Raw genomic sequence first — 144,179 nt, 5'->3', positions numbered from 1 at the left:
TCATTGGATCAGAAAAGAGACATGAGGGTAGAAGTGTGGAGTAGAGAGACAGAGGGCTGAATTGTTCTATCCATTCTCTCCTCTTGCCCACTACAGACAAGTGAGAATGGGAGATAAGCATCCCTTCCTCCCAACTAACCCCAATCATAACATTGGAAATTGGAGTCTAAAAATACAAGGGCCTTGTAATTTTTTGAAGAGTTAGATCCATGATCTTTACGTGATGAACAGAGTTGAATTGTGGTGTGTATGTTCTGATAGTACTTCTAAAGCTTCACAGGCTCAGTCTTTTGCAGGCCTCGTCGGTCTTCAAGGCAGTGTAGAAAACAGAGCATCAACAGCAGTGTCAGGCATGCCTGAAATACGCATCTCGTTTCCAGAGTCCTGGACATGAACAATGCAGGAAGGATGAACCTAGCGACCACATATTTGAGGCACAGTAATTTCATTATGAAGTTTCCTTCTTTACTTTTGCCCCTGAGGGGAGAGGATTATTAAAATTATGTCATTGCCCATCAGGCTGTCAGAAAAGCCCAAACTCCTTTTTCCAAAGAGAGCTACAGAATAGCAGAAGTGATTGAAGCGAAGAGCTGGCTGCCAGTCAAAACTGATTTCCATAGTCTCCACATTTCTTTGATGAGATATTTCAAGCTGCAAAGAAGGAAAATGTTTTTTCCTTTCCAAGTAATTGAAGTTAGTCATAAAACTCAGCCAAACAGACCAAGGTGCCGAGGAGTTCCAAGAAGCAGATATGTGCCCTGCCTGACCACTCACATGGGGGAACCTGTTCATATTGTTAAGGGGTGGAAGCCATCAGGTTTAGTGTCCTGTGATGGGAAAGAAGATAACGGGGAAGTGGGTGCTGACCCTGCTCCCTGGGCCTAATGCTTCCAGAACTGCTTGTTGTCTGGGTGAGTCCACACCCCTACACGTGGGCCCCACATTGCACTAACTCAAACCTTGTGGCATTTCCTGATGACCCTGCACTGTCCCACTGAGTTCTCATTTAGATATGGGAAGGCAGATCTTGTTGGATTGACTATTTGCTTTTCCAGAAATATTTGCCAAACTTTAATGGAGGTTCACAAAGTTTTGAGTTGGGGGAAAATGGGAATAAGTGATATTTGGTGTTCTCCACAAGCATTCAGTTTTCCTCATTTGCTTAAGTGTTTATTGCCTATTCTGTACAAGCGCTGAGGATGGAAGGGTGAACAGGAGAGTGACAGGGCAGCTACTTGGAGCTTACAATCTAGTAGGGGTTGGAGACAAGTGAACCGCTGATGATGGTCCCATATGAAAGGAGCTGCAATAGGGGAGGCACGAGGCATGATGAGAGCTCATGTCTTGGGCATCCATCTCAGACTTTGAGGATCAGGGAAGGCTTCCTGAAGGAAGCAAGCAGCTAAGCCAAGTCCTAAAGGATGAATAGGGGGTGAAGCAGAGGTAGGGACTGGGGAGAAGAAAGGGCAAGTGTGAAGGCCAGATAGGAGAGAGGGTGGTCCTTGGCTCAGGCAGAGAGACCTGAACTTGGAGTGAGAATGGGGAGGGGCTAAGGAGAGAGCTTTGTTAAAGAGTTTGTATTTTGTCTTGGGTGCCTTGGGGAGCAGTGATGAGTTTAAACCAGAATGTACAAATCATGTTTAGACTGACATTGACAAAAAATCTTTCTAGGTACAGTGAAGAGAGAGGAAGGAGTCAGAGGCATAATTAAGAAGGGTCTTCAAGGGTTTTGAATTAGGAAACTGAGTCACAAGGTATTTAGGAGATAAAACTGATAGCATTGTATGTGGTGGTGGGGGGAGGCAGGGAGGTGCTTAGAATGAATCTCAAAGGGTTTCATTTACAGAGATGGAAAATGCCAGATGAAAGGGGTGGGAAAGACCCTGGAGAGAAAGATAAAGAACTTTGGGACATAATGAGTTTGGGATGTTTCTGTGACATCCAAATAGAGAGGTCATGTAGATAGTGAGGAAGTCAACAAATGGTATTAGACATTTGTGTACTTAATATTCAGACTGTTTCAGCTTCATGTTCTCGACCTTAGCTGGCATTCTATCCATGGCTTGTTAACTCAGATTCATGGGTTTGAGACTTTTACTTTATTCAGCCCTTAAACATCTCAAACTACATCTCTAATCCTTGGCCAGCATTTTGCAAATGTGGGTCACTTGTTCCAAGAGACACCCAGGGCCCAGGGACCACAGCTACAGAGAGAAATGGGTCTTAGGTCAGCCTCAGAAATACTGCTGTTCACTATACCCACAGCCATCATGGCTTCAAGATCTTATACTGTATTTTCCTTCCCCTCAGCCTTTGCCTGTCCAGCTTATCCTTTAGGCTGGTGATTTTTTTCAAAGCCTATCCTTTATTATGAAGTTCTTCCATTCCCTTGATTATATTAGTGTCCTGTCTCTGGACCTGAATACCATTCTGGCTTCATCATTCACTAAATGTCAGGGCCATCTCTACTTAGGAGAAATTTCTCCCCATAATTTATTTTGGTGTGAACTCCTCAGTGAGGTTAAGGTAAGAAGCAGTGATTCAGTTAGGCAGACCAGCACATTTCTAAAGACTGAGACTCTCAAATCAAGTAATTAGGCTCAGCAGATCAGAAATCAGGTTCTAGATAAATAAGCATTTTGATAAATTCTGAAAAAAAATCATCTCTTTTATGGACTCCTTGCTGCTTCAAGTTTTGAATTTCACACGCATCAGCTGCACGAGCTCAGTTGGCGTGGGCTCAGATGCTTCCATAAGATTGATCTTACGATCCCTCACTGCAGGCCAAGGTTTCTCACTGCAACAGCATAATAAAGTGGCTAAAGCAGCCGCATAGAGGAAAACGCAGTCAGTCAGAGCTGAATTTGAATACTAGCTCCATCACTGATTAGTTGGAAGGCCACTGTCGATTTGTTTAACTTCTTTGGGGCTCAGTTTCCTCATCATAAAGGTAGATAATAATACTTCATAGGATTGTCGTTGCTGTTGTTGTGAGAATTAATAGTCATGCCACATGGAAAAGGTCTAGAAGAAGTTCAAATAATTATTCCTTGCCACTGGGTAACACCATCTATGCATTAGACCTATGCTGTTCAATATGGTAGCTGGGGCGTGTAGCTCTTAAGCACTTGAAATGTGGCTGCTTTGAACTGAGATGTGTTGTCAATGATACATATCAATACAGATTAGACTCCAAAGACTTAGTATAAGAAAAGGATGTAAAAAGAGTATAAAGAATTTCATGAATAATGTTTTATATTGATTACATGTTGATTATATGATAATATTGGGTACAATCTTATTTCTAGAGTTTAACACACTGGAATTAATTATTACACTTAATTTCAACTTTTCCTTTGATTTTCTTAATATGGCTACTTGAAATTTAAAATTGCGTATGTGGCTTGAATTCTATTGCTATTGGACACCTCCGTTTTGGACATAGGACTTATACTGAAGGACTTCTAACATACGAGACTGTAAGCAAAGGACTCACCTGGATCGCCACAGCAACCTCCCCAGCTGGTGTCTTTGTTCCAGTCTGTCTCCTCACTATGCTCACAGGATCTTTCTTGGCTCCTACTTTATGTTGGAATAAAGGTTGAACCCTTCAGAGTACCTGACCCGTAGCCCATCTTCTGCTCCCATTCTCATCCCTGTCTATCCCCCTAAACACACTCTATGCTCAACCATGATGACTCCTTGTAGCTTCCCAAACTCACCACATCCTCTTCCACATCTTTATTATTCATTCAGTGAACAGTTTTTGATAATTAACTGTGAGCCAGGCAGTGTTTTAGGCCTTGGAGAAATAGCAGTGAGCAAGACAGATGAAGAGTCTGCTCTTTTAAAATAATTTTTTTGGAATATAGTTGATTTACTATACACAGTAATGTTGTGTTTTGTTAATTGCTGTATAGCAAAGTGATTCAGTTATACCTATACATACATTCTTTTTAATGTTCTTTTTCCATTATGGTTTATCACAATAGTAAATACAGTTCCCTGTGCTGTAGAGTAGGACCTTGTTATTTATCCATTCTATGTATACTACTTTGTATCTGCTGACCCCAAATTCCCACTCCATCTGTTCCCCCTTCCCTTGGCAACCACAAGTCTGTTCTCTATGTCTGTGAGTCTGTTTCTGTTTCATAGATAAGTTCATTTGTGTCGTATTTTAGATTCCACATATAAGTGATATAATATGGTATTTGTCTTTCTCTTTCTGAATGACTTCACTTAGTATGGTAAACTCTAGTTGCATCCATGTTGCTGCAAATGGCAATATTTCATTCTTTTTTATGGCTGAGTAATATTCCATTGTATGTATGTACCACAACTCCTTTATCCATTCCCCTGTTGATGGGCACTTAGGTTGTTTCCATGTCTTGGCTATTATGAATAGTGCTGCTATGAACATAGGGGTGCATGTGCCTTTTTGAATTATAGTTTTGTCCAGATATCTGCCTCGGAGTGGGATTGCTGGATCATATTGCAATTCTATTTTTAGTTTTTTGAGGAACCTCTATGCTGTTTTCCATAGTGGCTGTACCTGCTTACATTCCCAACAGTATAGGAGGGTTCCCTTTTCTCCACACCCTCCCCAGCATTTGTTATTTGTAGACTTTTTAATGATGGCCATTCTGATTGGTGTGAGGTGTAGTTTTGATTTGCAATTCTCTAATAACTAGTGATGTTGAGAATCTTTTCATGTGCCCTTTTGCCACCTGTATGTCTTCTTTGGAGAAATGTCTATTTAGGTCTTCTGCCCATTTTTCTATTGGGTTGTTTGTTTTTTTGTTGTTATTGTTGAGTTGTATGAGCGGTTTGTATATTTTGGAAATTGTTGGTCGCATCGTTTGCAAATATTTTCTCCCATTCTGTAGGTTGTCTTTTCATTTTGTTTATGGTTTCCTTTGCTGTGCAAAAGCTTATAAGTTTAATTAGGTCCCATTTGTTTATTTTTGCTTTTATTTCGATTGCTTTGGGAGACTGACCTAAGAAAACATTGGTAGGATTCATGTCAGAGAATGTTTGCCTATGTTCTCTTCTAGGAGTTTTATGGCGTCATGTCTTATATTTAAGTCTTTAAGCCATTTTGAGTTTATTTTTGTGTATGGTATGGGGGAGTGTTCTAACTTCATTGATCTACATGCGGCTGTCCAACTTTCCCAACACCACTTGCTGAAGAGACTGTCTTTTTCCCGTTGTAAATTCTTGCCTCCTTTGTTGAAGATTAATTGACTGTAGATGTGTGGGTTTATTTCTGTGCTCTCTATTCTGTTCCATTGATTCATATGTCAGTTTTTGTGCCAATATCATGCTGTTTTGATTACTGTAGCTTTGTAGTATAGTCTGAAGCCTGGAAGGGTTATGCCTCCTGCTTTGTTCCTTTTCCTCAGGATTGCTTTGGCAATTCTGTGTCTTTTATGGTTCCATATAAATTTTAGACTTACTTGTTCTAGTTCTGTGAAAAATGTCATGGGTAATTTGATTGGGATCACATTAAATCTGTAGATTGCTTTGGGTAGTATGGCCATTTTAGCAATATTAAGTCTTCCAATCCAAGAGCATGGGATATCTTTCCATTTCTTTGAATCATCTTAAATTTCCTTTATAAATGTTTTATAGTTCTCAGCATAAAAGTCTTTTACCTCCTTGGTCAGGTTTATTCCTAAGTATTTTACTTTTTTTGATGCAATTTGTTTTTTTACATTCCCTTTCTGATATTTCATTGTTAGTGTAAAGAAGTGCAACTGATTTCTGTATGTTAATCTTGTATCCTGTTACCTTGCTGAATTTGTTTGATCAGTTCTAGTAGTTTTTGTGTGGAGTGTTTAGGGTTTTCTATATATAGTATCATGTCAAAAGAGTCTGCTCTTAACTCTAATGGTGGAGTCGTGTGGTTTCCTCTGCCTGAAATGAATTCTCTCCCAACTTGCTAGAGTCACCTCGCTAGGAAATAATCTAAGGTCTCCTAGCACCCTATCTCCATTTTTACCACTGCACTTATCCCACTTAATGTTATATTGATTTATTTTTTTAAGCTTCTAATTCTTTTTATTTCTTAACTGTAATACTTAAAATTAACTTTACTTTTTTTATGAAGAATACTTTTTTCATTAAAAAATTGATATATATTTGACATTAACATTGTATTAGTTTTAGTGGTACAACATGATGATCTGATATATAAAATGGTTACTACATTAAGTTTAGTTAACATCCCTCACTACACATAGTTACAAAATTGTTTTTCTTGTGACGAGAACTTTGAAGATCTACTCTCTTTTCAACTTTCAAATATACAATACAGTGTTGCTAACTATAGTCATCATTATGAATATTACATCCACAGGACTCATTTATTCATACAGAGGCATCCTGTGTCCCATTCATCCAGTTTCCCTCAGTGGTTTTTATACTTAAAACTGTAGTACAGTATTATATTATCAGGGTATTGACATTGATATAATCACCCATCTTGTTTACATTTACTCAGTTTACTTATATCTGTGTATGTGTGTATATTTAATTCTATGCAATTTTATTACATGTTTTGTTCATTTATTTGCCACCACGGTCAAGAGCAGAACATTTCTATCATCACAAAAATCCTACATTTGCCCCTTGTAACCACACCCACTTCCTTCCTATCTCTGGGTCTCCTTGACCACTGGCAACCACTAGTCTGTTCTCCATCTCTAGAATCTTGTCATTTCAAGAATGTTATATAAATGGAATCATACAGTATATAACTTTTTAAGATTGGCTTTTTCACTCCCCACGATTCTCCAGAGATTCATGAGTTGTTGTGTGTTCATTCCCTATTATTGCTGTGTAGGATTCCATATTATGGATGGACCACAGTTTGTTTAACCATTCACCTGTTGAAGGACACCTGAGTTGTTTTCAGTTTGGGGCTATTATGAATAAAGCTGCCATGAACATGTGTACAGGTTTTTATGTGGACATAAATTTCCATATCTCTGGGATAAATGCCCAAGAGTACAATATCTGGGTCTTATGTATGTTGGTTTATTTATCACCCTCGCTAGACTTTTGATTCTTTGGGGGCAGGTTCTTAGCTCTGTTCATATTTGCATCACATGTACTTAGCATGTGTCTGACACACGGTAACATTCAATAAAATATGGAAGGACAGAAAGAAGGAAAGAAGAGGAGATGAAGAAAGGGAAGGAGGAAGGAAATCTATCATTACCCTCAGTTGTTAGCTATTCCACCTTCATGCCTCTCAACAACATCTTTTTATTTATTTATTTTTAATGAACCCAGTGACTTCAGTGCTAGACAATGCCTGGCACATAGTAGTAGCTTAATAAATATGTGTTAAGTTATATAATGAGAACGCTGGAGAGTTGAACAGCTCTCCTCTTCTCTGTCTCCACTCTCCCATCACCCTGCTCCATCTCTCAAGCATAAGCATTGGTGCACACAGGCACACGCACGCACTCTGGGGCCATGATCCTAGGAACCTTTTTCTGGAACAAAGCCAATAACTAACAAATGAGGTGCTGTTGCTTCAAAGCTTAGCTAACAACAACCTTGGCCTTGTCTGTGCGACCGCCTAGGGAATTACAAATGAAGGATTTGGGGACCCAGCAGCTTTGTGGACTCATTCCAATGAGAATACAGGACGCACTTGAAATAAAGAATGATTCTTTGTGACTCATTAAGCTCCTCTCTGTTCCTCTCTATTGGGCATGTGTCTGCCATGCCCTGCAAATCTATGACATTCAAAAGTGGAAGAGTCAGGCGGAAATAAAAACATTCCACTTCAGCTCCTAAACCATGTTCCCCTTAATCTGAAATAAATCTGTGACAACGGACAGATACTTCTTTCAGAAAGTTGTGGAGAAAGGCTTGACTTGCCCTAGTAAATCAGACACAGGCTTCATTATTTTTAGTCTCGTTAGAAAAAACGTTACCATAGCAACTGCACCATCATCTAGGGCAAACGTTATCCCTTTAAATCAATAAAATGAAGAGCTATCCCACAAATGCCCAGTGCTTCCAAAGGAAGAAATGACTTTTCAATAAAATTAATTTCTTTCAAGACTTCACCATTCATCTTCGTTTGTAATCCCAGAGTTTTTTTCCCATCTAAATAAGGGATATTAAAAGCAAAATTCAACTTTGTAAAATCCAAGGCTGACCTTTCTTGTATCTGTTTGCAGAAAATCATTAATTCTCTTACTTCCTTGAAACACATAGCTTCATTTGTGGCTTTTTTATTCATCCACAGGAGGCATCATGCTAATTAATTTGGCCCTTGGACAGAGCATTGTGAATTCTGAGAGGACAACGTGGAGAAATGTATCAGAGCACGCATGTCTTTTCTCAACTCTTAAGAGATCATTGTAAGTGATGCAGCAGACAGCAGAGTTCTTGTGGGCCCTCACTTAGTACCTGTGGGACAGAGGTTGGCTCAGTTAGTTTGACTCCATCCTTGGTCAGAACTGAAATTGTTTGGGAGTATTCATGACGATTTATTAATATATTAAAACTTGGTATTGTGGTAAAGCTTGCATCCACGAAGTGTGAGATTTGGACCTTAAAAATTAAATCTAATATGTCAGACATTTTTTCCTACTTAAAAATGTGTCAATTTTAGTGTCAGCTCAAAGCACCACAGGCTGTGGGGAAGCATGGTTGGTACCTACCCATGTCTCCTGGTTTCAGAATGCTGAGAAGTTCTCCTAGCCTCCAAAGACTTTGCTTCCTCTATTTTCTGACTCGTATTTTTTTTTCACATTTAATACCTTTGAAATTAGGATATGCCTAATAATTAATGGACATAATTTTTTATTGGCAGATTTTTATTTCTTAGAGGTACACACAATGATGATGGGGAAAAAAGTAAAGCATTTATTGCCTGCTTATCAGATATCAAGCACTGAGATAAGAAATTTATAGACATTAATTTGTAGGAGGCTCACATGAACCCTATGAAGGAGGCATTTTCAGTTTTGTAGAAAACAAACTCAGTGTGTTATGAGACTCCAAGATCACAAGCTGGCGGGTGCCAGAGTCAGACAAACACAAATCTAGATGACTTTATGATGATATGAACCTTTGGGTTCTCCATCTGACTTGCCCCCAGCTTGTTATCTTCATAAATAGTTTTGCAAACCTTTAAATTCTGGTGCTAGGAAGGACCTTATGAGTCATAGGGTCCAACCCCATCATGTTGCAGAAGAGGAAACTGAGGCTGAGAGAAGTAACTTGCCCAAGACAGTCACAAAAGAAGTTGTGCCACTGAGAATCAGCATGGCTAGGCCAGGGAAGGGAGCTACCAGGCTCTTGCAATATCTCCATCTCCTGCACAGGTTTTACACTCCCTGGTGCTCCCTGTCTGGGGCTGCCCGCCCTGGACCAGGCCTCAGTCTTTCAAGGCACTGACACTCAGCTCATTCCTCTGTTTTCACGCTCCCCTAGACCTCAAGATGATTGCTGTCCTACGCCCCTTCTCCCCTCTCCTTACCCCTAGTGAACTTGTATCTTTCGACTCATCCTCCAAGGTGACAATGAATCCATGTGAAGATAATGGAGCAAGATGAGAGAAGATTCCCTAGAGCCTGTGCTTGGAGACAGTGCACACATCTTTGCTACAACAAGAGAGGGACTTTAGTGGTGGGAACATCAACAGGAATGGAAGGGAAGGTGGCAGATACAGGCTAAATGGAAGGGAAGGTGGCAGATAGAGATCCTGAGATATTCTGCAGGTATCAGGGCCTTAAGTAGCCTTAGAAATCGCACAGCAACCTCTCACTGCCTCTAGGGAGGCAGGTGGCATGGCACAGTGCACGGACTGCAAAAAGGCAGCATCCGTATACCATTCCCCTCTCCTACGCTCATGATGAAGTTGGTGGGCCACAGCCTTCTGCACTGGGAATGGATTCAAGGGCCTTTCTTAACACAGTGTCCCAGGCGGCACCTTCAATTGACCGCAGTTGATTACGGGGATGAAACAAACCTATTTGCCATCCTCAGTGTTGTCAAAGGCTTTGAAGGCAGGTAGCTTACAAAATAACTGAGCCTCCATTTCTCCCAGTGGATAAAAGGAGATATTAATCTTTGATTTACAGAATTGTTATAAGATTTAGAGATAACATATGTAAGAGCTCAGCAGATACCATGGAGTCTGGTACATAGTAGGTGCTCAGTGACCATAAGTGGTCATTCTTATGAAGTTCATGCTGATGGGGAGTAGTCAGGATGCCACAGCTCTGCATTATAAGGAAGTTGGGGATTGTGAAAGAATGGTACTCTTGGCCTCCCTTTGTTGTCTTTCTTTATCTTGTGACATTGCAGACACAGGTATGAATGTTTCAGGTCTCATCTGAAAGGGTTGAACAGTCTCAGGTCAGGATGGCAGCTCACCGCTGATTGGCTAGCTCTTGGTCCAGCAAGTTAGGACTCTCACGCCAGGTAAGCAGTCTGTCCCTATAGTACCCCAGGTCTGGTTATGCTACTCACAGGCTGAAGGGCTGAAGAAAGTCCTTTATTCCAAACCTAGTTCAATTTCTATAAAATATATATAATAATCTGACCCTAGAGATGGGTGTATTGATGGTATAGTGATAGATTCACTAAGGGTTATTATACGTTTTGAAAAAAAAATCAAACCCTTAATGAGTAGCATGTTTATTTAAAGAACACCTTTCTTTGCAGAAAATAGAAATGTTTTAACTTCTTTATTTTGTATCATTTATTTATTTAATGTGCATCTTAAATGTCTTGGGCTATGCCATTATTAGCTATGATATGTAAACTCCTAAAGGTAAGAATGATGTTTGCTTCATTTATTTTTTAGAGCACCTGGAATAATTCCATGAACAATGAAGTTTTTTCATCCATTTACATGCTACAGTTGCAGACTGGAATATAAACTGTATCTAACACTCGTAAAGAATACCATTTCATTCTTAGTTTAGACTTTTAAGAACCTGAAATCAAATGAAACAGTTCCATTACAACAGCATTGAATATTCTTACATGCAGCACAAATGGATACTTATTGGTTTCTTTTAATTTTTAAAGTATCAATATTAATTGAATTTCTATTACAAAAGCCTGCCCCAAGTAGAAAATGTGAAAAATGCTGAAAACTACTTAGAAAAAAAGTCATTTTTAAGTACCATGCTGGAAGATAATCACGTTGAACACCTTAATATTTTTTTCCTGTGTGATTCATTTTAAAGTGTTATTAATATGATCTAATCCTTAACTCATTTTAGGACATTCAAATGTTTCTTCTCACTGTGATTTCCATCCTTTCAGTTAGTGATCCCATGTTCTCTCCAGGAAGAATTATTGTTTTGTTATCTTTCAATGTATTGAAATGTGTTGTGAGTTAAAGGAAAGAGTTTGCCATGAGCTGCTGGTGACTGCCTCCTGTTTCGAAGGAAAGCTGTGGTTACCGCGAAGGAAAATCTAATCCAACTTGCCCCAGTGCACTTGGTCTCCCAGAGCCAGGTGAACTACCTTTGACTGTTTCCCTAGGATTATGTCACCCACCAAGGTAACTTTCTGTTTCAGTAGGCGATGTTAAAAAACAGAACAACACCCTTTAAGTTAATCACTTTTGGAAAATAGAGAATGGCTTTATATCCCAAGGCTTTGATGTGTTCAGTGGTTCCTGTAAGGCTCTACCTCCCTTTTGTTTTGATTGACGAGACCTTTCCTATATATTTGAGCAATCAAGCAGCCCAGTGACAGAGGGTAGAGGCATTTACCCAGAGCAAACTTGTACCGCTCATTGTGACTTTCCAAAGTCTTGGGTGCAAGTTTCAGCTTTAAAGAAGAGGTAGCTCCAGTAAAATCAGGTAAGTGCTTCTCCATACTTGTAACTTCATTCTACTTGAGGGTAAGTCCAGATAGCCTTGCTAAGGTGACAGATCAGAAGTAGGAACTGGGAGATCAGTTTGGGAATAAATAACTTTGCAGCCAGTTTTAAGTCATAATGAATTGGGGGTGTTCTATAAGTGTAGTGGCCACCCTCATTTCAACATCCAGGTATGTTCCGTCTGGTGGGCCAAGCATGAAAGGAGTGATTCTGGCTCCTGAAAAAGCACAGGAAATGACCAAGACCCAGAGAGGGTAGACAGTAGATTGGTAGTTGACTGGGGTTATGTTTTAAATACCCGTGATGCTTTCCATCATTTGGATTTAAATTCACTCACTACGAGGTGCCTATTAGAGTGGAGGTTAGACCAGAGGGAATTTGTAGCAAGTGGGACACATTCTTATGAATGGCCACCAAGTCAGGTGTGAGGGTTCACATCTGCATATCCAAGTTTTGTGGTGGGTTGGGTTAGTAGCAATACGTATGGGGCATAACAATTATTGTTTATTTACCTCCCCCCTCCATTCCCCATCCATGACATTGGAAATATAATTGTGAGCAAGGTATGTAACATAATTCCAAATACCCTGATCTGAATAAAAAGAATTTGTGTATATTCCTGTATTATGTTAGGATATGCATTACTTTTGGTGTTACTCATATTCTGTGTTCATTTTGAAGAGACGATTGGGACAAACTTCTTTCACCCACAAGTCAAGTCCAGCAAATGGAATGCTATAAGGGAAAGCCTGAGGGTGCCCTTGAAGGGTTGGATGTCTAGTGAGCTCAGTGGGTCCATGGAATCCATACTGGAGCCACTTGGAGGAAACTTTGGGCATTTGTGTTGGAGTTTGTGGGCATTTACAGTTTCTTGGCTCATTTCTCCTGAAATGCTAAGAGCGATGTCCCTTTGATAGCGACCAACACATTGATGGCAGTCCCATGGAGGCAGCTGGATCTGTTAATAAACTCTCTTTCTTCTCCCTCTCGGGGAACAGTATGAGGCTGGCATACCTCTTCCTTGGCCCCGCGGCCCTCCTCCTCCTGGCTGGCTGCGGCTGTGTCCTCAGCACCTCCGGCGGGAACCTGCGCACGTTTGTGGGCTGTGCGGTGAGAGAGTTTACTTTCCTGGCCAAGAAGCCGGGCTGCAGGGGCCTTCGGATCACCACGGATGCCTGCTGGGGCCGCTGTGAAACCTGGGAGGTGAGTCCCAAGACAGGCCTAGGTGGCAATGCCTTCAGGGCCAGCCCCTTGGCCTGATTCTTAAGTATTCACTTTTTAATCAAATGAGATAGAGCTGGGGTATCTACATTTTCCTGTGGATCAAACAAACAAACAAAAAACAACTACATGGTATCCTCCAAAAATAATCTGAAAGAAACAAGATACTGCCCTTCTAACAAAGCATTGATAAAATTAATAATTTGATTGACACAGGGTTGTCTATTGGGGAATCATCTCTGGGAGGTCAAGATGTGCTATCTTTCTACCCATTTTACAGATGACGTGGAAGAATTCAATTGGTGGCTGACTGCAGAGTCATGTAGGGGGTCAGTGGAAAGTTCGGAATAAATTCTTGGTGCAAGCTTGTAACCCAAACTCTTCCCTGTATTCCTCCACCAGTGAAAAAGCCAGCCAGTTACCGAGAGAGGCCCTAAGCTAAATAGCAGGCGAGGGCGGGTCCTCAGCCCCTCCTTCAGCGCCTCATCCACAGCCCTACTCTCTTCCCACCCCCTAGAGTAGTTCCTGGGGCCCCTCAGGGATTATCACTGACAGATCCCTTAAGGCCCTTCATATACTATTATATCCAGCTTTTAAAGAGACAATACATTTAACATGGGATAAAAATCTCAAAATTAGAACCCTGCTGGGCTGAGAGGAGATGTTTGAGGTGTGAGGAGAAACAGGGCCTTTCAGCATCCCATCAGATCACACCATATAGTGACTGCTGCCTCTTCCCACTAGGGCTGGAGTTGGCTCCTAATGAAGCACTAGATCTGATTTTGTCATCCTGAATCCAAAAACTGTTAATGCCCACCAAATACTGCAAATTCAATAACCGACTTTTAAGGTCCTCAGCAATATGGTACCTGCCTATTTCCCCAGTGGCTACACACATTCTTAGTGCTGCCTAAGAGATTGGATTCTTTTTTTTTTTTAAACAGCTTTATTGGAGTATATTTGTTTTACAATGGTGTGTTAGTTTCTGCTGTATAACAAAGTGAATCAGCTATATGCAAATGAATACCCCTATATCCCCTCCCTCTTGCGTCTCCCTGCCACCCTCCCTATCCTCCTCCTCTAGGTGGTCACAAAGCGCTGAGCTGATCTCCCTGTGCTATGCAGCTGCTTCTCACTAGCTATTTTTCATTTGGTAGTGTATATATGTCCATGCTATTCTCTCACTTCGTCCCAGCTTACCCTTCCCCCTCCCCGTGTCCTCAAGTCCATTCTCTGCGTCTGCGAAGAGACTGGATTTTAAAGGTTTTATTCAATGCTCCTCATGAAATCATACTTTTGGTCCTTTTCTCATATTCCTGCTCGTGTTTATTCCTCAGTGCCTGTCTCCAGTGCCCACTCCTCTAAGCCTTTTCTGACTCTCTGCTCAACCCATGGCCATCATCTACTTTTTGTCTTAGTTCCTCCCCACTCCCCACAGTAGGTTTTAAGTTGTTTGAGGGTAGAGGTTCATTCTTGTGCCTTTCACAGCTCTTGTCAAATGACATGTACAAACAAGGCATTCGATAAATGTGGAACTATAAGGGATGGATCCCCTCCTGGAGTCATACATCCTCTCACCTAACTGAGCCAACTTATAAGTCCACAAGCACCATGAGAAGACACTGCCATTAAGAAAAGTATCCTTCTATTCAGGGACTCAGAGAGCAACCTGCTGTCACTTGGATAAAATTATGGCCCTGTGATTGGAATTGGATTATGGTGATGAAACCTCTAACTTAAATGAAATGACCCCACCAAGTTCGCTTGGTTTTTTTCCATCATTTGGGGGCTTGAGACCTAACAGTGAGATGAAAATTCGGGTGTTGCAGATACTGTGGCTGTCACAAGACATCAAACTTATGCGGGAAACTTTCTTGTATTCAGGGCGTGGTCTGGCAGTGCCTTCCCCTGCTCACAGCTGTGTCAGGCTATTTGGAGCTCTCTGTGGGCCAAAATCTCAAGTTACCATTTCCCCTTAATTCAACCCATCTTCTCTTGCCCTTATAAATCAGTGAACGGCTTTAATTGGGTAATGGTCACCCGCAGGAGGTTAGGGACTCTGCTCTCACTGGAGAAATGGAAGCACTGAGACTATGAAAGAGCGAGATTCTCCTTAATGTCAGCCAGCTTTTATTTATGCCTTTACTGTGCTCTGAAAAGGGAGGTTACATCTAGAAAATAAATAAAAGAATCAGATTTAGTTTTCCAACCATCTGAAAGTTTCTGAGATATAAAGCACTTATTTTTGGTAATTTAACTGGGAAGCCTGTCTGAAAATAAGGGTGTTCATAATGACAAAGTGGCTGGATTTACTTTGAAGGTGGAACTATTGCTGAAAATAACCTTTGTTCCTGGTCTGGGTTTAGGGTTACCAGAGTTAGCAAAAAACCCAACCAAACCAAACCAGGAGGCCACTTAAATTTGAATGTCACATAAACAACTGTTTTTTTCTTTTTGATATAAATCTGTCCCATGCAATATTTGGGACATACTTATGCTAAAAAAAAATAGTTGTTTATTTGATATTCAAATTTTACTGGGCATCCTGTATTTTATCTGGCAATGTTGCCTGGGATTCCAGACTACTGAGGGTAAGAGGACATGAAGTGAACTGAGAAAGGGTAAAATGTTACCTGAGAAATAGGAGGAAGAAGTGCATATTGAGTTCAACTCTTCTACATGGTCCTTGACAGAGGCAAAGCCATTATTTCCATGACATGCATGTAAGAACTTCATCCTGGGCCTCCATTAAACATATTTCATTTGCCCAGGACAAGTGAAGCTGTTGTCCTCTGAAAGCTTGTTGGTTGTTATTTTTATTATTATTGAATACTTCCTTGCTCTTATAATTGCTCTGATAAGAACAATAGATTACATTTACTCAACACTTACTTGGTGCTCGGCAGGTATTACATACACCATCTTCTCTTATCTCCACAACAAGGCTGGGAGGTAGGTATTTTGTTTTACAGTTGAGGAATCTGAGGCTTCAAGAAGTTAAGTGGATTTTCCAAGGTCTCCAGCAAGTGGCAGAACAGGGATTCAAGCTCAGTGCCTCTGACTGCAGGGTTTGAGATTTTAACTACTACTTCGTGCTGGTTTCCTGATCTATATGCTCTGTTTATCAAAATGAACTTTGGATGCACGATTTCTAAAAGGTGAAGGAAGAACGTGAATCCCTCGATTATCAGAACCAGCGCACAGGGCATTCAGGAACCTGCCTTGCTCTGTTTTCTTTCACTGATTCAACAAATAATTGTTGAGAACCTCCAGGGTGCCAGGTATCTCTAGGGAGTAGAGGCACAGCAGCGAGTAAAACGGGCAAAAATCCCTGTCTTAATGCAGTTTTCTTTCTAGAGTGGGAAAAATACAACACAAATAAATAAAATGTATAATATGTCACAGGGTGTTGACAAGTGCTACGGAGAAAAAAAGCAGGAAGAGGGAGAGGAAGTGGCAGCGTGGAAGGGGAAACGTGGCAACTTTAAATAGGATGGTCAGGAAAGGCTTTCCTGGGAGGGTGACGTTTGAACAAAAACCTAAGGTTGAAGAAGGAGTGAATCACAAGGGAGAAGAGCGTTCCAGGCAGAGGGACTAGCAAGGGCAAAGGTCCTGGGGTGGCACTGTTCCTGGTGGGTTTGGGGAAAAAGCAGGAGACTATTGCGGCTGGAGCAGAGTGAGGAAACCAGCAAGATGGGGTCACTGGGGACATGTCAGAGGTGAAGGTGCAGGGAAGATGATGTAGGGTCTTGAGGGTGAGTGTAAGATCTTTGACTTTTGTTTCGAATGAGATAGGAAATCATAGAGGCTTTGAGCAGAGGGGAGATAGGATCTTACATTTTGAAAGGATCTCTTGGGGCTGCCCTGTCATAAATAGACTATAGGGGGTAAAAGAAGAAGTGAGGGGACCAGTTAGAAGGCTTTTGCAATGATCAAGACTCTTCATTTGCTAAATATTTATTTAGTACCTCCTCTGTGCCATGGGCTCTTCTGGCAGCTCAGGATACGTGAGTGAACAAAACCACCTTCCTGCTTTCAGGAATTCGCTTTCTACTGGGAGGAAACATATTAACGAGTAAAGAAATGAATAACAAGCTAGTCTCTGATAGTGATAAATGGTACCAAGAAAATGAAACACGATGCTATGTTCTAATGGGTTTTCTGTTTTCTACCTGTGGGGACAGAAGCCCATTCTGGAACCCCCCTACATTGAAGCCCATCATCGAGTCTGTACCTACAATGAGACCAAACAGGTGACAGTCAAGCTGCCCAACTGTGCCCCGGGAGTCGACCCCTTCTACACCTACCCCGTGGCTGTCCGCTGTGACTGTGGGGCCTGCTCGACTGCCACCACGGAGTGTGAGACCATCTGAAGCTGGGCGACCCTCAGAACACAGCTGGCGGCCTGCGGCCTCACGGACCCACCTGCACGGGCAGCACAAGCAGCTATACCCCCCCTGCACTCAAGGACTGTTTAATTTCGACCCTACTTGTGGAGGAGGTTACCTGTCTCCCTTACCCACCCTCAGGCGCAAGGCCGAGGCAGCATACTTATGCTAAAAATGCAAAACAACATTTGTGCCTTCGCTAAAATAAATTCTCTGGTCCACACGCTGCAAATTAATTTTTCTTTACCTTGAATTTCAGAACATAATTCATATATCACAACCCTCCTCCACTTTGGATTTTTAATAAGCCAATATTTTAAATGCATTGGGCGTAATTAGGAAATGGGCCTAGAAAGACTTTAAATTCTCATGTCTTATGTAATGACGGGTCTCCAACTGGATTTATGATTAAAGCACCAGAAATTAATAAAACCATGCTTTAGTCCTCATGGCCTCCAAGAAAATCCAACTGCAAGCTCCCTTAGAGAAAATACTTTGTTTTCCTTTTAACTGAGCAATTACCGACACAAGAAATAGAGACTACTCAGATTAAAAAAGGGAGGACGATAGAAGCTCAAACTGAAAGGTGTCTGGATTTGGGTGATTCTTTTCCCAAGCAAAATTCCCAAAGTCCCTTTAAGATCCTTATAAAGAGACCCCTTTGTGAATAAAAAAACTCAGAAAAAATATGTAATCAGAGATATCATATACACTTAAAAAAAAAAAAAACTTATGAAACTAAACTCATGTTTTTAGACTCATGTGATGCTCTCCCAAAGCCATGCCCCAAATGATCAATCACAATTATTCTTTCCAACTGGGAATATTTTAAATTTAAATTGTAATTTTTTAAACTCAAAAGTTTTACATGTTTGTAGGGGTAAAACTGTACTGCTGACTCAGAGGAAAAAGTCTGTGATTGTCTAGCTCTTGCCCTCGCTAAAATCTTACAGCAGCTGATTCTCTGTGACTTTTACAAAAAACACTCTAATGTTACACAGATGTCTTTAATTCTGACATTTTTAGGGTTGAAATGAACCTTGTTCCTTTTTCACATTATGCCAGGAAAATCTGTATTAATGCCAATAAAGCATGTCTTCTGTCTTTTGAATTCATGAAAACTTTCAAAACAGTCTTTTTCATCTTTAATACCCTTGGAATAACAACAACAAGCACACTTAAAATGACCTGCGAGGTTATTTTTACTTGCACATTAATTTAGGATGTCATATTTAGTAAGGAACACCGACAGATGACTGGGTACCATGAGTCCCAAAGGTGGCTCAATCTGTATTCACACCCCTGGCATTTCATCACTAGGAACCAGGGGTCCTCCTTGAATGAGGAGTCAATGAGTCCCCATGAAAACAGTAAAGCAAATGTTAGGATTGATGGTCCAGGACTGGGGTGCTGAGGTGGACGACCAGGAACAAAGGACAAGAGCAAAATCCACCTCAACCTTCAGTGCAGATCTGTTGGTAGGCAAGAGAGTCACTCTAACACGAAAAGTACTTGAGTGCCTTGGGGTCTCTGCTGGGGTGGAGGATGGGGATTAAGGATGATACCGGATGCCACCACTCAGGTGTTTTCAACCCACCCCTAAGAACTTCCCTCAGGAGTTTCTGGGAGAAAAAGCTGCTTCTTAAAGAAACTTACGGAAAAAAGCAGAAGCAGGAAGCGCTTGCCAGAATTTGAGAAAAGATGACTGTAGCATCCTTAAGGTTCCTGGTGGGAAACAAATGATATACCGCGGTTGCATATTGAGGAGAATTCAATGAAGAGACTATTTACAAATGTGAAGACAGAGTTAAGGAAACCAACAAGGGGGTGGTGAAACACTCCTAAACACTTGTTTGAAGCAATGGGTAACCTAGGCTGAAGGACCAGGAAGAAGTGATGATCAGGCCCTACAGACAACTGTAGGAGAGGAACGCCTGACAGGGGCTGTGGCTTTTCGTAGGAGGGTGCAGACATTACCAATCTGAGGCCTGGGAAGGAGGGAGGTGAGGAGCAAATACTTCAGCCTCGCTCTGCTCCCACACCCTGATCTTCTGCCAAAGCAAATGGGAAGGCAGAGAGTAAGGGAGCCCATTGGTTCAACTCATAAATGTTGGCAGCCTGGGAAGCAGGTAGGAGAAGAGTGGATCTAAGGGGGCCAATGGATAAAATCACCCATAGGTATCTTTTGGGAAGGTTAGCCGGAATGCCATAGGCAGTAGTGTTGGCCGCGAGAGAGGTAAATCCTGCAGCATTACAATTACTAAGACTCCTCTGTGATGAATTGGGATGGGATACACGTGGAAAGGTATGTGCTGGCGAATACAATATTGACAACATTTGAGAGATGTGGGAACAATGGTAATTACCAGGACTGTGGATTAATTGGTTGTTAAGTGCAATCAAAGCACTCAGGGCTTTGATTGCCCTGAGTGAAAGGGCAACGAGGCTTCAAATGAAAGCCTCGTTTGAAGAGTCTCATTCTCCTGAAGCTGGAGGGCAGACTGCTGAAATTCAGGCCTCAGACCTAATTGCAAGAGCAGGTGAATCATCAAAAAGGCTGAATCCATCACCCTGGCAGTCAGTCTCCTATACGTAAGGTCCTCATAGGGAGGGCGCGGGACACAGAGACCTGCAATGGGGACAACCCCTAGATGAGCTTGAGGTTCCCTTGCTGAAGGGGCCGGCTCCTTCTTCCTAGAGGAGGCCAGCCTCCGGTGCCTGGAGACCAGGCTGAGGCCCCATCTGAGGAGGCTGCTTTACATGGTGATAACTTGCCCTCCTCAAATACCATCTGCAACCCCTCATTTATTCTACATGGATAGTTAGGGTCAAGTCTCAGGATGACCCGGCTGGGGAATGACTTTCCCTGTGGTGGGAGGAATGAGATTTTTCCATTGAAGGAAACTCAGGACTTGACTAATGCAGACATGGATCCGGGGAATGCGCTTCAGAATGGATCTTAAGGGTGTCAGATGGGATGAGGGGGAGGGTGGCAGAATATAAGCCCGGATAAGAAGAGTTTATTGGGGCATTCTCTCATGACTCAGGATGTAGCATCTTCATGAGGGAAGCTGGACCTCGTTCCAGTTTGCTGTTGGGATGTCTCCCTAAAGCTTGGAGGAAATGGTGGCTTACATGAACAAAGAGAAGACGCCAGACTGTCCTGGCAGAGTATTTGAGGACTAAAGGCTCAGAGAAGGGGGCCTGCTATCTTCACCTGGAGAGTTCATTGGATACTCCCCTCACTAAAGCCATGAGGAATGCACAAGCGAGGGACTTCTGCATCACAGAAAAGCTCGATAGTGGCTGTCCTTTGTCGACTGGGTTGATGGCAGGAGGAACTGCCATGGACCGGGCTTCCTGGTATCGGCAGAGGTGAGAGGGGTCTGGAATAGCAGAGACCAGGTGGTACCATGTAGCTGTCAGAGGCAAGGTGAACGTAGTTGCCGTAACAGGCAGAAAAGCTGCAAAAGCAACTGGAGGGCTCTAATCCGCAGGATCTGTGGTGCTGGCTAAGAGTCCATGGTGTTCCCAGTCCATGGTATCAAACAACTTCTACAGTAAGTATTTATTACAATCAGAAACATAATGAAAAGGGGGAAATGTCTGTCACTGATAAACCTGAATCTTTTTCAAATCTCTCTCTTCCCTCTTCCCGTCTTCTTCTCAGCCATTCTCTTTTTCTCCCTCCCTCACTTCCACGAATATTTATGAACTATAATTTTGTGCAAGGCACTGTGTTTGGGAAGTAAGATATAAATATTGCTACCATTTATGGATTTCTTACTATAAGCAGGACCCTTTATATTAATTCTTTGTAATTCTGTGTCAACCATGCTCACAGGCATTGTAATTGCCGTCTTACCAACACCATTTTACAGACGATGAAACCAAAGCTCAGAGAGGTCAGGTAACCTGCCCAAGATCAGACAGCTGATTGGCAGCACATGCCAGGTTTCTCTGAGCCAGAACTAAATTCTTTCCATTGGAGCATGATGGCTTTTTGGAGTGTTCCTTCCAAGTTGTTCCTGCCTGGAGAAGTCTTTGAGTTTACTGATGTTGGACAGTCTCTCACCATTGATAAGCATGTGTGCAGTCTCTTCTGGAGGAAGCTCAGTGCAAGCTCGGGTTGTTTTATGGAGATTGTAACTTTTCTCTGGTTTCCTTTATAACCTCTAGCAAGATAGTGCTTTGCTACAGCTCAAACCAAAGCTTATAACAGGAGAGACTGAGGGAGAAAAGGAGCAGAGCCTCAAAGGGAAATTCAAAGAGGCTGCTGTGGAGATGAAGGCTGTATGCTCTCAACTCATCTCCCAGGCAATGTGGACACTGGCAGAGGGATGGTGGTCCAGTGCCTATTGGGGGAGCTCTAGATAAAACCAACTCTCAGCAACTCCTTACTCTTGGAAATATGTTTATTTTGCAATTAACAAAAGGTAAAGAGAAGGAGAATTTCCTAGATTTTTTTTTTTTCATAAGAACGTTTTTCAACGGAGAATGTAAATGCTCACCGCTCATTCTACCTCCGGGCTTATTAGTTCCACTGATTGAATTCATGCTTTCCTTCTTCCACTGATTAGGAAATGAATGAGCTACCAGAAAAGCACCAAATTCTGCTGAAGTGACTCAAAGAACTGTTCAAATTAATTAGGTTTTAAGTATACTAAAAAGCATTTCTCAGATAGTAAATAAACTGTATATCTAATCGAAAATAATGTGGCATTGATAAAAACAAATTGCATTTCATCAAGTTTTCCAAGGGGACTGATTGTTTTTTTCATTCAGGAGACATTTTCTTTCTTTTTTTTAAAAATAAATTTATTTATTTATTTTATTCATTTTTGGCTGCATTGGGTCTTCACTGTTATGCACGGGCTTCCTCTAGTTGCAGCGAGTGAAGGCTACTCTTCATTGCGGTGCGCGTGCTTCTCATTGTAGTGGCTTCTCTTGTTGCGGAGCCCAGGCCCTAGAGCGCACGGGCTTCAGTAGTTGTGGCTCGTGGGCTCTAGAGCACAGGCTCGGTAATTGTGCTCTGAGCCAGGAGACATTATCTTAAAAATAATATGTACCTTATCCTTTTTTGGGTTTTGTTTTCTTCAAAATATTAAAGCAAATTATTAAGAAGTAACTTTAAAAGGATTCTTTAGCAAATTCTGAAAATTTTATTTTCTGTTGAAAATTTCTACTAGAGAAACAGTTCACTGCATTAGAAGAATTTGGTCCTTATTGGCAAGATGAATCTTCTGGCATTTCTTTTACAATGATCTCCCTTTGTTTTAATGAACAGGCTTGTTTGGAATTGTGTACAGGGAGGTCTAAAAGGCTCAGTGGTTGGTTGTTGTGACCCTGGAGTATCTGAAGGGGGTGCTAAAGACCTCTGAGGAGGTGATGTCTAACAACAGGAAGAAGAAATAGGGAAAGGATGAGAAAAGGGGGAGAGGTGCACAGCAATGTAACCGGTAGTGTAAGCAGAGACTTGTTCCAATGCTAGGGAATTTAGAGGGACTATTCGAGTCTCTAGGTCCTCATTAGCAGGAGAAAAGCAAACAGTTCCCAAGCTCTTTGACTTTATTTTTGGCTCTAAGTTCCTCTGGCTGTCTTTCTTTAGCATATTGAATAATTGAGTTTAAAAAAAAAAGCTTCCTGATACACAAGATCAATTATATGCTTTGACCTTGACTGTGGACCATTGGGGCTTCTGGAAAGTCATTCAAACCCCAAATACAACCTCTCCCAAACAAACAAACAAACAATCAATCAAATACACACACACACACACACACACACACACACACACACACACACACACAACCTTCCCCAAAAGAGAAAAAACATTTTGCTTCAACAAAGAATATTAATATTACCAAGATGAGAATGGTATTTTTTTTTTTTTTGGGTGATGCTGAAGATACGATTACCAACAAGGGATAAATATAAATATCCCTGAGTCACAAATAATATTATACAACTTAAAATGACTTGAAAGAGCATTTATTCACTTAAACTCTCTATATACACAATAAAGGATGTTGATGAATTATTATTAGTCATTATCTCTCTGAAGTACACATGCAGAATTATGCACTTAAAATAGAAATTTAATCCTGTGAGTGTGCAAGTTCTTTCCACAGGAAATGCATGAACAGATCACACTTTCTTGGTCTCACTCTGCTGCTCATGCAGAGATTATCAAGATATGGAGAGATGCATCCTCAAAGGAAGGTGATCTAAGCTTCTAGGCTGTTCTGAACCTCCATCTTCCATTATCCTCTTGGCATCTGCATATCAAAATTAAAATATTTGGGGGGACCAATTTTACTGAGTGGAATTAAGACATCCAGCATTTAAAAATACGTTGTCTTTAAGACGAAGATTTTGCTCAGCTTTTGGCTCCTGTTAGAACAAGCTTAGGAAGCTATGCTGAAAATCTCCCCATTGAAACATAAGCACTAGTTAATGAGAAAGTCCAATTGAAACTGGTGGCAAATTTCAGCATGAACAAAATCTGAGCCACCTTCTGGACAAACCAAAAGGAACTAATGTACCATAATTTCACTCATGCCTGTCTCTACGCTGCAAGTTGCAGATCAGTGGAGTAGAAGCAAGTGGGCTCTGATCAGGGGGCTTCTCTTCTTCGGCACTTGATTATTTCAGTGTGCTTAATTCAGTAGAGGGCTTTCTGATTTCTTGGACTGGGATTTTGTTTTACTGTTACAATAAAGGGACTGGGAATCAAACATTTAAAAATGATAAGTAAATGGATTCTTAAAGAGAGATCGATTGTTGATGCCAGTTTTCTTGTCCTATTAGTTTCGTATGAAGAAGATAAAATAGGCTTTATTTTGCAGCCTGGGGAAGGAGTGAATGGGTGGAGGTGCAGGGCTCCAGGAGGACGTGCAGTCCCTGGGGTAAGAAGCACTTTTTGGCACCTTGCACTGGTGGTTATGACCAAGAAGTAAATGGTACATTTGCAATAATGAAAATCATCTTTGGTAAGACTTTGTTTTTGGATTTGACTAAATTCTTCCAAGAATGCTAGCCACTCTGGGTAGCCAAGCTGCTCCCAGATGTAAAAGCTGTCCCACTTTAAAAGCTGTACCCAATTTAAGGATATATTGGGACCCAGGTGTTTTCCTGCAGCCTTGAGCATGAAGGAACAGCTGACTGACAGGACCAGAGTCAGAGCTGTAGGGGGCAGAAGGTTGTCCTTCTCAGAGGAAGTGGTCCCTTAGTGACGGTACCTGCACAATGACATCAGGTTCTTATTCTGGGACGGAATCACTGATACCCTAGCCAGAAAATTAGTAGGCCATTTGTAGGTAAAAAAGAAGTGGTAATCTTTGTGCTCTTTCTTTCTTTGTTTGAAAGTAGGTATGATTTCCTTCAGAACTTCTGCAGCAACAATGGAATTTGAATCAGATAATAGGCTTAAGCGTGTGTGTGTGTGTGTGTGTGTGTGTACAATTTTCAATCTTTAAAGGGCTCTTGTACACAAGGTAGGGTATGGGCGGGGTGAACAAAGCATGGTCCCTTGTAATGTTTAGTAAAAAACACGTTGAATAAGTGATAACAACTCTGGTCTGTGCTTAGGACAATAAAGATATAAATCTGGGAGATACCCTTTGTAGAGGACAAGCTGTAGTCAATCCTTACTCTGGCCTCTAGAGCACTGTCTAGAATATTGTCTTAAGCAATGAAGAATAAAGCTTTACTAAAAGTTTTATGCCTCAGAAATTTGTTTTATCTTCATTTTATAAGTTTACAACATTACATGATATAAATCTTGCTTATTTTTTAAATTTTAATTTATTTATTTTTTAACATCTTGATTGTAGTATAATTGCTTTACAATGTTGTATTAGTTTCTGCTGTATAACAACGTGAATCAGCTATAAATATACATATATCCCCATATCTATTTCCTCTTGCGTCTCCCTCCCACCCTCCCTATCCCACCCCTCTAGGTGGTCACAAAGCACCGAGCTGATGTCCCTGAGCTATGCAGCTGTTTCCCACTAGTCATCTATTTTACATGTGGTAGTGTATATATGTCCATACCACTCTCTCACTTTGTCCCAGCTTACCCTTTCCCCTCCCCGTGTCCTCAAGTCCATTCTCTACATCTGGGTCTTTAACCCAGAACCTAACCTGCCCTTAGGTTCTTCAGAACCATTTTTTTTTCTTTTAGATTCCATATATATGTGTTAGCATACAGTATTTATTTTTCTCTTTCTGACTTACTTCACTCTGTATGACAGATTCTAGGTCCATCCACCTCACTACAAATAACTCAATTTCCTTTCTTTTTATGGCTGAGTAATATTCCATTGTATATATGTGCCACATCTTCTTTATCCATTCATCTGTCGATGGACACTTAGGTTGCTTCCATGTCCTGGCTATTGTAAATAGAGCTGTAATGAACATTGTGGTACATGATGCTTTTTGAATTATGGTTTTCTCAGGGTATATGCCCAGCAGTGGGATTGCTGGGTTGTATGGTAGTTCTATTTTTAGTTTTTTAAGGAAACTCCATACTGTTCTCCATAGTGGCTGTATCAATTTACATTCCCACCAATAGTGCAAGAGGGTTCCCTTTTCTCCACACCCTCTCCAGCATTTATTGTTTGTAGAATTTTTGATGATGGCCATTCTGACTGGTGTGAGGTGATACCTCACTGTAGTTTTGATTTGCATTTCTCTAATGATTAGTGATGTTGAGCATCCTTTCATGTGTTTGTTGGCAATCTGTATATCTTCTTTGGAGAAATGTCTATTTAGGTCTTCTGCCCATTTTTGGATTGGGTTGTTTGTTTTTTTGATATTGAGCTGCATGAGCTGCTTGTGTGTTTTGGAGATTAATCCTTTGTCAGTTGCTTCATTTGCAAATATTTTCTCCCATTCGGAGGGTTGCCTTTCAATCTTGTTCATGTTTTCCTTTGCTGTGCAAAAGCTTTTAAGTTTCATTAGGTCCCATTTGTTTATTTTTGTTTTTATTTCCATTTCTCTAGGAGGTGGGTCAAAAAGGATCTTGGTGTGATTTATGTCATAGAGTGTTCAGCCTATGTTTTCGTCTAAGAGTTTTATAGTGTCTGGCCTTACGTTTAGGTCTTTAATCCATTTTGAGTTTATTTTTGTGTATGGTGTTAGGAAGTGTTCTAATTTCATTCTTTTACTTGTAGCTGTCCAGTTTTCCCAGCACCACTTATTGAAGAGCCTGTCTTTTCTCCATTGTATATTCTTGCCTCCTTTATCAAAAATAAGGTGACCATATGTGTGTGGGTTTTTCTCTGGGCTTTCTATCCTGTTCCATTGATCTTTATTTCTGTTTTTGTGCCAGTACCATACTGTCTTGATTACTGTAGCTTTGTAGTATAGTCTGAAGTCCAGGAACCTGATTCCTCCAGCTACGTTTTTCTTTCTCATGGTTGCTTTTGCTATTTGGGGTCTTTTGTGTTTCCATACAAATTGTGAAAAATTTTGATCTAGTTCTGTGAAAAATGCCATTGGTAGTTTGATAGGGATTGCATTGAATCTGTAGATTGCTTTGGGTAGTATAGTCATTTTCAGAATGTTGATTCTTCCAATCCAAGAACATGGTATATCTTTCCATCTGTTTGTATCCTTTTTTTTTTTTTTCCCACACACACACACTGTATTTTATTTTTACAAGAGATAAATAGACTGACACCAAGCATTGTACATGGATGACCACAACAAAAGCAACAGTGATTGCAATTACCAAACATGAAACACACTCATACTATGTCATAATATTGACATTCAGTCCAGTGATCCTCCACTGTAACAGCTCCTTTACTTTGCAGTGAACATTGATTTGTATATTCTTTGCCTCTGAGTCCTTGTGGGATTTTTTTTTTTTTTAATTCAGACAGAAAGTCACAAAAATTATACTCATCCTCATCAGTTCACTCAGTCCCATGTAATTAATTTTTTTTTCATCTTGATCTTTTGTTAGCACTTTTTTGAGTTCATCAGTTTTTCATTAGAGTTCTGAAAATGCTTATTCATTCAGTTCAGCAGTACAGTCAGTTACCAGAAACCTGTACTTGTCAGAGTCTTTTCCATGAATTTCTTGAAGATGAAACCCTTTTATAGGAACATATTTGCAAAATCATCAGAGTACACCCAGAACTGTCTGTAAATGACAAAAGACTTAAAAATGACCATGGTTAAAGATTTGATGAAAGTTCATAATAATGCAGTTGACAAGAAAATTAGTTATTTCTGAGATATACATTTTAAAGTAATAACTAGGATTATTACTTATATTATACCAGAACATATAAGATTGTTAGAAGTTTCCTGTAATGTCTGAAACATTTATATTAACATATTTCCATACATATTTCCATACAAATAGAAATATAAGATTTTTAGAAATTTCATGTAATGTCTGAAACATTTATATTAACATATTTCCATACATATTTCCATACAAATACAAATATAAGATTTTTAGAAATTTCATGTAATGTCTGAAACATTTATATTAACATATTTCCATACATATTTCCATACAAATACAAATATAAGATTTTTAGAAATTTCATGTAATATCTGAAACATTTATATTAACATATTTCCATACAAATAACCCAATGAAAGTTTAGTATTAGTTGTTTTGTTTGTTTTTTTATACTGCAGGTTCTTATTAGGCATCAGTTTTATACACATCAGTGTATACATGTCAATCCCAATCGCCCAATTCAGCACACCACCATCCCCACCTCACCGCTGTTTTCCCCCCTTGGTGTCCATATGTCCATTCTCTACATCTGCGTCTCAACTTCTGCCCTGCAAACTGGCTCATCTGTACCATTTTTCTAGGTTCGACATACATGCATTAATATACGATATTTGTTTTTCTCTTTCTGACTTACTTCACTCTGTATGACAGTCTCTAGATCCATCCACGTCTCAACAAATGACTCAATTTCGTTCCTTTTTATGGCTGAGTAATATTCCATTGTATATATGTACCACTTCTTCTTTATCCATTCGTCTGTTGATGGGCATTTAGGTTGCTTCCATGACCTGGCTATTGTAAATAGTGCTGCAATGAACATTCGGGTGCATGTGTCTTTTTGAATTACGGTTTTCTCTGGGTATATGCCCAGTAGTGGGATTGCTGGGTCATATGGTAATTCTATTTTTAGTTTTTTAAGGAACCTCCATATTGTTCTCCATAGTGGCTGTATCAATTTACATTCCCACCAACAGTGCAAGAGGGTTCCCTTTTCTCCACACCCTCTCCAGCATTTGTTGTTTGTAGATTTTCTGATGATGCCCATTCTAACAGGAGTGAGGTGATACCTCATTGTAGTTTTGATTTGCATTTCTCTAATAATTAGTGATGTTGAGCATCTTTTCATGTGCTTCGTGGCCGTCTGTATGTCTTCTTGGAGAAATGTCTATTTAGGTCTTCTGCCCATTTTTGGATTGGGGTGTTTGTTTCTTTGATGTTGAGCTGAATGAGCTGTTTATATAATTTGGAGATTAATCCTTTGTCCGTTGATTCATTTGCAAATATTTTCTCCCATTCTGAGGGTTGTCTTTTCGTCTTGTTTATGGTTTCCTTTGCTGTGCAAAAGCTTTGAAGTTTCATTAGGTCCCACTTGTTTATTTTTGTTTTTATTTCCATTACTCTAGGAGGTGGATCAAAAAAGATCTTGCTGTGATTTATGTCAAAGAGTGTTCTTCCTATGTTTTCCTCTAAGAGTTTTATAGTGTCCAGTCTTATATTTAGGTCTCAATCCATTTTGAGTTTATTTTTGTGTACGGTGTTAGGGAGTATTCTAATTTCATTCTTTTACATGTAGCTGTCCAGTTTTCCCAGCACCACTTATTGAAGAGACTGTCTTTTCTCCATTGTATATCTTTGCCTCCTTTGTCATAGATTAGTTGACCATAGGTGCGTGGGCTAATCTCTGGGCTTTCTATCTTGTTCCATTGATCTATGTTTCTGTTTTTGTGCCAGTACCATATTGTCTTGATTACTGTAGCTTTGTAGTATAGTCTGAAGTCAGGGAGTCTGATTCCTCCAGCTCCATTTTTTTGCCTCAAGACTGCTTTGGCTATTCGGGGTCTTTTGTGTCTCCATACAAATTTTAAGATGATTTGTTCTAGCTCCGTAAAAAATGCCATTGGTAATTTGATAGGGATTGCATTGAATCTGTAGATTGCTTTGGGTAGTATACTCATTTTCACAATGTTGATTCTTCCAATCCAAGAACATGGTATATCTCTCCATCTGTTGGTATCATCTTTAATTTCTTTCATCAGTGTCTTATAGTTTTCTGCATACAGGTCTTTTGTCTCCCTAGGTAGGTTTATTCCTAGGTATTTTATTCTTTTTGTTGCAATGGTAAATGGGAGTGTTTCCATAATTTCTCTTTCAGATTTTTCATCATTAGTGTATAGGAATGCAAGAGATTTCTGTGCATTAATTTTGTAACCTGCAACTTTACCATATTCATTAATTAGCTCTAGCAGTTTTCTGGTGGCAGTTTTAGGATTCTCTATGTATAGTATCATGTCATCCGCAAACAGTGACAGTTTTACTTCTTCTTTTCCAATTTGGATTCCTTTTATTTCTTTTTCTTCTCTGATTGCCGTGGCTAGGACTTCCAGAACTATGTTGAATAATAGTGGTGAGAGTGGACATCCTTGTCTCGTTCCTGATCTTACAGGAAATGCTTTCAGTTTTTCACCATTGAGAATGATGTTGGCTGTGGGTTTGTCATATATGGCCTTTATTATGTTGAGGTAGGTTCCCTCTATGCCCACTTTCTGGAGAGTTTTTATCATAAATGGGTGTTGAATTTTGTCAAAAGCTTTTTCTGCATCTATTGAGATGATCATATGGTTTTTATTCTTCAATTTGTTAATATGGTGTATCACATTGATTGATTTGCGTATATTGAAGAATCCTTGCATCCCTGGGATAAATCCCACTTGATCGTGGTGTATGATCCTTTTAATGTGTTGTTGGATTCTGTTTGCTAGTATTTTGTTGAGGATTTTTGCATCTATATTCATCAGTGATATTGGTCTGTAATTTTCTTTTTTTGTAGTGTCTTTGTCTGGTTTTGGTATCAGGGTGATGGTGGCCTCATAGAATGAGTTTGGGAGTGTTCCTTCCTCTGCAATTTTTTGGAAGAGTTTGAGAAGAATGGGTGTTAGCTCTTCTCTAAATGTTTGATAGAATTCACCTGTGAAGCCATCTGGTCCTGGACTTTTGTTTGTTGGAAGATTTTTAATCACAGTTTCAATTTCATTACTTGTGATTGGTCTGTTCATATTTTCTGTTTCTTCCTGATTCAGTCTTGGAAGGTTATACCTTTCTAAGAATTTGTCCATTTCTTCCAGGTTGTCCATTTTATTGGCATAAAGTTGCTTGTAGTAGTCTCTTAGGATGTTTTGTATTTCTGTGGTGTCTGTTGTAACTTCTCCTTTTTCATTTCTGATTTTATTGATTTGAGTCCTCTCCCTCTTTTTCTTGATGAGTCTGGCTAATGGCTTATCAATTTTGTTTATATTCTCAAAGAACCAACTTTTAGTTTTATTGATCTTTGCTATTGTTTTCTTTGCTTCTATTTCATTTATTTCTGCTCTGATCTTTATGATTTCTTTCCTTCTGCTAACTTTGGGTTTTGTTTGTTCTTCTTTCTCTAGTTTCTTTAGGTGTAAGGTTAGATTGTTTACTTGAGATTTTTCTTGTTTCTTTAGGTAGGCTTGTATAGCTATAAACTTCCCTCTTAGAACCGCTTTTGCTGCGTCCCATAGGTTTTGGGTCGTCGTGTTTTCATTTTCATTTGTCTCTAGGTATTTTTTTTATTTCCTGTTTGATTTCTTCAGTGATCTCTTGGTTATTTAGTAACGTATTGTTTAGCCTCCATGTGTTTGTCTTTTTTACGTTTTTTTCCCTGTAATTCATTTCTAATCTCATAGCGTTGTGGTCAGAAAAGATGCTTGATATGATTTCAATTTTCTTAAATTTACTGAGGCTTGATTTGTGACCCAAGATGTGATCTATCCTGGAGAATGTTCCGTGCGCACTTGAGAAGAACGTGTAATCTGCCATTTTTGGATGGAATGTCCTATATATATCAATTAAATCTATCTGGTCTATTGTGTCATTTAAAGCTTCTGTTTCCTTATTTATTTTCATTTTGGATGATCTGTCCATTGGTGTAAGTGAGGTGTTAAAGTCCCCCACTATTATTGTGTTACTGTCGATTTCCTCTTTTATAGCTGTTAGCAGTTGCCTTATGTATTGAGGTGCTCCTATGTTGGGTGCATATATATTTATAATTGTTATATCTTCTTCTTGGATTGATCCCTGGATCATTATGTAGTGTCCTTCCTTGTCTCTTGTAACATTCTTTATTTTAAAGTCTATTTTATCTGATATGAGTATAGCTACTCCAGCTTTCTTTTGATTTCCATTTGCATGGAATATCTTTTTCCATCCCCTCACTTTCAGTCTGTATGTGTCCCTAGGTCTGAAGTGGGTCTCTTGTAGACAGCATATATATGGGTCTTGTTCTTGTATCCATTCAGCCAGTCTATGTCTTTTGGTTGGGGCATTTAATCCATTCACGTTTAAGGTAATTATCGATATGTATGTTCCTATGACCATTTTCTTAATTGTTTTGGGTTTGTTTTTGTAGGTCCTTTTCTTCTCTTGTGTTTCCCACTTAGAGAAGTTCCTTTAGCATTTGTTGTAGAGCTGGTTTGGTGGTGCTGAATTCTCTTAGCTTTTGCTTGTCTGTAAAGCTTTTGATTTCTCCATCAAATCTAAATGAGATCCTTGCTGGGTAGAGTAATCTTGGTTGTAGGTTCTTCCCTTTCATCACTTTAAGTATATCATGCCACTCCCTTCTGGCTTGCAGAGTTTCTGCTGAGAAATCAGCTGTTAACCTTATGGGAGTTCCCTTGTATGTTATTTGTCGTTTTTCCCTTGCTGCTTTCAGTAATTTTTCTTTGTCTTTAATTTTTGCCGCTTTGATTACTATGTGTCTCGGCGTGTTTCTCCTTGGGTTTATTCTGTATGGGACTCTCTGCGCTTCCTGGACTTGGGTGGCTATTTCCTTTCCCAGGTTAGGGAAGTTTTCGACTATAATCTCTTCAAATATTTTCTCTGGTCCTTTCTCTCTCTCTTCTCCTTCTGGGACCCCTATAATGCGAATGTTGTTGCGTTTAATGTTGTCCCAGAGGTCTCTTAGGCTGTCTTCATTTCTTTTCATTCTTTTTTCTTTAGTCTGTTCTGCAGCAGTGAATTCCACCATTCTGTCTTCCAGGTCACTTATCCGTTCTTCTGCCTCAGTTATTCTGCTATTGATTCCTTCTAGTGTAGTTTTCATTTCAGTTATTGTATTGGTCATCTCTGTTTGTTTGTTCTTTAATTCTTCTAGGTCTTTGTTAATCATTTCTTGCATCTTCTCAATCTTTGCCTCCATTCTTATTCCGAGGTCCTGGATCATCTTCACTATCATTATTCTGAATTCTTTTTCTGGAAGGTTGCCTATCTCCACTTCATTTAGTTGTTTTTCTGGGGTTTTTTCTTGTTCCTTCATCTGGTACATAGCCCTCTGCCTTTTCATCTTCTCTGTCTTTCTGTAACTGTGGTTTTTGGTCCACAGGCTGCAGGATTGTAGTTTTTCTTGCTTCTGCTGTCTGCCCTCTGGTGGTTGAGGCTATCTAAGAGGCTTGATGGGAGGCTCTGGAGGTGGGTAGAGCTGACTGTTCTGTTTGTATCCTTTTTAATTTCTTTAATCAGTCTCTTACAGTTTTCTGCATACAGATCTTTTGTCTCTGTAGGTAGGTTTATTCCTAGGTATTTTATTCTTTTTGTTGCAATGGTAAATGGGAGTGTTTTCTTAATTTCACTTTCAGATTTTTCATCATTAGTGTATAGGAATGCAAGAGATTTCTGTGCATTAATTTGTATCCTGCTACTTTACCAAATTCATTGATTAGCTCTAGTAGTTTTCTGGTAGCATCTTTAGGATTCTCTATGTATAGTGTCATGTCATCTGCAAACAGTGACAGCTTTACTTCTTCTTTTCCAATTTGGATTCCTTTTATTTCTTTTTCTTCTCTGATTGCTGTGGCTAAAACTTCCAAAACTATGTTGAATAATAGTGGTAAGAGTGGACAACCTTGTCTTGTTCCTGATCTTAGAGGAAATGGTTTCAGTTTTTCACCATTGAGAACAATGTTGACTGTGGGTTCATCATATATGGCCTATATTATGTTGAGGTAAGTTCCCTCTCTGCCTACTTTCTGGAGGGTTTTTATCATAAATGGGTGTTGGATTTTGTCAAAAGCTTTTTCTGCATCTATTGAGATGATCATATGGTTTTTCTCCTTCAATTTGTTAATATGGTGTGTCACATTGATTGATTTGCGTATATTGAAGAATCCTTGCATTGCTGGGATAAACCCCACTTGATCTTGGTGTATGATCCTTTTAATGTGCTGTTGGATTCTGTTTGCTAGTATTTTGTTGAGGATTTTTGCATCTATGTTCATCAGTGATATTGGCCTGTAGTTTTCCTTTTTTGTGACATCTTTGTCTGGTTTTGGTATCAGAGTGATGGTGGCCTCGTAGAATGAGTTTGGGAGTGTTCCTCCCTCTGTTATATTTTGGAAGAGTTTGAGAAGAATAGGTGTTAGCTCTTCTCTAAATGTTTGATAGAATTTGCCTGTTAAGCCCTCTGGTCCTGGGCTTTTGTTTGTTGGAAGGTTTTTAATCACAGTCTCAATTTCAGTGCTTGTGATCGGTCTGTTCATATTTTCTATTTCTTCCTGGTTCAGTCTCGGAAGGTTGTGCTTTTCTAAGACTGTGTCCATTTCTTCCAGGTTGTCCATTTTATTGGCATATAGTTGCTTGTAGTAATCTCTCATGATCCTTTGTATTTCTGCAGTGTCAGTTGTTACTTCTCCTTTCTCATTTCTAATTCTATTGATTTGAGTCTTCTCCCTTTTTCTCTTGATGAGTCTGGCTAATGGTGTATCAGTTTTGTTTATCTTCTCAAAGAGCCAGCTTTTAAGTTTATTGAATCTTGCTATTATTTCCTTCATTTCTTTTTCATTTATTTCTGGTCTGATCTTTATGATTTCTTTCCTTCTGCTAACTTTGGGGGTTTTTTTTGTTCTTCTTTCTCTAATTGCTTTAGGTGTAAGGTTCGGTTGTTTATTTGAGGTGTTTCTTGTTTCTTGAGGTAGGATTGTATTGCTATAAACTTTCCTCTTAGAACTGCTTTTGCTGCATCCCATAGGTTTTGGGTCGTTGTGTTTTTATTGTCATTTATTTCTAGATATTTTTTGATTTCCTCTGATTTCTTCAGTGATCTCTTGGTTATTAAGTAGTGTGTTGTTTAGCCTCCATGTGTTCGTATTTCTTACAGATTTTTTCCTGTAATTGATACCTAGTCTCATAGCATTGTGGTCGGAAAAGTTACTTGATACGATTTCAATTTTCCTAAATTTACCAAGGCTTGATTTCTGATCCAAGATATGTTCTATCCTGGAGAATGTTCCATGAGCATTTGAGAAGAAAGTGTATTCTGTTGTTTTTGGATGGAATGTCCTATAAATGCCAATTAAGTTCATCTTGTTTATGCATCATTTAAAGCTTGTGTTTCCTTATTTATTTTCATTTTGGATGATCTGTCCATTGGTGAAAGTTGGGTGTTAAGGTCCCGTACTATGATTGTGTTACTGTCGATTTCCCCTTTTATGGCTGTTAGCATCTGCCTTATGTATTGAGGTGCTCCTATGTTAGGTGCATAAATATTTACAATTGTTATATCTTCTTCTTGGATTGATCCCTTGATCATTATATAGTGTCCTTCTTTGTCTCTTGTAAGAGTCTTTATTTTAAAGTCTATTTTGTCTGATATGAGAATTGCTACTCCAGCTTTCTTTTGATTTCCATTTGCATGGAATATCTTTTTCCATCCCCTCACTTTCAGTCTGTATGTGTCCCTAGGTCTGACGTGGGTCTCTTGTAGACAGCATATATACGGGTCTTCTTTTTTTAAAAAAATTAATTAATTAATTTTTGGCTGCATTGGGTCTTTGTTGTTGTGAGTGGTGGCTACTCTTCGTTGTGGTATGCAGGCTTCTCATTGCAGTGGCTTCTCTTGTTGCAGAACATGGGCTCTAGGCGCACGGGCTTCAGTAGTTGTGGCACGTGGGCTCAGTAGTTGTGGCAGATGGGCTTAGTTGCTCTGCAGCATGTGGGATCTTACCGGACCAGGGCTCGAACCCACGTCTCCTGCATTGGCAGGTGGATTCTTAACCACTGAGCCACAAGGGAAGCCCACGGGTTTTGTTTTTGTATCCATTCAGCCAGTCTATGTCTTTTGGTTGGAGCATGTAATCCATTTACATTTAAGGTGATTATCGACATGTATGTTCCTATTACCATTTTCTTAATTGTTTGGGGTTTGTTATTGTAGATCTTTTCCTTCTCTTGTGTTTCCTGCCTAGAGAAGTTCCTTTAGCATTTGTTGTAAAGCTGCTTTGGTGGTGCTGAATTCTCTTAGCTTTTGCTTGTCTGTAAAGCTTTTAATTTCTCCGTCAAATCTGAATGAGATCCTTGCTGGGTAGAGTACTCTTGGTTGTAGGTTTTCCCCTTTCATCACTTTAAACATGTCTTGCCACTCCCTTCTGGCTTGCAGAGTTTCTGCTGAAAGATCAGCTCTTTTCCTTATTGGGATTTCATTGTATGCTATTTGTTGTTTTTCCCTTGCTGCTTTTAATATTTTTTCTTTGTATTTCATTTTTGATAGTTTGATTAATACGTGTCTTGGCGTGGTTCTCCTTGGATTTATCATGTATGGGACTCTCTGCGCTTCCTGGACTTGATTGACTATTTTCTTTCCTATAGAAGTTTTCAACTATAATCTCTTCAAATGTTTTCTCAGTCCCTTTCTTTTTCTCTTCTTCTTCTGGGACCCCTATAATTCGAATGTTGGTGTGTTTAATGTTGTCCCAGAGGTTTCTGAGACTGACCTCAATGCTTTTCAATCTTCTCTCTTTATTCTGCTCTGCAGTAGTTATTTCCACTATTTTATCTTCCAGGTCATTTATCCGTTCTTCTGCCTCAGTTATTCTGCTATTAATTCCTTCTAGAGAGTTTTTAATTTCATTTATTGTGTTGTTCATCAGTGTTTGTTTGCTCTTTAGTTCTTCCAGGTCCTTGTTAAGGTTTCTTGTATTTTCTCCATTCTATTTCCAAGATTTTGGATCATCTTTACTATCATTACTCTGAATTCTTTTTCAGGTAGACTGCCTATTTCCTCTTCATTTGTTAGGTGTGGTGGGTTTTTGCCTTGCTCCTTCATCTGCTGTGTGTTTCTCTGTCTTCTCATTTTGCTTGACTTACTGTGTTTTAGGTCTCCTTTTCGCAGGCTGCAGGTTCGTAGTTCCCGTTGTTTTTGGTGTCTGCCCCCAGTGGCTAAGGTTGGTTCAGTGGGTTGTGTAGGCTTCCTGGTGGAGGGGACTAGTGCCTGTGTTCTGGTGGATGAGGCTGGATCTTGTCTTTCTGGTGGGCAGGACCACATCTGGTGGTGTGTTTTGGGGTGTCTGTGACCTTATTATGATTATTATGATTTTAGGCAGCCTCTCTGTTAATGGGTGGGGTTGTGTTCCTGCCTTGCTAGTTGATTGGCATAGGGTGTCCAGCACTGTAGCTTACTGGTTGTTGAGTGCAGCTGGATCTTTGCGTTGAGATAGAGATCTCTGGGAGAGCTTTCACCATTTGATATTACGTGGAGCCGGGAGGTCTCTGGTGGACCAATGTCCTGAACTCAGCTCTCCCACCTCAGAGGCACAGGCCTGACACCTGGCTGGAGCACCAAGACCCTGTCAGCCACACGACCCCTACTATCCTATGAAATTGTAAATCGGGGGAATTCCCTGCTGGTCCAGTTGTTAAGACTCTGTGCTGCAACTGCAGGGGGTGTGGGTTCTATCCCTGGTTGTGGAACCTGTAGTTTTGGGGCAGTCGTTCAGGCGACAACTCCGTCAGCTCCCATCCAGCTTCCCTCTTTCATCTTCTCCGACTTGTGGGCTAGGTAGGAGTTTAATATTGTGACAAAGGGCACAAGCTTCTTTTGCAGATTGCCTGAATTATCAAAGTTAGGTGACTGGATGATTGGAGGCTGCTGGTTTTGGAGGGTCTCCTGCAGAGGCAGAGGCTGCAGTGCCTCAGTCTGGGGACAAGGACACTGGTCTCTTTCTTATTTCTTCATGAAAAATAATTTTGGAGGGCATTTTTTCTCTCCCTTAGAAACGCCAGAAAGACTTTCAGAAAAGAAGTACTTTAGATTTATCAGATCTTTCAAACCAGATGCTGCTTTTCTGCTTTTGATTCCAAAATATGCTGTTTCTGCAGCTGGGAAGCACATGACAAGTAAAAGAAAGGACTCCTGAAAGCCTGTTTATTCATCCAGTAAATGTAAACAGCTCAAATATTAGCCTAAGGAATACCCAATAGGTAGCATCAGAGAGACAGGCGAAGCTGGTGGTTTTGTCATCTTGGCAGCTACATATTTGGGTGTAAAAACTGATGATAAACTTTTTGTTGTCTCATAGGCCAGTATTCTCAAATTTTAATGTGCACATAAATCACCTGGGGGTCTTATTAAAATACAGCTTCAGATTCAGTAGGTCTGGCCTGGGGCTGAGATTCTATAGTCCTAACTATCTCTCGGGTAGCGCCCATCCTATTAGTTCCCAGACTACACTTTGAGTAGCAAATTTCCCATTCTAACAGAGGCCTGGGGAAGGCAGTTTTCTTGAGTGGCTGGTAGGGACACCTTCAGATAACCCAGAAATGACAGTAGGAAAAAAAGACTGTTAAATGAATTAAAAGTACATGGCACAAGATAAACTGCAAGGTTAGAGTACATGAAATAATATTCCATTAATTATGAAAAGTATACACAGAATACATAAGAAGCAGATTGTAAGAAAGGCAATCCGTGAGCAGGTCAGCCATTCTCCCCTTGTCTATCGTTTCCTCTGTAGAGATTACATGGGGAGGAGTGTGGACCATTTCCATTGGGATAAAACTCTGCTGAGATGTACTTAAACAGCAATTACTGTGTACTCAGAGTAAAAAGCAATTTAAACCAGGTGATGAGGAGAATGTAGAATTCATTAGGCTTCTGCCCACAGCCCCTCTACCAGAGAAAATCCGATTGCTTACAAAAATTGATTTAAAAAAGAGCAGGTGGTGATACTTTTAGGTGCATATTTACAAAGCTACCCTAAACATACCACCCTGCCATGAAAGAGTTTCTATTTTTTCTCCAAAGAATTAACATAAACTCAAAAGACTGCCTTGTTCAGGGTCTCTGCGAGGTGAAGTGTGCTACTATGGCTTCTAGGTGAGACTCAGCTCTGGGCCTTATGGACCCTCTCCTCAGATTACCCCAGACATCACATCCCCTGAAACACTGATCAGGTCCTGTTCATCAAAGATAACTGCATATACTGGGAGGCTTGGAGGACATGGCTGAAAATACAACAAAATCACACCAGCTACAGTATCATGAAGTTTCTGAGTCACTGCAGAACTCAGAATAAAATGAAATTACCAGGGTAGAACATGTTTAAAACATGCACAAAATGACTCTGGATTTTAACATAATATTCCCTAAGGAGAAAAAAAACATAGATTGTGATCAAGATTAATCATGCAGCTTTTCCTCTAATTTCCCGTAGTGGAAGTTAAAAGCCAAGAACTGTTACTGAACTTGCACCCTCCGAATTCGCAGATGAGCCAAACCTTCCTTGACTCATTCCTGTCCTAACCCCAAGAGACCTCCAAAGAGCAGGGCTGAGCCTCTAATGCCTGATGTGCCTCTGCGTAGAGCTTGGAGCTTTAATTTCCCTTCTGGTCTTTGTTGACCATGGAAACACCATGAATTGTTGCTTTGTCTCATATTTTGGTACTCCGTTATTGCTGTTGTACATTTTATTTTATTTTGTTTTGCAGTTTAGAGATGTTTTAATTTTAGGAAGGTAATGCTGTTGTGCATTTTCAATGCAATTAGAGATAGTCTGCCAAGATAAATAAATATCCTTCATACAAGTAACTGTCTTTCCAGAGATCCCACAGTCATCCTTTGCAGGTTTTAAGTCACATTCATTCTCAAGGAAACTTTCAAAATAATTTATTCACTCTTATTTCTCAGTAATTTTCCCTTGACTGCCTACTCCATATTGGCAGAGAAGGTGTGAGGGGGATGACCTGCACTGCTATTTAAGACCCAAAGAGCACTGTCCAGCATTTCATCCATTTTTAATGAATCACGAGGTGGAATTATCTAGGATTATCACACGATTAACTCTGTTGGCTGACTCTGCTTAGATACCCAGAAACATGGAATGCTCTTCACGTGAATGGTCCTGCTTTCTTCCCTATGCCTCTAGAGACCAGTCAGAGGTTAGCAATTCCCTGGGAGAATTGTCAGCTATGTGTTTTTGCCTTGTATTTGGTTATAGCTTTTTTCTCCATTCTCTAAATGTTTCCTGTTTAAAAGTACCTAACTTTCTTTGCAAGAAATTCGGTTTCCCTGACCTTCTCTCTCTTTTTTTTTTTTTTCTGTTTCTAATGGTCCTTGAAATGAAAATGTTTTCTTGAGTTTCCTTATTTGTACTTGAGTCATTATACTCAATGACTCACGAGAATAGCTGGCGACCTGTGGTTCTCTCTGTTGAAGAGAATGCACATTTTGCATTCTGGCCTCTAAACATAGGGGTAGATTTAAAAATGAAGACATAAATGGTTAATCATCTCCAGCATGGTGTCAAACATTCCTTTAAAGTTAAACCTTGATTTTTAATCTTCCATCACTTTGGTCTTATGGATGAGTTTGCCTTTATGAATGCAATACTGCTTCTTTAAAGGCTGACCTCAAGTCAGATATTTCTTCTTGAAGACTCTCTACTTTGTGAGGTTATTGCTCATAGGAGCCAACACTCCTAATGATGATATTTTTGTTGGCTTCAAATTCTGGGTTAACTTTTAAAAATTTTCTCCTAGAATTGTGAATGTGGTTGTGACTGCCTCTTTACTACCGTTTGAATATTATTTCCTTACTGGTGTTCTATGAAAGTTGTGTATGGTTACAGCCACTTCATCTGGTACCTCTCTTATAGACCGGAAAACTTTCAAATCGTTCTTTGCATGTCATGATCAAACATATTTTTATTAAAGTCTCAGGACCAAATCTCTCATCCTCTCATATGTGTATGACTCAGTTTTTGATTTCCCAGTTTAGTGCTGCCTGGTTTAGGGTGGATGTTGTTACTGCATTCAGTAATTGCTCTTTGAATATAAATTTACTTGGCAGAAAGCAGCCCAGAATTCTCCTGTTAACACGGCTCTGACTTGTGTCTTAGTCCTTTTGTGTTTCCAAAGGAGTCTATTAATTCTACCAAACAACCCACCATCTGACTGAAAAAAAAAAAAAATCTGTCAAAGTAGCTACTTGATTAAGCCATTAGATTGAGATTACATTACATTGTATATTCCAGATTCCAGGCATATTAGCATGTAGATCAGATTCTTGTCTCTAGGTTATTACTAGTTTGATGGATTATCTTATTCTAGTGGCCCATGCCATGTGTTTGAAATGTGGCTAGGATCTATAGGATAAACAGATATAACTCAGGTAATACACCTACAAAACTCCAACTTAATATGCTGATAATGAATAGATTATAGTATGGAGTTGAAGGGCACTGGATGGGAAGCAGAAAAGCTGAGATCTGTCCCAGCTTTGTTGCAACACATCTCTTTTAACTCATCTGGGCTTGAGTTTTCTCATCTGTACAATGAAGGGATAGGACTATAGCTTCTTCTATCTCTGAAAAGTTAAGACTCTACCCTCCAATGGAGATCAGCTGCCCCTTCTTGACTTTGGAAGATAGTGTAGACCTTTAAAGGATCCTTGTTGAGATTTCTGTCTTTTTATCTTTGGTTTCAGAATATAGTTTTATTCAATCTTATGGCAGAAAACTTTTTTTTTTTAAGTGAAATGAACTACCAATCACCATGAAACAGGGAATACATGATTAATTTGGTGGAATGACATTAACGCATTTAGGTTGCTTTGTTCTTCATTATTTTATTCGACGATTAGCTCATAAGCCTGCTAAGAGCCTGTGCGCCACACAGACACTAACAGTCTCTCTACAGGTTCTGGTTCCAGGTGAGAGAGAGATCTCCCACCATGAACAAGTTAATCTCTGTGGCCCATTAGGGAGGTGATGGCCTGGGGAACTGTTCGCCTGTTGAGTGCACACATCTGGAAAATTCTCCTTGGCCGAGCAAACATACTGCTCTCAATTTTTCATCCACATCAATGAGATGTGAGGAGTGGCTCTTTAGCAAGACGCGACCACACAATAACGTAACAAAACCAGCTAACGGCACTTCATTTATTATAGGGCTAAATGCTTATTATTGTTTGTAAAGGATGAATTCATAACCTCTGCAGAGTTACAGTTTATACATGGTTGATTTCCATTTACAAAGAGAGAAAGTCATTGTTTTCTCTAAATGTCAAGCTTTGACTTACAAAACTCCCGTTTTCTTTTAGGTTGGGGTGTGTGTGTGTTCAAGAAAATGTTTAGCAACTAGATAGGGGAGAAGGGAAATAAAACTTGAAATGTAGTAGGGAAAGCACATTTCAAAAATTCTAAACAAACAAACAAAACCCCCAAAACTGAGGGGGTTTCATGGAAGGTCTTAACAGAAAAGACCCACACCATACACTTCTTTTTTAATGTGCTTCCTCCAGGAGCAAAAGGAACTGGGAAAACTGGATTTTTCCAACAGGAGTGTGAATCTGGAAATTCTTAAACTAAAATTTGTGTAATTTCATGCTGCAAAAAGGCACTCTGCTTATGCAATTGAAATAAAAAATAAAGTGCCTACCTGGGTGTTTCCAGAGTAACTGTAAGCAAATAAGACTAATTAGAAGCCTTCACAGTCTCTAATTAAAAGCTAGGAAATAACTCACTCTGTGATACAAGAATCCCTGGATGTTTGGAAGAGTCACTTCCCCAAGGCCAAAGTCCCTGTTCCATGGAGCATATCACTTTAGAAGCAGGGGATCCAGAGCTTGGTACCCATGGATCTAGCCCTGAAATACACATTTGGGACAATGAGTACAGGAAATAGGGAGGGGCAATATTTTTGTACCAGTTGTACTTGGAAAATATCATTTAAAAAGAATGGGAGCTCCCATGGACAAGGAGAGAAGCACTTTCAGTTGAAGTGAGAGGGAAAATTGAGGCACCTTGCTTAAGCTTTGGGGACTTTTAAACACTTAACTTTTTCATGCTCCATGGCCCGATCCTTCTTTGGAATAAAGTTATTATTGGGTGTGGGAGAGAGTGTGAAATCAAGAAAGGAAAGGGGCATGCAATGGGGAAGGGAGGGAGCAGGAAAGTTCACTTTGCTGAATAAAGAATCTTTTAAAATATAGGTCTGCCACATTCTCTCCCCAATCAGTCTGACTGAAAAGCAGAAATAAACTTTCTTAAACACAGTTCATTTGCAATTTTCCATCACAATATAATGTGGAAAAAATAAGGCTACCTATCAACGGAAGCATATCTGGGGTGAATCTTAGGCAAAAAATGTGGACCTGCAATAATTCAGATGGTGTTTTCTTTCAATCAGTTTCAAAAATTATGGCTCCATATATTTCCAAAAGTTTCAACATTTTCTTGTATCTCCTTATAGTCAGGCGTTCAGAGGTACGTGTTGGTTTTAATAGCTTTGGTAGAAACATGCTGAAATAGGAATGGATATAAAACCCTTTGTCTTTAGGCTAATTTGGTGTGGATTTATAAGGCCTGAGTAAACTGGTAAATTAGTAAATGTCTTAAAATAATACAAATGAATGTAAGACACATAGTAGAAGAGCAGATTCAGAAAAAAAAAAGGTTAGTATTGTATTCCCATGTTTTGTAAAAGACATCAAGTAAGGCCACCAATACAGGAACCGAGTTCTTTTTTTTTGTTTTTCCTGTGATGATTTCCTATCAGCTTCATGTTCTTGGAGGGGGCGGTGAAAAATGCAAGATGGCCTTTGACTTTGTTTCCTACGTGGTCAGCAGTGGCATTGGCTGGAATCCGGGCTCAGCATTCTCGTAGAGTGTGCAACGTGGGTGCTTCTGGCTGGTAGGGAGGATGTGGCAGTTGGCTGATAGTGCGCCGTGTTTGGGAGGGCTCACAGGGTGGAGGAGCAAGCCTCTGTGTCAGGGACTTCCTCTCTGGTTATGCCCTCCTTTTGGCTTGAGCTGGGTCTCGGAGGTTGGCTGCCATTCTTACCCTTAGATGCGGTGGAGGTGGGTCTCAAGCTACCTCAGATAATTAAACAGCAGTTGTGACACTTGGAGCAGTGTTTCTTCTTTTTCTTGGGATGGAAAATGGTGAGGATCGCTTCATCAAAAACGGCTTTGAGACCTTTCTGAGTCAGGGCCGAGCATTCCAAGTAGCACTGTGCTCCAATCTTAAACACACAAGAGAGAAAGGCATGAGAGGAGAAAAAGAGAGAAAAGCACAGCGGTGTCTGCCCTCTGCGCAGCGAAGTGCTGCTGCTGCTTGTCTCACAAACAGCCTGGGGGATGGTTTGGATCATGTCTTTTTCTTCTGCATTTCAATTTGCATCTGCTTTCCTGATTTTTGGTATTTTTATATTTTTTTGCTTTCTGATATTAATAATAAATGATTGTGGATTGCTTTTGATAAGCAACAGATTCTGAAAGTGATCCATAACCATTTATTCCTAAATATAAGAATATAAAAAATATAAAAATTAAGAGAGGTTTCAAACCAGTGATATGGTTTAAATATATATACTGTGAACAACAGGGTACATGATGTTGTTTTTAGTACCTTCTCATTTGTATGCAGAACATGTAAATCTGGTGCAAGTGAAACATATTTCCTTCTGTACATAGTAGGGCAAGGTGTCAACTTGGTTAATAAAGCACATAGAAAGAGAGTGGGTGATATGGTTTTATAGGTCATTCTTGATTAAAATGCTCTTCTGACAAGATATCTCTCAGCAAAGTAATATCTGATTGGTCATATTATTCAGTTTTAAGATACATTAAAAGGCATATCTTTAAGCAGTTAAACTCCAAAACACTAAAAATAAAAATCATAAAATGCATTTACTGACACAGACACCCTCCTTGTCAATATACAGTCTATGTGTATTTAAATGAGGAAATATTTTGTGCTTGCTTAGGGCTTTGTTTCAACGCTTTTGATGATTTCATATTATGATGTATTTGATAATCACAAGATCCCTATGAGAAATATAAAAATTCAGGCCAGAGCCATAGATTCTCATTAAAAAAATTGCAGGGTAGAGCAGACCAGAAGTTGGCAGTCAACTTTATGAGATAATTCATGTGAGGGAGACCTGGGGTTTTAATTGCTCCCAAGCTCAATATGAGCTAACAGTTTGATGTGGACCTTTTAATATTAAGGATATCTGGATAAATGCTTCTATTGTATGCTTTACATTATAAGAATAACTTTGAAAAATTACAGTGTATTCAGAAGAGGCTGGCTGGATGGTGAGCTCCTGGAAACCAACAACAGATAAATGACTAAAACAGGGTAGCAAAATCACATGCCGATTAGGGCCAGTAGCTTATGTAACTGAGTAAAGCAGGGCTGGTGTCAGACAACAGGGAGAGGTAGAGTCTGTGGCGGCCTGTGAAGTAAACACCCTCTCCAGAGCTGGTAGTCTATTTGGCTTAGGCAACTGTTGCCAGGCAGGAACGTTGGTTCATCACTGCCATCTTTGTATTTTTCAAGAGGACTTGGGCATTTGGATTTTAGTTAATATTTACCAATTTAAAAACACTCTGTGGTCCAAGCAAGCTGCTGATGTGGGATGTCTTTGGCAGCAACCAGCCAGTTTGTAACGCGTGGATTAAAGGGACTGGTGACTTAGCTTAGAATAGAGTGGGAACAGCCCCAGAAGGTGAAATGTATTGTTTAAGGACATCCAACTAGAAAGTAAATGATCTAGACCTAGTATCTGGGTCACTTGATGTGTGTTCTTTTCCTAGTTCCATGACGGAAACTGTGACCCTCGTCACTCAACACTGCAAGAAGCTGGTCAAGCTGACAGTTAATGAAATGAAGCTGCCTACCTGTTTGAAAGTCCACAGATAAGAAAGCTAAGCATGAGGTAAAACTGTTCTGGTGGCATCCAGATATTATGCACTTGCTTTTTTCCTGTCTGGTTAATGGTTACTGTATAAGCCAAAGGAAAATACTCAAAGAAAAGATGTTAGATATTGATAACTTATTTTATGGTTTCATTTTGACCATGGTCTGGATTAGAATATGGCTTTTTTATATAATTAAAAACAATTGAATGCAAGAGAGGGATAAAGGATAGAGAAATTTTTCCTAATAATGTTCTCAAATGTCATCTGTCACATTTTGGGATTGTGTTCGGTATTTGATACAAATACATGTGAAAAGCACACTAATCTAGTGAATGTGTCAACTGAATGAGTGCTTGTAATGTGCTGGCTTTTGTCAGTCATCCTGAAAAAATACACAGAAAGCACTGTGGGGCTGTTCTATCCGGAATACCTCCCCACTAATGATCACAAGCCTCAGTTGATTCTGGAAATTACAGGAGAGCTGGGCTGATCTGGGCTCACATGTGGAGTTCTGGACTGTCTGGACCTGCAAGATGGGCAAGCACACTCTCTCCTCCTCCTGTCCCCTCTCCCCACCCCCTCACCCCCCACCCCACAGTGCTGCTGACAGCATGTCAGAGTTTGTCTTTTCATGGTGCAGGAGGAGTCCAAACTTGTCTTTCCCAATTCAGGCATTTCTGAAGGTAATGAAACAGCAGATCAAGGCATTATTGTATAACTGGGTTAATATAACATTATTTTGTACTGATAGTTTCAGGAAAAGTAGCAAACAGATTTTGGGTGTGATTTGGGAAATATGTGTGAGAACCAGAACCCAGTTGTGAGATGAGTATTGTTAACCATGGTTCAAGGGCTCTGAGGGTCAGAGAGGAGAATTTATTCAGGTTCAGGGAAAAGGCGCAGCCATGTTATAGGGACTGCTGAAGAAAAAATGTGTGCCCTCAAAGATGCAAAATGGAAAACCATCCCAAGGAAATACAGCCTCTTTTACAGCAGCAACTTCATCTGCCTTTTGGAGCAAAGTGATCTACACAGTCAAATATTTAGAACCCATCTGTAAGTGCTCAGGATGCACAGATCTTTGTTGAGATACACATGCTAGCAATCTGGGACATGCTTTACCAAAATGATGTGTTTTCAAGAACAAATTAGAGATTGAGAAATGTAAACTGAGAGAACACTTCCCTGCTAACTTTATAATAGCTAAAACTTATTGTCTCAAATGCTGGGAAATTTTTCAGAGGTGTAGAGAACATTTTGAGTCCGACAAGAAGAAATCAGAAAACGGGCAAACAAATTCACAATGACCAATCAAGTGGAAGAAAACCTAGTATTTCTTCCAGATGGTCCTCATGGAGGTGGGACACGTTCTAGAACAAGATAAGGTATAACTGGAAAGAATAAAGGTGGAGAGGTCTTCCCAGCTGCAGACGTGTCTGAGAGGACACAGTTTCAACAACTCTAGCTTGCTGAGCTAGATCTCATGGTACATTGACTCATTCAATCGGGAGGTAAGTCTATCACCATTCTCCTTTGCAGCTCAGATAACTGATGTCCAGAGAGGTTAGGTAACCTCTCTAAGGCCACACAACTAAGAAAATGGCAGAGATTTGAATTTGTCTGTCTCTTGAGCCAGGGTCTTAACCATTCTCTTGTGCTCTCTCTAGCAAGTGTAAAGAAATATGTTTGAAAGAGCAAAACTAACGAACAAATGGAGATGCTGTTATGGGCTGAGTGACGGTAGTGAGAGAAGAAGAGAAGGAAAAGTAAGGCAGTTCCTGTAAATGGAGAGAAGACATGTCAGTAGAATGAACAGAGTGGGCTTGTATCTTAAGGAATGGCTAGTAGCAGAGAAGTTCCTTATTTCTTATTTAAGAACTAGGAAGGGTACATGTAGCGAGAGGGCAACTTGAGAGCCAAGCAAAAGAAAAGGAGCCAAATAGCTTGTGAGAGAATTTCCATCTCAACAAATCAACATTATGACCAAATTGTTGAAAGAGGAGAAGGGTTTCCAGGCTGCATGCATTTGCTGCTGTTTTTTTCAAGAACTGGCAGAATTTGCCAATGCAAGTGTGGGTAATGTGAGGGCACTGCTTGAGTGTAGGTTATTATGGAGTGGTGGGGACTGTGGCTTACTGAAGGGTATATACATTGTTTAAAAGACTGTTGAAAAGTTGCAGTTGATGAGGAAACGCTGGATAGTGCTGCCAGGTGTACTGATTTTTTTAAAGAAGCTAGAAATGTGTATATTTACATAAAGTTTCCAGATTGTTCAGTGTTGACCACTAAATCACATCAAAAATACCTGTGTGGGTTGATCAAAACATTTGTGGGTGAAATTTGGCCCATTACTTGCATGTATTGGTCTCCCTATCTGGAATTTCGTCTCCCCAGTCCCCTAACTTTGTCCACTTGACAAACTTGTTCCTATCCTGTAAACCTGGCTCAGTTCTCAACTACTCCAAGAAATCGTCTCTGAGTCCTCCTCCCCTGAATGTGTCCATCACTCTCTCCTTTCTGTTACCTCAGCCCTTTGTGTACCTTTGTGTTGTATTTGTTCAGTTGGTGTACTTTTGTTTGTCTATCTCTCTCATCTTCTGGCCTGTGGGTTTCTTGAGGGCAGGGGCTATCTCTCTCTCACCTCTGTAGCCCAGACCCCAGCGGTGAAGTGACTGATTTCTAATGACCACGGGAGAAAGAGGAAATGGCCGGCACACAAAACAAGGAAGGTAATGGTGACTCTTGCAGTCAGGGGGAGGGAACTAAAGACTCCATGAGCATTGATGACAGGATTTTTGCTGCAGTTTTGCTGCTTTAAACCCCACTGGTGCAAGTTAAAAATCCAGGGGGAAACAGGTGTTAAGACAAAGAGTGAGAACAGCAATAAAACAGGCACAGGGTGAAGAAGATGGCAGGAGAGGCCCAAAAGAGGCCAAAGACCAAAAAAGGAAAGATGGTCAGGTGTTTTATCAAGAAATACCTTAGGAAGTCTGAGCTTAGAAAATCATGTTTAGGTTGTATCCAATGGAATTGGGAAAGAGAATGCACAAAAGTATCATCTTAGAGCTAAAGTGACACATATTAGGTATCAGTTATTGCCAAATAAGTCCAGTGGCAGTATGGACATACACGAATGAGAAAAGCATGGGAAAAGTAGGCTGAAGATTAAAAAACACAATAATGAAGGGAAGAGGGAGGATAAAACAAGTAAAGGGATAACAATGAATATTTATTATAAAATGATATAAAACATTTATGTAAATGTAGTTGACTTTGGAGTGTAAAGAACTGGAAATATGTACAATATGAAAATGTCCTTTATAAATAAAATGCCCTTTGAGACCAAAAAGAGATGATAGATAAAAAATGTTTTGGAAATTGAAAAGTACTGAACAAAAAGATATTAAAAAATCTGAACTTGCAAAGCCTTTAAGCTATGGGGAGAATATACACATTAAAATATGGGGCTTCAGTCTGTAAACAAAGAAGCCCCAAACCTAAGGGTTTCTTTTCAGATTATAGGAGGGAAGCAGAAGAGCATGGTGGTTAAAGCACAGTTTCATATCCTGGCTCTGCCACTTTCAAGTGGTGTGACTTTAGTCTCTCTGAGCCTCAGTTTCCTCTAGGAAAGTGGAGGTAATAATATATACACCTCAGGGGGTTGCTGTGAGGATTAATTAAGACAAAGCATGTAAAGCACTTGGCATGAAACCCAGCCCACTGCAAACACTCCATAAATGTTAGCTGTTATTATAAACTACTTGACAGGAAAGTCAGGGAGCAGAGAAACTTAAAGCATCTCTATAATTACACGAATTGTGATGAAACAAGTTAAACTCTTGCTTGGTTTTCTTCTAAATTGGATTTTGTTAGCTAAACATGATTCTCTCAGTATCTGAGAGCAGTTGCTAGGAGAAACTGGCAAAAGGCAATGAAGTGGTGAACTCAGCCATTGTTCCTAAAATAAATATGAAATGAGATGGGAGGCTTTGGAACAACTTCTTCTCAGAGGGAAAAAACGACTTCCCAAATAAGAAGTCAGTCTAGGACACTGACAGGATGGTGGTGGGAGAGAGGCCAGAAGCGAGACATAGAAAACAAGCTCCTGCAAAAAGGAGGCTTCCGGGACCTCGTTTTTGTGAAAAATGCATAGCTGGGAATCACATACAATCATTTATGGAGCTATATATTTATGTACCTTAGGGAGAGAATGGAAGCTGGATGTGTGAAGAAAAGGTAGAAGAACCTGTAGATGTATGCCCATCTTATAGGAGGAAAAATAAATGGCTGGAGGAGAGTTTACACAAGGTCAGGTGCATGGGGATGACGTCCACAGAGCTGGCTTAGAGTTGTCTTACTATGTTATTATCAGCTGTATGAATCAAACGTGTTCATCTCCCTAAGATTCTGTTCCCTCACCTGTAAGAGGAGACCAGGACTATGTGCCTGAGGGTGAGCATGAGGCTGAAATAGACAGAGCTTGTAAAGTGCTTAGTGAGAACACAATGGATGGCTCACACTGCTGGTTCTGACATTACTATCCATAGAGGTAGGAAGCGTTAACTTTCTCAAATATTTGTAAGATGTTCTCATATATTGCATCCATAAAACATAACTTTAACCCATTTCTATTCGAGTGTATTGCTTAATTTTGTTGCCTATAAGAAAGTTTTAATAAGAGAAATGCATGCATTTTTATTCACAAAGAATTGGTAGTTAATATTATTCTTGACCTATTTAAAAGAGGGACCCCTAACTCTGCCCCAGGGCATACATTTGCAGGGTTAGTTACTTTAGAAAGTAAAAGAGGAATTTCTGAAACCTCTGGCAGGGCTTGATGGGTTTGTGACTAAATCAATGAGGAGGTTATGGAAATATGATTTATAACCCTCCTCTTGCATATGGTACCTCTTCCTCTTGTGTTCATTTTAGTGTCTGCCTTTGTACGCATCTTGGTGGTAAATGGGAGACAAAGACTTGGTCTGAATCATTTGCCCAACAAAATCACTGTTAAGCTCTTAAGAATGAAGAAAGGTCTGTGGAAACTGTTCCAGCTGTGAGCAAGTAGCTATTATCTGTCGAATAGCCACTTGGATTCTCCAACTAGTTACCTTTTGGTCTATGTTACTCTTTTAAGATGCTGTTTGTGACATAATCCAGCCTCTCTAACTGGCTATTCATTACAGGGTGAGAAATACTGAACAAATATAACCCTGCCAGATGGAAATCGAAGTCTCTCCCAGGAAAATCACAAAATGCCTTTTATGGAGTCATTTAAATGAGTCACACGGATAATAAGCAATGAAATTTACAAATATATATCTAATGATTCCCATTATTCATACTTAATATGGCAAATGGATAATTTTAGAGGTTGCTAAATCAAATAATAAGTGCTTCAGCTGTTTAAATTCACCAAGTTTCTTAATGAAAAACAGACAGTGCTGGCTGACAAGAATGCTAACCAAATGGTCCCTCCCAGCCTGACGAGAATAGAGGGGAGAGTATAAAGCAGAGAGATGACTCTGAACACATTGTATTTTAAAGCAAAAGCCGATGTCATTCTTCCATTCCAAAGCATACAGCAAACTCTTCTCTCAGCACCCATTTAAAATGAAATTCAAATCGGTACCGCTTTTGCAAGCTTCACGCCATGCTCATAAGTGAGAGGTTTCTCTTTCATATACAGCAAACGGGCCAAGGTTTTGGGGTCATCTCGGAGATCAATCTGGCAAAAAACACACATGTGATACACTTATTTATTTTTTCAGGCCTCACCAGATGTTTAAAACTGTGACATAATAGAGATGTTTTTCCCCTTGACACCTATGAATTTTCTTTAAGGAAGCACATACACATGGCCATATTATGTCTAAAAATTAGAGTGAGTTCTTTGTAAGTGTATACACCAGGCTTTCCTTATAGTTTCCCCTTCAAAGCTATTACCCTGGGAGCTGATTCGAATGATTCTGTAGCCGTTGCAAATGTTTTTGAAATTTCCTGTTTATTTCTAGGTCCCACTTATAGGATATACAAAATAATCAATCAGTCTTACTACTGTACGGTGATGCCTCATTTGATCCCTGGTTATACTACTCATTATCTAATAGTTTATTTCCTGGCTCTGAATATATATATATATATATATATTTTTTTTTTTTTTTAATTTTTTTTATTTTTTAAATTTTTTGGGGGGGGGCACAGTTTCCAAAACAAATCTTCACTCTCAAAGGGATGAAGATTTGCCACCTGTGAGGATAGTCTAACAAATGTGCTGCAGGCTCTGAAGGCAAGTCCTAAAAAGGAATTTCCAAAGGGCTTGCTCAAGGAATAAGCATTAATCTTTTCAAAGGCAGAACTACCTCGAAAATAGCATCTATGTTTGGATTAGGGTTGATAATTTAATTAAATATTTAAGTTGCTTTAAAATCTCACTGTGTGTGTGAACACATGCATACATACATAGGTGTAAATGTGGGCACATAAAGGCTTGTGTTTTAAAGGAAAAATAATATATTCATATATTAGGCTCCCGTAAGCACATTTCTCAGCTTTACTAATTTGTGTGTGTGGGCATTTTTGTTTTGGCCTTAATTTTTCAACTTAGTGCCCACCAGTTATAAAAAGGATTCAAATCATACATAGATGTTTACATGTCCCATCACATATTTTCCCACCAAATGGTCAGACACTATCGTCTGGAGTTAAGGCAAAAGATCTCATTTAAACAAACTAATAATTATCTTTCAGAGCAGAAGCATTAACTGTATTCTGATTTATGGATGTATTAATTATCTGTCCATACACTCTCTAGGAAACATTTTCCTTTCTTTTACTTTTAAAAAAATTTCTCTTTGTGAAGCACAATGTAAAATGAGAAATAGAAAGCAGCAGCATATGAAACAGATAATAAAGCTCTTTGGTATCATTACATTTCCATATGTCTTTGGGATAGTAATTTGGGTTTTAACATAGCAAAGAACAAAATCTATTTAAAACTATAAAAAGCTGGAACAATCTTTAATGCATTTGTGCAACTGGCTTACTGCTGGAGATTCAAACTATGGAACTTTATTAGCTTTCAAAACACTTTAAAGCCTTTTACAATCACAGCTTTATCTGGTATATATCTGTTTTAATGCTTTTTTAAGATCTGAGAGATCGGGGGCTTAAAGGGAATAGAGAACAATGAATTTCTGTCTTCCTTTTCAAGGGCTGTTCCTGAAGAATTTTTGTCATAATGAGCCTTTCTGATTGCTGCGGTCATTTTGACATTCACACCTATTTTGTGACTTTCAAAGAATCATGGATTTTAGATATAAAAAATATTACATAATAAGTGTAATTGACATCTGCACCTCATTCCTCTGGCTCAGGCCTGGAGAAGGTTGTCTATTTAAAAAATTACTTTGTTATTTAAAAGCAAAAAGCGGAGAGATTAATTTTTAAAGGCCCCATCAAAACTTCCTGTTTCATATTAAATAGCTTTATTGTCTTTTCAACCATGGGCTAAATAATCATTCAGTTCTTAATAAAGGCTGTTCATAGGATTAATGTATCTGAGACACTCTTCTATAGTGTTTGATAGAATAGGATGTTCAGGAGATGCCGAAAGGGTCTTTTCATTTTCACAAACCCTCCACTGACCGACCCTCCCTGCCACGCCCGCCTTCGAACCTGGGTTCCTATGAGGACGTAAGGCACGTGAGGCATGCAGTCCTTCAGCTCCGGGACCCACTCCTCCTGGACGTTGTGATAAGAGGCAGGATTTACGACGGAGAAGCAGATCAGAAACACATCCGTGTTGGGGTAGGAGAGCGGCCTCAGCTGGTTGTAATCCTCCTGCGGGAAGAGAAAAGAGTTTGTGCGTTTGTACAGCTGGGGTGAGGTGTGGCCACGCAGTTCCAGGGAGTGACTCGGGAAAGATTCCACCGTCGTGCCCTTCGACCCCATACCTTCCCTGACCCTGGAATCTGGTGGTTCCCTATATTACAAGAAGTAAAGGAGCCATCAATCCGGAAAACACCTGTTTGTTCTGTATAGAGATTATGAATTGCGTCCGTTTAAGATGAACTAAAAAAAAAAAAAAAAACCTAAAAAAAAAATTTAAAATAGCTTTAGTGAGGTAATTTACATACCATGACGTTCATCCATTTAATGTGTATAACTCAGTAAGAATTATTGCAATTCTCCTGTCCCTTGGGAATTGTGTTGTATTGAATAGGGATTTAAATTAGTGGGTCATTGGCCAAGGCACAGAAATTGTCTCCTTATATAATTAAAAAAATTGCATTGAAATTTAATTTAGAGTAAGCTAACTCGAATGCAAAGCAAAGAGTTGTTGCCAAATCATACACCACAGTATTTGGAGAAATATATTGTCTGAGGGTTTAGAGCTAAGAATTTGGGGATTTGTTTCTACATCTACCTAAAAGCCATACTGTGGCCTAATAAATAAAATGCCAGATTAATGACTTTTCCCCAAAGACTTTTCAGACCAGAATATGCTCTAGTTGAAGAGTTCCTGTTTGCACACGATGTTTATGTATATGCTGTTTTAGTGGGAGATGATAGAGACAAAGAAAAACACTGGATCATCTCAACTTTGGGAAAATGTCAGCAAGTACCTTTTATTGTATGTAAAATGTTTTAGGAGGTTCCAAGGTAAAATCTGCTATTTCATTAGAAGGTTTAATCTATTTTCATAGAATTTGGTAACACATAAGCCCAAAGTAACTTTATGTGTGTGTATACTTTACATGTATATACTATGTATACACACATGTTCTCACATACCACAATATGACAAAATGTTCATACACACTACGTGTAATTTATATACATATACACACTACATACAGGCACACATTATACATACATACATAGGTGCAATCAAATCTATATGTTCACACTTATACATGTGTACATAGACATGGGCAACATATCAATTCATTTATTAGGGTCTGTCCTTACTACTCTTCCTAACACTTAAAAAAGTTACAAAATTTATATATGCTCTTTGCAAAAATTCAAACATTACGGAAGTACATAGAGTAGAAGTAAAACTTTGTTCCCATCCTGCACTTGATCTCTAAGAGTTTTCCCTCTCTTCCCAGAGGAAGCAGCTATGTAACAGTATCCTTCCGAACTTTTAATATTTATTTACGTATATAACATACACATGTTTATTTAAAAAAGAAATTGATTATATAGCTCATATTGTTGTGACACTTGTTTTTTTCAGCTTAACAGGTCATGGATATTTAAAAATATTGACCTCACTATCTTTCTATTGACCCTAACAATGTCTTTATAAAAAGGGGGTGCACACAGCCATGTACATGTATGCCCCTTCCAAGGGGAAGAAGCCCCTTAGAATGTCCAGGGTGGTCATCTCTGGTTGGTAGCTGTGCATTTATCTATCATTTACTCAAGGTGCCCAGCACACAGGGGCTCAATATGCATGGCTGGCACTATTACTGCTTCTAATACTAACAAAATCTAAGCACAATTCAATGCAAGCTGGCAAGGATGCTGAAAAATCCTAAAATCCTAAAAAGTGAACTAAAAGAACACACAAAAAAATCAGTCATTGTGGTTGAGTACATTGCTTAAAAACTGATTGGGCCAGGCCTACGATTGCATCTCAGTCAAGTTGTGCCCATGACTATGTGTGTGTGTGTGTGTGTGTGTGTGCGCGCCCCTGCGTGGCAGGGGTGGGAGTGTGGGAGGGGACAGCTTGTCTCTTGTCAGTGACTCCTCCTCTTTCCACAGCTAGCCCTGAAAGCCAAATCTGTCTCACAGTCTCTCTGCCTCTCTCCTTTCTCTCTGGGACTTTCTCACAGTAGCTGTGAAGCCCACAAGCCAAGAACTCTCCTTCCCAGCCCATAATCTACAGCTGTTCATGATACCACCTGCTCCCTGCCACTTCATCCTCTCATCTGCATTGTCATAAATGGAGTAGGGGCCGTGTTGTTTTATTCTCATGCCCCACTTGTACTCTGTCCATAGCAAATATTCCATAAATGCTGTTGAATGATTTTGATGACACCCGGTGTGCAGTGACCTGCAAATGAACACATGGTTTTTCTGTGGATCATTTACTGCAGTAGTTTTCATTAGAATCATCCAGGGAGTTTTAAAAACATCCTGATGCCCTGCTAACCAACTACCTGCCTCTACCTTCCCTACTCTGGGACCAGTGAAATCAGAATCTCTGGAGAGTGGGCTTGGGTATCTGGGTATTCTGATTTCATTGGTCTGAGGTTGGCGTGGAGTTGAGAACAACTGATTTACATCATCTTCACTGTCAACAGAGGATGTATCAGGGGCTTATTACTAAGGGCCAGGCACTGTTTCAAGCTCTTACATGCATTATCTAGTTGAATCCTCACACTGGCACTGAAAAGATGGTACCGTCAACATCCGAATTTCATAGGAGAGGAAGTTAAGGTTTAGAGAAATTCATTGGACCAATGTTACAGAGCTATTAAGTGCCAGGATGGGGGTATTTAGCCTGAATCCAGCTCTAGCTCTTAATTGTGACCACACAATTTGCTTCAGCCCGGAATTTTAAGTGACAGATTAAGCATTTTCTTGAAAATTCCATTATCCAGGAATCTTAATATGGATTCATGCTTTACCCAAGGATCTAGGAAAAGAAATGTTAGAGACCATGGGGTAGGTATGGTATCTGTTTCTACAGAGCTATAGAGAGGCTTATCTCTAGGCCTGCACCTACCAGAAATTACCACCAGATGGCAGCAGACACTGTATATTTAAAACCTCAAAGCTTAAAAAAGCAGCACAATTGAGAGAAATGTCAGAACTAGATAAGTTGGGTCACAACTAGATAAGCAAATAACTGGTAGTCTGAAAGGATCATGTTTACTTGATTCTTCACCTGGAAGCTCTCAAAGGAATTCTGCTCACATTATGGAAAAGTTAGGAAGACCCCTGGTTGCTGGATTAACTGTAGGTGGGAAGGTGAAAAGAGTTTGGTTTTTCGATAATTTATCCTCCTGGTAAGTCCAGCTGAGTGACTTCTGACTGTGTCCTTCATTGGGCTTTATCCTGCTCTGTATTCTGGATCTCTCTTCTGTGGAAACCTTAGTCCTGCTGTATAATTCCATTTAAAAAGATTTATTAATTGCCTACTGAACGTCTAGCATACAGCATTCAGGATGCTATGTGAACTATATAAGGCGAATAAGATTTGGCAAGCTAGTGGGGGAAAAAAATGAAAATATGGGAAACAATTCGATTTATGTGAAAATGAGACAGGTGAAGTCTCTCTCGCTTTTAGTAAGCTCTCTGATAATAGAATAATGCAGAATAGTTATTTGACTGAATTGGGAAAATACAATTTCAAGGCTGGAAGAGGTCTTAGAGGTCAGTTAGTGCAGTGGCTCCCAAAGTAGGGTCCCCGACTCCCAGCATGGGCATCACCTGCGAGCTTGTTAGGGATGCACATTCCCCGGTGCCACCCAGCCTTCCTGAAGCTGAGGCTCTGGGGGAGGGGCTGCTCCACCTGTGTCCTCACAAGCCCTCCAGGTGACTCTGTCATAGCTCAAGTCTAGACACTGAGTGATTTAATCGGGACTACAGAGCAAACATACCTCTAAAGAAGTCTCACACCTAGGCTGGTCAGGCTCATTTCAGCCCCCGTTTGCCACTGGCTGCAGCTATGACACACGGCAGTGGGTTCAGGATTAATAAAAGTAAGTGTCCCCTCACACTGAGGCCTGGGTGCTGGGAGTTTGGGGGACTTGAATTTGTACCAGCTGATAACTCGGGTGATTTTTTTTTTTGCAATGGGGCACGTTTGGGGTCTTGGTTGGATGTGCACATGTTGAGATGATATAAAGGGGCTCTGAGGAGTGGGTCAATGGTTTATTTGGTATTTGAGGTCCCTTCCAATGTTGAAACTGAGAATGGAAGACTATAAGAGTGACTCAAAGGGGGCTTCAAGGGCTAAAGTGGACAAAGAGGCTGGGGAGGGGATGGGGGTGGAGGGAAGGGTGGGATTTGGGCAAGGTAGGCTTTTGAGTGCTTTCCACCCAGCTTCACTCCGAAGGCAGGAGAGTGTTTGGTCTGAAGGCAATCTGGTGTTCTGGGGTAACTATGGGTGATTATCAAACAAGAAAAGTTCAGCGACAGCCTCAGCCTCAGACGGGCTGAACACCTTGGGTTCGAAATATGCCTGGAACAGTCGCATCATGAAGGCACAGGTGGTGAGCAAGTGAAACCATTAGACCAGCCCTTCTCAAACTTTATGCATATTTGAATCACCTGGGGCTCTTGTTCAAATGCAGATTCTTATTCAGCAGCGGGCCTGGGATGAAGTCTGAGAATTTGCATTTGTCACAGGTTTCCAGGTGGTGCTGATACCGCTGGTCTGGGGACCACACTTGGAGAGGCTAGGAGCCTTGCACCGAGCATTCCCTCCACCCCGCCCCACCCCCACACCTATGTGAAATTGGAAATAGAATTCTGCTTCCAAGCCCTGTTGGTTTAATGATATCTACCCCAGATTTTCAACACATTCTCACTTTCATATTCTCCCATAAGTACACTCATATCTGTCAGGCTTGGTTTGGAAAATGTGGACAGCACACATAGGGCAGGAGTGCAGCACAGTGTTCAAGAACGTGGGCTAGGGAGACATCTTCTCTGGGTTCAAACCCAGATGGCCTGTTGGGTCAGCCGATAGCAAAGAGGAAGGCTCCAGTCCTTCCAGGTTGGCCCTGGGTTGCCATTAATGAACCCCAGGTGTACTTGCCTCCCTGCCTGGTCCTTATGTCTCTCTCTTCAGCCCTTGCGGGGGCAGGGGGCAGGGAGAGGGGAGGAGAAGGGTTTCAGAATCCAGGACAGGTGAAGACGCGTGCTGTGCGGCCCTGGCTGAGTGAGGGGTACAGCTGATGGCCTTCCTGCTCCCCGACTTTCGTGGTCACCGGTGACAGCGGAGCTGCTGTGACTTCTCAGTGACAGACACCATTCTGTGCTCGGCCGCAAGCAGCCGGCCCCCGAGCCAGCAGTGCTTGTGTGCAGAGAACTCAGGGGTTTATCCTGTTGAGAAGCCAGGCTCCTGACACCAGGAGATTCTCATTCTTCCCTGGTAGTGCTGCTAACTGCCACTTTTGCAAATGTTGCTTTTGAGATACGTCCATCCTGGAGTTTGGCCTGAGAGGCCACAATCACAGCAGGGTTTTACCCACGTTGCTCCTGTAGGCCAGGGCCCACGAGAGAAAGAGACAAGGTGTCTTAGTACCGGGACTGGTTCCAGTCTAGGTGGTCGGCTGAGGGGTCAAGGATGGCTGGTTCAGGGCCGTGACCTGGGAAACGCCCCTCTCCCACTTTGGCATTCCTTAGCCGGCCAGTACCCAGGCTTGCGGCAGTATCCCCACCCCAGCTTCCTGCTCTCCTTCGTGACACACTCTGAAGAAACTGGCCTGCAAGTACGTCGTTTAAAAGTCGGCTCTCAGACTCTCTGTAGTCAAGCCAAAGCTCTGAGCTCTAGAAATCCCTTTCAGAGAGACCCTCCGTAACGCACTAGGAGGGGCAAGAGTCGCATAGGCTGGGTTGGCAGGACCTAAATAGATTTGGTTTATAGACCAGGCCTTATTGCCTCCCCAGTGTGAGCTGAGGGGGTAACATGCCGAGCCACCCTGTACAAAAGCCCCTCACTTCATTGCCTACCCGACTGTTTGGAATTTTACCCAACAGATGAACCAGAGTTCTGAAGGCTCTTTGTCTTCAAAGGACTCCACTCAAAGTCCAAGTATCAGTTTGTTTCAGGGGCTTGGGGAGAGAGCTAATGTTTAATAGCAGCTGCCACGTGCTGGCAGGGTTTGCACGTGACTTCATTATAACCTGCCTTCAGCGGATGCTTGGCTGGCTCGTGCAGTGCTGCGAGCGTGTCTCAGGCGAGGCTGGCGGCGCTGCAGTGGTGCCCGAGGTGACTAGGTGTGGCGAAGTGGAGGGAACCAGGTCGAATGATTCTGTCCAGGGCTGACTTTGAGGGTAGAAATAACGAGTTCCTATCAGTTTATCTTTCCGAACACATGCACTTCTTGAAGTTGTTTTTGTTAACTCTGAGCCACAGTTAGCTCAGGACAAAGATGAGGGGCACTGCTCCTTGGTTTGTTCATGTGAGAAAATCTAATTATTCACAGCAAGATGGAACCCTATAGCCAGGTTCAGAGATTTATTTCCTTTTCTGTGGCTCAGGGATTAATCAATTGGTTTTGAGATCACCACTCTTCCTTGTTAGTAACTCTGATCAGATGAGTAATTTTGAATTAGTTATAGATCTTCCTTAGCCATGTGACCTCAGCAACATTTGTTAGAATATAACTGAGGAGGCTAGATTATCCTCCCTGAGGCTGGGAATGGAAATGTTGGGACAATGCTTCCAAATTAAATTTGTCACAGAGCCTTATTGGCAGAGTCTAGAACCATGGGAATCAACTTGGGTAATGGTTCTTTTCCACCACATCCTCCTAACATTAGGAACAATGTTTCAACCACCAAAGACTCCGAGGGTCATGATTCTTTTTTTTTTTTTTAAACATCTTTATTGGAGTATAATTGCTTTACAATGGTGTGTTAGTTTCTGCTTTATAACAAAGTGAATCAGTTATACATATACATATGTTCCCATATCTCTTCCCTCTTGCATCTCCCTCCCTCCCACCCTCCCTATCCCACCCCTCTAGGTGGTCACAAAGAACGAGCTGATCTCCCTGTGCTATGCGGTTGCTTCCCACTAGCTATCTATTTTACATTTGGTAGTATATATATGTCTATGCCACTCTCTCACCCTGTCACGTCTTACCCCTCCCCCTCCCCATATCCTCAAGTCCATTCTCTAGTAGGTCTGTGTCTTTATTCCCGTCTTGCCCCTAGGTTCTTCATGACCTTTATTTCCCCTTAGATTCCATATATATGTGTTAGCATACTGTATTTGTTTTGCTCTTCTGACTTATTTCACTCTGTATGACAGACTCTAACTCCATCCACCTCACTACAAATACCTCCATTTCATTTCTTTTTATGGCTGAGTAATATTCCATTGTATATATGTGCCACATCTTCTTTATCCATTCATCCGATGATGGACACTTAGGTTGCTTCCATGTCCTGGCTATTGTAAATAGAGCTGCAATGAACATTTTGGTACATGACTCTTTTTGAATTATGGTTTTCTCAGGGTTTATGCCCAGTAGTGGGATTGCTGGGTCATATGGTAGTTCTATTTTTAGTTTTTTAAGGAACCTCCATACTGTTCTCCATAGTGGCTGTATCAATTTACATTCCCACCAATAGTGCAAGAGGGTTCCCTTTTCTCCACACCCTCTCCAGCATTTATTGTTTCTAGATTTTTTGATGATGGCCATTCTGACCGCTGTGAGATGATATCTCATTGTAGTTCTGATTTGCATTTCTCTAATGATTAATGATGTTGAGCATTCTTTCATGTGTCTGTTGGCAATTTGTATATCTTCTTTGGAGAAATGTCTATTTAGGTCTTCTGCCCATTTTTGGATTGCGTTGTTTGTTTTTTTGTTATTGAGCTGCATGAGCTGCTTGTAAATCTTGGAGATTAATCCTTTGTCAGTTGCTTCATTTGCAAATATTTTCTCCCATTCTGAGGGTTGTCTTTTGGTCTTGTTTATGGTTTCCTTTGCTGTGCAAAAGCTTTTAAGTTTCATTAGGTCCCATTTGTTTATTTGTGTTTTTATTTCCATTTCTCTAGGAGCTGGGTCAAAAAGGATCTTGCTGTGATGTATGTCATAGAGTGTTCTGCCTATGTTTTCCTCTAAGAGTTTGATAGTGTGTGGCCTTACGAGGGTCATGATTCTTAAATTTTAATGTGCATACAAATCACCTGGAGATCTTCTTCAAATGCATTTTCAGATTCAGTAGGCTGGGGACGGAGCCTGAGATTCTGCACTTCTAAGAAGGTCCCTGGCAATGCTGCTGGTTGGTGGACCAGACTCTGAGTGGTAAGGTTCTAGAACCGTGGTTCTCAAAGTATGGTATACAGACCAGCATCAGCATCACCGGGAAACCTGTCAGAAACGTAAGTATTAATACCTAGGCACCATCCCAGACGTGTAGAATCAGCAACACTGCAGGTGGGGCCCGGTGACTGGGTTTTAACAAGCCCTACAGGTGATTCTGATCCCTGCTCAAGCCTGAGAACCACTGTTCCACAAAATGAATTATTCCTACGTGTCATCCTCCAGTGGAATGCATTCCAATACCTAACGGTCCTTGACTGCTGGGAGGTCTCCCTTAGGTCTAGCCTCAAATTGTTTTGCTTAATTATTCCAGTTCTTTTAGGCATTCTCAAGGTCATTTTTCAAGGTCCTAATCATAGAGTTTTAGTCCTATAAGGAGCTTTAAGATGTGTTCTGATTTCTTTTCCTCGTGCTTTACGCTCCCCCGTGAACCTTGTGAACCTCTGGGCTTTCAAAGTAGCTGGTGGAAAGCATTAAAGTGAAAGGTAAATTGAAGAACTATCTATAACCCATTTGTTGTTATATTCTATCAGTGCTCATCACTTTCTTCTGTGTCAGAGGTTTGGGTCAATTTGGAGTTTAAAGATATTTTTTCCACTGCCTTAGAGTCTCCACTCCTATCCTAGTATTATTAAATTTTTCTAAGGACAGAGCAGTGGGAAAGAATAATTAAACTGCTTATATGCAGTTTTATTGGATTCAAAATTAAATAGAGGCCAGGGAGGATGTTCTGGGTGCAATTAACGCACAGAAGCGAACAATTGTGGTGGATCGCTATAGAACTGGGGAGAACTGGGGGCACAAGGGGCACAGAGAGCATTTTTAGAAGGCAAGGGAAACAGAAAGAGGTTTCAGAATCAGGCAGTAATCCTTGCTGTATTGAATTTTTCAAACTGGGTTATATTAGTAAAATATGATTATGGAGGAAAAGGGTGTGAACTCTTTTTTCAGGCTGTGAGTCCCTGATGGATGGGGACACCCCAATGACTGTGTGATTGAATGAGGGTAGGCAACTCCAGCCCGAAGAGCAGTCTCCCTCTATTGCTGGAACGATTTCTGGGGGAGGGTCAGTCAAGCATGAGCTGCACTGAAGCCCTGTACCTTAGCTCAGAGGAGCTAAATCACTTTCCCAATCTGGGCATCTATGGGCATCCTTTTCTAGTCGTGTGTCTCTGTATTGATGTGAGAGGTCTCCTCCACTCTCCAGTTCCTGAGAGTAGTTGGCTAAAACACCCATCAGCCAACGAGGGGAAACTGGTTGCTTTTAGGAGCCTTGAGTCTGGTGCTAGATTTTCCAAGTTCTCCACTGCCTGGGCCTGCCCAACATCTGACTTTGATGTTCCACAGACATTTATACAGTGGTTCTTGCAAATGCACACGGAAATCCTAAAGAGAATTTTATTTATTATGATTTTTTTTTTAGTATAGAGGTATCAAATTGAGCAAAAAGACATATCTCCAGATAATTGTGAAAAAAGTCTAGACAGATGCATAACTACAAATAACAATTACCAGGAAACTCACAGTGGGAATAAGCATGGTCTAATGTTCACTCCAAAGGACTTAAGATGTATGCATTTGGACAGACTGAACAACCCGCTGATTTTGACCTGGATAAATGACCCAGGATGTATGGTACCAAAAGCTCTGTCAAAGAAATTGCGCCCTAACCGTCAGTTGCTTAACCACTTCCCCTCTAGCCCATGAACTTGTAACATTAGAAACTTTTTGTAGTGGAGTGTGGGATGCAAGGAAAAAAAAGATAAAGCGGCATTTTCACCCAAACAGAGCGTGTGCTAACTGATTAAGCACTGAGGGTGCCAGTCCGTTGCCTTACATTATTGTTTGGCCAGGTTCTCCAACTTGAAGAAATATTTCTGACAGAATGAGCATATTTCAGGAATCTTGGAGAATTTAGAGTTAATCCCGGTTATTCAGGGGTTGACCCTCACTTTGGGAAAACATCCAGGATCCTGGATTTTCTTCCTTCTAACACTTAATCCATCTTCTTCCTACTCCTTGATCCCCATCCCCTATCTCTTTTTGTACCTTTCCACAGCTTGTTAGGCAATTCAAATAAAGAGCAGGCAAAGAATATAACATGAAAAAAAAAATATGGGTGAAACTAAAATTTATGAAATTGACTCAGTAATCCTGGATCTGGAATTGGTATGGGTAGGAAGAAATTGGAACTCTTGGCCAAATATGTTATATTGGTTAGTGATAGTCATCAATCAGTAAATGAATGGTTATTTGCCTATCAACACCTTGAATCCTACAATGATTTAGTTTTCTGTAATTATAAATATTTTTAAGATATTCAGATTATTTTGGTTGTCATTTAGGTAGACAATAAATTTGCCCCAAGTGATCAGAGGAGGTAATATCTGTACCGTTAGTCCCCATATGCCTAGCCAAATGGATCATTCTCCCCCCTCCAAACTCTTAATGAATCAAGATAAGAAAAATGTACCTGTCCTGCGGTGTCATACAGTCCGAGCAAGTGTTGCTTGCCTCCCACTGTCACAGTAACTAGGGGAGAAGAGAAAAGAGGAGAGTCTGTAAATGCAAGCTTCAATCAGGAGTCTTCACGTTTCTCTATGCCAGCATCTCTTTGGGCAGCAAGGACAAGCATATGCCTCACCCATGTATATTCTAAACCAAGTTGACAGCATGCTTGCCAAATGAAAGGCAACCGTGGGCTGCAGTGAGAGCAGATGGGCTGAGCCAAGTCCAAATTTCTCAACCGACGTGGATACTATTGGTGCCACTAGGGCACTCTGCAGGCTGTTCATTGATTCTGATTAGGCCCTATAATATCAAGCTCCTGAAGGAAGAGGATGCTGGACTCTTTCTTGGTTAGGTTATTTTCTTCTTTCATTTGGTTTGAGCCACCTTTCGGGATATAGACTCGTGTAAGCAACCTTTCTGTTAGAAATCTCGTGGCTTTTATTTGTCATCAAAATGTTAAAAAACCCTGAAAACAAAGGATATTAACCCACCTGTCTATGTTATAGTCTATAAGGCAAAGCTAATAATGAAATGCGAAGGGCTTAACATTTATTTCAAAAAGTGTTTTTATTAAATATCTCTGTGCTTTAGCTCAACTGATTCATTACAGTTTGAACCTTAGTTGCAGTAGGAGGTGTTTTATATGGGTTTCATCTCACATACCTGAAGGGCATATATAGAGTGAAAAGTAGAGAGTTTGATTTACTCAGCAGGCTTATTGCCTTGCCAAGCAATGATGTCCAAAAGTGAGCGGTAATAGAGGGATACCAGCTGCTCTTTACATGGCTGGAAATGAAATAAAGTCTCAACCTGAAACTAAACTGAGATTGAACAAATCGAAGGCAAGAGTAATATGATTCTCTTGGTGAATGGAAAGAGCACATTTAAATTTCCACAAAAATGTAATCTCTTTTTGGAAAAAGAAAGTAAAATATGAAGGAGAATGTGATTTTTCCTAGTTGATTAAAAAATGTACAGATGCCGGGATTTACATTCACTATCTTATAATAACCTATAATGAAATACAATCAGAAAAAATAACTGAGTCACTATACTGTACCCCTAAAACTAACACATTATTGTGAGTCAACTATGTTTCAATACAAATGTGCAAGTCCAACATAAAAATGATTTTTGATTTCTCCTACCATTAGCTGTGCAGGAAACGAAAGATAAATGGAATAGCAACCTTTTATAACTATATCTCTAAAATATGCCAGCCAAATTCTCTAGTCTGCTGCTCGGAGTTGCTGCTTTGGTACTGATCTGACTTTTATTTGTTTTCAGGTTCAGGGCCTACGTGTATGCAAAGTGCTTCTTAATGGCTCTTTCTTTGAAAAGCACTTGTTTAAAAGCACTGCCTTCCCAGACACTGGGAACAAGTTTTCTAATCTACTCAGATCAACGTGTGTTCAGCTTGATAACATGGCAGCAGCTGCGCAGATGAGCTTTTACATGTGTGTTTTTAAGGGGTGAACCCAGCTCCATCCAACGCTAGTGACAACACCGGAGAGGGGCGTCTAAACATTTTTACTTCCTTTCATAAGCCAGGCTAGCAATGGAAATGAAGGTGAGATGGTGCAGCCCCGATCTCTTCATCCTGTTATATTTTCCTCTTCCTGCACACTTGGAGCCCGGTCAGATGTTCCTAAAATCTGCCTAAATGGTTTCTTTAATGGCCAATTCACCACCTAGACATGGATCAGGAATGAAGGGAAGAAAGCCAGCCATTACAACATGGAATTTCCTGCCTCTAGTGAGCCCAGTACTTACAGGTTAGGGGCAGCTGTTCTGGAGACCCCCTTGGATGGTCCCCTGACCTAGAGGCCCAGGGCCATCTGCGGAGTCAGTACTAGAAGCTGACTCACCCTCACGGCCCCACTGGGCACTGCAGAATTTCCAAAGCGATGGCTCTGACCTTTGTCACTGGAGCCCTGAAGCTCTTGTTTGAGTTTTCTCAGAGAACAAACATTCCTTCCAGCCTGCTTTTCCTCAGGCCTCACCCTTTTCTCCGCTGGCGGCTTTGACTGCAGAGAACTGTACCAGGCCTGAGGCGAGTGCCAGCCCGGGAAAGGTGGCCGTCGGGCTGAGAGTCTGAGCCCAACCTTCCCTTCCCTCTGTCCTTCCCTCCCTCAAGAGTTTATTGGGTTCTGGGACTGCCCTCAGTGTTGGGAGCGTAAAGGCCAGATACAACTCGTCCTGTCGCGGAGCGTGGAGAGGAGGGTACAGGGCAGTGCAGTGATCACTATGCTGGCGGCAGTGTGGATGGGTGTGGGAGCGTGCAGAAGGGGCCCCACTGCACGTGCACACGCGCACTGCTCGAGTGTGGTCAGATAAGGCTTTCTGGAGGACATGTCTGAGGTGCGTCCCAAGGATGGCCAAGAATTACCCAGGGTGCACTGGGGGAGACGGGGCATGTAGGTTCAGGCCCACCCGACTCACTAATACAGCCTTTATTCTGAAGGCTTTGTTAAACTATGAAAGTCCTGAATTCTTGTTCCCAAAGAAAGCGAAAAAGAAGGAACTAAAATAATTTACTTGCGTTAAGGCGAAATGGTGAGAGGAGGAAGGATGAGTTTTTTGGGGTGGAAGCCAGGTCAGCTTTCAGCTTTGCTGCCTACTCTGTTGGACCAGCCCTGCTGGAGGAATCCTGAGGGAACAGGGCAGTGCCCTCGTGCCCCCATCTCTGGAAATCACTTTTATTCTCTCTTCTCTGCCCTTTGATTCTCCCATTTTATAGGAAGGAAGATAAGTGGGTCACACAGTTGATGACTGAGAACATCAAGGGACAGACAGCCAGAGACAGATCCAAGCATTACTCACATATTGTGGAACATGCAAATGGCTTTGTGAGTCCTTATCTTGGACTAGCAATGGATGCCTTATCGCTTTCCAACCTGGGCTCTATGAGGCTCCTCAGTTTGGAAACGAATTAGTCAGATCAGCATAGAAGGAAGGTATGCTCTAAAAATGATCATAGGAAATGTAGAGACGTTGAGAGAGCGGGATCTTTTAAGTCAGATGGTTCTGCGTTTGAATCCTATCTTTGCTATTCACTGTCTGAATGACCTTGGGAAAGTCACCTAACACCTCTGAGCCCCCCTTTTCCTATTTGTTAAAAATGGGGAGAACATCACCCATCAAAGAGAATACTTGTGAGGAGGAAGTTAAATGCGAAAATGCCTGGCACACAGCCTGGCCCATAGTAGGTGCTGAGAAGTTGTTACTTCCCCTCCTTCAGCAAATGCTTATTGAACCTCTTCTAAGACCAGGGACAGTCTGTCTTGCTCTCCCCTGTATACCCAGTGCACGTGAAATGGCACAACAAATTTATAGTATTTGTGAATTACCAGTCACTTTCTTCCCTAAATGGTAGCTATTTAGATCAATGTCTTGTGTCTCTGACTGGACCCCTGAGGACAGAATCTCCATACCCCATACCCCACACAGTACACAACACAGTTCTTGGCATACGTAGTAGTTGCTGAATCCACAGAACAGAAATGAAGCCCCAGGGGCAACTCAGGCAGAAGGAGGTCCTTTGACATGTGCAGAGCTTCAGCTTGAAGCATGCTGGCAAGACGCTGACTGCTGGGAAGTACCTGCAGCCAGCAAACCTGCCTGGCAGACAGTGGTCAGGCTAAAATCCCAGATCACCTTCTATTCTCGGAGCTGTTAGCGTTTTTTTTTTTTTTTAAGCTTAGAGAGGTTTTAAAGAGAGTGGGTCAAATGACCTGCTAATGGCTCAGATGGTTCTCTCAATAAAGCGTGAAAAGTTGTCAGTGGCTTGTTAAGTATGTAAACTGAAGGCCTTCCTCTCCAAATCCATTAAGCTCTTGGCTTCCTTGTGTTTGTTCTTGGTGCAGATTGGATGGTTAATTTTATGAGTTGGAGTGAGGTGCTAATGAATTTGAAGTCACGGGTTTGCTCTCCTGAGGGTCAGTTGCTTTCACCCAGAGAGAAAGTGTCCTGGCAGAACGTGAGCCTGTCCCCTCTCCCCACCACCCCGTCTCAGCATTTCAGTCACCTCATGAAGCTGCATGTCATTTGCAAACCCGGATGAGGAAGTGTTGGTCATTCCCTGTAAGCCAGCTCAGACCATCAGTCCAGCCCATCAGCAGCACTAGGAACCTGGTTCACAGCCCCTGCCTTGTTGGGTGGTGGGCTGGCCATCTCATCCGCCAAGAGCAATCTTTTGGAGCCAATGTGATGAATATCTGATGAATCCTGAGAACCGGCATGGTGGAAATGCCAGGTCAGGTAAGAGGAAGCCTCCCAGTGCCCCTCCGTTCCCAGCACATAGCCGGCTGTCTGCATCACTCATGTCAAATGTACTCTATTTGGCAGGTAGGATGAGGCATACCTGACTATGCCTCATCCTAAAGGTACTAGGGTGGTACTAATGGTACTAATAGTACCTTTAGTACCATCCTAGGCACTATTTTGGAGGAAGAAACACTAGATTTATAGACATAGCAAGAAATACAATTTTAATTAAGTTAAAAACATGGCCCCATGCAAATATAGAATGATGTTATGTCAAAGATTTATTAACTCGTGGGCTTCCCTGGTGGTGCAGTGGTTGAGAATCTGCCTGCCAATGCAGGGGACACGGGTTCGAGCCCTGGTCTGGGAAGATCCCACATGCCGCGGAGTAACCGGGCCCGTGAGCCACAGCTACTGAGCCTGTGCATCTGGAGCCTGTGCCCTGCAACAAGAGAGGCCGCGATAGTGAGAGGCCCACGCACCGCGATGAAGAGTGGCCCCCGCTCGCCACAACTAGAGAAATCCCTCTCACAGAAACGAAGACCCAAAACAGCCAAAAATAAATAACTAAATAAATAGATTTATAAAAAAAAAAGATTTATTAACTTGTTAATGAGAGAATCAGTAAGATGATAAATCTTGTTCAAAGAGCATTTTGAAGAACTGGGCATTTATAGGTACTTCAAAAGCAAAATGTTAGAATAAGATGGCAAGTTCCATGGAAAACCGGTTGTTGTCCTACGGAAAAGATAATCTTTGGTGTTCTCCTTTCTACTAAACAAGAATTATTTGCATCTTGACCCAACAAGATTTACAAGTTAACATGTAACTTCAGAAAATCTAAACTTTTAGTTAATAGCAGAATCAGACAAAGGTAAGTTCCCCTAGATTACTAAGCCTTGGGGGAAGGGTGTTGAACTTTGCCTTAGCATGGACAGTTGCATGTTCTCGGCCTTATATCCAAGTTCCAGATACTTTTTCTTCATGTCCAAATTCAAGTCCATACTTAGCTATCTACTCATTTGGTGAGATGTTAGGTAGGTCAGTAGGTCTCTCCCTCACCTGGAAGATAAACACATTGTCTTTACCCTAAAGGGGTATAAAAACTCTTTATTAGTTGTTCCATAGTCAGGGGTAATCATCACTACAGTTTGTGTATGTCTGGGGTGCTGCAAAAAAAGGAGAGTTTAAATGAAGTATCTCAATTCTGACCCTCGTCATGCTTGCTGACTGAATATCTTCAGCAGTGTTCGCTGACCTTTTCCCTCTCTGAACTGACCCTCATCCCCTGCTCCTCCTCCTTTCTAGAAGATCCCATCTGGGGCTGTGACTCACCTAGCACCAGGGTCTGCTCTTAGGAGCTGCTTGTGTGTGTTTGTGACGTGCTTTAAGCCTCACAAATGTGCATGTTCATTTTATAAGGAAGCAACTCAGAGGCATCTGGGATGACATTTCCCTCAAATTAAAATAAGTTAGAAAACAGAATGAAACTAGAAATAGATAATACACTTTCATAAATATGAATGGTGGTGAATTCCTTCCTGGTGCGGTTTCATCCTTCCAACTTATGTGTTCCTGTTAAGGCGGCTTGAAAACCTCATCCATCTACACTGGCCCCCCCTCAGCCAGCTCGTTTCCTTTCTTTGCAGAGAATGCCTCTTGTTTCCTAATCAGCAGCCTGTGTGTGTGTGTGTGTGTGTGTGTGTGTGTGTGTGTGTGTGTGTGTGTGAAATAAAAGTTGTTCAGGCAAGTGTCTTATTTGATGTACTGGTGTGAGGTCCTGTTTCCGTAGAACAAAGACTGAGGGGAAAACCAAACAATCTCCCTGAGAATCCATTAGGACACTGAGCTGAGGGTTTTCTTTCGTTAGGTGTGTATATTCATCCTACAGTAACAAGAGTTCCTTTTGAACAGGGTAATGTACCTCTGCCATGCATCTCCATCCCTGGTCATGTTTCTTTTCTCCTTTAGGTATGCCTATTGTGACGGGGGATTTAGTTTGTAGTTGTTTGTTTAGTCTGTAGTGTAACCACCCCAGATTTTAAGGCAGAAGAACTGGCTGGAGGCCTGAACTCACTGTGAACAAACTCTGGGACCTTGAGCAAGTTACAGCTTCCCTACGTTCTCAGTTCCTACTGGAAGTTTGAGGAGAAAAGAAGATCATGAATATAAAAATTGTGTACAAGAAAGCTAACGCAAGCATAAGGTGACATCAGTGAGCAAATGGCTTCTTAACATTACTTCTGGGAACAGAGCTTGCTGGAATGAAGTTGGGTATGGGGTGGGTGTTCAGGAAAGGTCTACCCTTGTCAGTACTTGTTTGATGAGGGAGGAGGGGGAGGAGGAGAAGGAAGGGGAGTGAAAGGCAAGAGGAAGGGGAGGAGCTTGTGCGGTTCCAGGACCTTTGGAACTGGCTGGGGATGAGGCCAAACCAAAGACAGAGCCACGATTCCATGACATTCACATCCTGGGATTTTAGAGTCTTGCTTGGCCTCACCCTTCCTTCCTCAACATTCATTTGGTCTCTACATCCTGCCACTTCTACCTGCTGAGTATCTCTAGATACTCGGACTCCTCTTTACCATCTGTGTAGCTGTCCTCATGCAACCCCCAACCTTGTCAATTGCAAAAGTCTCCTTATCAACATTCATTTCTCCAGGCTCATTCATTTCTCAGGCTTAACGTAGCTGTGGCTCCCAATCATCTCCGAGATAAAATTCAAATACTTTCCAAGAGTGTACAGTGTCCTTGTAATCTGGCCTTTGGTTTACCTTTCCAGATCTCTCTTATTTTTTACCCACCTACAATCCAAACTTCTTGCAGTCTGTTATACTCACAATGTCTTTGTTTAAGTTGTTCCCTCTGGAAATCTGGAAAGGAAATTCTGGAATGCTTTCCCCACACCTGTCAGCCTGGAAAACTTCCATAACCTGGAAAAGTCACTTTTGTAACGCCCCCCTTATGTCCTCCAACTACCTTAAGTGTCTTTCCATGCTTACTTGCGCATTGGACCTTAAAGTGCTGTGTTATTTATCTTCATGTACCAAGATCTAGCACGGGCCTGGCACGTGCCTCCATAAGTATTGGTTCAGTGACTGAAAAGTGAATTAAACTCCAACTAAAGCGGAGGTTTTCTCTGAGGCATATATTTTCTCCAGATGAGCCTTTGGCCTTTCCCAAAGGGTCACCATGAGCTTTTCTGGATGGTAGTAGTAGTGGTAGGATGAGCTCATCAGCAGTGGTGTCCTACACTAAAGCTGGCCTACCTTTTACAAGGGGATGCCATGGAAATGTGGCTACCCTGGGTGGGATCAGTGTTTGGGGTACTCTGCCACTTTTCCAGGCAACTTTCACCAGCTACAGGGCTGCCAGACTCCATCAGTGGGGCAGGACCACTGGCAAGGTGTCCTGAGGTTCACTGTGGCCATATAAGCCATAGTAGCCAGGCTCCCTGGCATGAACTACAGAGTACAGGGGAGCTGTCTTTTGATTAGGACTTTGGGAAGCAGTGACTGAATTATAAGTGAAGCCTGCATGTTGAGGTGTGTGGTCTGCAAACCAGGGTGTGCTTTTTGCATGATCCTCTGTATAAAGAGATACTTTGAAAAAAAAAAAAAAAGCCAGCTCCTTCAGTGACATTCATACATTGTTAGAAACTCATAATAATTAAGCTGCCATTGAGGTATGGTGGAATAAATACCTAATTTAGAGGCAGATACTTTTATTTTCAGCCTTGACCTAGACTTGGTGAAATCGATGTTTCATGGCAGTCACCAGGGGAAGCTAGTGTTTTGTTTCTTTTTTTGAATTTTAGAATTTTATTTATTTTTTAATATAGCAGGTTCTTATTAGTTATCCATTTTATACATATTAGTGTATAAACGTCAATCCCAATCTCCCAGTTCATCACACCACACCCCTCACCCCACCACTTTCCCCCCTTGGTGTCCATACGTTTGTTCTCTACATCTGTGTCTCTATCTCTGCCCTGCAAACCGGTTCATCTGTACCATTTTTCTAGGTTCCAGGTATATGCGTTAATATACGATATTTGTTTTTCTCTTTCTGACTTACTTCACTCTGTATGACAGTCTCTAGATCCATCCACATCTCTGCAAATGACCCAATTTCGTTTCTTTTTATGGCTGAGTAATATTCCATTGTATATATGTACCACAACTTCTTTATCCATTCGTCTGTTGATGGGCATTTAGGTTGGGGAAGCTAGTTTAAAAAACACAGAGTTCCTGGTTTCACATCCCACCCCTAGATTCCAAGGAAGTAGGTCTGGTGTGGGGCCCAGAAGTCTGCATTTTTATCAAACTCTCTAAGTGAGTGATTCAGATCTGAATTTCAGTTTTCTCATCTTTAAGATGAGAATAATAATAAGCTCGATGACTCTAGAGCATCCTGTCCACTTTAGAAAGTTTTGTGAATAACAGATGAGGTAATATAAGGGAAAAAAAGTTAAAATTTATAAAATGCTACACAGATATTATCTTTTTGATCCTATCTGACACACAATACAGGCACAAGATGGTCTGTGTGTAGCAGCAGTCTTTTCCCCTCCTTGTCTAGAAACAGTCACTAAGGAAATCCAAACACCTAGGTGATGATAAAAGTGGAATAGTGTATTCCTGTGAAGAGTGTTCAATTAATTATTAGGCTCATAAAAATTCTATCAGGTACCAGCTGTAATTACTTAGAAAATATGATGGAAAATATCCTTTTCACCTTTATGAAAAAAAGGTCTTCCCATTACTTGCTGAGAAACATAAAAGAAGAAAAATGGGGGGAAACAGCTCATGGTCTAGGGTGGGAAGCTCTGTATCATAAAGATGTTAGATCTTCTCAATTTAATATGCTTACAGTAATTCCAATAGAATTTTTGAATTGGGAACATGACAGAGTGATTATAGCAGTTATATTCAAAATTTAGTTGGGGAGAATAGCTAATAATTAAAAAAGAATGACAGGATAATTGTGCTAATATACATTAATATGTATTATAAAGTTATTAAAGCAGTATAGCATCAGCGCAAGAATCAATGATCCAGAACAGGAATCTCAGCCACTGAACCTATGCTACATATGTAATGATTTAGTATATGATAAGTGGCAATGGGGAAAGATGAAGTATTCAATATATGGCATAGTTGGTTACTGTTTGGAAATAAAAAAAAGACTCTGAAAATATAAAAGCAAATGAAGAAAACCATAAAGAAAATGATTGATATATTGACTAAAAAATCACATATGTTCACATATATTGTGAAAAATGGTCAAGAAGGTTATTATCTTTGATGCATAAGGGTGCTTTCTGATTAACAAGAATAATAATTAAAACAAGAAAATATATAAAGAATATAGAAAATTTACAAGTAAATAAAAGGCCAATGAATATTGGAGTAAAAAAAATCAAATTAAACAAGATGCAATCTTTGGCTTGTCAAATTTGCAAAGATGAAGAGAATGACACCCAGGGCTGGTGAATACATAAAGAGGTGGCAGGTATATGCTGCTGGAGGATATGTAAATTGATTCAAGTTTTCTGTCAAGTCGTTTGGCAGTATAGATCAAAAGTCTAACCAAGGGTCTCCCTCTGACTCGGCAATCCTGTTTCTGCAACGTATCCTCAGGCAAAATCATACAAGTGCGCGAGAATATACACATATAAGACTATATATCACCAAAAAGTTTATAACAGTAACAGTTGGAAACAATCTAAATGTTCAGCAGTTGGGGATTGGCCCTTATCAGTTATGGAACAACCTTACAATGGAAACTTTGAAAGAACATTGAGGTAAAATATTTAGGATATAATGTCTAGGGAGTAGGAGATAGAATTCTATATTGAATAGGTAAAAATATTTATAGGAAACTCTTTTTATTTTTTCCATACTTGGTTACCATGAACATGTAAATCAGAAAAAAAAAAGACATTTGGGTGCTTAAAAATTGTGGTTATTTTGTTGTTCTTATTACTGTTATATGTAGATTGGAGTCAACGTCATCTAAATTGTCTCCCATCACGGAAGTGCTACCATTTCTTCTTGGTTCACTCTCTAATTTTGTCTTAGGCTTATCCGGATTTACTTTAGGTTGTAGGACCAAGCTTATATTTTTATGAGGAGGAACATGTGATGAATAGGTCTACTGCAGTGGAGGTTTATGAGCTGTGTATTGCAGAGCAACTCATCTTTTTCAGAGAGTTATGATGAACCACTACTGCTCTACCTATATTTGCATTTCGTAGGTACCAAGAAAATACTGTGCATTTGAGGATGTTGGAATCTGCCAAATGTATTTGTTGCAAACCAAAAGAAATATATGAGCTGTAAAGACAACAGCAGTAAATTGGTTCTAAATATAGAACAATGTCTAGGCAGAGTGAAATAAACTAGTCAAGTGAATATTTAGAGTGTGTGTTTCTGCTCTCAATAACTTCTTTTCCAAAGCATTACAAGATAATTTGGAGAACATTAAGTGATTTTTCTCTCTTTTCTACTTTCGTGTATGGTTGTTGTCCTGGATTATATTTACTCATTTGCCTCTTTGTTATTCAGGATCCTAGAATTTTATGTATTTGTGGTTTTCTCCCTTTATTTATTTCATTTATCTTAGTCTAATATGGGGTTCTTTACAGGTAGCATATTTATTTTCTAGTTCTTAAGAACTGTCAAGAAATATTAATAGTTGCTGGTTAATTATGATCAAAGGAGGATGTGTGACAATTTGAGATAAAACAGTTCTTGGCTCTTTTCTGCAATGAATATCTAAGAGACCATCTTGTATAACTTTATTAAGTATTTTCTCAGAATTTGCATAGGGTAACATCTACCACTTTTATGTCCTTGTTCACATGTTTTTCCCCAATTGTTTTTCTTCAGACCATCTAAAAAGAAAAGTATAATTTTGGGGATGCTTGTTAGCAATGTAAAGTTCATGGCTAGTCAGTCCCATTAAGGAGAGGTTCATAGCCAGTAAAAGGGATGCCCCAAATGTCAGCTACCATCAGAACCTGTGGTGCGCATTGTCACCCAAAGCTAGAAAGAGGCTTCATGAAATGCTTGGCACTTGAGGTCAACTGGGTCAGTGGATTAGCAATGTGAGGCTTTGAATTCTTATTCATGTTTTTGCTTTTCTCTCAGATTTTAGGTGAGGTACCATTAATCTAGTAGAGTTCCTGTGCATTTTCAAGTATTTAAAAAATGTAACAAATAAGTGGGGAACCATGTGGTATATGGTCTCATGTGGTTTCACATTCAAGGACACACAACACTAACAGCCTAAAGTCCTCATAAACCACTCTAACCTTAAGTGAAAGATAAAGATACCAAAGGGGGATTCAAATTATAAACCATAGCACTGCCTCTTAAAATCATCTTTTTCTCAGTATTTTTCTCAGCCTACCACAGCCTTGAAGCTTTGCCCCTTCTCTCCATTCATCACCAGCACACCTTCTGTAAATATCTTGGTCTCTTTCTGCCCCACAAGAAAGCCAAGGCTTGATTGGCGCTCTCCTTTGGGCTTTGGAGGAGAGGAAATCTGAGTAGCCAAAGGCACTTTCTCTCTTCAGCAAAAGGAGGAAGGGAAGGATAATAAACATTTATAATATCTGTTCTTGTGTCCCTGACACGTTTATAATTCAGGTATTTGTTTTATAAGTCAAGGGGTTGTTTGCCAGACTCTTAGGATAGTAGCACCATGTCTTTCTCCTGGAACCCATAGACACTCAGCAGTTTAAATAACCACATTGTCAAGGACACCATAGGTAGATGGAACTTCAGACTCTGCTAGACCACAAGGTGAAAGGCTCAAGGGTAGAAAGTGGATAGAGAGAAGATGACGGTCCTCCTGAGTCATCACTAACTGGTCAGAAGCAAAAGGAGGTTGTGCCAGTGGAAGCTGTGTGGACACAGGGTCAGGACTGCATGTGTGGAGGGGTGTGAATACCACAGGCCACTAGCACTGTGGTCTAGAGAATGTGAAGTTAGGCGTGCAGGACCTGGTAGGGCAGTGGAGCTGGGGAGGCTTTGCCACTAACTACAGAGAAATTACCATGTCAAAGAGGAGAAAAAGAAGTCAAATTTGCTGGGGACAAAAATGGGGGTGGGAGTGAGAAATAAGATGGAGAGGAAGGAAAGAGGACTTGGGAAGGGGGTGGGTTATTCTAATTGGCATCAATCTTCAGAAGCCCAGTGTGGATCCCACCCCAGTGCAGGTCCAGGAGCTGGTTCAGTCTAGATGCCTAGGCGGGACTTGTGGCTTCTCTGTCCTCCCCTCAGTCTTGACCTATGACTCTCCACTGGGAAAACCCACACCTATTCTGAAGGATTATTAAACTCCTCATTTGAGCTGGCTGTGTCAGGTAGGGCGTATGGGCCTGGGCTCAGTTCTTGAGTGGCTAGCTGTCAGGGGTGCCTAGGACTTGGTGGAGAGAGGGCTGGTAAAGAAACTCTTGTCACTTCTGTTTGGCCTGTTCTTTTCTGGATGGAATGACATGCTACTGAGTCCTGTCTTCCATGATGGCACTGATAACGGGACAAAGGTAGACCAAGGATGTTGCAGAAGACCAAAGTGTTGGCATGGTCAGGAAGGCCACGCCAACTCATGTCTATTACCTTTGCTGCGGCTCTGCTGTCCCTACCTTGTGATGCTTGTGCCTCTCCTCTCCTCCCATTATGAATTTCTAAGAAGGGCTGTGATGACTGATTTTATGTGTCAACTTGGTTGGACCATGGAATGCCTAGATATTTGGTCAAATATTATTCTGTGTGTTTCTGTGGGGGTTGTTTTTGGATAAAATTAACATTTTAATCAGTAAAGCAGATTGTCCTCCATAATGTGGGTGGGCCTCATCTAATCATTTGAAGGTCTGAGTAGAATGAAAAGACCCACCCTCTCCTGAGTCATAGGGAATTCTCCAACAGAGTGCCTTTGGACTCCATCTGTACCACTGGCTCTCCTGGGTCTTAAGCCTACTGGTCCACACTGCAGATATGGAACTCCCAGTCTCTGTACTCACCTGAGCCAATCCCTTATAATAGATCTTTTTCTCTATATATTCACGTCCTATTTGTTCTGTTTCTCTGGAGAACCCTGACTAATACAAGGGCTCTACATTAGGACTGTACAGTCTGATCTATAAGCTCTCAGCTAGAGGACAAGTGTATAGCATAATATTTGGCCTACCATAATGATTCAACAAGTAGATAATAAATAAAAGGATATTTTTTGTGACAGAGTTTGTTAGGTGAGAACTGATACCAGTGCCAGTTGGTGTATAGTGTGGCAGGTGAGGGACACAGGGCATGAGCTATAGAAGAATGAGGCTGATAAATAAAGGTGCTGATTTGCAGATGGCTTGGTCACCAATGACCCAAAGCATCCCTCTATTAATGATATAGGAGGCATCCTTGGTGAAGTCAAGGCAAGAGCTTCTTCTTCAGGCTCCAAGAAATATAGCTCCAAAATGGAGATAGAAAAGATAGCACATGCAACAGGTGGCCCTTCATCCGAGTGTGAGATGGGGAGAGAGAAGAGCTGGAGCTGTTTTTATCCCCTGCTGTCATCAAGAAGTGCATGTGAATCATGAGGATGTTCGGTGAAGGATGGGGAGGTGGGGTTGGCTGGTAATGATGGCTCTTGTGAATGTGCAGATTCTGATTCAGTCGGTCTGGTGAGGCCTGAGAATTTACATTTCTAATAAGCTTCTAGCTGGTGCCCTTGCTACTGCTCTGCAGGCCTCACTTTAAGTGACAAGGCTCTTATCCTTCCCTTAAATATGGGGTGTGTGTGTGTGTGTGTATATATATATATATATATATATATATATGCATGCAAGTGTACCCCACAAAGACAATGCAGAAAGGAAGCTGGATCTGGTCCGCAGCTGGAGTATTCACTCTCACCTGCCCCCTCACTGGGCTTCAGAAATTAAGGGGGTGGGGCATAGTCACCTTATCGGTCCTGCAAAGAGCCCAAAGTGTCTGCAATGGGGGAAGCCTCTTGATGGGGCTGCCAGTTTCCTCAGTGGGAATTTGAGGCATGGAAGGGACTGCAGCCAAAATAGAGGACCGTAAAAAGATGAAATTAGAAACAAGTAATCTTGAGGCTTGGAAAATTTTGTCTCACTCCCTTGGATCATTACTGAGGGGAAATTGACCTCAAAATGTGAGAGCATGAGGAAAGGGAGGGAGGCAAATGATTGGGGCAAATGGGACCATGAACTGGGCTGATTTTCTCAGTCATTTATTTCAATATTTCAGTAGATTATACTCAGAAGCTTGGAGTACAGTAAAAAACAGGGAGCTCAGCTCTGTGCTCTGTGACGACCTAGATGGGTGAGATGCGGGGGGTGGGAGGGAGGTCTAAGAGGGAGGGGATACATGTATACGTAGAGCTGATTCACTTCATTGCACAGCAGAAACTAACACAACATTGTAGAGCAATTATACTCCAAAAAACCAAACCAAACCAAACCAAACCAAACCAATGTGCTTTCTTCTATGTGGGGATTTCTGAGTGTCTGTTTGAAGTTCTGTGACCTAATTTACACAAGTGTGTTTCTGGACCTGTGGAAGTAGCTACTATCGCTGTCTGTCTGTCCACTGTAAGGGCCTGTGTGGACACAGCTTAACGGGCAGCTGGTGAAATCAGACAAATTTGCCTTCTCTGGGTGAGCTCCCCTCACCCCACTTCCTCCTCTCTGGCCTAGGAATTGGTATCCTTCTTTCCTCTTCTTTATCAAAATATATCCTCTTTTCTCCCCCATCACCCTCGCCAACACATTGAGGTCTACGAACACTTAATAACTGAGTAGACTGTGAACTCCTTACAGGCAAAGACCAACTTCTAGGACCCAGCATAGTGTCTTGATTGTGGCATTTGCAGAGACGTGGATGGACCTAGAGACCGTCACACAGAGTGAAATAAGTCAGAAATAGAAAAACAAATATCCTATAATATCACTTATATGTGGAATCTAGAGAAACGATACAGATGATCTTATTTGCAAAGCAGAAACAGAGACACAGATGTAGAGAACAAATTTATGGTTACCAAAGGGGGAGGTGGGAGGTGGGATGAATTGGGAGATTGGCATTGACATATACACACTACTATGTATAAAATAGATAACTAATGAGAACCTACTGTATAGCACAGGGAACTCTACTCAATGCTCTGTGGTGACCTAAATGGGAAGGGAAATCCAAAAAAGACGGGATATATGTATACGTATAGCTGATTCACTTTGCTGTACAGCAGGAACTAACACAACATTGTAAAGCAACTATACTCCAACAAAAATTAATTAAAAAAAAATGGATGTTCAATAAATGGGTATTTGTTAAATAAATGGATAGCTTCAAATCTGCCCCGCCCCCAACAAGAGGGTGTACATTTTAGAGAGAATGGCATCAGGCTGGTAAATCTCTAATAGGCCCTCAGGAGCATCTGGTATGCAGGAGGCGAGTTTATGTGAGACTGTAGCTTTCCTAGCACTCAAGAAATCACAGCAGGAGGTCCTGGTGATACTTTCTGGTGTGGTTAACAGACACAATTCTTGAATTGAAACTGATCAATTCTAGGAAACAAGGAAAGCTATTGAACCCATGGCTTGGGCACACTCCAAGCTAGACAGTAATCGAGTGTTTGGCTAGTCTCCAGCACTGACAGTTGAGACAACCATGATCCAGGCTTGTGTGACATAAGGCAGACTTTGAAGTTCTTAATTTCATAGTCTGGGGGGAGCAGCCGAAACCCTTGACCCTGATCTCTGCCAGGGACTTGTTCTATCATCACTCCAACTCCATGCTTCCCAGGAGCACTGTGGTGGATGGTGCTAGAGCTGTAGACTCTGCTCCCAAATCTGACTCCCAGTTACGAGGAGGAGAGAAAAATAGAAAAGCACACCTGTTAACTACATTACAGATTTTTTAAAAATATAGAATTAATGAGAGTAAATGAACATTAATCATACCTCCTGAGATAAATTCAAACAGTTAAAAAAAAAATCATCACATTGGCTGGTCTTTCAACTGTCAGCAAAGAGTTTTCTCTTTCAGATTTTGTCCAAGGATCAGGTCTCCTGGCTCTCTGTGAGGTATGGCATTTGTAACTAATTGTTTTTGTATATGATCTCAAGAAGGGTGAGAAGGGAATAGCCTTACAAGTCAATGCGTGCCGACTTGCTTAAAACTAGAAATGCCTGGAGGAAAACAGAGATAGGCAAGAAGGGGGCAGTAGCCTACAGAAGTGAAAGAAAATGATTAAAAATATTATCTGTAACCTACGTGTGTTTGAAGTATTCAGATGAGTGTATTTTTGGCATATGAAGGAATTAGGAATTGGCACTCACAGGCAAATGATGGCACTATTGAAAAACATGCATCTATTAACAAATATGCATCTGTTGAATGCCCCTTAGCATGGTACTGCCTTGGGTTCTAAAGGACTTTCACCTTGAGAATTATAGAGGCATTGACCTTTGGGGGCTTATAAGTAAGTATAAATGTAAAAGAGTAAGGAAAGGCAAGAGAAATAAACTATATATATAACCTAGAGCTAGGAGCAGGGCTAGAAAAATTGTCTAAACATCCAGGCAAATCCTTCTTGAACAATTATGGAGAATTTCCTAATTTCTCTGGTAAATATTATCTCACCTTTACATTCCTGTTCTTAAGAGATGCTTCTTATCCCATCCTTATGACGCCGTTGCACTTCTGGAAGTGGAGGAATGAAGGGAGGTTAGGAGATGCTAGGAGTAGGGGGTGGAAAGGGCAGAGAGAGTTTGGGAATGGTGAAGTCCAGGCTGGAGGAATAACAAAATAGCCTCTTTCATCACAGCTGCATGCTAGAGAGGTGTTAATTGGGAAGGAGTGATTTTTTTTTAGGGTTAAAATCAGCTTAGGCATATCCCTGAACTACATTTCCAGGGTGAAGAAGCATTTTATATCTTGTCTTTGGACTGAACCGTTGGAATACATGGACTGGTTTGAATGGATGGTACTGGACACTGGAGACAGTTCTTTGATATGGTTTTAAGCATATCCCAAATTCATACCTTGGGACATCCACAGATACCTATTTGGTGTAACAATTGTAGGCAGAATGATGGTCCCCCAAAGATGCCCACCTCATAATCCCCCAAATCTGTGAATATGTTACCTTATATAGCAAAAGGGACTTGGCAGATTTGATTAAGTTCAGGATTTTGAGTTGGGGAGATTATCCTGGATTACCTGGTGGGCTTGATGTAATCACAAGGATTCTTACAAGGGATAGAGAGAGGCAGAAGAGTCAGAGAAGATGTCAGGATGGAAGCAGAGGTTGGGGTGATGCAAATAGAACCCTAAGCCAAGAAATGAAGGCGACCTCTAGAGGCTGGAAAAGGCAAGGAATGGATTTCCCCCTGTAGCCTGCAGGAATGCAGGTCTGCTCAAACCTTGATTGTATTGGGTTGGCCAAAAAGTTCATTCAGGTTTTTGTAGCATCTTACAGAAAAAACCGAACGAACTTTTTGGCCAACCCAGTAAGTTTAATGAGATACATTTCTGGAGGTCAGAAATAAGATACTAAGATGATAAGCTTTCAGTAATTTGTTGCAGCAGCAATAGGAAACTGATACAGTAACTTTATGTTATAAAATATCTACTAGCTGAAATAAATGTTATAAAGTCAATAATGTTTGGGGAGAGGGGGCATCTTTTCCCTTGGCTTAATGTTCCCACGTGAAGGCATCACTTAGTATTAATACTCTTGGCCTGACTGCCCCCAGGGGAGTGGAGAGAATGATCTGACTGGTAAATTTGAGAACGGTAACTGGGTAGGCCCTGCTCAGCCCTTCCCCTTTCCGTTTGAGATCTGTCTGACACAGATGTAAAAGCTCTGTTTCTCTTCTCTCTCTCTCTCTCTCATCCTCCCTCCTTCCCTCCATAAGCCTTTGTTTTCCAATACTGTTTGTGATGGCTTATGTGCTTAAACCCATTCTGCTCTTTTTCTATTTGACTCCTTTTTCTCTCTCTCAAGCAGGGAAAAGAGGTGTCATTTATTGAAACTCCTGAAACACAACTCATCACATAGATATTCTTTCTGTTTTCATTGAATAAATTATTTTTCATTATTTAATTTATTTACTATGTCTTGCTTAGTTCCAGAGAGTATTTAAGATGGTTTACAAATACATTATAATTAAAAATGAGCTGAGGGACAATGAAGGACTGATTAGGGTAAACTGTAGCAAGGTTAGAATGCAAAATCCATATCACTAGAGTCTATTCTGGTGCTGGTGGGGCAGGGGTGGCGGGACTGTTGGGGAGGGTTACAAGTGGCTTTGAGCTTCTAATCAGTCAAAGCAAAGAGGGAAGCCTAACTGGTTAATGATTAATAGAATCATTATAGAATCAAAATAGTATGACTTTCGGAATATAGTAGCAAAACACCAACTGGTTACTCGAGAAAAACATTACTCTTCCTAGAACTGAAAGTAAAAAACTCTCTCCTATGGCTCTTCATAAAGAGAACACTTATAACAATATAATGTAGTGAACAGGAATCTGAACATCATCTTGAGTAAATATGGCTATACTTACCTTTAGAAGCTATTTTTTACAATATCCCTCAGTGTAAGTAAATGGTGTAATAAAATACACTTCCTTCATTTACATTGAATATTTATTGAGCATCTGCTATGGATTGGGGCAATGCTTGGTACTGGGACATACATAGGTGAGCAAAACAGAACCACCCTGGTCTTCAGGGAGCTTAGAGTCTAGAGGGCGAGCCAGATGCTGTACAAGTAACCCCATCCTAGGAAGATATAAAATCAGGCACTAAGAGAGTATAAAACTGGGGAGTCACTTTATATTAGGGGTCAGGGACAACCTCTTTGAGGAAGTGACATATAAGCTGAGACTATAGGAATAAGTAAAGTGAGCAAGGCAAAGAATGCGTGTATAGTGGGAAAAGATCAGGTGTGTGTGTGTGTGTGTGTGTGTGTGTACGTATGTATGTGTATAGAGCATTCTAGGAAGAGGGAACAACACACACAGAGGCCCTGAGATTGGAAAGATGTGGAGGAAATGAAAGGTCAGTGTGGCCATCGTGTAATGAATGAGGGGGTTGAGCAGACAATGGCTTGGAAAGCTTGCGTATTTTTTAGCGTAAGCAGTGGGAATCCTTTGAAGGTTTTTGAGGAAGGAAGTGACGTGTTCTAATTTATATTTTAAGAAGCTCACTCTGGCTGCGCTGTGACAGCAGGTGAGAGAGAACTGGGAGCCTGTTGCAGTGGCCCAGGCAGATGATGGTGGCTTAGACCAGGGGGTGGCAGTAGAGAGGTGGAGATGTGCGTATGGTGATGGGGGCAAAAGCAGGCACAGATAGGTGCTTTGCTGTTGATCTAGGGAACGTTTCTCCCTATTTCTGAATTTGATTTAATCCTAAATCAACTTCAACTTTTTCTTAACTGATTGGCTCTAGCATCTCAATTAGTTGCATGTGCAAATTGGGCAGGTTTCCTAGGAGACACATTATCATCCCTAACAAGATTTTACTTAGAGCCATGGTTCTTAACCTTGGCCACACCCTCGACCAATGATAACAGAATTTCTGGGACTGAGACTTAGGCACAGACATATTCTAAAGCCCCCCAAGTCCTTCCATTGTGTGGCTAAGATTAAGAACCACTGCCAGAGAGCATTAGATTAATGATGGGATGTAACATGTGAGATTAGAATTAAATCCAATACTTAAGGTTGTAAACAAGGTGGAGAAGGAATATTTTTTACTAATGTGAGATTTGAATGGAGCCAACTATTTGCAGTTTTCTCTAACCAGCTCCACATACGAAAATTAAATCATGATTCACTGAGGAAACTAACATCCTTGTAAACACTTTAACTTACAGCAGCTCTTGTCAAATTTATCTGAAACCTTGGACTCTTAAATGAAGGTAAATTCTTAGGCACTGCATGAATCAAAGTGTAGGCTAATCGGACACAAAATGTTTCACCTCTAGATCACTGCCGGAGGCCAGCAGTTCTGAGCATATGGTGGCTGCTTAGTGTTGTTTTTTAACAGAACAATCAGCCTGCATCCTGTTGCTATGGGAAGACTCCCAGGACTACACACTTGTTAGTCCTCATGTATCAGAAATGATTCATGCATACACTGAATTGATGAGTTCCCATCATCCTGCCCATTCCGCAGAGGCTAATTAACTCTGCAAGGACTGGGAGTATAGTGGATGTACCTCGTTCCTTCTGGCATCCATTTCATACCTTCCTCTGTTTCCTACAAGTGCTGTGAGGTTCTCAGCATCATGCAATGGGCTCTGACTAGTTCTAAGAGTGAGCTGTGATTACTGTAAGCCCATCACATATCCTATATCCCTGATCACATTGATTGGTTGGGAGTTGGCCCATGACCTAAGTCAGACCAACTGGGACCAACAAGACTCAATTCCAGGTTCTTTATTTGAGGTATAGGGGGAATGGACCCTCTTTTCGACTGAAAGTGAAAGGATAAGGAGATAGCTGCTGTAGCCATTTTTTGGAGCCGTGAAAAGAAATCTCTTTGAGCGTGGAGCCGTTCCCGAGAAAGCAGGGCTGAAAGATGTTGTGTAAGTCATGGATAAAGCTTCATCTGAAGCCAGGACTACCCCTGTAACTTGCAATAATATAAGGACTGTGTCTGCCTTATTCTCTGTGGCTGCAACATGACAGTAAACATTTGTCAAATGAACGAATGGTAAATAGAGGAAAGAGAGCAGTGTTAGGAAATGGAAATCAGTATTGAGTTTATGTAACTGCAGAAGGAAAGACCATTATCTAGGAGGCCAAACTCTCATCGTTTTTCTGATTCTGACATCGACTTGAAATAGCAAAATATGGAATTTCCTTCTGATTACCTTACGATGACAAAGGAAGCTTAAATGGAAAAAAGCAGAAATAAATAATAAATTGGGTTGGATGGGAGGGAGAAAATCCTTTTTCTTCAACACTAGTATCAGGGGAAATCTGACTCAGATTTAAGGCATGTAAGTCAATGAGTTCCCAAACTGACGTATTTTATTATTTTTTTAGCTTTACAAATATTCCACTCAATTTAATCACACTTACTTTGACATAAATTATTAAAATTTTGCCCATATTCAAATTTGTAGAATCACTGTATCATGAAAGGAAGTATGTTCACATGTTTCAGTATACTAATCAAAAGATAAACATATATAGTCAATGATCTACATCATAATTTTTTTTTTTAAACATCTTTATTGAAGTATAATTGCCTTACAATAGTGTGTTAGCTTCTGCTTTTTAACAAAGTGAATCAGTTATACATATACAATATGTTCCCATTTCTCTTCCCTCTTGCATCTCCCTCCCTCCCACCCTCCCCATCCCACCCCTCTGGGTGGTCACAAAGCACCGAGTTGATCTCCCTGTGCTATGCGGCTGCTTCCCACTAGTTATCTATTTTACATTTGGTAGTGTATATATGTCCATGACACTCTCTTACCCTGTCACATCTCACCCCACCCCCTCCCCATATCCTCAAGTCCATTCTCTAGTAGGTCTGTGTCTTTCTTCCCGTCTTGCCACTAGGTTCTTCATGGCCTTTTTTTTTTTTTTTTTCCCCTTAGATTCCGTATATATGTGTTAGCATACTGTATTTGTTTTTCTCTTTCTGACTTACTTCACTCTGTATGACAGACTCTAACTCCATCCACCTCATTACAAATACCTCCATTTCATTTCTTTTCATGGCTGAGTAATATTCCATTGTATATATGTGCCACATCTTCTTTATCCATTCATCTGTCGATGGACATTTAGGTTGCTTCCATGTTCTGGCTATTGTAAATAGAGCTGCAATGAACATTTTGGTACATGACTCTTTTTGACCTATGGTTTTCTCAGGGTATATGCCCAGTAGTGGGATTGCTGGGTCGTATGGTAGTTCTATTTGTAGTTTTTTAAGGAACCTCCATACTGTTCTCCATAGTGGCTGTATCAATTTACATTCCCACCAGCAGTGCAAGAGTGTTCCCTTTCCTCCACACCCTCTCCAGCATTTATTGTTTCTAGATTTTTTGATGATGGCCATTCTGACCGGTGTGAGATGATATCTCATTGTAGTTTTGATTTGCATTTCTCTAATGATTAATGATGTTGAGCATTCTTTCATGTGTCTGTAGGCCATCTGTATATCTCCTTTGGAGAAATGTCTATTTAGATCTTCTGCCCATTTTTGGATTGGGTTGTTCGTTTTTTTGTTATTGAGCTGCATGAGCTGCTTGTAAATCTTGGAGATTAATCCTTTGTCAGTTGCTTCATTTGCAAATATTTTCTCCCATTCTGAGGGTTGTCTTTTGGTCTTGTTTATGGTTTCCTTTGCTGTGCAAAAGCTTTTAAGTTTCATTAGGTCCCATTTGTTTATTTGTGTTCTTATTTCCATTTCTCTGGGAGCTGGGTCAAAAAGAATCTTGCTGTGATGTATGTCATAGAGTGTTCTGCCTATGTTTTCCTCTAAGAGTTTGATAGTGTCTGGCCTTACACTTAGGTCTTTAATCCATTTTGAGTTTATTTTTGTGCATGGTGTCAGGGAGTGTTCTAATTTCATACTTTTACATGTTCCTGTCCAATTTTCCCAGCACCACTTATTGAAGAGGCTGTCTTTTCTCCACTGTATATGCTTGCCTCCTTTATCAAAGATAAGGTGACCATATGTGTGTGGGTTTATCTCTGGGCTTTCTATCCTGTTCCATTGATCTATATTTCTGTTTTTGTGCCAGTACCAAACTGTCTTGATTACTGAAGCTTTGTAATATAGTCTGAAGTCAGGGAGCCTGATTCCCCCAGCTCCATTTTTCGTTCTCAAGATTGCTTTGGCTATTCGGGGTCTTTTGTGTTTCCATATAAATTGTGAAATTTTTTGTTCTAGTTCTGTGAAAAATGCCAGTGGTAGTTTGATAGGGATTGCATTGAATCTGTAGATTGCTTTGGGTAGTAGAGACATTTTCACAATGTTGATTCTTCCAATCCAGGAACATGGTATATCTCTCCATCTATTTGTATCCTCTTTAATTTCTTTCATCAGTGTCTTATAATTTTCTGCATACAGGTCTTTTGTCTCCTTAGGTAGGTTTATTCCTAGATATTTTATTCTTTTTGTTGCAATGGTAAATGGGAGTGTTTTCTTAATTTCACTTTCAGATTTTTCGTCATTAGTGTATAGAAATGCAAGAGATTTCTGTGCATTAATTTTGTATCCTGCTACTTTACCAAATTCATTGATTAGCTCTAGGAGTTTTCTGGTGGCATCTTTAGGATTCTCTATGTATAGTATCATGTCGTCTGCAAATAGTGACAGCTTTACTTCTTCTTTTCCGATTTGGATTCCTTTTATTTCTTTGTCTTCTCTGATTGCTGTGGCTAACACTTCCAAAACTATGTTGAATAATAGTGGTGAGAGTGGGCAACCTTGTCTTGTTCCTGATCTTAGTGGAAATGGTTTCAGTTTTTCACCATTGAGGACAATGTTGGCTGTGGGTTTGTCATATATGGCCTTTATTATGTTGAGGAAAGTTCCCTCTATGCCTACTTTCTGCAGGGCTTTTATCATAAATGGGTGTTGAATTTTGTTGAAAGCTTTCTCTGCATCTATTGAGATGATCATATGGTTTTTCTCCTTCAATTTGTTAATATGGTGTATCACATTGATTGATTTGCGTATATTGAAGAATCCTTGCATTCCTGGGATAAACCCCACTTGATCATGGTGTATGATCCTTTTAATGTGCTGTTGGATTCTGTTTGCTAGTATTTTGTTGAGGATTTTTGCATCTATGTTCATCAGTGATATTGGCCTGTAGTTTTCTTTCTTTGTGACATCTTTGTCTGGTTTTGGTATCAGGGTGATGGTGGCCTCGTAGAATGAGTTTGGGAGTGTTCCTCCCTCTGCAATATTTTGGAAGAGTTTGAGAAGGATAGGTGTTAGCTCTTCTCTAAATGTTTGATAGAATTCGCCTGTGAAGCCATCTGGTCCTGGGCTTTTGTTTGTTGGAAGGTTTTTAATCACAGTTTCAATTTCAGTGCTTGTGATTGGTCTGTTCATATTTTCTATTTCTTCCTGGTTCAGTCTCGGCAGTTTGTGCATTTCTAAGAATCTGTCCATTTCTTCCAGGTTGTCCATTTTATTGGCATATAGTTGCTTGTAGTAATCTCTCATGATCTTTTGTATTTCTGCAGTGTCAGTGGTTACTTCTCCTTTTTCATTTCTAATTCTGTTGATCTGAGTCTTCTCCCTTTTTCTCTTGATGAGTCTGGCTAATGGTTTATCAATTTTGTTTATCTTCTCAAAGAACCAGCTTTTAGTTTCATTGATTTTTGCTATTGTTTCCTTCATTTCTTTTTCATTTATTTCTGACCTGATCTTTATAATTTCTTTCCTTCTGCTGGCTTTGGGGTTTTTTTGGTCTTCTTTCTCTAATTGCTTTAGGTGCAAGGTTAGGTTGTTTATTCGAGATGTTTCCTGTTTCTTGATGTAGGCTTGTATTGCTATAAACTTCCCTCTTAGCACTGCTTTTGCTGCGTCCCATAGGTTTTGGGTCGTCGTGTCTCCATTGTCATTTGTTTCTAGGTATTTTTTGATTTCCCCTTTGATTTCTTCAGTAATCACTTCGTTATTAAGTAATGTATTGTGTAGCCTCCATGTGTTTGTATTTTTTACAGATCTTTTCCTGTAATTGATATCTAGTCTCATAGCGTTGTGGTCGGAAAAGATACTTGATACGATTTCAATTTTCTTAAATTTACCAAGGCTTGATTTGTGACCCAAGATATGATCTATCCTGGAGAATGTTCCATGAGCACTTGAGAAAAATGTGTATTCTGTTGTTTTTGGGTGGAATGTCCTATAAATATCAATTAAGTCCATCTTGTTTAATGTATCATTTAAAGCTTGTGTTTCCTTATTTATTTTCATTTTGGATGATCTGTCCATTGGTGAAAGTGGGGTGTTAAAGTCCCCTACTATGATTGTGTTGCTGTCAATTTCCCCTTTTATGGCTGTTAGTATTTGCCTTATGTATTGAGGTGCTCCTATGTTGGGTGCATAAATATTTACAATTGTTATACCTTCCTCTTGGATCGATCCCTTGATCATTATATAGTGTCCTTCTTTGTCTCTTGTAATAGTCTTTATTTTAAAGTCTATTTTGTCTGATATGAGAATTGCTACTCCAGCTTTCTTTTGATTTCCATTTGCATGGAATATCTTTTTCCATCCCCTCACTTTCAGTCTGTATGTGTCCCTAGGTCTGAAGTGGGTCTCTTGTAGACAGCATATATATGGGTCTTGTTTTTGTATCCATTCAGCCAGCCTGTGTCTTTTGGTGGGAGCATTTAATCCATTTACATTCAAGGTAATTATCGATATGTATGTTCCTATTCCCATTTTCTTAAATGTATTGGGTTTGTTATTGTAGGTGTTTTCCTTCTCTTGTGTTTCTTGCCTAGAGAATTTCCTTTAGCATTTGTTGTAAAGCTGGTTTGGTGGTGCTGAACTCTCTCAGCTTTTGCTTGTCTGTAAAGGTTTTAATTTCTCCATCGAATCTGAATGAGATCCTTGCTAGGTAGAGTAATCTTGGTTGTAGGTTTTTCTCCTTCATCACTTTAAGTATATCCTGCCACTCCCTTCTGGCTTGCAGAGTTTCTGCTGATAGATCAGATGTTAACCTTATGGGGATTCCCTTGTGTGTTATTTGTTTTTTTTCCCTTGCTGCCTTTAATATGTTTTCCTTATATTTAATTTTTGACAGTTTGATTAATATGTGTCTTGGCGTGTTCCTCCTTGGGTTTATCCTGTATGGGACTCTCTGTGCTTCCAGGACTTGATTAACTATTTCCTTTCCCATATTAGGGAAGTTTTCAACTATAATCTCTTCAAAAATTTTCTCAGTCCCTTTCTTTTTCTCTTCTTCTTCTGGTACCCCTATAATTCGAATGTTGGCACGTTTAATGTTGTCCCAGAGGTCCCTGAGACTGTCCTCAGTTCTTTTCATTCTTTTTTCTTTATCCTGCTCTGTAGTAGTTATTTCCACCATTTTATCTTCCAGGTCACTTATCCTTTCTTCTGCCTCAGTTATTCTACTATTGATCCCATCTAGAGTATTTTTGATTTCATTTATTGTGTTTTTCATCATTGCTTGGTTCCTCTTTAGTTCTTCTACATCCTTGTTAAATGTTTCTTGCATTTTGTCTATTCTATTTCCAAGATTTTGGATCATCCTTACTATCATTATTCTGAATTCTTTTTCAGGTAGACTACCTATTTCCTCTTCATTTGTTAAGTCCAGTGTGTTTTGAGCCTGCTCCTTCATCTGCTGTGTGTTTTTCTGTCGTCTCATTTTGCCTATCTTACTGTGTTTGGGGTCTCCTTTTCACAGGCTGCAGGTTCGTAGTTCCCTTTGTTTTTGGTATCTGTCCCCAGTGGCTAAGGTTGGTTCAGTGGGTTGTGTAGGCTTCCTGGTGGAGGGAACTAGTGCCTGAGTTCTGGTGGATGAGACTAGATCTTGTCTTTCTGGTGGGCACGTCCACGTCTGGTGGTGTATTTTGTGGTGTCTGTGGCCTTATTATGATTTTAGGCAGCCTCTCTGCCAATGGATGGGGTTGTGTTCCTGTCTAGCTAGTTGTTTGGCATAGGATGTCCAGCACTGTAGCTTGCTGGTCGTTGAGTGAAGCTGGGTCTTGATGTTGAGATGGAGATCTCTGGGAGATTTTTGCCGTTTGGTATTACGTGGAGCTGGGAGGTCTCTTGTGGACCAGTGTCCTGAAGTTGGCTCTCCCACCTCAGAAGCACGGCCCTGATGCCTGGCTGGAGCACCAAGAGCCTTTCATCCACACGGCTCAGAGTAAAAGGGAGAAAAAATAGAAAGAAAGAAAGAAAGAGGCTATAATATAGTGAAGTAAAATAAAGCTATTGTAAAGCAAAGCTATACAGACAAAATCTCACCCAGAAGCATATACATATACACTCACAAAAAAAAGGAAAAGGGGAAAAATTAATATCTCCTGCTCCCAGAGTCCACCTCCTGAATTTGGGCTGATTCGTTGTCTATTCAGGTGTTCAGCAGATGCAGGCACATCAAGTTGTCTGTGGAGCTTTAATCCGCTGCTTCTGAGGCTGCTGGGAGAGATTTCCCCTTCTCTTCCCTGTTCGCACAGCTCCTGGGGTTCAGCTTTGGATTTGGACCCGCCTCTGCGTGTAGGTCGCCTGAGGGCGTCTGTTCCCCGCCCAGACAGGACGGGGTTAAAGGAGCAGCTGCTTCGGGGGCTCTGGCTCACCCAGGCCGCGGGGAGGGAGCGGTACGGAGGAGGCGGGGCGAGCCTGCGGCGTCAGAGGCCGGCGTGACGTTGCACCAGCCTGAGGCGTGCAGTGCGTTCTCCCGGGGATGTTGTCCCTGGATCCCGGGACCCTGGCAGTGGCGGGCTGCACAGGCTACCGGGAGGGGCGGTGTGGAGAGTGACCTGTGCTCACACACAGGCTTTTTGGAGGCGGCAGCAGCAGCCCCAGCGTCTCATGCCCGTCTCTGGGGTCTGCGCTGATAACCGCGGCTCGCGCCCTTCTCTGGAGTTCGTTTAGGCGGCACTCTGAATCCCCTCTCCTTGCGCGCAGCGAAACAAAGAGGCAAGAAAAAGTCTCTTGCCTCTTCGGCAGCTGCAGACCTTTTCCCGGTCTCCCTCCCAGCCAGCTGTGGTTGCGCCAACCCCTTCAGGCTGTGTTCACGCCGCCAGCCCCAGTCCTCTCCCTGCGATGCGACCGCAGCCCGAGCCTCAGCTCCCAGCCCTGCCCGCCCCGGCGGGGGAGCAGACAAGCCTCTCGGGCTGGTGAGCGCCGCTCGGCGCCGAGCCTCTGTGCGGGAGTCTCTCCGATTTTCCCTCTGCGCCCCTGTTGCTGTGGGATCCGCGCTGATAGCCGCGGCTCGCGCCCTTCTCTGGAGTTCGTTTAGGCGGCGCTCTGAATCCCCTCTCCTTGCCCGCCGCGAAACAAAGAGGCAAGAAAAAGTCTCTTGCCTCTTTGGCAGCTGCAGACTTTTTCCCTGGACTCCCTCCCGGCTAGCTGTGGTGCGCTAACCCCTTCAGGCTGTGTTCACGCCGCCAGCCCCAGTCCTCTCCCTGCGATCCGAACCGAAGCCGAGCCTCAGCTCCCAGCCCCGCCCGCCCCGGCAGGTGAGCAGACAAGCCTCTCGGGCTGGTGAGTGCTGGTCGGCACTGCTCCTCCGTGCGGGAATCTCTCAGCTTTGCCCTCCGCACCCCTGTGGCTGCGCTCTCCTCCGTGACTCTGAAGCTTCCCCCCTCCGCCACCCGCAGTCTCCGCCCGCGAAGGGGCTCCTAGTGCGTGGAAACCTTTCCTCCTTCACAGCTCCCTCCCACTGGTGCAGGTGCCGTCCCTATTCTTTTGTCTCTGTTATTTCTTTTTTCTTTTGCCCTACCCCTGTACGGGGGGAGTTTCTTGCCTTTTTGGAGGTCGGACGTTTTCTGCCAGCGTTCAGTGGGTGTTCTGTAGGAGCAGTTCCACGTGTAGATGTATTTCTACTGTATCTGTGGGAAGGAAGGTGATCTCCGCGTCTTACTCTTCCGCCATCTTCTCCAATCCCCCCCCCATCATAATTTTTTATGTGACACTTACTCGGGGCTACAAGCATACTTTACATAGGAAATCTATTTCATCTCAGATATAACACATAGGTGAGGAGAGACAAAAGAAAGATTTAGCAGTGACCTCTGTGATGATTTTACCCAAGGACATATTCAAATATGAGAAGGAGACAATTCACTTTTATATGGGAAAAAAGATAGTTTGCATTTGCCAATAGAAGTTTATCTAATTTCCTCCCAGACAAAAAGCAATGAAAATTTTCATCATTTCTTCCCTTCTTGATTTTTTTCTCTATTTTTTTCACCAACTTACTAGACTATACTAGGTTCTAGGCCTACCAGCAAGAAGGAAGTAGAAACAGAAGAGTGATGAAAAGAGGGTAGAGACAGCATAGGTTTTCATATCAAATTTCATGCTTTGGAAAATTCAGATACGTTTGGTGCGCTGGTAAGGGCCACTGGAGATGCTGCTCTAGAACTGTGTACTGGCTATAGGATGAACCCTTCCAAGTCCACGGCTCAGGAGACTTGTTGAGGGTCTGCGGAGCCGATACATACTGAGTGTGTCTACTGAGAAAGCCTCAGTGTATTACTTCAACATAATTACACAAACTTCTGCTTAGTCTTTGATCTGGTTACTCCATTCTTCACTTCATCTAACAAGAAGGGCCAAGATCCTTATGTCTCTTAGGATGCTCCCTGATGAGTTAGTTCCACTTCTTTCTGATTCCACCCTTGTTCTGCATCCCCTTCCAATTCTGTCTCCAGACCTGTGACATGGAGCTGGGTAGGAACCCAGGGAATAGTTAAAAGGAGTTAATGAGTCCATTTCCACCAAGGACTGACTCTAAGGTCTCCTCTTATAAACCTGCAAACAGACTGTGATCTGGTTTGTCAAGCTGAATTAGCAACTTGGAATCCAACCTCCCTTCCCACCTCCCCTCAGCGTTTAGGTTTCTAGGCTAGCCCACGATAGCATATAGTAAAGCTGAATTCTTATAAATGTATATAAAAAACAGAAGGAAGTTTTCTTATCCCACATACTGTTACAGAAAAAAAAGGTTAAAAATTTATCTTGAATCCTAGTCATCAAAGAAAAGCTAAGTACAAGAAATAGGGGGAGGTGATAACAGGATTAATAATAGCTAACATTCTCTGCATACTTGCCATGTAGACAACTGTGCTAAGTGCTTTATGTGAATTATCTCATTCAATTTCTCTTTAACAGTTAAGGAAAAAGGAGTCTCTTATATGATTTTTCCAAGAACACACTAGTTGTAAGACTCACAGCTGGGAGTAGAATGTAAATTTGTCTGATTTCAAAGCCCAGGCGTTACCCACTATGTAGTTTCTGTAGAGATTCTGAAGACAGCTTCTGGAAACTTACCAGGCTCTTGATGTCACTGGCTTATTATCAAGCCCAATTTTCTTAAACACTCAGGACTTTTTTGACTCTTCATTGCATGTTGTGCTTTTAGCTTACACATGAAATGGAAGAGGAGAGACTGAAAGAGAAATATTTTGAAGACAGAGGTGAAAGGTGAGGACTAGAGATGAGTGGTGAGAAGTAAGAAGAGGAGGAGAAGGGAGGAGGGGAAAGTGAGTACTTGAGAAGGTGATGGAAAACAGACTTGGGGTTGGGCCCTTCTCTGGATTCTAGCCCAGTCCCCTGGGTAGTTGCCAGGAGAAAGCTAGGGGTTGGGGAGGGAAGCATAAGACACTCCTAAACTGGGTCTTTGAAACGTCAGAATCCCTGCGCTACGGGGTCTCCTTTGGGTTTATAAAAAGGTCAAAAATCATCTTATAGTAACATTAGCTACACAGTTAATAGGTGACAAAGCCAGGATTAGGATCCAGTCTCTTGGAATTCAAAGTCGGGGCTCTAGCTGTCCCCTTCTTTTATGTTTCTGAACGTCTGAGCTACTGTGTGTGACTGTGAACGTCTCCTATGGGGTCCCCGCCATAAGTAGGTATGGATTTTTAAATTTTTAATTAATTAATTTTTTTGCGGCATGCGGGATCTTAGTTCCCTGACCAGGGATCGAACCTGCACCCCCTGCAGTGGAAGCACGGTGTCTTAACCACTGGACTGCCAGGGAAATCTTGGTAGATAGGGATATTAGAAGTTTTCCAGACCCGTCAGTTTGTAAGCATTTACCCATGAAGAGATCATAGTCCCAGATTTATACATTGGTTTACACTGAGGTCAGATTTGCATAGTTTAAAAAATACATCTTTTTCTAAATAATATATGCTGTGTACTAATGTAGCCAGTTGGGTCTTTTGCCTTTCTTTTCAATGAAGCAAAATAATCTTGAACATTTTTCCCTTGTTGGGTTTATACTGTGATAACTCGGAGGTAAGGCTAAGTAATGTTCAGAAGCACCAGCACTGAAAGAGTTTGGTTTGGTTTAGTACCTTGATGCACACAGAGTTCTGTGGAACTAGATGGAAACACTTTGGATTTAATATTTCCATAGATGTGATTGAGGTGATGAGGGAATGTTTGGTTTTTTAGTTATTCAGTGACTCGATATTACATTGTACTGGATCCACTATTTATCAGTAATTGATAAATTATTCAATTTTGTTCTTTATGTGTTCAATATTATGCTTTTCCAGAAAGGGTTTAAAGGGGCTTGCCAAAACAAATATAAGTTTTTCATAAAGTGAAGCAATCAGGGTGAAAAGAAAATTAATGAGGGAAAAACTAAGTGGAGGCAAAGAACATGTTATTATACAAAATGCATGGTGGGGCTTCCCTGGTGGCACAGTGGTTAAGAATCCGCCTGCCAATGCAGGGGACACGGGTTCAAGTCCTAGTCCGGGAAGATCCCACATGCCACGGTGCAACAAAGCCCGTGCGCCACAACTACTGAGCCTGTGCTCTAGGGCCCGCGAGCCACAACTACTGAGCCCGTATGCTACAACTACTGAAGCCCGCGTGCCTAAAGCCTATGCTCTGCAACAAGAGAAGCCATCGCGATGATAAGCCCACGCACCACAACGAAGAGTAGTCCCCGCTCGCCGCAACTAGAGAAAGCCCGCGCGCAGCAACGAAGACCCAACGCAGCCAAAAATAAATAAAATAAATAAAGTTATTTAAAAAAAAAAGCACGGTGTAAGCTCCTGTATACGGATCCGTGAGAGATAGAACACAAATTTGGTCCGGCAGTTTCCGCAGCCAATGTGCAGAGGGGTGAAGGATGGATGAGTCATAATGTCCATGAAGTAGACACACCCGTTTTGCAGTTAAGGACCCTGACATGCAGAAAGGATCACACAGCCAGTAAACCCTGGGCACTGTATTTAAATTCATGGCTGACTCCAAGACTCATGCTGTTCTCAATAAACGCTGCTGCTTTTGTGTACACACAAATGCCCATGTGTGAGTGGTCTCAATCAGAGACAAGTATAATGACATCAGAGCTAAGGCTTTGCTTACCTGAGAACTCCTTTATTTGTTGAAAATTAATTTTTATGTAGTTTTGTGATCTTGGGCAGATTTTGTTTTAATTGATGTTGTTGTTGCAGGGGGTCCAAAATAGCTAGTAGTCTAGGCTGACAATTGGCAATGTCACTTTTGCCACATTCTGTTGGCTGAAGCAAGTCACAAGGCCAGACCAGATTCATGGGTAGGGATCTGTCTTTTGATGACAGTTACTGCAAAATCACATTGTACAGGATGTGGATACAAGGGGACATGAACAATCTTTGGTGATTTTTGTACCTCATCTACTACAACCTTAGTCTGTAAAATAGAGATGGTAACAATACTTTCTACTTTATAGGTGGCTTGTGAAAATTATATGAGATAATGTGGATGTGACCTGGCACTTAAGGAATGTTGGATGTTTGTTATTATTATTTTCTTGCTTATCCTCACAAGCAACCACATGAAGATGTTGTAATCCTCATTTTACAAATGAAGAAACTCAGAGAGTTTAAGTAACTTGTTCCTGATCACATAGTCAATTGTGGAGCCAGGATTCAAAACAAGTTTTGTTGACTTCAAAACTTGTAGCAGAGACTTCCTAACTGCTCACCAAATCTGTTCCCCCCCCCCCCCCCCCCCGGACACATAAGTAGACTACATTTCTCAGCCTCCTTTGCTGTATGGGTGACTGAGTGATCTCGGCCATAAAAGAGGAGCAATGTTGCTCAGAAGGGAAAGAATCCAGATCTCTGAATCTCCACATGAAAGAGAAATGCCTGCAGATTAGAAACACTGATTTTGGATTTTAGTGAGCTGGAAATATGCTTTTGTGAATAGCCAATGAATTGTTGGAGTTTGCTATAGCAGTTACAAACAAACTACTACAGTTTAGTTGTTAACTAGCTAGCTCTACAAACTAATACTAGCTGTAACAAACTAATACTAGCAATAACAAACTAGCTAATTATATTATGACTAGCTGTAAAACCTTGGGCAAATTAATATATTTGAGTTTCAGTTTCCTTGTTTTTGAAATTGGGATCTTAATACCTTCGTGGAATTTTAAGGATTAAAGATAATGTATATTGACCTATCTCACTAATATTATATTACTTGAGGTTTGGCAGCTGTTCCAAATAAAGAAGCCATTATTAATTTCCAAAGCTGCTCATTTTCAATCAGGCATTACTTTGCTATGATAACGTCCCTAATGTTTTCACAAACAACAACAATAACAGCAATCATAGCTCAAATTTATTGCCTTCTTGCAATGTACAAACTGCCAAGCACTTTTTATGAGCACATCCACTGCACATATTCCTCCCCCAAAACCTATGAAATCAGAGCTCTACTATCCCCATCTTAGAGATGATGAGACTGAGGAAGAGAAATTAATAGAAGTATCTGTTTCAGAAATGAATGTTGTATTAATACATGTTCTGAGCAGGAATAGGTGCTGCTACTCAATTGACAGTCAGTTGTAGGAGTTCACCTGTAAAACGTGCTGGTCATGATGCTCCTCTTTTAGCATCACATCAGAGATAGTGCCCTTTGCGCAACTGTGGAGATGACTGCTGTTTGTCTTGGGGAAGAGTGTACGGCTCTCACAGCCTAATTCAAAAGATCAGCTCTCCAGAGTAGTTAATGTGTTCCCTACATCATGTTTACAGGAGCCATGAGTTAAGCCTTCCTCAATTGCTGAGGGGCTGTTTCATGGCACTACTCCTCAGGCTATCCTTAACCTTTTAGGCAAAATATAATATGGGTTATTGGGTCAAATCCTTTGCTGGCACTTCAGAAATACCAAGTTTCAAGCCAGCGTGTCATTGTGCAGGGCAGGGGGATAGGAGGAGCTAGCCTTGGTGCTCATTGGTGGATCAGCCCAATGGAGAGAACAGTTAATGATGCCACCTGGGTTCCCTCGAGACATACAGGGGAGAAATACTTTTCTTTCCTTGGATTTTAGAGGGGCTTGTTCAGATTGGGAGTTGAGAGAGCCTGAAGGTGTATGTTATCACTTTTTTCCCTTGGGAGTTTTTCTTTAATTTGTTTTTTGTTTAAATAAATAAAAAAAAAATAGAAGAAGGTACAAGTACTATAGTTCTCCATTTGGCCACCCTATCATTTTGAATATCTTGATGTCCACAGTATACATTCCCATGCCCCCTGGAATCTGGTGGGTTCCTTGTATTTGGTGATGGGGTCGACACAGTATATACCCTTTATCGATCTGAACGGTAAAACTCAATAGAAAATGAACCTTTATTTTTGAACTGTGTTTTAGAGTGTTTCATTTATATAAAAATACTACATGTAGCAAATAATTGTGGTTATTTCATTTTACGTCTCTGAGTTATCTCCTTTGTATAACTGTACGACATAACTGCTTATATAGGTCTGTGGATAGTTGTGTTTAGTTTGGATAAGAGCTTATGGCTTTTTCTCACAAAATGGGAGTGGGGAGTGGCTTATTTAAGGAGAATTATGGCAAAGAAACTTATTGTGATTGCTAATATGTGCCTTTCCATAAGACCAGTCTTCCCAAACGGTGTTTGAGTTAATGAGGCACAAAGAGAAAAGGGGAGCTTCTTTCTGCAACATCAACTCCCAAAAAACAACCAAATAACAACACTTCATTTTCACATTAAAACAAAGAAGGATATATTATGAACGCCAAATTCATAAGGTGATTAAAGATAAAACATAGAACTTCAAAGAAATTTTCCACTTGCCATTGTTGGGTGTACTCCCCTACATCCCCTTCCCCCCACAGTGTTTCCAGCCTGCACTTTTCCTCTTAAGCTGTCAACAACATAACTAACTGCTCTGCAAAGTTAACTGGATATCGATGTCCCTGTCATCTGCAAAGCTGCAGAAAGCACATAAAGGTAGTTAATGTGAGTGTCTTTGGCTTGTACTTACTTTCCGTCATGTCAATAAATCCTAAATCCTCCCTTGAAGTCACCAAAAACTACTGGCAAGTCATTCTTCTGAATGAGTGCCCAGAGACACGGGGGACAAGCATTTGTTTAAAACATAAAACTATCCAGGCATGTGTAGCCAAGCAGGCAGGGCTCTCTTTCCACCTTGTTCCCCATCTAGGGATGTGGTTTCACTCTGGGAGGGGCAGGCCACCAGCACTTCTCATCCCCAGCCTGTAGTTCCGTCTTGCAGAAGCACTGTTCCAGACACACATAGCCAAGAGAACCTGTCTCCTTTTCTGACACATCTCCCACTCAGAAAAGAAGCTCTCATCCAGGGACAGTAGGCTGAGAATATTGAGTCTTAAATGCTGCTGCCCAAGCTCAATTACAGGGCAAAGACTCCAGGCCAGGAACAACAAATCGAGAAGATGAGGGTCTACTGTCCCCACTCAGAGCTCCACTCATAGGCCAGGGGTATCACTCTGGGAGAAGTGGGCCACCGTCTTGGCTGCAATTCCAGTGCGAAGGCACAGAAACTTTGCTTGGAGGGATTGGAATATTAAAGAGCAAAGAGCACTACTCTGCTTAAGGTAACTGACTTTATTTGGAACAGAGAATGGGGAAGTTCATGCCTAAGGTTGTTGTGGAAAACAATTGGGACCTTGGTGGTGAGCAATTAAGAGGAGGCAGGTAGCTCCGTGTGGGAAACAAGCTATAGAGTAGACGACCTAGAAGTTTAACAGGGTGAAAGAAACAATTAAGGAGAGAACTAGAGGGTTGAAACAAACCTTAAAGAGTCTCCCCAAAGACAACCCTTGCAAAGAGGACCAAATTTATTGGATCAGGCTGTGGAAAAATTTAGGTACCAAGGTGTTATCAAAAACAATAGTGCAATCAGCCATCAGTGAGTGGCGGCTAGCAGCAACTTGGGGTACCAACAGAGGTAGTCAGCCAATAGAGAAATCAGGAAAAGAAAGCCCTGCAAAATCCATTCTCATCCAAGGATGATCATACACATGCCAATGCATTGACCTCGGCGGAGTGACGTCAGAGGCTGCCCACAGAAGGGGAAATAGACTGTCCTAAAATAATCCACCCAAGTCACAGAACAAACAACAAAAATAACAAACCCCAGAGTGGGGGAGGGAAATCAGTACCTACAGTTGCTATGATATGTCATCTAAAGTGTCCAGTTTTTTTCAAGGGAGTGGGGAGAGAGAGGGATGAACTGGGAGTTTGGGGTTGGTAGATGCAAACTATTACATTTAGAATGGATAAACAGAAAGGTCCTAATGTATAGCACAGGGAACTATATTCAACATCCTGTGATAAACCATAATGGAAAAGAATATAAAATGTCCTGTTTTTAATCAAATATTATGAGACATGCAAAGAAACAGGCAAATGTGATCCATGCATGGGGGAAAAAAAGGCAAGAAAAAAAAAAAGAAAGAAAAAGAGAGCTGGCAAGTCATTGATGGGATTAGAAATCTCTTCTTTCCTTCTTTCTCTTGTATATTTATGGCTGTATCAAAGACTAGGGAGGAAGCAAAATTTTTTGGTCGTTGCTTTCCCAGAAAGCTTAGAGGATAGATGATTAATACTACTAGGATGGCATTGCATTTTTGACTCACTGCTTCAAATCCACGTTAAAAAAATGTAGATCTCCAAAGACCATGGAAAAAACACATGTATAGTGCCCCCCATCCTCCCCCGCTGTGCTCAACTTATCTCTGAGAAGAGTTTCGTGAGATACTCTAGAACTGATAATAACTTCAAAGGAACTTTCCTGAGCAATGTCTTTGATATCTATACTTTATATTATATTAGTCGTTATTTCTCACAAGTGCTCTGGGAAGAAAGCAAGTGAAATATTGGGAGAGGACTGGCCATGGATTTGAAATTGAAATCATTGAATTTGAAATCAAAAGCTTGAGATACTTAGTCTGCTGTTGAACACATTCTTAGCAAAATATAATTTTCATATCATGGAACCATTATCCCAAATGAGAAAATGAAAACAGTGGATTCCGGTTACAAATGTCTTAGTTACATTAAATGAGCTAAATAATTTTCCTTGAATAATCTATTACAAGGTGGAAAATCCTGACATAACTTGATTTCATTACGTTTTTACTTGTTCTATAAAGCCAGTAGGTGTTTACGGAGTATCCACTGTGAGACTTAATAACAAGATGATTATAAGATGGTCCTATAGTTTGTGGGCTTGATAGTTTTTCTTGACAGCTTGTGCTGGGCATGGATCATCTATTCTCTCCCTCACTGCTTCTGCCACATACTCAATGTAAATATTCCAGTATCTTTCTATTTACTCACTATTTCTCTTCTGCTGCCTGGAGCCCTCTGCATCTTCATCCATATCATTTTTTTTTCTCTGAGATCAATCAACCAACAAGTATTTTTTATATTGTTGCTGTAACAGGCTTTGCAGGAATTAAGCTATAATTCTTAAAGGAAAGGGTAAGATTTCTGTCCAAATTGCTCCACATAGCCACTAATGTAGTAATATTTCATGCCAAAAAGTACTTAATGGTTTGGATGACAATAATAAATATATACCTTAGAAAAGAATGGGATTTTGGGACTTCCCTGGTGGCACAGCGGTTAAGAATCCACTTGCCAATGCAGGGGACATGGGTTCGAGCCCTGGTCTGGGAAGATCCCACATGCTGTGGAGCAACAAAGCCCATGAGCCACAACTACTGAGCCTGTGCTCTAGAGCCCGCAAGCCACAACTACTGAGCCTGCGTCCTGCAACTACTGAAGCCTGCGCACCTAGAGCCCGTGCACCGCAGTGAGAAGCCCACGCACCGCAACGAAGAGTAGCCCCTGCTCACCACAACTAGAGAAAGGCTGTGCGCAGCAACGAAGACCCTGTGCAGCTAAAAATAAATAAAATAAATAAATTTGTAAAAAAAAAAATAGAAAGGGATTTTTAGTTTCTTTCTTTTAAACACAACTATGCTTAGACTATTCCAGAAAGAAAGTGTATTCACATATTCTTTTCCTTTTTTTTTTAAAAAAGGGACTCTATTGGTTTTTATTTATTTAAATATTTAAATATTTATTTATGTATAATTGACATACAACATTATGTTAGTTTCAGATGTGCAACATAATGATTAGATATTTGTGTATATTGTGAAACGATCACCACAATAAGTCTAGTTAACGTCTGTCACCATACATAGTTACAAAAAAATTATGTATGTATGTATGTAACTTTTTTTTTCTTATGATGAGAGCTTTAAATATCGAGTCTTCTAGCAACTTTCAAATATGCAAAACATTATTATTAACTAGAGTCGCTATGCATACGTAACATCCCCAGGACTTATTCATTTTATAGCTGGAAGTTTGTACCTTTTGACTTCCTTCACCCCACAACCCTCAGTCCCCAACAACCATCAATCTGTTTTCTGTATCTATGAATTCGGTTATTTTTAGATTCCACATATAAGTGAGACCATATGATATTTGCCTTTCTCTGTCTGACTTATTTCACTTAGCGTAATGCCTTCAAGGTCCATCCATGTTGTCACAATTGGCAAGATTTCATACACATACTCTTATTATTAAAACTTTTTATATTTTTGTTTAACCATGAGTCACCTCCCAGCCTTTGCTTCTTCCTATTAACCAAATCCAGCTCCTTTAAGGTTTTCTCAAAGGCCCTATTTTCAGTATTATAAATTATTCATCTTATCATTCTAACATATTTACAGAGTATTTACCATACAGAATAAAATATAAAATTCTGTGACTCTTTATAAAGGAAATGCAAGTCAGAGACATTGCTCCTGAGGACTGGAGAGAGTCAGATAGTCACAAAGGTTTCTATTTTAGTTGTTCAGAATTTCATCTCTGGTCTTTTAGCATAGAGTTGACTTGCTTGATAGTCTTCCCTTTTCACTGTCCTTAATTACAGAAAATATCATACACACTTATTAAAGAAACTTCTCTTTCCCCTCCTCTGCTCATCTTGAGAGAAGTCTGCTTTCATGTTTCCCTGTCCTGCAGGTAAATGGCAGTGACCATCACAAAATTACAGCCAAGGCACTCTGAGCTGACTCTCTTAACACCTGAAATAGAGAAGAAGCGCTTGGCAAGTGCAGAGGGTTAGTCAGGTCAGGTTCTGACAACAAAATTTATAGTTCTATTCAAAGCAACCTTCAGAAACAACTTGAAGCCATTTAAATTTCCCCAAAGAGTCAATGAAAGTATCAGTACTTGGACTTGCTGATTCTAATGTTCTTAGAATGACATGGGAACCATGGAAAGTCTATGAGGCTACTACCCCCAAGTTTTTCTGGTAACATGGGTCAACTTTGTTGAAGAATTCTCATTTTTATTTCTACTTTAAAATGATTTGTTATTCATTTGAATAAATTATGCTCATCAGTATGTAAGCACCTAGAAAGATCATGGGCTGAATTTAGGCTCCTGATTTGCCTAGCACCCAGCCTACGGTGTGACAAGGTGATGTGGATTTATGGTTATGAGCATGGAATGAAGTATCAACTCTGCTGCTTGCTTATGTGTGATGTGACCAGGAGCACGTTTCTTAATTGTGTTGCATCGTCCTCATCTCCAGAAATGGAGAAACACAGTTACCTCCCAGGATCACCATGAAAATGTACTGATATATATCAAAGTCTTCATCACAGTTCCTGAAGCATGAGCAGTGTTCCATGAAATCTATGCCGACTGTATTATCATCCTAAGCATAACTAAAAGTACACAGCTCAAGACTTTCCCTGACCCTGATTTTTGAAAAGTTAATTTTATACTATGCTGATGATGACTATTGCTTTAACAATTTCCACAGCTTCCTAAAAGTGGTCTGGCCTGAACTATATTTTTTTCCTGTGCCTGAGGGAAACAAAGAAACAAGCAAGCAAACAAGGAAGCAACATATTGGAGTTACATTTAATAACATTTCTAAGATGGATTTGACTTAGTGTTCTAAATACACCTGAAATCTACAACTCCCCCCCCCGCCCCATCATCTCTCACTTATGAGTTATCAAGGAAAATTTTTTCTCTACATGAAAGATTTGCCATGTTAGGCCATGATCTACTGCTGGTGGAAACCAAGGCCAAGAGGTGAACGCGTTAGAATAAATCTGAAGTGAGTTGAATATGGTCTGGAGCTTGTCAATTCTTGGCGGCTGCAGGACCAGCAGGACAGAGCAGGGTGGGAGAACAGCCAGGCTGAAGTGGCAAGGAAAATTCCTTTCACACCTAAGTTGTACTTCCTAAAGAATGAGGAGCATGTGAAAAATCCCTTGATCTCACTGTGCCGTGATAACAAGAGCAGGAGTGATGCAGATCGTCCAATGATACACATCAATTAATGCGGTCTAACCTTCAAATACAGTATAAATTCGCAATAAAATCAAACTTACAAAATGTATACCTACATTTTCATCAGCATTTCTCAGTTATATTTCTTGTTTCTACCATATTTAGATACCCTTTGGAAAATGCAACAAGAAATTACCCCTTGGAGGCATAATTAAACTGAAGCTTAACAGGTGTGAAATTGGAGTTTTTGACGAGTAGCTAACAGAATGCCATGTTACGCACCGCTCTCGTGCTATTGGCCTAAGAGGGAAATGAGGAGGATTTAAGAAATAATAATGACTCTCAAGAGAAGATGTGTTTTAATGCTTAAAATTAAATTTTTCCGGAGACCGATATTGATCTGACATTCAAACTGTTCCAACTGTTGTGTGGAGTACTTGGGAAACAAAAGAAAATTATTCTTTTTAAGTTAAAAATTTTTTTTCTCATGAGATTAAACTGAGCTGGTCAATGTTTTGTCAGATCATGCTTTCTAGGTTATGTCATCTTGTTTCCTGCTAGTGCTGAGCTGTTTAATAATAGAGAAACTCTGATTTTTTTCTCTTGCTCATATTTTCTCTTATCTCTATAGGCAGAGTATATCTCACGAAACATCCTCTTTTGTCTACTCAAAGTCTATTGAAATAGTTTCCCACTCGCGCGCGCGCGCGCGTGTGTGTGTGTGTGTGTGTGTGTGTGTGTGTTTGCATGTATGGCTTTCTGGAGTCAGAGTAAGAACAAAGGATGTAGAAGGGGAGATTTGATCTATAGATCTGTAGAAAAATGCAGAAACAATTTAAACTCCTTGTGAGTGCTGTGTTTAGCTTTTAGAACATTGAAAAAATGAAGAAATGTATTTACAAAGGAGAATTTCTTCCATGTGTCCCATATGCACATTTTTCTCTTGGGGAAATATTTATCCAAGTGAAAAAAAGTGTTTATTAAGGAAAGTCATCCATTTGCATTTTGATATTTCCTCTCTGGGAGAAAGTAATTCTAACCTCAAGTCTTTTGGTAGGTTCTAAAGTAGGATTAGAGAATTTAACCTTCTGATTTCAGCACAGTTCCAAAGTTAATAATCAGAAAAAAGCACTGCCATCAATTCTAACAAAAGACTTACTTATTTCTAAAACCAAATAACCATCTCAGTTTGAAAAAGTGTGTGTTGTAGCACAGGGCACAATTATCATTTAAAAAAATCTTCCTTTAAAGAAGATTTTTTCTCAATTTTTTATTTCAAAAATTTTGAAACATACTGAAAAGTTGAAAGGACAGTGTGAACACCTTCTACCCTCCACCTAGATTTAACAATGTTATCATTTTGCCACATATGCTTTGTCTCTCTATGTACATAATTTTTTCCCTCTGAACCATTTGAAAGTGAATTGCAGACATGGTGACATTTTACCCATAACTACTTTAGCAGCATTTCCTGAAAAAGGACATTCTTCTACAGAACCACAATACTGTTATTATACCCAAGAATATTGACATTAATTTCCTAATATAATCTAAATCATTCCATATTACAGTTTCCTTAATTGTCTACGAATATCTTCAATAGCTTTTTTTTTGGTACAAAATCAGGATCCAATCAGATTAAAACTTCGCGTTTAATCTAGAGGGGTCTGTTCATCTTTTTCTCCCCCTTGCTATGTTATTGATGTTTTTAAAAGAGTCCAAGCCAGTTTTCTTGTGGAATACATCACATTCTGGAACTAGTAATAGTTTTGATATGATTTTTGACAATTTAGAATCACAAAAGAAGCAGCCTAAGAACTTAGTTTAGTATATTAGTAAAGAGATAGTTACCAAAGTGGTGAATACTTTCATATTAATATAGAAACCCCAGGAGATTTAGATCGGACAGAATGAATTTGTCAGGAAACATAATAGTATTTTGGGAGCACAATGTGTCTGAGTTTACTGGTTTTTAGATATTCTAAAATCAAAAGAAAGGGAACTGATTTCTTTAACATGTCATCATTCTTCCGTGGATATGTTTAGCAAATGGTTGGGAATGCTGGTTTGGGGCTTATAAGAGAAAGTGTGGTTAAAGAAAGAAAAGTTATCTCTTCCAAAAAATAGAAGAGGAGAGAACACTTCCAAACTCATTTGATTAGGGTAACATTATCCTGATACCAAAACCAGACAAGGACAACACAAGAAAAGAAAATTACAGGAATATCTCTGAAGAATGTACATGCAAAACTCCTCACCAAAATATTAACAAACTGAAATCAACAATACATAAAAAGTATCATACACCATGATCAGGTGGGATTTATCCCAGGGATACAAGGATGGTTCAATACCTGCAAATCAATCAATGTGATACACCACATTAACAAAATGAAGTATAAAAATCATATGATCATCTCAATAGATGCAGAAAAAGCATTTGAAAAGATTCAACATCCATTTATGATAAAAGCTGGGTTATGTCAGCAAAGTGGGTATACAGGGAATGTAACTCAACATAATAAAGGTCATATATGACAAGCCCATGGCGAACATAATACTCAGTGATGAAGAGCTGAAAGCTTTTCCTCTAAGATCAGGAATAAGGCACTCTCACCACTTTTATTCAACAGAGTGTTGGAAGTCCTAGCCAGAACAATGAGGCAAGAAAAATAAATAAATCCTTTGAGAATATCTCCCTCCCCAGTCTGTAGAGTTCTAGAGAAGGTAAAATTGCTTAGAGCTGTATAAGAGGTCAGATACAGATACATACTTTTTCCATAATGATGCTACTTTTAAATTATCACAACAATATATAATGATATTTTCATGCATTGAACACTTGTTAGATGATTTATGTATTTCAGTTTATTTATTCCTTACAACACATCCATGAGATAGGTATTTAACTCCTTTACAAGTGAGGAAATTAAGAGTTAGGCCAGAAATTTCTTATTTCATATATCACTCTGTACTAGCTCAAAAGCCATGCTCTTGACTGCTGTATAAGAATACAAAGCACCCTATTTTTTTTTTTTATTCCCCGGTAACTTTCCCATTTCTTTTTTATATACCACTTTTCATGATCTTCACATTTTCCTCAACTTTGAATGGTACACCTATTCTTTGGCTACTGGCCTCAGCTTTTGAAGAGTTAAGAAAACTCATGAAAATATGTCTTTCCTAACAGATGGCAGGTCCGAGAATTTCACTGTTTCCCCATCCTTCAGCTGGGGTTGGGAGTAAACTCCACTGTGAAAATGGGTCAAGATGATAACTGTTTAATCACTTAACCAAATGGTTCAGACTCACTAATTGAAAAATATAGGTGTTTATATAATTGTTACATTTATAGGAATCATGTTTTATCTATTATTGCCTCTCAATGTTGTACGAGAAATGTGATAATCTGACTTAATGTTAATACAACTATGGTTTACTGTGTTTGAATATAGACCGTGCAGTGAAGAGCTTCCTGCAGGGGCAACTCTGCATCAGCTGTAGTCTCCATATTCTGGCAAAGTTCCTTTAGTGAAGTGGCTCTAAGAAATAAATTGTGTTTTATTTTTCCTATTGCCTACTTCCCAGGCACCCCAACATACGTTTCTCCCTAGTGCTGTTGTTCAAATCCTCCTTGAGTTATTGTATCAGCAAAGTGTAGTTTTGGGGAAGGAAGACAGCTTTTCTTACCCTGAATTTAAATTCAACAGGACTTATGAAAAGTAATCTTTTCAAGTGTCAGAAAGGAAGAAAGTATGCCTGAATACACAAGAATGAAAGAATTTACTTGAGGGTGGCACTAATGATTCTCTAGTTGAAAATGATTTGACAAAACCCACAGTGTGGAGAGGCTTTACCACGAAAAATAAAATGTAGGTCTAGAAGGAACCCCAGTAAGTCATTTCATAACTGTCTCAGACATGTTAGTGTCCTAACCACACAAGTACCATGATTGTCTGTTCTCTTTATGAAGAGATCTTCTTATACGTGTACTCCATAACTCCTTAGCTCACTTCAGTGTCTTATGAACCAAACCAACCAACATTAATCTATGTTGGATTACTCTATGGGCTTTTGTGTTGTTTACTTTTCCCTGGGTGTTGGAAACTAACAATAGGGAAAATACAGTCTCTGAGGTCAGGTGTTACATAAGGACAAAGAAGCTGGGTCAGGTATCTCTCACTCATGAACAAAAACAATAGAAAAGCCACTGACATTTACTAAACATTGATACATATATTGATACATTGGTTCACTTAATCCTCATATTTCCTAGGTGAAATATGTCTTTTTGTATCCTCATTTTACAAATGAAGAAACTGGCTTAGAGAGTTTAAGTGACTTGGTGAGGATCAAACTACCACTGAATGTCACAGTTGAGTGTCTAATTTAGGGCTGCTTGGTCCAAAGCACATCTTCTTGATTACTCTGCATGTGAGTGTGTCCATTCATAACATGGCTATGTAACATAATTTTAAGATGGAATTTTTCAAAAGCGTGACTAGTTCTTTGCCCACATAACCAGGAAAAATAATAGTTCAAGCACAGCATGTTATAAAGAAAGTAATTTTGATTTATTTGACTAGCTGTTAATATTACACAGCAAGATAGTTGGATTCACTGAATTATGGAACTGGTCAGTTTTTCTGTGCTTATGCATAAGTATGATCTAATATTTTCTATAAAGGACCCATAAAATCTGAGGGAAAGATAGAGATGGATACAAATAATTGTTGGAATTAAGGAAGAACCAACATATTAAAAAAAAAACTATAAAGTGAAGGCATTGTATCCTTGTAAACATACATTTGTTCACTCAGAAGATATTTATTGAGTGCCAAGCATTCTTCTAAATGCCAGAGATATGGCCTATCACCTTAATAGCTAGATGATAAAGAAATGTAGTATGTGAGTGCATGTATATATGCATGCAATATATTAGGTGGTGATAAATGCTACAGAAAAATAAAGCAGGATAAGTGGAGAGTAGTTCATTATTATATAGTGTGACTGGGGAAGGCCTTGTTGATAAAGTGACATTTGAGTGGATCCCTGAAGGAAATGAGCAAGGCAGTCATATGGCTTTTGGGAACGTAAGTGCCAGGCAGTGGGAACAGCAAGAGCAAAATCTCTAAAAGGGAAACTTCCTTTCAAGGAACAGCAAAGAGAGTAGAATGAATGCAGGGGAGAGAGTAAGTTAAAAAAAATACCTCTAATACTTTTCTCTTATCCAAGTGCATCATCTTGTACTTTCTATAAAATGTTAAGTAATAATGTTAGTATGGGAACCCTTGCTTCATTCCTGACTTTGTTGGAAATATTTCTAGCGTTTTCCCATTAAGCATTACCCTGGCTTTTTGACTAAGATAGATTTTTATAAACAAAATACCCATGTGTTTAAGTTGTCTATTGTTGCATAAACAGCTATACCAAAATTTAGTGACTTTAAAACAATACTTATTTCATTATCTCATGTTTCTATGGGTTGACTGGGCTTGGCTGGGCAGTTTTTCTGCTTAATAATATGTCATTTTGGGCTGCAGTTGTCTGGGGGCTTGACTAGGTTGGAGCTTCCAAGATGACTCATTCACATGTGGCAGTTGGTGTTGAGTTGTCTGGGAGCTCAGCTGGGGCTATGGACCAGAGTACCTTAGTTCTTCTCATTGTGGTCTTTCCGTATAGCTTGGCTTCATAGCATTGACAGCTAGGTTCTAAGAGGAAGGAAATCCTGGGCTCTGGTGTACCAGAAAATCAATTTTTCTTCACTCTCTTGGTCAAGATAGTCATAGGACCAGTTCAGATTCAAGGGTTGAGGAATAAACTCCACCTCTTGATGGAGGAGTGACATATTTATAGAGGAAGGGAGAAAATGAGCATGGTCATCTTTGGAGGCTATCATATCATCAATTCCCTATTTTATTGTTGTTATTATTTAAATCAAATTTTCATTATTAAATTTTATAATGCTTTGTCAATCTCCATGAAGGTGATAATACTACTTTTCTCCTTAGACCTATTAATATGATAAATTTTATTAATAAATTTTCTAATCTTGAACTACTCTTAAATACTTGGAATAAACTGCTCTTGTACATGGCTTTATCTGTATGACTCTTCATGAGGTCCTTAGCTTCTATGACCTGAATTAGGTGTATGCAGTCTTCTAAAACCTTCAAATTATTCTCTTTTCTGCACTGTTTTATATACATGGGCTATAGTTCTTTTCCCTTCCGGATGTGTCCCTTACCTTCAGAAATTATATTTTTGTTGGCAGTTTTTGAGACCCATCATGACTGGGCTCTGTCTCCTCAGCTTCTATTTCCTTCCTTTGTTTCTTCTGTGAATTCTGCTGTTTTTGGTGCCCTTTTAAAAATATTTTGGAATCTATGTCCTAGTTTTACTGAAAATATAGTTTGTGTTTTTGTTTTCCAGTTTTTCTTTTGGATGGTTTCAGGAAGAGAAGAAAACTGGATTTATGTAATAACGGTCATGTCAGAAGTCCCAATGAAATACTATTATTTTTATAGAAGTAAATATCAAAATATTGAATTGATTTTCACAGACTCTCAGTAGACATTTTAAAGATGAAATTGCTTGAGACGTAAAAGATTTCAATATTTTGGGGGATAGGGATGAGATTATTACAAGTTAATTATTTATCTTCTTTTCTTTGGTGGCAAATACAACCCTCTCCTGGAAAGCTAGAGGTCATTTATATTGCTCCAAGGATAAATTTTTCTCCTCCATCAACCCCCAACTATAGCTTAAAAATGTATAAATGATAGTTGTATAAATGATGGAGGTTAAGTGATAGTTGGATGCAATTGGAAAAAATGCTTTTCCTTGAATATTGACCTCAGTCACTTCCAAAATTGTGATGGGGTTGAGGAGCTGAGGAACAAGCCTGGGAGTTAGTGAGGGGTCCCCAGGGTGGGGGTGTGGGATAAGGGTGAGCATTAACTTCAGAAGTCAGAGAATGCTCGGGAAGTCAGGAAAAATACAAACAAAATCTTCCAAACAGCAAACTTCTGGATCTATCCCAATAGGGACTAATTGCACTTATTAACTACTCTGTGAATTTGATATGAAGTAGGCCCTGATTTTTCACTAGGCAATAAATTGTTTGAGGTATATTATCAACAGTAAACAGTACAATTACAATTATGTCTTTAGAATAGAGTGTTTTAATATCCAAATGTTCTTATTGTGAGTCTTTTTAAGGTCATAAGAATGGATTTACATGCTTGGTTAGAAACAGTTCTTCTGGTACTGCAGCTGGGTGGTCTGGGCTATGGAGACCACCCCCTCCCCACACCTGCTGCTGAGATAATACCAACAGTTCTGAGACATTTCCACCCATAAAAGGAACCAGCAGGCTGTGTGCACGAGTTACAGGGCGCAAAGCAGAGACCTCTGGTTCTGAGCCCTATTTCTGGCACTCATGCATCCATATGGCTTATGCATGTGTGAAGGAACAAATAAGGGTTAACTGCATTCTTACAGATGCAGTCCTGGGGAAAGAGGATGTGTTCCTTTTTCATGCTTTTGCTGTACTTTGTGTCTAATTACATTTTATGTCATTCTACACTCATGGAGTGTTTAATAAATAAAGTGATTTATTACTAATCAGCAACAATAACATTTGATAGTGTTTTCCAGCACACAAAATGCTTTCATGTACATTATATAATTTATAATTTGTTGAGGATGTTTGGCTAATACAGATTAGTTGCCTAGGTACCTCTATAATATTGTGTTATCAAGAAGACAGATTACTTCCTAGATACCTTGTTTCAATGTAAAATTACATGTTGGAGAGAGTTATAGTGGTAATAATTTGCTTAACAAGTATTTTTAGAGACTCTCAGGGTAGAGAAAAATTGGACTATGAAGTGAGATTATAGAAACTTTTAAAGGGCTTTTACGGATAAGACCATTTTTTCTTAAAAACAAATAAAGCATGTTGAAGTCATCTTGTAGGGATGAGATTGAACACTAATCTGGAAAAGCAGAGTTGTATAAGGGCCATACCTGAGGAGTATATCAATATATATCTTTCTTTCTTTTTTTCTACCAAGAGAGTTGGGGCTTCTCTGTCTCTGTCTCTCTGTATCTCTTTCAAACACACACAGTCAAGATCAACAGTGAATTGGCTGGCACTTGTTTTAGTCTTCCAGAGGTGTCCATGAAATTAAAGATTAGAATGCTCATATCGAAACCATTACTGCCAGCACTGAGCTGATAAAATAGATATAGAAGTTACCTTTTATGAATATCTCACAACTTTCCTATGAAACCCTGCAGATAGTAACCTTCTTGCGAGGAAGACACTGATCTGGGCGTTATAGAATGAGGCTTTTGGGCAATAAACAACTCATTGAATGTCCCCGCCCTTCCCTCCCTTTTCTGTGCACTTCATTGATCACTTAGGATGATAGCAGAGTAGGGCCACTGTTAAAAATGTCATGCGTAAATGCAGAACTTGGTTGGAGATGATCTGTAACGCTGAGGAAGAGCATCTGTCAATGCTGGGAGTTCTGCGCAGAGAAGATGCAGTGGGGCCTTAGAAACAACAGGACTATAGGATCTCTTCCTTACACTGATAGGTCCTGCTCTAGCAATAGTCCAGATGGCTCACCAGAATTTCCTATTTTCACTATACCCAACAGCGTGAATAAGACCTGGAAGTGCCTCCAAGATGGAATCTTCACAAATAGCTTTTAGCTGTGAATTCTGTGAGAATCAAACCTAAGGTCCACTCATCTACCCACAAGCCCTAAGTTCTACTCTTCTTCATTCTTGTCACTTGTCATTCAACAATGATAGATGAGCCCAGAGCAGGAGGAGCTAGTCTACATCCTTCCTTCTCCTCTCCCTACCTCCTTTGTGTTCTCCAGATATACAGAGGTGAGGTGAGCAAGAAATAAAACATCTTTTAAAGTAGTTGCATTTCTTTGCCTTTGTTCTCTGGACCTTCGGACCCAACACAACATCAGGCTGCTCCCTTTATGAAGTGGGTTCATTCACAGTGAAATAATCTCAGATTCTTTGAAGGGGAAGAGGCCAAAATTACTTTGGAAGTTGTACAACAATGTCATATTTGAACCTGTCTAGTCTAAATCCCTCATTTTGAAGTTTAAGATGATCTCTTTAGGCATGTCCATGAGAGATGTATAATATAATGCAATTTTCATCCCTGGGGCATCAGTTTGTGTTCCTGACACTGGTGCTACATCCTTTATCACCATTCTCTGGTGTTGGAAATAAAATCAGCGCTTATGACCTAGTACTTACTATATGCCCAAGTGTGATGGGGGGATAGAGGTTTGCCTCACTAGGAGGAGCAGCCTGGCAGAAGGGGATAAAAGCAGCTATTTTAAAAATTAAAGTTGTAATTGAAGTATAGTTGATTTACAATGTTGCTTTACTTTCTGGTGTGCAGCGAAGTAATTCATATATATATATATATATATATATATATATATATATATATATATATATATATATATATATATATATTCTTTTCAGATTCTTTTCCCTTCTGGATTATTACAAGACATGGAGTATAGTTCCCTGGTTCCCTGTGCCATACAGCAGGACCTTGTTGTTTATCTATTTTATATATAGTAGTGTGTAGATGTTAATCCCAATCTCCTAATTTATCCCTGTCTCACCTCTTTCCCCTTTGGTAACCATAAATTTGTTTTCTGTGTCTGTGAGTCTAATTCTGCTTTGTACATAAATTCATTTGTATCATTTTTTTAAGATTCCACATATAAGTGATATCATATGGTATCTTTCTTTCTCTTTCTGACTTCACTTAATATGATAATCTCTAGGTCCATCCATGTTGCTGCAAATGGCATTATTTCATTCTTTTTTTTATGGCTGAGTACTATTCCATTGTACCACATCTTCTTTATCCATTTATCTGTTGATGGACATTTAGGTTGCTTCCATTTCTTAGCTATTGTAAACAGTGAAAAGCAGCTATTTTATGGGAGGTATTCATACAGCTGAGAGACAACAGAGGAGGAGGAGTAGGAAAGCTTTGGGGATCTTATTGCCTCAAGAGAATGAGCACAACAATATAAATATTTAGAGATAGGGCATAATGCCAGATTCTTCAGTAAAAAATTCTAGTTCTGCTGTTTGAATTTCTACAGCTTTAGCCATTGAGCAATAATGTGTATAAGGAAAGAAGGTGTTTGGGAAGTCAAGTTAAAACCACAATCTTCTATAATTCAAGAACATTTGGATCTTTGCTAAGATCATCCAGCTCTCTCATGCTACGTGCCTACTCTTATCTAATGGAACAGGACTCCAGGTGGGTCCTGTTTTCAAACAGCACCTCTCTTGGAGAGTGAGATCGAGTTACCTAGTCAGGGATTCCAGGGAGTAGGAGTTTCCTGTGCTAGTCTTCATCCCTAGAATCAAGAGTCTTCTTGTCTCTGTGACTTGATGTTAAAACGAGAAAAAAAGGAGAAACTTGGAGATTAATAGAGGAGGATCACTGTAGAAAGGATCCTAATGGGTCCTAGTGGAAAAATTACCAAGGATTTGGGGCTGAAAGAACCCTGTTTTTGAAGAATCACAGAGAAAAATTTTACTTAATTTTCTCTTTCCATAGATTTCAGACATTGCTCAGGGGTAGATTTGGCATTATTCCTTCTGAATCACTGATTAATTCACCAAGGAAGAAATACACAGCTCTTCCTCATTCCTTTTGCATCATGGTGTAATTTCCATAACTGAATTTCTATGATTATCACATATACCATTTAAATATTTCTTAAGTATTTTTGCCTTAATAAAGGATAAAATTTAAATAGTATTAGCATGAAGTTTGGCTTATCAGGAGCTGCTTGTCAAGTTAATATACCACTGCCTTTCTCTTAGAAGATGTACATTCCCTTTCCTGTAGAATTCACCAGATGGAGGTACTTCAGAGGGTGAGGAAAAACTTTTAACACACATACCAAAGAAAGTTTAGGGTCTTTTAAAAAAAAGTAGGAGAATATGAAGAGACTAAATAAGAACAAAAACAACCTCTATGAGGCTCTTTCTTGAGTATTTCATATATCTTTCAATAGACGATGATTGATTTTAAGAACCACGAAAAGAAATAAAATGTGCATTAAGTCCTCTAAAGTCACCATTTTCAGTTACTTTGTTCAAAGGTTGTTGATGCCCATTTACAAAGAAATAGAATAATGCTAACAATTTTTAATGGACAAATGGATCATTCTGTGGGTTGATCCTTCTCATCTTCAAAGTGCTTTACCTGGTGCTCTTTTTCTCTAGGCTTTGAGTGATTTTCAGGGTTTGTGGGAGTAACCAGATGTTGGCTGTAAAAGTAGAGCTAAGTGTCTCTGTCAATGGAATAGAAATTCTCTTCCTCATTTCACGGGAACAGGCTTCTAAACTGTTGGTGACATGGTAAAAGATAGGGAAGCTGAAGCAGTGATATCAGATAAGAAAACAATGATGGGTTTACCAGCTCCTTGTGACATTGAACACAAATAAAATGTGTTTTTCCAAATGTTGTGTGGATGCTTTGAAAGTTATGCATCTATTAATCTAATTCCCAACCCCCTTTCACTCCTCCCCACCATCATAAGCTCCCACACTTGGATATCAGTAGAAATTTTGGAAATCACTTGAGGACCCACATATATAAATAAACACAATGTGAAGTAAGATTAATTGATGATGTGGTAGGGTCCAAAATAACTCATGATCTCTTGTAGGTACTTCAGGGTTTGTTTATAGCTCAGAGCTTAAGATTTCTTCCTGTGTCCAGAAAAATCTAGATTACCCTGGAACAGAATGTCTTTTGTGAAACTGGAGTTCAATCTGTGGTAATTGGTGAGGTTTTTAAATAGGATGTTTGTCTGATGTACACTACCCTAAAAAAGCTTTTAATGTGTTCACTGGTAGAAAGTGAATGAAGCCTAAAAATGCCTCAGGATGATTTGTAATATACTACATACTAAATCCTAGTAAAAGTAACATATCTGTTACAATGATAGAGTATCCAGTGCTATAAAATACAGTGATCTATGGTCCACAGGGACAAAAATGTCTCCTACAATACCAAAGAATGTGTCAACCTAAGGACACATTATTTCCCTAATAACAAGGAAAAAAAACCCCAGACAAACAAAGATAGGGACTTCCCTGGCAGTCTAGTGGTAAAGACACCATGCTTCCACTGCAGGGGGTGCCAGTTCAATCCCCATTTGGGGAACTAAGATCCTGCATGCCTTGCGATGAGGCCAAAAAATAGAAAAAAACAAAACAAAACAAACAAACAGATAAAACAAAAACAAAGATAGAGGTGATCAAAAAGATTATTTAGTCTAGATTTCTACATCCTGTTAGGACTGCACCTAACCATGTTGACGAGACATCCATTACTACCAAAAAATTACAAAAGCTACTTACTGTGTGCTGCCCACAGATCTGAAATGAAAGTTGAAAGGAATTCATGAGAAGTTGCCCATTAAAAATGGGGAAAGGATAGGTCAAATATCTATGAAGGGAGTTGGAAAGATCTGGGTATATTGTCTGAGGACGATAGGGATGAAAATTTCCTTGGTTTTCAAATACATTAAAAGCCATAATTCTGAGGATGACAATGAGGATTTCTCCATCTTTGCTAACTTGAGAGGAAATGGTTTTTATCTACAGCCTGAGAGATTCAGTTTATCTAAAGGGAAGGACTTGGTAGGGAGAGTTATTAGGAGGGTAAGTGAACGAAATAAACAGAGTACAACCTCTACGGCAAAGTTTATGCCTAATATTGACACTTAAGATTTAACATTCACTCTCTGTCTCTTGTGAAAAGTTCGGTTAAAAACATGTTTACTATTGAAAATTCTTAAAGCTCTTATTTACCAGCTTGAACTATTGTAAATGTCATATGAAATTCATTTTAGTTGAGGAAAGAAGCTCTTAAGGCTTATAGTGCAAGCTTATCCAATATGAGCAGAGAGGAGGCTTGAGGAGAGGGAGTATAGCCATTTTTCTCCTAATAACTCCTCTTATAACAGGTACAAAGTGCCCAATTATTTATATATATGTTCACTACATTTCCTACTGGCCGAAAATTAGTATGCTTTCTAGCAAATGAATGGTTGCATTTTACAAACCTCATTCACGATTTTTAGAAAGTTTGCACCTGGCATACATTGAGGAGATTATTGACTTATTGTTTTTCTCATTATTAATGTAGTTACTTGAAAAAAAGTTATACAGTACATACTTTAGGGAATTAAATGTTTCTTTTTGCCTCCAGGATATAGCATCCCCAAAACAGATAAAACAAATCCTTAATATCATTAGGAAAACAATTTTTGCGTAGTGAAATCACTCAACTCACAAGTTTGAAATTTGGCTGGAAGCAAAAGCTTTTGAAATTTTTTTTCCTAGAAGAATAAAATTGTTTTACAACTTTTAAACAAAGCCAATACACTACTTTTGAATGTATGCTCATGATGCTTAGGACATATACTTTTAGGATGTTGGAGGATCAAATTTCAACATAGAAAATTATCCTGACTGTTTACATGGGGTACTGACTTCAGTGTAGAGCAGTGGTTAAAACTGTGGGACTCTTGGATGTCATTCATTCACTCAGTCATTCAGTAGACATTTCTGGGTGTCTGTTGTGTTGTAGGCTAATTCCAGGCATTGGAGACATAAGAATAAATGAGACAGAAAGAACCTTGCCTTCATGAAGTGCACATTCTAGAGTGAGGCAAGCAATGGACAAGTGAATAAACAGATCAGATAATAACTAGAGAGAAAATAAACAGGTTTTGAAAGGGTGGCCAATTTAATCAGGGTGGTTTGGTTTGGCCTCCTGAGGAGGTAACATTTGAGCTGACAGATTTTAATCCCAATTCTGTCACTTCCTGGTCCTGTGACATTGGACTGATTACTTCTCTGACTTCCAATTTTCTCTCCTGTTAAATGAAGATACTTACCAGCAGAGATAATATGAGGCTCAAAGAAGATAGCAAAGTAACACAGGGCTCGGTGCATATTAAATACTTAGCTAATTAATATTACTTACTTACTATTTTACTAATAAACTATAAACATTACTCCAAAAGGGTCAGGAAGCAATTTTTTCATTATGATACATTCTGCTCAGACCTCACAGGGGGAATTGTTTCTCTCTTGTTGGCAAGTTGAATCACATTCTGAAGCCTGACTGACTCATCTGTATTAAAACAGCTTGAGAGACTCCAAAGGCCTGGTCCCCACTAGCAGGAGTGCTGGTCCAATTGGTTGTCCAGATAAGGGTGCCTAAATCCCAGTTACAAACTTTCTGCCTCTCCCAGAATTTATGTCCTGTCTCTTTCAGGAACCAGATTCTAGCCTAAGTAGAAGCTTTTTTGGACTCTGAGAATAGAATTTGAGGCAACTTTCCATTTTTGTTTTTTTTTTTCCTCCTTTTCTCCAAATGTTAGGTCAAAGTGTGAAGAAGAACAGAGAGATCTGCAGAGGGGAAACAGATGTTTATGTTCATTTCACAATCATAGAGCTGGGTGGATACGGAAGAGCAAGAGCGGCATCCAGGACGGAGCTGCACCCAAACCACCCCAAGGGTCCCAGCCTCTTTCTTATCTTTTAAGACTTATTTGTTTCTTCCCATGAGAGTAGGTGTTCTCTAAGTTTTCCTCAGTGACCCCTCCGAAGGTCTCACGGTCATGCTGATTACCGTTTTGCTGACAGTAGGCTCAGTGAACAGCGATGAACAATGTGCAGCTTTGCCGATCGTGCCTGAGGCTTTGCTCCCATCTGCTGGTGCTTGGTGCACCCAAGTTTGCCTAATTAATCTTCTTTCCACTCTGTTTTACAACTCCCACTCTTCCCTGTTCTGAGACTCTGAGGCTTTTCCCTTCCCTCCAAGGCACCAGCCCTCTCCCAACATTTCCTGATTCTCAGCCTTGTGGATTTTCTTTCTTCCAGGGTCTCTCTATGTCCCAGCCATGGGCACAGATCTTTTTAAAAAGTACTCTGGTTTCTCATTTATGAATTTACTAGCTGTTTCTGAGAGGCTCTAAAGGCCTCTTTTGTCTTAAACAATTTCTCCTGTTAGAAACTATCAGGTCAAGGAATTATATATATCTATTTTTTTTTAACCCCCACATTTGTTTATTTATTTATTTTTGGCTGTGTTGGGTCTTCGTTTCTGTGAGAGGGCTTTCTCTAGTTGTAGGCAAGCGGGGGCCACTCTTCATCGCGGTGCGTGGGCCTCTCACTATTGCGGCCTCTCTTGTTGCGGAGCACAGGCTCCAGACGCGCAGGCTCAGTAGTTGTGGCTCACGGGCTTAGTTGCTCCGCGGCATGTGGGATCTTCCCAGACCAGGGCTCGAACCCGTGTCCCCTGCATTAGCAGGCAGATTCTCAACCACTGCGCCACCGGGAAGCCCTATACATATCTATTTTTAACTTGCTTTTTACTGATTGATGGTTGGTTATAGAATTGTTCTTCTTAACTTGATTTCTAGGCATCTTGATAGCATAAAGAAGGGTTTTCTGAACTTTCTAAATTACATTAGATTGAACTATATGAACTTATGATATCCAAATGGTTTTGAACTGCCAAATGGTCATTTCATAGGTCCACCTAATAAGAAATGCCTAGGATGCTTGTTGAGATGTATATTTACAGCTCTTTCTCTTAGTGGGTCTGGTATAGAAGCTCTGGTGTGGACCAAAGAATCTGCATTTTTTCCTTTTCTAAATTGAAGTATAGTTTTCCTTTTTAAAGTTGAAATATAATGGAATATACTCAGATATTTATACAGATTACAATGTATTCAGATTATTTATACATATATGTATATTCAGATTATTTTCCATTATATGTTATCACAAGATCTTGAATATTGTTCCCTGTGTTATACAGTAAATTCTTGTTGCTTATATATTTTATGTATAGTAGTATATGTCTGTTAATCCCATACTTCTAATTTATCCCTCCCCCACTGCCTTTCCCCTTTGGTAACCATATGTTTGTTTTCTATGTCTGTGAGTCTATTCTTATTTTGTGTATAGATTCATTTGTATTATTTTTTAGATTCCTTACATAAGTGATATTATATAATATTTGTCTTTCTCTGTCTGTCTTACTTCACTTAGTATGTTATTCTCTAGGTCCATCCATGTTGCTGCTAATGACAATATTTCATTCTTTTTTATGGCTGAGTAATATTCCATTATATATATTTTATATATATATATATATATATATATTATATATATATATATATATATATAATATATATAATATATATATATATATATATACACACTACATCTTTTTAAACCAATCATCTGTTGATGGGCATTTGGGTGGTTCCCATGTTTTGGCTATCATAAATAGTGCTGCTATAAACATTGGGGTGCATGTATCTTTTTGAATTAGTGTTTTCATCTTTTCCAGATATATGCCTATGAGTGGGATTGCTGGATCATATGGTAGCTCTATATTTAGTTTTTTAAAGAATCTCCATACTGTTTTCCATAGTGGCTGCACCAAGTTACAGAATCTGCCTTTTTGACAAGCAGGTTTATCTGATGACCAGGCAAATTTGGGAAATACAGGTATATCATTTGTAGTTGAATAAATGTCTAATTAAATATGGTATGTAGGGCCATTTACATTGTTTATGAGTCTATTGTATTTGATGTAAGAAATTTTGACTTAGTGAGTGTGATGATGATTACTAAGAGTCCTTTAAAATCTGTTCACGCTTTCTTTGGGAATATAGCTAACCTCTCTTACAATAATGTATGGCCTAGGGTTTAACTTCTCTCCAAAGAAATGTGAACAGAACTCATGCCTGCCACTTGTGGACCTGGCCCCGACCACTACTCCTTGCCCTCCATGTCCTCTCATCTTCTCCTGTCTAGATATAGAACACTACAAAGTCCTACCCAACAGCAGGGTCACAAGATGGAAAAAAGTAGATCCTTGGATGATTACATGGAGTAGTACCACCTCACCAACCTGAACACTTGCCCAGGTCTGCTCTCTGAGCAAAAAGAAAAATAGAATTCTAACAGTTTGAATCATTATATATTTGAGTCTATTGGTTCTAGCATCCTAGCTTATCTAGTGTGGTGCCATCATTAGAAAATTCCAGAAAAAGTGTGCTGTTAGCTTAAGTGTTAAGTGGCAGGTAGTAAGAAAACAGAACAGACTAGAAAGATGAAGATCCACATTATGCCATGGCAAAACACTTGTAAAACTATTGTCTGTGAAACCTGGAAGGTAAACCTAGTTCTTCCTGAGTCTATTACGCTCAAAGGAAAGATTGGGAAAAGTCAGAGTATTAGAGTATATTAATTGTTACTGGGTTTAACTAGGTGTTACAAGAAAGAAAAGAGTTCAATTGGTTGTGTTTAAGCAGCGATTGATAGAACACAAATATCAATGTCCTTAATTAATAGTTGGAAAATTGATTATTTTTGTATTTCCCCAAAGAAGATACAATTAAATAAGGATTTGAGCAACAAATGTCCATTTCTCTGTTAAAACAGGGAACCAGCTCTGTGTCAAAGAGAAGAGCCAGGGTGTTCCCTTCCCATTTAAGTCTTTTGCTTCATACAGCCTCTACGTAGCTAGTGTTAATTTGAGAGCAAAAGGCACTGGCTAGATGAAGCAGACAAAGTATTTTTAAGAAGCACGTCTAGGAAAGAGATTCTTTGGTCTTGAATGTGGCTACTGGTACATGGAACTTACCAGAAGCCTAATACATTTTTGAGAGAACTGTATTTCCAAAGAAACTCCAAGCTTGGACTAAACAGTCTTCTGACTATAAAACAACACTTGAGTCTCAAAACTGGACAAGCCAGAAGCAGGCTATGAAATTTGTGCAGCTCCTGAGAAAGACAGAGTCCCTGAGGCCTGATTCAGATGTGTGTCATGGTGGAAAATGGATGAGGAAGAAGAACTCCCCAGAGACCCAAGCCAGGGGAAGTTGAGAATAATGGATGAAGAAATTCCTCCCAGAGAACAGCATAAGGGTCAATTCAAGAAACTTCCCCCACTGCTAGAGCAGGAAGTCTTTCTAACATTTGCCATCAGGATTCTGTTATTGCTATGTCTCTCCTATTCTTTACTTTTCTGAAAGGGGGTTTAGATATTTTGGTTATCCCATCCCTGTTCTATCATTGTCTAAGGGGTGATTGTATATATGGAGGAGATAATGAGTCTTCTACTGGACCACAAGGAGCCATGTCTCCATCAAATGGAAAGGACCAGGCATCACCGGCATGGCTGGACTTTAACCTGTTTCAGTGAAAGACTGGGGCTCTGGGCAGTCCCTCTTGGGAAAAAGTTTGTTTTACCTGTGGGAAAAAGTGTGCAGGGATATTTGGTGGCTACAGAGTCTGACACAAACAGAGATGGCTAGTTTCCATTAAAATCTGTCCTTCCCTCTTCTGGGCATGTAGGTGGTTTTATTTCCCAGCTTCCCTTAGACCGAGGTGTGGCCTCGTGACTAAGTTATCTCCTCTGAAGTTTGACTGGAAATGATGTCCGTCACTTCCAGGCCTGGCCCATAAAACTTTCCATTCAGGTTTCTCCACGCTCTTTCTCATTAGTCTGGTTGGATGTGGACAACTATGAGATCTTAAGGGATGGCAGTGTCACAAGATGCAAAGAACCTGGGTCCCTAAATGACTAAATGGAGGAAAGCAGCCCCACTGACTTGAATACATGTTCAGGAACATAAATTAGCAAGGAACATCCTGTCGTGGTGTTAATCCCTTACATGTTTAGGTCTGTTTGTTATAGCAGGTTAGCATACCCTAACTCAGTGGTCCCCAACCTTTTTGGCACTGGGGACCGGTTTCGTGGAAGACAATTTTTCCACGGACCAGGGTGGGGGATGGTTTCAGGATGATTCACACTTATTACATTTATTGTGCACTTTATTTCTATTATTATTACATTGTAATATATAATGAAATACTTATACAACTCACCATAATGCTGACAGGAGGCGGAGCTCAGGCGGTAACATGAGCGATGGGGAGCGGCTGTAAGTACAGGTGAAGCTTTGCTTGCTCGCCTGCTCTTACTGTGTGGGCTGGTTCCTAATAGGCCTCGGACCGGTACTGGTCCATGGCCCGGGGGTTGGGGATCCCTGCCCTAACTAAGAGTGGCTTTTTGATTAATTTATTAGCTATAAACCTACACACTGCTTGCATTATTTATTTACTGTTTCGTGGCCTCCACTTACTCCATTACAGGTTATTTAACCTTGGGCAAATTGGTTAATAACTTTGCAACTTGGTTTCCTCATCAGTCAAAATTAGGAAAATAATAACACCTCATGGTATCATTGTGAGGAGGCAATGAATCGATGTATGAAAATATCTCAAATACGCTCATAGCAAGAACTTTGTAATTGTAGAGCTATTGTTATTGTTGTTAGTACATATTCTAGAGGTGTTTGAGTTTTGTCATTAAATACTACCACACTGCTTGTAGGATCACATGTGGCCATAATGAAATTCACACTGAGACTGCAAATGAAGAACATCATAAATAAAAGCTGTATTGTGAACCATTACAAAATGCTGAATGAATACACATGGATCAGGTCCTTTTGTCTTGTGAAAATTACGCATATCCAAAAAGTTGGTGGACTTCAGAGTATTCAGGAACGATCCCAGGCCACTCTGTGATTCACAGTGGGTCTCTATTGAATTCATGGTGGAATTAATCCTGACTGAGTTATACCCGGAAAATTAACTGTTTGGATTCTGCTAACTCACCCAAGGGGTGGCATGGATTTTTGTTTGTGGGAAAGTACATTTTCAGCCTTATCAGAACCTGTGTCCTTACACAGAGGGTAGGGCCTCTGTTGATCCTTGTGATTTTGTGCTCAGGATTGGTGAGGGAGATAATTTCTGTTGAGTTTTCCTACCCATCCTTTAAGTTAGTTGCCTCATGTTAGTTGCCCACCTTCATGTTGCCTTTGTAGAACAGGCCAACTAGATCCAAAAACAAAGATGTCCAATATACTGAGCCATCTCTGAGCCAACTTTCCTCTTTGCCCCAAAAGAAGAGTTAGTGATGGCAGATTCTGAAAACGTTATCCTGGAAATAAAGTACTGTTTACCTGAAGCCCAACATTGTTGGGCATTTAGGTAGTAAAATTTATGAAGGATTTCCTAGCTTAGACAGTGAAAGGAGCCAGGCCTTGTGGAACTAAAAGTCTTGGTCACAGGGAGTCTGTCCACCGAAACCTGAATTGGTCACAGGCCTTGGTTTGTTGCCAGATAAAGCTGGAATGCAGGAGGGTTATGAACTGCAGATGCAGTTTCTAATCCTGGGAGCATGATTTTTCTTGGGTCACTCTGGTCACAGATACTTAATTTTCTTTTTCCCTCTTCTATTCTTTCTTACTCCTAAGAGATGAAGCCCACAGTTTACCTCTCTGCAGTACGCTCTGGCTTTCTGAGTGTAAATTCCACCCCTGGAGCCTCTGAATGTGCTTGTGCTCATAGGTATCACAGTAGACTGTGGAAGGAACTGTCTATACAATTCCTGTTACTGCACCTTTGATATGGCCTCCAAGAGTCCAGAAAAAGTATCAGACCCGCATCACACTGCCTCATAAAGAGATATTGGAGGGTTGAATACCTACAAGACATTGGGTTTTTGAGCATCATGGCATTTAGAAGGAACAGAGCAAGTCAACTGGCCCATTCTTTTCTCCTCTTTCACGTACTTCCTTTATATTTTTGCCTAAGGTTAAAAACCTGGTGATTCATTTCATAGACCCATGAGAGGTGTTTCAGGTTTTCTTTTGGCTTACAAAACTGAATCTCATCCATTCTCCAGAGACTCTCGGGTGTCTTTAGAAAGAACAAAAGAGAAACTCCTGAGTAAATATTCCCAAATGGGCAGAACTATGTCATAACACTTTATAAGCCTGGGGCTTTGTTTTTATTCACTATTATTTTATGGTATTTTTTCCCTTGTGGATTGGACATAGTTTCCCCCTTGCTCTGGTCATTAGTGTTATGATGGAGTCTACATTGGACTAATCATCATTTAATTAGGTGGAAAAAGTTTAGAATTGACTTTCAGCTCTCTGTGAAAACAACTGCTTTTACACCTCACTCAGCTGATAGAGCAACTAGATTTCCACCCCCCCTTTCCACAAATTGTGTTAATTTCCTGCATAGGCAGCCTGGGTTTGCAAATAGTGACTTAACTAAGTTTTTAAATACAGGTGGTTTTCTTAGAAGAAGGAGCCATAGACACGACCGATTCTTATACAGAGGATGATGGTAATGGTGAATGAGGTACATCATGCACAGGCTTCAACTTGAATGGGATTATTTTACGCAGCCATGCACATAAACAGACAAACCATGCACACTACCTACCTCAACATACAATCTAACTAAACTAGAAATGGAAGTGTTATCCTATGTCATATGTCGTGTGAAACATTAATTGATACTACTTTATCAGTGAGATGTCTGCCACAAAACTCAAAGCTAAAGATAAGATGAAGACAGGATGGGAGAAGACATGATGGTTGTTCCATGGTAAGCTGTGAAATCTCTAAAGGTTGTTGGGACATCTTGAGTCATCCCTGGAAGGGAGTAGGAAGAAGTGCCCGGAGATGTTTCTCAGGCATACTTGTAAAAAGCATCAGTGACCGTTTTTATCTTCCTTCTACTGCCCCCAATTTTTAGACCTAGCCCATAGTTGAACTTGGGGTTACTCTGGAACATGCGTTTTTATGAAGAACTATAAATGAGTGAGCCACTCAAAATTTAGCTAAGCTTTTGAATATAATGTAAATGGAGGAATTTGAGTACATCCCATCTGTTTCCAAATGAAATTTATACATTGTATAGTTACATTATTCAATAGATGTGACATTGGCTGGTTGGGTCAAGAAAATTCTATGCTGTATTATAATCCCCGTAGAGATAAAATGATTCTTTAAAATACAAGCAAACTAGTTCAAAAATATAATACATTTAATAAATATTTTATATGTTCATTCCTAAAGAGACATCTGTTGGACCAACAACTTGTTCATTTATTCCTCAAAGTTTTAATGGGCCAGGAATTATCTATGCACTGGAAGGACAGAGATGCGTAAAACATATTAATTCATTAATTCAGTAACAATCTATTGAGAGCATACTAGATGTTGAGTTCTAACATACTAGATGTTAGAAGATGAAGATAGAGCAGTGAACAAGACAAAGCCCTTGCCCTCATGGGGTTTACGTCCCAGTGTAGGATAAAAATGGTAAGCAAATAAATATAATGTGAAGTAGTGTTAAACCTTATGAGGAAAGATGAAACAGGATAAAAATTAAAGAGTGACTGTACGCATGTGTGTTTGTGTTTGTGTGTGTGAATGCATTAAACAATGTGATCAATTGAAGCTGAGGAAGATCAGGGGGGAATAAGGTAAGGCTCGGGGAAGAGCAAAAGCAAAATCTTCAAGGAAGGAAGGAGTTTGGTGTGTTTGAAGAATATGAAGACGGCTGAGAGCAGAAATACTGCAGAGCAGAGAGTTAGGAAAGGAGGTTGGAGAGATAATGCGGACTAAGTCATGGAGTGCCTTGCAGACTGTGATAAATGATGGGGCCTCAGGGTGAAGGGATTTGATTGGTGGATTTGGGCTGTGGATAGTCCTTCTGTCGGGAGCGTGAAGAACTGAACTATACGGGATAAGACTGGAAGCAGGGAACTGGGAGGTGATTACAGTAGTTTGGATGAGAAATGATGGTGGCTTGGATGAGAGTGAAAACAATGGAGGTGGTGAGAACTGATCAGATTTGAGATGTATTTTGAACGTTGACCTGATTGGTAGTAGGAAGGGATAATAACTAGTGGTTTGGATGGAGAGGGATGGGAAGTATTGTCAAAGAAAGAAAGGAGTTAAGGATAATACCAGAGTTTTTGTTCTGAGCAACTGGGTGGAAGACAGTGGTCATATACTTCTATGGGGAACACTAGGGAGGAGTAGATTGGGGCAATTAAAAAATTCTGTTTTGGACAGGTTAAGTTTGAGATGCCTATTAGATATCCAAATGGACAGTTGAATATATGAGTCTGGGTCAGGGTTTTTTTTTGTGTGTGGTAGAGATATACATTTTGGAGTCATCAGTGTATAAATCATATTTAAAGCCATGAGACTAGATACTGTCAACCAGGGCATGAGCATAAATAGAGAAGGGGACTGAGAGACCGAACACTGAAGTATGCCAATGTATAGTGGTAGGGAAAGAGATGGAGAAAGCAGCAGAGGAGATGGAGAGAGATTTGCCAGTAGGGGAATAAAAACCAGGAGAATGTGGTATCCCAGGAGCAAAGAAAGTGTTTCAGGAAGGAGAGTATAAACCATAAGAAAAGCCTCCAAGAGATCAAGTAAGATGAGGACTGAGAATTGAACACTGGTTTTGGCAAGACATGACCCTTTTCCTCAGGAGCTTATAGTGCAGTGGGACTGGGGAAATAAGGAAACAAATAAATTGCTATACAATGGTGCAAGTTGTGTTCTAGCAATGTTAACACATTTCTGGGGATGGGTTGGAGATGGAGCAAGGAATTCTCCTTGGGGAGTCAAGGAATGCTGCATCGAGCAGATATACTTTTGGATTCTGATAGGTAGGAGGGAGGGAAAATAACCAATATTTATAAAACTTAAAAACATTTTTTTCTAGTTGGTTGTTGATTTTTCTACAATCACTCATGCAGAACTAATATTTCCTCTCCAGTGAATATCCCACTACTATTACTCCATGTAGACATATTTATCAATTATCAGTAAACACGATAACTATATCATCAGGACAATACACACACTCTATCACACCCTACTCCATTTGAAGGATACTCTTGTAATTATATTTTTCCTTGCTGTAGCCTTTATATTTTAATTACATTTTAATTCCCTTTCATAGCTGTGTGCAACTGTAGAGATCCTATTCTTTTTTTAATCGAAGTATAGTTGATTTACAATGTTGTGTTAATTTCTGCTATATAGCAAAGTGATTCAGTTATACATATATATCTATCTATATATTATTTTTTATATTATTTTCCATTATGGTTCATCACAGGATATCAAATATAGTTCCCTGTGCTATACAGTAGGACCTTGTTGTTTATTCATTCTGTATGTAAGAGACCCTATTCTTAATCACAACAGCTACTATTACCTAATACTTATCATGTGTAAGGTGCTGTTCTAAGAACTATGTGTATTAATTTATTTTGTTCTCATGATCTTAATACCTCTATTGTCCCTTAAAAAAATTCATGACAACTGAGGCACAGAGAAGTTGAGCAACTTGCTCAAGACCACACAGTAATGGCAGAGCCAGTATTAGAACTGGGCTGTCCAGCTTCAGAGCTCACTATCTTGTGCTCACTATCTTAAGTATTTCCATCCTTACTATTATATCTTTACCTTCCTAGGATGGGTAGCTATTAGGGAAAAATCTTCTTCAAGGGATAGGCTCTCTTTGACTTGAACTTTTCTAAATTCTTTGACTGCAATTTTCCAAAGACTCAGTAAACTATTTGCAGGTTGTCATTTCAGAATGAGCCAGTAGGACCAGGGACTGGATACTGGATATTTCTCCACGTGGAGAAGAGAGCATGAGTTCTTTTACAATTGACTGTAGATTCTCATGTGACTGTGTAAGGGTTTATATTCAATCAGTTCATGTATGAGGAGCGTGGTGGTAAAAAGAGTTAGGGTCTTCATGATGGAGAAGATCCCTCTACAAATGGAAATGTTCACTTCATTGCGCTCCTAGATGTACGTGGCTTACACCTTCATTTCCCTTACAACCTAACTACAAATGCATGAGAAGACTGTGTACTTAAAAAAAGTACAAAGTGTAAATCAAAGTAACAATGTTTGGGAATGCCTACTATGTACAAAGTATTGCTTTGGGTACAGTGACTGTGATTTCTTGAGAGCTAAAACAAGGAATAGCCAAAATCTAAGATGCTTTGTTGCTCAAATAACAGCAAGTATGTACACAACTGAAACATAAAACAATTTGATCTTAGTGGAATCTAGCGGTGGTCCAGCCTTTGTTTGATCTCTAATGTTTTTTATAGGCTAACTTTATCTCTAAAGATGGTTTTATCCTCTTTCTTCCTGACACTGTACTGTAATTGCTTCACCCAATAGTTGGGGATGGGATATGTAATTTTTAAAAGCACTTGAAACCTCTCCCTTTAGTAGATTGTGGGTTCCATTTTTGATCTAAAAGTTTTTGAAATTAGGTACCAGCTAGTTCCCTATCCTGGCAGAAAGAGGGTGTAGAATAAATAACTTTTGCTAAGATATTTACAGGTCAGGATCCCAATAATTTTCTTAAGTTGCAGACCTAATTTTACAATTACTTCCCCCCGCCCCCCTCAGGGTGAAAGTCTACCTGTACTTCTCTTCATTCTGTTCTCATTAAAATGTTCTTCTCTGGGCACAGAAAAGCTTAAGAGAGCCAGTGTTCAAATTTGCTCTTAATTTCTACAAATATAGAAAAACCTGCTAGAAAGTGGATACTATTTTCACTGTGGTTCTCTCCCTGTCTGCTATGTAATAGTTGTCGTAAATCATGTACGTGTAGTAGTAGGAGGAGACGTAGGTGATTGTTTAGCTGTGGAAAAGAAGCTGCTTCCTACAGAAAGGATTTCAAATGACCTCACAGCAAAGCCAACGCTCACACAGGTTTCCTGTGGGCCATTTCCCCTTCGCTGCTCTGGACCCAAAGCTAAAGTGAGGAAGAGAAATTTTCCTCTCACAAAATCTCGAATCTCTGGTAACTCAAGCTGATCTCATAGTGAGCAAGCAGACCATCGTATTCAAAAAAGTTATAAAATCTAGACTATTGTAAACCTGAAGCATTTTATGAATTTGCTTTTAAGAAATTTAATAAGATTTGTTTTGGAGATTAAGAGAAAAAATAAGAGTCAAAATGGAAAAATTTAAATAAGCTATCACACAACAAACTTTAGAACACTCGAAAAAATATCCCTGAAAGAATTAAGTTGTGAATACAGTATCTTAACTGTCAGATCTTAAAGTATTTTATGCCATATTTTGTGCTTTGGGGACATATGTTGAAATAAATAAAATTTTATTTTTATCTTTATTTTTACCTTTAAAACATATTGATTAGAAATTTCTCTTTTAATTCAAGATACAGATTGCCTAAGAGATATTTAAAATCTTTCAATACTTTTTCTTCAATCTACCTCTACAGGAAAATGAAAGTACACCAGGACAGCACCAATTATTATAGAAAAACGAATGTTCTAATGTTACTAATCGCAGCATTTCATTTATAAATGGCATGTGGTGAATATGTGAGAAGTGGCAAGAACACTTCTTTCACCAGTTGTGTGGTTAGTGTCGTTGTTGTTTTTTAAAGAACTGTGATGCAATTACCCTACCTTTTAAAAAGTTCACATTAAAGAAAGTTGATGAATCTTCAGGCAAATGTTAAGTAAAATCTCTAGCCGCAAAGCTTAGAGGATGGTTCAGGGTATTTCCCCAGCGTTATTCATTCGGTTTAACTGGAGAAAAGTGTTACCATAACACTGATATACAAGTTGTCCTAACAACAGCAAAGACCTTGGTCGTCTGCTGTGCCCAGCTACCTGGCTCCTGGCAGGCCCAGACCCAGCACTGACATTAGAGATAAGCCAGGCCCCTCTGAAGCTGGGCTGTGGTCTCCCGCCTCCTTCACCTCGTATGCAAGGGTAGGTTTTCCGCTTTTCTTACCTGCATAGTGGTCAAACACAGTGGGCACGTACTCCTCGGGGAAGGCGTCGTTGGCGTAGCTCATGAGCAGGCAGGTCTTCCCCACGGCGCCGTCCCCTACCACCACGCACTTCAGCATCTTCTTCTCCTCGCGGCCACCGCAGCCGCAGCTACTGTCATTTCCCTCCTGGCAGTTCATGCTCACGGCTCCAGCTGCTGTGACTGTGCCTCTGCCGTTGCTTCTCCTGCTTCTCCCAAAGCCCATGAAGCGAGCCGCAGGCTTGAGGTCACTCTGTCTTACTTTGGGGAACTCGGATCATGCAGACTTGTCCGGAGAGGCTGGCATGTGCCCTCTTGCTTACCATACTGGTCAAGAAAGGTAAAACACACTGGGGAGAATGATTAAAAGCATCTGCCCCTTGCCCCCATCAGTTTGAGTTATGAATCCTCATTTTTCACCAAATTCTAAGGGCTTCCTGGGAGTCTAGAAATTTCAACAGCCTGAGGGTTTCACTCTGCTCTCCTGTTCTCCAAGCCTGGCTGAAGACACAGTGGAATTTCGCTAAATCTTCCCCATTTTCCACTTCACATCTAACATGGAGGAAAGCTGGGCTTTTTAATGGAGTTTTTCCCTTGCTTCCTCCAGCTTGCCGAGTGTCAGGAAATCATGGGTTTCCTGCTGCATTCCATATTAGGATCAGTGGGCTGGAGAAGGCTGCAACAATGGGAGCTCTGTGTGTGTGTGTTTGTACTTCTGGGGAACGCTGCCAGGACATGGAGTGGGAAAACACTAGGGGTCCCACTGCAGACTCAAGCTGTCAGACTTCCTGTTTCATCCACGGCTGGGGAGGTTGTTTGCCTGTGGGCTGGCTGGGAAGAAGCTGACGAAAGGATGGAAACTGAGGAGTACTGTCGGCCACAGAAACAGAGGGAACCACACCAGCCGTTGTAGGATAACATATGACATCATCCCTCACTGAGTCACCAGTTAAAAGCTCTGCAGATTAAAACTGGACAGTTCTTCACATACTCAAGCGAGAAGCCCTAAGCAATTTGTCCTGGCAGTAAAGAAGAAAACCTTCCAGAGTTTCACTGTTACAAAGGGAAACGTTCTTGCAGATCGTAGGTATAAGATGTGTGATCGGGTTTATAAGCTGCCACATTTGAGCTCAACGCTCAAACGTGTATTCCAGACCCAAACATTTTTATGGTTGTAGCACATAAGAAATCAATCAGATGTGGGATGTTTGCATCTTCTTATTAGCGAATAAACACACATGTGCTTGGCTCACCCTTACTTTTGGAAATGAGAGTGTGTGGGATGGCTGTATTGGTTTGTTTCAGGTCCCCAAACGCTGCTTTTGCTTGAACAGTTCCGTTTTTGATTTAGTCTTCTCCCCTTGGTCAGCCTGGCCCTCTTCAATTACAAAGGAGCCATTGACAGCTAATTTATTTGTCTATTGGGTCACTCAAAATGAAGCCTCTTTGAAGCTCTGCGTTTGATTAATGTACTCGGTCTTAGAAAAGAAGTGGAACTCTGCAAGGGATTTTGACAAATGGGTCAAGTACTTTTTTGATGGGGGAACTATGTGTCTCTTTGAGATTTTTGAACACTCATTTTTAAGAATTCAGATTATCCATTTGATGTGAGGAGGTTTCTTTGTGTGTGGGGGGGGGGTGTGAGAAGTCTGACTTAATGAGTGGCTATCAATAATATCTATATCCACATATATATGCTACTGTATAATAGATATAGCCTCACATTTCTTCTGTGTTGTATTATAGTAACACTTGCCATAGTGTTTAGTGTCCCAATATTTCTTTCCTATAAAGGGATGGTGTTTCAGTCAGGTTGTGTATCTACTAGATCATGTTGCTGTAACAACTCCCAATGCTCAATAATTTAAAATAACATGAATTTCAATGAGGTATCACCTCACACCTGTCAGAATGGCTACTATCAAAAAGTCTCCAAATAACAGATGTTGGTAAGGATGTGGAGAAAAAGGAACACTTGTACACCATTGGTAGGAATGTAAATTGGTGCAGCCACTATGGAAAATAGTATGGAGGTTCCTCAAAAAACTAAAAATAGGTTACCACATGATCCATCGATTCTACTCCTGGGTATATATCTAGAAAAAATGAAAACACAATTGAAAAGGATACATACACCCCAATGTTCATAGCAACACTATTTACAATAGTCAACACATGGAAGCAAACCAAGTGTCCATTAACAGACAATTGGAATAAGAAGATATACAATGGAATATTATTCAGCCATAAAAAATGAGATTCTGCCATTTGCAGCAAAGTGGATGGACCTAGGGAATATTATGCTTAGTGAAATAAGCCAAACAAAGAAAGCCAAATATTGTATGTTATCACTTATGTGTGGAATCTTAAAAAAAATCAAATAAATGTATATGTAAAGCAGAAACAGACTAACAGATATAGAAAACAAACTCGTGGTTACCAAAGGGGAGAGGGAAAAGGAGAGGGACAAATTAGGGGTAGGGATTAACAGATACAAACTACTACATATAAACTAGATAAGCAACAAAGATATACTGTATAGCACCGGGAATCATAGCCATTTTCTTGTAATAACTTATAAAGGAGTAAAATCTGCAAAAATATGGAATCACTATGCTGTACACCTGAAACTAATATATATTGTAAATCAACTATACTTCAATAAAAATAAATAAAATAATGCATATTTCTTGCTCACATTGTATCTGTATTATGTATTTTTATCATCTTCATTCAGGGATCTAGGCTGGTGGAGTAGCCACATTGAGGACATTGATGATTACTGTGGCAGAGGAAGAAATTAATGTAGTAAGTGACATTGGCTCTTTTTTTTCCATAATAAAAACCTATTTTAATTTAATTTTATTTATATATATTTATTGAAGTATAATTGATTTACAATGTTGTGTTAGTTTCAGGTGTACAGCACAGTGATTCTCACACACAGACACACACACACACACACACACACACACACACATATATATATATTCTTTTTGAGATTCTTTTCCCTTATAGGTTGTAACAAAAATTGAGTAGAGCTCCCTGTGCTATACAGTAGGTCCTTGTTGGTTATCTATTCTATATATAGTAGTGTGTAGATGTTAATCCCAATCTCCTAATTTATCCCTGCCTCGCCTCTTTCCCCTTTGGTAGCTATAAGTTTATTTTCTATGTCTGTGGGTCTATTTCTGTTTTGTGAATAAGTTCATTTGTATCTTCTTTTTCTTTTCTTTTCTTTTTTTAAAATGATTCTACATATAAGTGATATCATATGGTATCTTTCTTTCCCTTTCTGACTTTACTAGTATGATAATCTCTAGGTCCATCCATGTTGCTACAAATGGCATTATTTCATTCTTTTTATGTCTGAGTAATATTCCATTACACATTAGCTCTTAAAGCTTCCTTTTGGAGGTGACATTTCTGTTCACATTCACTGGACAAAGCAAGTCCCATACCCATACTACCCAACAGGGTCATAAGTATAATCCTACCACGTGCCAGGAAGGGAGAACTAAATGCTGGTGAACAGTCTAAATAGTTTAGACAACCAGAGGTAGTTGCGTTGAGGTTAAGTAACAAGTGTGAAAGTTGAATTGTTTATGTTTAGTGCCGTTCTGAAGCATTTGAAGGCACCGATGACTGCATGTGATTTATGTAATTTCATTTTCATTCAGTCTACCTGAAACATCTGGAATTTGTAATAATAAAATTGCAGTTGGCTCAAGCGTGAAGCCAGCAGCCAAACAAATCTGTGCAGGCGAAGGGGTGACTGACAGTGTCAAGAACCCCATCCTGAAGATTAATAAGGCCACTTTGAGCACAGGCAATGATGTGTCTTGGGTAGAATTTTGAGGAGGTTCTGCCTTTGACCTTGTACCTGAGATCAGCCAGTAAATGTGGCATGGAGTAAATACTCCATTCAAAGATGGAGTTCTCAAACATAGCTGCCCAGCCTGTGTTCCTACATTACAAACATGCCCCAGCCCACTGAGTACTTGGCCTAGGAATAAAAGGAGATATCAGATTGGGTGAAATTTTGCTACATCTGTGTGTAAGCTAAACCTTGCACCAGCAGACACAGATATTTAAGTTCATGCCGATTGCTCTGTGGATCGCAATTTAACAGACGTTTAAGAGACCTGAAGCAACCAATTATGGGTCCTTTACTTCTCACTCAAAATCCAACCTGACATATTGGATTATATGCAAAGATGGATCATGGCCATTGAGAATGTTGGCTATATTTCTCAAGATAAACTCTTCCATCGCTATTTACGGTCTGCCGCCCTCCCCCTGCCAAATCGAATATTTATAGGGAAAAATGTTTGAGACATTCTAGTAAAAATGGTCAAGAAAGTTAGAATTTTATTAGCCTGCTGATTATATGGATCATACTGTCCATGTGAGAATAAATCTTTTTAAATATTAAAATATTGACCTGAATCAGAATAACAGAATCTTTAAAAAAAAGTAAAGATAACGCAGCATTGTTCTTATAGGTCTGTGGGTCCATAGAATTGTGACTACTTGTCCAGATAGGATGGTCAACGATATACTTTAATTTCAAAAGTTTATAGGTATGAATTTATAAGTGGTAGGAAGACCATTTGCTAAACTGTTCTTTACCAGATGTCTGTACCATGTCAACGACTGAGTGGTGGTTTTGTAGCCATTAATTATTTGGTTTACCTCAAGCACCAAGTTTACACAAACTTACTAGTACATGGTGAAATCTTGCTGGACTATATTTCCTGCTTTTTCCAAGAGATCTTAATTCCTTGGCTCCCTCTTGTCCTGTGAGCTTTGGCTTCACATGAATTTTCCCAAATGCCAGCAGACTGTTTTTGCATAAAATTCTGATTCTTCTGATTGACTCCAGTTTTAGGTTGACTTTAATAAAAGAGCCCAGACTTTCTTCCTTGTCTATTTTTTTTTTCTTTTGTGCTTGAAACTAGAAGTTACTCAGGGAAATAATGCAGTTGGGTCAGATACTCTGATTCTGGATTAGCCTCTAGGTGGGAGACTGTTAAGACTCTAGTCTTAGGAATGTGGGATGTGCTGTGGTCCCTATGATTCTGGGATGCCCAGCCCAGCCCAGCCACGAGTCACCCCCATCCTAGAGAAAGCCTTCTGTGGAGCTAACATGGAAGTCAGGCCCCTGGTGATAGAGGGTATTGTGTGAGACAGGAGTGCTGTGTAGTTCTAGGGGTTCTGACCCAAATCTCCCACTGGAACTAAAGCTGAAGATTATTTGGGGCACTGCTAAAAGTTAACAGGCTGTCCTAGGACTGGCCTGAACTGGAACCACTCCCCGCCAAGGCCGGTGAGTTGTTGCCACCAGGGATACTTCTGGATTTGTGTTTTTTTATCTGTCAGGCCACCTGCATTCAGCCTCTGTCTATTGCCCCTGTCATATCATATCGTATATCATCTATTCATATATCAGCCACGTTTTCTGGATGTGACCTTTTTATAGTTCCAGAAATGCCTTTCATTTTCCTTGCTTGAAGGAATTTTCTCCCTTTGCCAAATCTCTTAATTCTTATAGAAATAGATTACTTGCAGCTCTAAGGCAGATAGGGACTTCTTTCTGTCTTAGGACAGAAGAGGCCGATTTGACCAGTAACAGTCAAGATGTGTGTGTGTGTGTGTTTGTGTGTGTGTGTGTTTCTTTTCTGTGTTTCACTATTGCATACCTTAATTCTGAAAACAAAGCCTTGTTCCAGAAAGAGTCCTGTGGGTGATCTGACTTTTTTTTATTGGGTCTCTCTCCATAGAAACCCAGTGGTTAGAGAACTTTGAAGTTCCCCCTATCCAGAAAATCTGGAGAAAGATAACAGTTTAGAAAGAAATTTTTCATGGATTTCTGATCTTCCAGATGGAGAGGTGTATTTTGGAAAGTGGAGAAATTTGAGATTGAGGTGGTGCTGGGTTGTTCCTTCATCGAGGTCACGGAGCAGTAAATAGCTGGTGGAAATAGCCATTTTAGTCAACAAAGATCCTTGATGATTGTTTCAATGGGTTAGTGATATGGGTCCAAGAAGCCTAATGTCACTGGATTGGTTATTGTCTGGGTGGACAAGCATCACAGTGTTACCACCACAGGCTGAACTTCTGTGGGGTCTGGGCCATCACCCATCTGTTGCCTGGTTTTAATGTACGATCTACTGGGAGAGTGAGAAAGATTGGTGTAAATCTTCCACCTCTGCTAGAAAATTCAAAATTTGACCTCTGCTTAGGATGCATTATTGTCATATAAAAAATGTCCTAGAGGGGTGGGATAGTAAGGGTGGGAGGGAGGCTCAAGAGGGAGGGGATACGGGGATATATGTATGCATATGGCTGATTTACTTTGTTGTACAACAGAAACTAACACAGCATTGTGAAGCAATTATACTCCAATAAAGATGTATTAAAAAAATTAATACATAGATTGAGAACTTGAAGGGCCTCTCAACAATAACAGGGGATATCTATTATGTGCAAGCAGGCATTTTGGTTGTTGTGACTGGATGAAACACAAAAATGAGTCCTCCTGAGAGCCTGCAGGTTACCGGCCAACTTCTTGTTGTGAAACACTAAATGCAGAGGGAAATGCAATTCTACTCTGTAGACTTAATGTGTGTTTATATTTCTTGAACACCCACTTGCTAATTGACTTGTATCTAGAAATCATATGCATCAAAAGAAAGAAACACAAAGACTACCAAGGCTGAAGTGACATCACAGCTTGAATCTCAGATTCAGTGTTCGTGCATGATAGGGACTGAGAGGAAAGATCTGGAAACTGACTCCCAGTGGGATAAGTGGAGAGAGAGTTAGGGGAAAGAAAACATCTTCAAACAAATCTATAAAAAGCTCCAGGACAGAGGAAGGAAGAGAATTAAAGTCTTCCATGACTGTAATCCCAGCAACACTAGGCAGAGGGTGGGTGGAGTCATTATGCAGGACACATGGTTTTCAGGTTGAATGCCCTAGAAAGTCAGCGCCTTGACAATAAGAATTGTCAAGATGCAGAATTCTTTTGGAGTGAGAATTCCAGACAATTTTATGCAATTTTCATTTTTTGTTGTTTTTCTATTCACTCTTTATTGTGCTGACTTATTAAAGGCACTGTGGGTACTTCAACAGTGTTAAATAGTGGTTCCTAATTTGTGTCTATTGTTTTTGATCATGTAATATTTGTCAGTTATTTTGTACTTTACTTCACTTTTTGGAAAACTAAAAGAATTATAATCGATTTTGTGAGATTCATATCTCCTTTGTTTACTCTGGAAGTCTAAAGGTAACTTCTTTTTACTTTAATTTTGTATGATAAAATAATATCATTTTTACTGACTTTATAACAGGAAAATTGGCAATTGCTTAAAATGGTTTTGTTCTTGTAAATTTCACATATGCTTTTTTTATCCAATTTTTATTTCATTTTTCCATATCAAAGAAAGATGATCCTTCAAAAATGCCCACATCTCTGAAGCATTCCTGTCTAATTCTAATGTACAGCACATTCCAAGTACCCAAAGATTTGTTTCTATTGGACTTTCATTTTTTATTATGTCTCAGAATCTTTCCAAATCTCAATCTTATTGAATCTGGAAGGAACTTTTTATGTTTATTAAATCCAACTTTCCAAACAGTAACGGCATTTTCTTTATGGCATGGCTCACAGGCCGTGTCCTTTTCATGACTACTATTGTTCACTATATGAAGCAGCAACCACTATTATTTACTATTTTAATAATCAGGGTGCAATTGGCTCTGTAGTGGACATCTGTTGTTTTTGCCTATCTAAGATTTCTTTCCTCTTTTGGTAATAGCACGGCAATTTCCCTTCTGCCTCTTTTCTATCTTCAGTCCAAGTTGTTCATCTGGGGCTGACCCCAACCTCTAATTCAGGAGTGGGCACATGATCCAGGTGTGGCAAATGAAAATTATCTCTGGGGTTTTAGCTGATGCTCTCTGGAAATAGGTGCTGTTTTCCCCTGGAATTTCTCTCACTAAGGATCACATAAGCTTGCTGTTGGGGCCATCTTTGCCACCAGGTGTAAAGATCCTTCCTGATGCTGATAATAATAATGATGATAAAGTAGTTCATGTCTTTTAACCACTTAATCCTCTCCTAAAACCTATGAGGTGAACATTATTATTATTGCCATTTCTATCGTTAAAAGAACTGAGGCTAAGTGAAATCAGGTGATTTGTTAGTGTCAAACAGCTAAGAAGTGGTGGATCCAGGATTCTAGGTCTGGCAGCCTGCTTCTAGAGCTTATATTTTTAACCATTATACTACAGAAAAACGTAACTGAAAGAGAGAAAAAACAGATTCTGGATCACATAATTTGAGCCCTTGGATCAAGCTATTCTTTACACAGCCTAGATTTCCCTTTTGAATGAGCCAATGCATTCCCATTTTGATTTAAATTAACTTGGGATGATTTTCTATTATTTTCACATGAAGGAGCCCTGGCTGGTGCCTGAAAGAGTGATGGGGAAGTCTTGGGTAAACTATGCTTCACCATGTGGCATTTGAGAAAATGCATGAAGAGAGGACTTGCTTAATAAGCCTATGCTTGCTTAACAAAGCTATGAAATGCTGGAGGGAGCATTCTGGACACATGTGATTATAATTTGAGTTGATTTTCTCTTCAGATTTATGCTTTTGTTTTTACATGGTACTATAGACTGAATGTTTGTGTCCCCCAAAGTTTATACGTTGAAATCTTATCTCCAACATGATGGGGTTTGAAGGTGGGGTCTTGGGAAGTGATTAGATCATGAGGATGAAGCCCTCATGAATGGGATTAGTGCCCTTATAAAAGAGACCCCAGAGGGCTCCCTTGCCTCTTCTACCATGTGAGGACACAGCAAGAAGACAGCTGTCTATGGACCAGGAAGTGGGCTCCCACCAAATACCAGATCTGCCAGAATCTTGATCTTGGACTTCCTAGCCTCCAGAGCTATGAGAAATAAATTTCTGTTGTTTATAACAGTCTAGTATTCTGTTATAGCAGCCCAAACAGACAAAGACACATGGTTAAGAACTAGATATAAGTCACTTATGCCCCTACTTGTGTAAACTATAAGAAAATCCTCATTAACTAATGACTTTTTGCCTTTTAAATAAAAATAATCACATCTCTAGAATATAGTTATGAATATATAAAAGAGCTAAGGAACACAGTTGAACCCCAACTAGCTTAAGCTAAAAGACGTTTATAGTCATGTAACTGGGGTTTGCTATAACTGGGTTTGGCTGATCCAGGAATTAATGTTGCCACTAGGATCCATTCTTGGTCTCCTACTTCTGGGTTGGCTCCATCCTCAGGCTCTACAAAAGGGCCTCTGGCATCTCTGGGCTACTCCACAGCCACAGTGGAGGGAAGCTTCACTTCTTCGCCACCCAGCCTGGTAGGGAGGAGAGTGTATATCTTGGCATTTTCTCATAAGGGCTAGGTTTCTCTCTGACTTGGGTTAAGTGAGATGCTGATGGGTTTAAGCCAATCAAGCTGCACCCCTTGTGTCATGGAATCACAGGGCTGAAAATGGAGAGTGGGACTGAGGGAGGAAACTCTAGATATTGACGTTAAGAAAGAAAGTGAAAAAAATAGTAATAGTAATAATAATAGTGCTACCGGTGGTAGTTGTAATAGTGATGATAATAATAATAATGGCTGTATGTGTTAGCATATATTAACATATCTAATTCTTACCACAACTCTATGAGAAGGATACCATTAACTTCTCACTTTACAGATGAAGTCACTAAGACACAGAGAGATTAAGTTCACACCCCTAGGAAGTGGCAGAGCCAGGAGTCCCACAAACACTCTGGCTATAGAACCCTTACTCTTCACTTGGTTATGTTAAGAATGGATGCTGAGTCATAAACAGTGAGTGTCCTACCTTCAGTTTCCACCCGTCAATGATAATCTTTGGCCTTTTATTTAAGAGCCTGTAACATGCAGCAATGTTTAGTGCTGTGCCCTAAAATCCATGCTTCATTTGGTCTGTTTGCAGGGATCATGTGGGGTAGCCTATCAGTTTCTGAACTCTGGTACTTCAGACCATTATCTCTATAACTTTATTCTTACTGAAGGTGATGATAAAGCACTATATTTCTTAGTGTATCATCTCTGCAGCTGATCTCAACCATGCCTGAATCAAGGATGCCTATTAAATATCCTTCTCTCCTGTTTGTTTTCATGGCCATCTCTTGCATAATCAAACTAAGATTGGAACTGTAAGTGTGAAACATTATTGCTTCGTGCCCTATAGAATAGGTGCCATCTAATAGGAGCCATCTTCTGTTTGGTTTAATTTTTGTTTTCTTTTTCCTGGTAGGTAAATTTGGCACATAATAGGAAATGTTTATTTCCTCTGACTTTGGATACAAAAGCTTATTGTCAGATAAGTTGACTGCCTTTGATACCACTTTTTTTTTTTTTTTAAGAACTAACTACAATTTTGCCCACTCACTTCCTTTCTCCAAAATATATTTTGGACAAAAACTTGTTTAAAAAAACTAAGCCAACACATTCTCTATGCCATGAAAACATAAGATACTGTTACCAGACCAAGTCAACTGGATGAATAACAGCATCCTAGGAGAATAACTATATCCATTTCTAAAGTTCTTTTATTCAGTTAACATCTGTCTCATTGCAGTTATTCTTAGTATTTCTTAAACTACTGGAATCAATACGATGCTTAGTCTTAAGTTATTCTTTACTGAAGATCTTTTTTAAAAATGTTGAAATTCTCTTTCTGTCATTGGGAAAAGCTCCCTTAGAGTAAATGTGAATTTTCAAAATCTGGTTGAGGAGATGGGATTTGTGAAGCCTGATTAGCTAAACCTTCTGTGGTTTTAGATTCAGGCCTGAATATACTGAAAGAAGCAGATTCCATAAAATGAAGTGACAGCTCAATTGGTTTGATAAGCCTTTGCAGAAATATAGATTTTCCACTGTCTTTCCTTAAGCCTTTCCTTAACCTCAGAAATAATTCTACAATTGACACTGGTATGACATAGCTCCCCTCACAGTTATGCTAGAAAAATCAAATAAGGATTTGGAGAAGCAGAGGGTTCTTCTATGAGACAGTAGGGTAAGCCATTAAATCCCAGATGGTAGGACTTCCCTTGTGGCACAGTGGTTAAGAATCCGCCTGCCAAGGCAGGGGACATGGGTTTGAGCCCTGGTCTGGCAAGATCCCACATGCTGCGGAGCAATGAAGCCCGTGCGCCACAACTACTGAGCTTGCACTCTAGAGCCCGCAAGCCACAACTACTGAGCCCATGTGCACAACTACTGAAGCCCCCATGCCTAGAGCCTGTGCTCCACAAGAGAAGCCACCGCAATGAGAAGCCCACGCACTGCAACAAAGAGTAGCCCCCACTCGCCGCAGCTAGGGAAAGCCTGCGTGCAGCAACGAAGACCCAATACAGCCAAAAATAAATAAATAAAAAATAAATAAATTTATATATATAAAAAAAATCCCAGATGGTAGATTCTGCTCAGATGCCACCATTCTCTCCTCCAGTGCCAGGATAGGTGTCATCACGGTGTGCTGGTTCTAGCTGAGTTTGGACGTGATGGCCAAGTCCTGCTCAAAACTGTGCTCCAGGCATCTACCACAAACTGATCGGCATGCAAAGTAAAATCCTTTTCCAGTCCTGTTCAACCTTCAGTAGAGAGAGCAAGTTACTCTTCCTGTAATCACGGAGGAAGGAGAAAAGGGAGGTTTTAACATTTAATGAACAACTATCATATGTGAGGCACTGTGCTGAGAAATTTTGCACACTTTTCATATTGAATCCTTTTAATAATCAGAGAGGTCGGTGCCCTGGTTTCCATTGTTCTTAAATGGAAACAGAGGCTCAGGGCCAAAGTCACAGAGCTGGTAGGTTAAGTGATGGAGCAGGGGTTCATGTCCAAGTCTGAATCTGAAGGCCATATTTCACTTGCTTTTTAAGCCTTTTTTAGAATCATTTTTAATAATCAATTGTTTATATGATTTTAAATGTATGGGTTTGGGAAAATGGCTGGAAGTATAGTTTACCATGGATTTATTAATTTCTGCAACAGATATCCATTGAGCACCTACCAGGTACTGGGGATATCGTGGTGAACACATCAGATAAAAAACACTGCCACCTTTGTGGAGCTTACATTCTAGTCAGAGGGACCAGCCAGTGCAAATGCCCTAATGGTGTTACCCCTGGAATGTCTGAGCTCCCGTGTGCCTGGAACAGAACGACTGAGGGATAAAGTGATGGAGGAAGCAGAGTGCCAGGCTGTGGGTTTTTTAGGTCATGGTATAGATTTTGGCCGAATGTGTTAGGGAGCAACTGAAGACTTGGAACAGAGGGGTGATGTGATTGGACATATTTTAAAAGGATCACCCTAGCTTCTGTGAGAAACGTAGACTGGGAACTGGAGGAGGATGAA

At 40.1% G+C, this 144,179-nt stretch overlaps 2 protein-coding genes across 2 annotated transcripts; one reads left to right on the top strand and one right to left on the bottom strand.

Annotated features, from left to right (window-relative positions):
- Nucleotides 1–12,868: 12,868 nt before the first annotated feature.
- Nucleotides 12,869–17,463, top strand: GPHB5 (glycoprotein hormone subunit beta 5). Its single transcript, XM_007192966.2, has 2 exons — nt 12,869–13,072; nt 17,275–17,463. Exons 1-2 carry the CDS (start codon nt 12,869–12,871, stop codon nt 17,461–17,463), a joined length of 393 nt encoding a protein of 130 aa, XP_007193028.1.
- A 24,211-nt stretch (nt 17,464–41,674) lies between these two features.
- On the bottom strand, nt 41,675–132,381 carry RHOJ (ras homolog family member J). The gene is made up of 5 exons (XM_007192965.3): nt 131,710–132,381; nt 64,237–64,295; nt 53,416–53,580; nt 51,371–51,466; nt 41,675–44,054 (listed from the first exon to the last, which is right to left on the bottom strand). The coding sequence occupies exons 1-5, from the start codon at nt 131,951–131,953 to the stop codon at nt 43,908–43,910; spliced, it is 711 nt and encodes a 236-aa protein (XP_007193027.2). The 5' UTR covers nt 131,954–132,381; the 3' UTR covers nt 41,675–43,907.
- Nucleotides 132,382–144,179: the final 11,798 nt, after the last annotated feature.

Source organism: Balaenoptera acutorostrata, chromosome 3 (assembly GCF_949987535.1).
Source record: "Balaenoptera acutorostrata chromosome 3, mBalAcu1.1, whole genome shotgun sequence".
NCBI classification, from domain to species: domain Eukaryota; kingdom Metazoa; phylum Chordata; class Mammalia; order Artiodactyla; family Balaenopteridae; genus Balaenoptera; species Balaenoptera acutorostrata.
The sequence above is the reverse complement of the archived record's forward strand: the minus strand, read 5'-3'. Positions and strand labels throughout refer to the sequence as shown.

Coding starts and splice junctions, on each gene's coding strand:
- GPHB5 (XM_007192966.2), top strand. CDS start 12,869: ATGAGGCTGGCATACCTCTTCCTTGGCCCCGCGGCCCTCCTCCTCCTG. Junction 13,073..17,274: donor GCCGCTGTGAAACCTGGGAG/GTGAGTCCCAAG, acceptor CTGTGGGGACAG/AAGCCCATTCTGGAACCCCC.
- RHOJ (XM_007192965.3), bottom strand. CDS start 131,953: ATGGGCTTTGGGAGAAGCAGGAGAAGCAACGGCAGAGGCACAGTCACA. Junction 64,296..131,709: donor TGTGTTTGACCACTATGCAG/GTAAGAAAAGCG, acceptor CTTCTCCCCTAG/TTACTGTGACAGTGGGAGGC. Junction 44,055..51,370: donor GCGTGAAGCTTGCAAAAGCG/GTACCGATTTGA, acceptor TGTGTGTTTAAG/ATTGGAGCACAGTGCTACTT.